General features: G+C 39.3%; 1 protein-coding gene, 1 long non-coding RNA gene and 1 pseudogene across 3 annotated transcripts; 2 read left to right on the forward strand and 1 right to left on the reverse strand.

The window, feature by feature from the left end:
• Window positions 1-52,117: 52,117 nt before the first annotated feature.
• On the reverse strand, window positions 52,118-99,429 carry CAND1 (cullin associated and neddylation dissociated 1). Its single transcript, XM_034402756.3, has 15 exons — window positions 98,866-99,429; window positions 94,091-94,234; window positions 92,365-92,519; window positions 90,651-90,774; window positions 90,266-90,522; window positions 90,069-90,174; window positions 77,791-77,936; window positions 77,327-77,619; window positions 76,752-76,893; window positions 65,421-66,914; window positions 63,814-63,909; window positions 56,313-56,482; window positions 54,818-54,982; window positions 53,402-53,509; window positions 52,118-52,855 (listed from the first exon to the last, which is right to left on the reverse strand). Exons 1-15 carry the CDS (start codon window positions 98,931-98,933, stop codon window positions 52,631-52,633), a joined length of 3,693 nt encoding a protein of 1,230 aa, XP_034258647.1. The 5' UTR covers window positions 98,934-99,429; the 3' UTR covers window positions 52,118-52,630.
• Window positions 68,812-72,405, forward strand: LOC148112834 (uncharacterized; annotated as a pseudogene). Its single transcript, XR_015728731.1, has one exon. The product of XR_015728731.1 is annotated as an uncharacterized LOC148112834 (transcript).
• Window positions 99,335-120,385, forward strand: LOC117655366 (uncharacterized). The gene is made up of 4 exons (XR_004588646.3): window positions 99,335-99,847; window positions 100,280-100,442; window positions 111,691-111,829; window positions 117,915-120,385. It is a non-coding gene; the product is annotated as an uncharacterized LOC117655366 (long non-coding RNA).
• Window positions 120,386-124,773: the final 4,388 nt, after the last annotated feature.

The raw sequence follows: 124,773 nt of genomic DNA on the forward strand, positions 1-124,773 counted from the left end.
TATTATTATTATTATTATTATTATTATTATTATTATTATTATTATTATTATTATTATAGTTAATCTTTGGTGAAATTCACAGCCTTTGAGGCTGGTTAATAGCTTAGCAGCTATTTTGTAGGAAAGTGGGTGGAGATAGGTTAGTTTAAGAAAAGGGATGCTTAAGTGATATATTTATGGGAGTGGAGCAAATGGATGGAGCAGAATAAATGCTAAATTAGGATTTATGGGGAAGGCTGCTTTGAAATGTTATATTAATATACACAAAAGATTAAATGTTAAAGCAGGACTTATTTTATAGTTTTAAAGTGGAAGGTTGTTATGAAATGTTGTATTAATATACAGATATAAGTATGGGGGAGGAGTAAAAGGGCAGATTACTGTTAAATTGGGAGTTATAATAATATTTTTATGTTAAATTAGAAGTTATTATGCAATGTTATAGTAGAATGATATTTTGAAATGTATGGTAAAAGGGGAAAGTAATAATATTAATAATATTATTAGTAAGTAAGGGTCAGTATTTAGAGGAGGGAGTAAGGGGATGGTAAAATATTATATAATCTGTTATGAATTAGGTTTTTGTTGTGAAGAAGTCACGGGGGGGGATGGGTGGTGGTGGGGGTTAGGGAGGAGGGGGAGAGAAAAATGTGGGAAAAAATTTGTATTTGAAAACTTTTTCAATTAAAAAAAAAATAGCTTAGCAGCTCGAGTCCTAACCAAGGACCTAGGAACTGTTAAGGTATCATTGGAGGATGTAACTTGTTCCGAGTAGGGTGGTTTTTTGCAGAGTCAAAATATTCAAGTCCGGTAAATTTAGAATTTCTAAATAGCGAGGTAGCCCTTTGGGTATTGCTCCAAGGGCTCCAATTACAATTGGGACAACACACAATTTCTTTTTCCACACTCGCTCAACTTCAATTTGCAAGTCCTGGTACTTTGTGATTTTTTCTTGTTGCTTATCTTCAATCCATGCATCACCAGGTATTGCAATGTCAATGAACCATACTTTTTTCTTTTCGACTATTGTTATGTCAGGTGTGTTGTGGACCAAGTACCTGTCAGTCCGAATCCTGAAGTCCCACAAGATCTTGAGTTTCTCATTCTCTAGAACTTTCTCAAACTGATGTTCCCAGTGGTTTTTGCTGTACTCAAATTCAAACTTCTTTTTATTATTATTATTATTATTATTATTATTATTATTATTATTATTATTAGTAGTAGTAGTAGTAGTAGTAGTAGTAGTATTTTATGTCAGTGTCAGAAAGATTGCCAAGTTCTGAGTTAAAATGTGAGTGAACCAAGATTATTTAATTAGCTTCAGTGCTAAGTGAAGATTTTAATTTTAATCTTAGTTGTCCACAAATGTAGACTGATATTACAATCTAGACTTTCTGAATGTATTGAGGCTGTAATCTCCAGAATTCTAGCCAGCATAATCAGTTTTTCTATACGTGGCCCTCTAGTCATGCTACCACTATGATTCCCAAAAGCTCCCAGGCACCAGTTGGGCATTGTATTGCAATACCAGAGGGTTCTATGCCAGTTTAGTATAGTGGTATACTGGTATAGTGGTATAGTATAGTGGGTAGAAAATGGGAGATTGTGAATTCTGGTCCTACCTTGGGCACAATGCAGCTGGGTGACTTTGGGTCACTCTCTTTCAGCCCTAAGAAGGAGGCAATGGCAAATCACTTCTGAAATTCAGAAGTCTTGCCAAGAAAACTGTAGGGACTTGTCCAGGTAGTCACCAGGAGTCAATATTCACTGGGAAACATGAACATGGACATGGACACACACACACACACACTGCCAGGAAAGCTGGGATAAGATGGTTGGGGGGGGGAGAAGATGCAATGCTCCTACTAGATCATTTCACCTTTTCATATAGGTATAATGTCTATTAGGACAGGAGTTCCCAACCTCCAGGCTGTGGCCTATTCAGAACTGGCTGTGCGAGAGGCGGGACAGTGCACAAGTGCAGCTTCACTTGCATGAGCAGCAGACTGTCATGCACGTGCATGCTTGTGCAGGTCCATTTGCAGTTGAGCTGTGCATGTGAGTGCACTGTGAGTGGCGATGTGCATGTGTGCATGCCAGCTCAATGCTTGCACAGCCCGGTTCCCCTCGCCTCCCTCCCCCACTGCAGCCGGGCTGTCAAACCACAAAAGTTGGGGACCGTCTTAGGGTTTTTTTTTTTAGTGTGTATGTGTTTTTTTTAATGTACTAATATTGCTATTATTACAATAGGCGTTTTAGTTGTAGTGAACCATCCTCCGAATAATCATAAAGGATGGAGTAAGTGGCATACATAATATATATGACACCTGGAGTGGAATCATTTTTAATTACTATTATTAGTTTCAGTAAAGTAAAAATCAATATAATGAAGAAAATATAGAAAACTGCAATGCAAAATGACACATAACTATATGTAAGTGTTGAAAGAAAAAGAACACCCAGCAGGTCACCCACTCTCACACTTAATTCTTAGAAAAAGAAACCCAGATCTTTAGAGGCAGGCAGACTAACTTAGTGAAGTAGATAACCCTAATCCTCCAAAAGGCAGGAACATTTGATATACCATATTTTTTTACCTTTAATTTATCCCTTTAGTTAACTACATATACAGGCTAAACAACGTTGACGTCTATAAACATAAAACTAATCAATGTTCAGGAAACAAAATTATATAAAATATGTAAGGAGAGAGAAAGCAATTACAAAAGCTAAAGAAATTCAGGGATAAAAGAAAAAAATTAAAAATCTAAACTCTCAGTCAAATTAAGCAGATCATTTTAATGCCAATCTCATTCTTTGCTGGAGCCAGTTTGGGTAGAGGTTAAGGTTAAAAAAAAACCTGCAGGAGACAGTTGCCAGGAGACAAAAGTAACTTGAAAAGACAAGTACTTCCCTCTGTTGGTACTGTGCCAACAACTGCCAAACAACTGATCAGCATTGGGCAGCAGCAACCTGACTCTACATTTGTCTAGTGGTTATAGCACCCCTGAACACCAGGAGACTGTGAGTTCTAGCCCTGTTTTAGGCATGAAAGCCAGCTGGATGATTTGGGGCAAGACATTCTCTCTCAGCCCAACTCACTTTATAAGGGGAAAAGAGTATTAGGTAAAATTGCCACCTTGAGTTATTTATAAAAATAAAAGCCGGATAAAAAAATAAAATAAATTGCCATTAGCCTCCTCACCTCTTTTGCTGCACCCTCTGTATTGCCTACATTGAAGCAGATTTCTCCTCCCACCCCACCTTGGTCTGCCACCAGGTGAAGTAAATGTTTTGGTAATACTGGTAAAAGAAATGATAACAGCACATGCATTCAACTTTTGCATTGCCGTATAGATCAATAGGGAGTAATTGAATATTTGGATAGAAGAATGTCAAAATGTTTACAAACATTTTCTTTGATGCCATGAGCCAGCAGGGCCAAAATATAAATTTACAAGATTGGTTATCTCCATAACACTTGTCTGCTTCTGACCTGCAGAATGTCAGTGTCTTCCTAAGTGTTTTCCTAAGGCAGAACACCACAATCATCAAATTTTTCCCATCCCAGGTGTTTTTCTCCTCCTTATTTCAGTAAGATTTTTTTTACCTAGAAAAGGAGGACATAACATAGCATGCAAGAATATATCTATATAATACATACCATATGTATCTTCCTGCATTAGTTTTTTTTTAAATGACATTTAATAATAACATTCTGTTAAAGCTTTTTTACAATTGTATGGTTTTACTGAGTAATTAATAAATAAATCTGGAGGGGTCTGGTAGCATCTTTTCTAACATATGTTTAAGTTTTATTTTAAGACATAAACTTTTCTTAGTCAGGCAAAGTGCTACCAGGCTCCTCCTGATTTTTTTTTCTGCCACAGACTAATACAATTGATAAGTAGTGGTACAGTTTTATAATGATAGCTAAAGGCCCAGGGAGCTGCTGGCTTCCATTCAAAAACAATAAAAAGGTTCATTGCACTTCTCTCTCTTGGTCTTGAATTATGTTCTTGATTAGCCTTTCATGACCTTGAAGAGAGATAATTCCCACTGGGACTCTGGGTTCTCCCCCCCCTTGAAAATGCCTATAATGAACCAGAAAACTTCATGAAAAGGATATGCTCTGTAAGGTTGCTATGATCCATGGGGTCTTCCCAAAGTTGTTGGTGTGAATTTATAGATTCTATATCACTAATCAATTGGAAAAATTGTAGCACATAATGGCTGGTTCATATTTTATGCCCATGCTTCATCCATACAATTTGCTTTTATTACCAGGAAGAAAAACTGAAGGAGCTGAATTGGAGTCCCAAGTCCAACAATTCATCATAAGGTATACACCTTTTTTATTTCTGCTGTGGAAAATCAAAGCTCAGCTAGAAAAAGAAATGATCGTATCGAAAGCCGCTGGATTTGGAGGGGTACATATGGTAGAAGAAACAGCAGTGTTCAGCTTTCATCTCTAATGGCAAAGAGCTTGGGCAACAACGAACCCTGGAAACGGTTGCCTAAACAATATATGTATCTGTTTGGAAGTAACTTGTTAGTAGTGAGGGCCAGTCATTCAGGAGGGAACAAATGTTTTGCTAGCAAAAAATCCCTAGTGTCTTTCTGAAAAAGAAAAAAAGCTCAGGTTGTTGGTCTAAAATGCCTAAGTCTCAAATCTTGAATTTCTGCTAGCAGAATTAACATCTCCCAGCACTGGTCTCTTTAGAGCAGGGCTGAGAAATAGATGGGGGATAATTTGTTTTGCAGTTAAAGAGGAACTTAGATCCTCTTAGTGTGTTTGAGCAGAAATGGAGATAGAGATTTCAATTTAAGCCATTTAGATTAACAACAATTAGAGGAAACTTTTTTAAAGCTTATATTCATGAAAATAATGTATAAAAGCAAACATTTACAGAAATGAGGATAAGCAGGCCAAATACATGTGTTTGGAGAATGTGCACAAAAATAATTTGGATTTTAAAAAATTGCAGAGTTTGTTGTGCTGAGGATGACATATTAAAAAAGGAGAAATGGAAACTGATAATTGTAGTAGCCAATTACACAACTATTTCTGAGGCAGTAACAATATTACCATTCCTAGCAAACATTCTAGTAGCAAGAGGCCCTCGTGTTCATGTCACCTTCTGTGACATCTTACCTGGAAAGGAATATCCCATGACGTACATTAGCAGAGCAGTCTGCCTTTAAAAATGCAGCAATTCTTTTCAATTGTAGTTAGTGTTAGTGCAGGCAGGTAAAAATTCAACAGCTAGTTACTTAAGAGTTTAACTATAATTTCACACTAGGATTTAGCTGAGCTTTCAAAGGCAACAATTCACTTCCCAATAAATCCCTGTGGCAAATTATCGGACTAGTTGCAAGTTAAACGAGCTCTTTTCATTTCCTATTTCTTACCTTGAGCAACTGCTTATTTTTCTCTCAGTCTTTCTTCAAAGGCTGAGAAAATACACCAACATTGTATTTATATATGTGTTTAGTTTACAGACAAAATAAACCTAAGGGTTCTCTAAACGTGGGTCTCTGAATATGCCCAAATGCTATGCCACTCTTTCTTGCCCAAGGGAAAGTTTCAAGTTGTTTATGCAGAACTGAATGTGTAGTTTATACCTGAAATGGAAATAATAGGTCAAACTAGGTGCCTCTGGAGGGGGAGTAGTTAAAAAAAGAGTAAAGGGCTTTAATCCCACAATAACATACGCTGCCTTGATAATTTTTTTGATCCCCTCCCCATTCACATATTTTAAAACTGAAAGACCTGTTTGCTTGATGCAGTTTTGCTTTCACAAAGGTCTTTTAGGTTGATTAATTGGAACAAGAGTTTATTCTGTTCAGTTGCTTGGCAAACAATTTCCTGCCTAATTATTGATGCTTCTGTGTTATTTTCTTTAAGATCTTTCACATATGATGGTCCATGATATTCCTTCAGGTTACGCCATAACTTAAAATGGGTAGAGGAAAAAATATAACTTGCTTTCATTGCATCAAAGACAGATGCATTGCTAACAGCATGCAATTTGTTATAATGCATTCTACTGTTATTTGGTTCCCTTCTTAAGATTTTTGTGATGCGGGGAAAAAAAAGACGAGGAAGAACTTGAGGACATTACAAAAGGAACATGATATCAGGACACTCCCACATCCAGTAAAGGTATATGAATGAAGCAGTGCAGAAAGTATGCTAACATGTTATTTGTTTGTGTCAGGGACAGCTGGGGATCTGTTTTCATGCGCCTATCCATTGTCACATTGCAACCAGGATTTGAGGGGGGGGGAATGCACAGGGGCTCCCAATTTATTTTTGGACGTTGTTTCCAGAAATTTAAAACTATTGCTCTAAATAATTAAGCCCTTCAGAAATTTGGAAGGTGCTACTTCATGGATGGTTGTCTGCTCATGAGACTTTTGACAAGAGGGAGAGGAGCATGTCCTTTTCAGCACTAAACTTCATTACAAAATTATTCCCTTTCAGAAAAAGGCCAATTCTGATTTTACTTCTAGTAATATTATAACCCCAAGATATTAATTTTAGCATGTATTAAGAAGCCACAATTTGACTGTTTCATCAGCTGAAGAGAAATTATTGTGATTTCAATTATTCCAATGAAAATGATATGATTTACATTACTCTGAATTCCCATAGTGAGATAGTAACTCCAAAATTAAATAAAACAAAATAATAAAATAGATAATTTGGCAGATAGGCTAATGGCAGTTACATTTAATAAAAACAGCAATGCACATTAGCCATCCACCATGCATTTTTAGGATATGTTTTCCCAATAGTGATAATCACTGAAGATAATGAGCTTACCTTCAAAAAATACAGGTAATGGCACTTTTTTCCCCCTTCCATTCATTTATGTCCAACTCTCAGAGACGGCTGGACAAATCCCTGCAATTTTCTGAACAAGGTTTTTCAGAAGTAGATTTTGTTGAAAGTTGGATCTAGCCCAATAACTCAAGGACAAACTTCAATTCTTTTCTGTATCTTTATTGTAGGCTTAATGGTACTGGAGGTCACTGACCTTGTACCGTTCTCTTTCAGGTATACATCTGGAATGCGATGTGGACCTCGAGGTTGGAGCTATTATACCCAGGAGGAGGGGCAAAGGGGTAAGGAGTGGTTACAGGGGTTATGGGATATGTGGTCGGTTAACCCTTCCAGGGCCGGGTGGCCAGGAAGGTGCTGCAGTTAGACATTTACCATGACAAAATCCCCTCTAAATGTCTAACTGGGTACCTGGTGGGGTGGTTATATACATACAGAGAATATACATGCACAAGTACGGATCACATGTAAACACACATTTTTGACATGAGGGACGCATGTGGCAGGGGTTTAGTGAGAATATCTGCTGTTTGCTCCTCTGTGTCACAGTGTACTGCCTTAATGAAACCTATCTCTGAAAACTGCCTGACATGTTTGCACTTAATGTCAATGTGCCTAGATCGTTGACCTACAGCATCGGCCCTTGAGATCTCTATTGCTGCTTTGTTGTCTTCGTGGATGACTATTGGGTATGAGGGTTCAGCCCAAATGCTGCAGAGCAGGTCATCAAACCACACTAAGTTGTTTGCAGCCTTGGATAGACAAACGAATTCTGCTTCCGTGGTTGATGTGGCCACCAGTTTTTGTTTCCCGGTGTACCAATGGATGGGGCAATTGTTGAGTAGTAGCATGTAGCCGGAGGTGCTTTTTCTGCTTTTTATGTCCCCGGCCCAATCAGTGTCAGCGTAGCAGGTTAGTTTTGGTTTCTCGGATATTTCTGGCTCTAGGCAGAGTTGGGCATCCGCGCTGAATTTTAGGTATCTAAGTAGTCTTTTGATGGCGTTCCAGTGTGATACTGTGGGTTTGCTTACATGTCTGGACAGCAGATTGACGGCTAAGGCGATGTCGAGCCTGGTCCAGTTGGATATATACAGCAGTGACCCTATCGTTGATCTATACAATTTATTGTCGGTGAAGGGCTCAGATTCCTCGTACATAGTCTTCAGGAACTCTGGCTGCATGGGAGTCTCGCTGGGTTTTGCTTCGGACATGTTGCATTTGGACAGCAACTCGATGATCTTTTCCTTCTGGGAGAGGCAAAAGCCTTTGTTGGTTTTCATCACTTGGACCCCTAGGTATTTATCGATCTTTCCAAGTGACTTTAGGGAAAAGTGGCTACCCAGCTCAGTGGCGAACTTGTCACACCTGTCCTTGTGTTTGCTGATGTACAAGATGTTGTCCATGTAAACGAGCACGCCTTTGAATGTGTTGTTTTCTCTCTTCGTGAAGAAGCATTTGTCAGCTGAAGTGGCTTCGAAGCCCATGGATCTGAGAGCCTTGGCTAGGCAATCATACCACCTTTTGCCTGACTGCTTGAGTCCGTACAGACTTTTGTTCAGCAGCCAGGTCTGGTTCCTGCCCTCGTTGTACCCAGGCGGTGCTTTGACATATATCTCTTTGTCCAGTTCGGCGTGCAGGTACGCTGTTTGTACGTCGAATTGGAAAACTTCCAAGCCCAGGATGGTGGCCACCACCAGAGCACTTTTGACACTCTCCGCCCTGACGGTAGGCAAGTAGGTGTCCGTATAGTCTTCGGGGTATCTTTGGGCGAAACCCTGTGCGACTAGTCTTGCCTTGTACAGGACCTTGTTGTCTTCTAATGTCTTAACTCTGAACACCCATTTGGTTCCTATCGGTCTTTTGTCCTCTGGAATCTGGGCAGGTGAGTATACTTGGAGGTTCCTTAGGCTTTCCATCTCTTTCTCCATGGCAGACATCCATTTTTCCTTCTCTTCCTGGGGGAGCCCGAGGATGTCTTCATATGAGCTGGGTGTGAAATGGGCGCTGTGGATGGCCATGACGTAGTCCTCCAGCTTCTTTGGCAGCTTGTTTCTGTTTTCTCTGACTGGCCTGCTGGGGGTTGGCTCGGTTTCCTGCATGTTGTCTGCCTCTTTGTTTGTCAGGTCATCTATCTTCAGGAAAGGGTGCCCTTCTTTCCACTCTCTGGCTCTCGCTTTGCGATTGTTGGTTTTATGCCCTCTGACCTCTCTGACCTCCTTTTCCTCCTGGCCATGTTCGAATGTAACCCTATTGGCGGGGATGTCGTTGGAGTGTACCCTCGACCAGTTTGCGTTTTCGTGGAAACTGGTGGACCTGGAAACGACAAAACGGTTGTTGTTGTCAACAAATCTGTAGCCCTTTGTGCCTGGTTCGTAACCCACAAATCTCAGTCTTTTTGATAGTTTCTCCCCTTTTTTTCTTAATTGCCTGGGGATGTGGACATCGGCTGGGGCGCCGAATATGTGTAAGTGTGCGATGTTGGGCTTTCTGTTGTATAGCATCTCATATGGTGTCTTATTGATAGAGCTTGACCACAGTCTATTCAGGGTGTAATTGGAGTAGTGTAGTGCCTCTGACCAGAAATGCTGCCCCATCCCAGCATCCTCTAGAGCACACCTCATCATCGTTTGCAACATTCAATTTTTTCTTTCTACGACCCCATTCTGGAAGGGGGAGAAAGGTGAAGAGGTGTAATGCGTTATGCCCTGTTCTCTCAGCCACCTCGTGAATTCTTTGGCCATGAATTCTGAGCCCCTGTCTGTCATTATTTGCCTTATTTTCTTATTGTTTTTTTTTTTATTGAAAAGTTTTATGAAAAATACAAACATTTTCACCCCCCCCACCCTTCCCCCCTCAACCCCCCCTCCCCTTCCCACCCTCCCTTCCCCTCCCTCCCCCCACCCCCCTCCCTAGACTTCCCAGAATGAGCACAGGGTATAGCATTCACAAACCAAGAACTAAAATGTGCTAACAAATTATTACATTTCATATTCTCCCTAGGTCCTTAACTCCTTATAACTCAAAAGAAAACAAACATAAACTACTTAATATTATTTCATTCATAAGCTATATGAATCTTCTTATTCGGATACTTCTTCTGTATGTAATCAATCCATTTTCTCCATTCCGATATATATCTCTCATTTGAATGGTCTTTAAGGTATGATGAAATTTTTGCCATTTCTGCCAAATGCACAACTTTTAATGTCCATTCCTCAATAGTAGGTGGATCTTCCTTCTTCCAGTACTGTGCCACCAGTAATCTGGCAGCTGTTATTAAGTTCAAAACCAGCTTAGTCTCTATTACAGTACAATCCGTAACTATTCCCAACAGAAAAAACTGTGGTGTAAATTTAATTTTTTTCTTCAAAATATTTTGAATAATCCACCATATTTTTATCCAAAAAGCCTTAATCTTTTTACATGTCCACCATATATGAAAATATGTAGCATCTTCACACTCACATTGCCAACACTTGGGTTGTAAATTTGGATACATACAAGCTAGTTTTTTTGGGTCTAAATGCCATCTATAAAACATTTTGTAAAAATTCTCCCTTAAATTTTGTGCTTGTGTAAATCTTACATTTCTAACCCATATCTTTTCCCATGTTTCCATCATTATTGGTTCACCTACATTTTGTGCCCATTTTATCATACAACCCTTGACTAAGTCTGTTTCTGAATCTATTTCCAATAATGCATTGTACAACCTTTTTATGTGCATTTGACCTTCATCTCTTATTTGCTTTATCAAATTCTCATCCTGCTGCAAAATACCAATTTTTTGATCTTCTCTCCATCTAGCCAGTAGCTGTCCATATTGAAACCAAGTCTTAATAGTCCCTTCTTCTTTTAATTGTTCCATGGATTTTAACTGTAGTCTGACCCCTTCCTTATAAAGGAGTTCCTTATATGTAATCTTATCTTGCTTTTGCTCTAAATTTATGTTCTCTATCGCGTGTCTGGGTACTGTCCATATTGGTAACCTATCATTTAGTTTATATTTATACTTTTTCCAGACGCACAATAGAGCATTTCTTAATATATGACTTTTAAAAGTCTTATCTACTTTCTTATCATACACTAAGTAAGCATGCCAGCCATAAACCAAACCATATCCTTCAATATTCAATATCTTTTCCTCCGTTAAGTTTATCCAATCTGTGATTGCTGAGAGGGCAGCAGCTTCATAATACAATCTTAAATTGGGCATCTTAAGACCACCTCTTTCTCTAGTATCTTGCAATATCTTTTGTTTGACTCGTGGTTTCTTCCCTGCCCACACAAACTTATTTATGCCCTTCTGCCATTCCTTCAAATTCTCATCTTTTTTAAGTATTGGTATCATTTGAAAAAGAAATAGAAATTTTGGTAAAATATTCATTTTTACAGCAGCTATCCTTCCCAGCAAAGACAGTTGTAGTTTTTTCCAGTTGTCCAACTCTTTCTGTATTTTGTGCCATAATGGTTCATAGTTATACTGATATAATTTCGTATTTGCGGTCATAATATAGACCCCCAGATATTTAACCTTCTTAACTACTTCAAATCCTGTTAACCTTTCTATCTCTTCTTTTTGGCTCCTAACCATATTTTTAGCTATTATTTTTGTTTTAGCTGCATTTATTTTAAAACCAGATACTTGTCTGTATAAGCAGGTTATATCCATCAAGGCTGTAATCGATTGTACCGGTTGGGTTAAGGTAACAACCAGGTCATCCGCAAATGCTCGTACCTTGTATTCATGCTGTCTAATTTTAATTCCCTTAATTGTATTCATCTCGCGTATCTTGTTTAATAAAATTTCCAGCGTCAAAATGAACAATAACGGGGACAAGGGACAGCCTTGCCTTGTTCCTTTTTCTATATTAAAAACATCTGTTAAACCACCATTAACTATTATTTGCGCTGTTTGTTTTTGATATATTGCCTTAATAGATTGTACAAATTGTTCTCCAAATTGCATCCTTTCTATTAGTTTAAGTAAAAATTGCCAATTCAATCTATCAAAGGCTTTCTCAGCATCCAAGAACACAAGCACTGCGGGGACCTGGTTGTTCCTTCCCAAATACTCTAATAAGTTAACAATTTGCCTTACATTACCCTTCATTTGTCTACCATTTATAAAACCAGTTTGATCATGGTGAATCATTTGCTGCATGACTGTCATTAATCTATTTGCCAAAATTTTTGCAAATATCTTATAGTCTGTATTTAATAATGAAATTGGCCTATAATTTTTAGGATCTGTATCGTCATGCCCTTCTTTTGGGATCAACGAAATAAATGCTGTCTTCCAAGTTGGAGGTACCTCTCCTCCCTGTTGTATATTGTTAAATAATTCTTTCAGCGGTTCTATCATTTCCTCCTGTAGGGTTTTATAGTAAATAGCCGTCACACCGTCTGTCCCAGGAGCTTTACCCACTTTCAACTGCTTAATTGCTAATGCAATTTCCTCAGAAGTTATCGATTGATTTAAACTATCCCTCTGCTCATTTGAAATTGTATAAATATTCTCTTTCTGCAAATATCTATCTATATCTATATCTTTAATTTTATCACCTGTATACAGCCTCAAATAAAACTCTAAAAAAGATTTTTTAATCAATTGTTGCTCATAAACCTCTTTACCCTTATATTTTATTCTCTCTATTGTCCTTGATTTTTGCTTTTTCCTTAACAAATATGCTAACCACCTGCCTGGTTTGTTGGCATTGTAAAAAGTATTATGTTTTGCATATCTTAAATTAGTTGCCACTTGATCTGCTATTAACATATTAAATTGACCTTTCAATAAATTGATTGCCTCTTTAATTTTCTTATCTGTTGGATTAGCTACTAAAGCCCGTTCCTGTTTACTAATCTCATCTTCTAATTCTTTTCTTTTTGTCCCCTGTTTCTTTCTATATTTATTATTCAAATATATCAAAATTCCTCGCATATATGCCTTACTTGCATCCCATACCATTTCCATCGATGTGCCCTTTTGCATATTCATAACAAAAAATTCTTTCATAAATTTTTTACACTCTTTTACATTTTCTTCATACCTAAACAAATTATCATTTAACCTCCAGGACCTCCTAGGCCCTTTCTCATACTCCAATTCCAGCCAAACTGGACTATGGTCTGTCAATGTTCTTGAGCAAATCTTCGTATTTTTCACCCTGGATAAAAGATCGCTAGTAATTAATATAAAATCAATCCTTGAAAAGGATTGATGTCTATCTGAAAAAAAAGTAAAATCTTTTTCTTCCAGGTTTCTTTCACGCCAGATATCGCTCAACTCCCAGTCATCCATCATTTCCCAAAACGCTTTGGGCAATTTTGCTCTTGTTGACACATTTTGTTTAGGTCCCATCTTGTCTTTTTTAACATCCAAAACACCATTCCAGTCGCCTAACAGGCTACAAGTTTTATATGCCCAGTGTGTCAATTCTGAATGTAGTAAATTATAAAAGTTTTCTTGTTGTTGATTCGGGGCATAAACTCCGATTACAAGTATTTTTTCTCCTTTTACTAAAAGTTCTATCGCTAAAAATCTGCCTTGATCGTCTGCTTCAATTAATTTAGCAACTAAGTCTCTTTTCAAATATATAACTATACCATTTTTCTTTTCTGGTGCTGCTGCTACGTAAGATGTACCAAGTCTTGCATTAATCAGATACTTTTGATCTTATATGAGTCTCTTGTAAACAAATTACTTCATTCTTAAATTGCTTAAGATAGTGAAATATTTTTCTTCTTTTCTGTGGAGAATTCAAGCCATTAACGTTCCAAGTCAAAAATCTAGTTCCCATCTCTGGGCCTTTGGAGCCTCTGAAGCAAGTCCTGATGCTCTGATCTCATTTGAGTTTTAGGTCTTGCTCCCCCCACTGCTCCTGTTCTAGTAGTATCTTGAATCATTTCTTGAGTTGCCATCTGGGATTGTTGCTGTCTTAATTCTTCCTTGAGTCTAGCTGTCACCGATCTGGTCTGTCTTTGATCCTTTGGTAACTGCGAGAAATCAATCAGCGCCAACTCTTGAGTAGCCATTTGAATTTGTATTTCTTCTTGATCAGCCAAAGCTCCCCCCTGAACTACTGTCAGGAGCTCTTCTGTCTCAGCTTCCATTACTTCTTTCTTTCTTTTGCCTTCTGGTTTTTTAGTTGATTTGGGTGTGCCAGCCTTTAATACATTAGTATGAAAATCTCTTGCTTTCCAAATTGTGTTAAGCAGATATCTCTCTCCTGAATAAGTCACCACTAGTCCAGTTGGCACCTCCCATCTGTACTGTATCTGACGTTTTCTCAGTTCATCCACCAGAAAGGCATACTCCCTTCTAGCTCTCAAGATCTTAGGGGGGATTTCTTTCATTGTCATTACTTCCTGGCCTTCCACCCGAAGCTTGTTTTTAAAAGTAGCCTGTAAAATTTCGTTGCGTACTCTCCTTGTAGTAAAATATATCACAATGTCTCTTGGTAGATGTTTCTGTCTAGCAATCCAGGAGTTAACACGGTACAGCTTGTCCATCTGCCAGCCCAGATCATTTTTGGACTCCCCCACCAGCGGTGCCAATGCCTCAGACATCATTTCTCTCAAATTCTCTTGTTTATTCTCCTTCACCCCTCTAAATCTTAAAGCAAATTCCATATCTCTGTATTGTACCATTATTACATCGTCTTCAGCCCTTTGAATTCTGTTTTGAGCTTCTCCTATTTTGCTATCCAAAATTTCAGAAGATTGTTTAATTTCCTCAACTCTGTCATCCACCATCTCAATATTGCTTGCCAGACACTTAAATGCCATTAATATATCATCCCTAATCCCCTGATTGCGAATTACAATCTCATCTGACACAGCCTGTATCTTTTCATTAGTTTCCTTAATTTTTTCATTAGTTTCCTTAATTTTTTCATCAATCACATCAACAATTTTATTTTGTGTGATTTGGAGAGCTTGTTGCAACATTTCCAACGTTAAAGTCTGTGGATCTGCTGGGGGAGCAGAAACTTGTAATCTAGGAATATGAGCTGGGGAGCTACCAGCACTCCCAGTTCCTTTAGTAGGAACAGTTTTTACAGACTTTGAGGCCATTTCCAGTTTGAAATTAGTCTTTATATTTACTCAGAGTCAAAAAGAAGAGTTCCTCAAAAGATTTCCCAATGTTAATTAACGTTTAAAATCCTCCTTCTGTCAGCACAAAAGCTTTTTTTTTTCCCAAGTGAAGGGCTGCCAGCAAAATGAAACTTTTCCTGTAACTTTCCGTTTCCCCCACCCTTTCAAGCTTCAGTCGCCATATTGTTGCAAAGTACTAAGTGATTACTTCCGAAGGAGGCTCTAGGCATTGGAGTTAGGTAAAAAATACTTGCAGTCTGATTTCTCCTTGCTCGTTCCGCCTGCTGTTAGTTCAAGATGTTAATTCCCTCATTTCCATTCAGCAAGATTGGTCGCGGCTTCTAATTCCGCTAATTAGCTAATTAGCAGAGACGTCCCTGGTCTGGAGTGGCTTGGCAGGCTTTTAGGGAACGCACACCCTTCGCGCCCCAGGATTTTTCCTAGGGCGTTCGGGGGGGTTCTACCTCCACCTGCCTGCTCTTCTCTCTCCCCTTTGCCCGGGGGGAGAATTTCAAGCCTCCAGACAGCGTTTGTCGGCTGTTCTGGGGCTTTAACGGAGCCAGGGAGCAGGCGCTCTCAAAAGAACGTCTTTCAAAGCTCGCGGAGCCAGCGGAAGTCCTTATTTTCTTATTGTGTTGCATATCTACTCTTCTGTGGAATTCTTTAAACCTTTGGAACACTTCGTTTTTGTGTCTGAGGGAGTAGACATACCCATATCTGGTGTAGTCATCCACAATCGTGAGGAAGAATCGCTTCCTATGCCCCACAGAGGGTTTCAATGGCCCTACCAAGTCCATATGCACTAATTGGAAGGGGGACTCTGTGGTTTGTTTGGATCCCCTGGGGATGGCCTTAACCTTGATCTTAGAACGCTTACAGATTGAACACTCCAAATAGTTTTCGCAGTTCTTTACTTTGAGACCTTCGGTACATTCCGTCATTCTCTTTACAATGGGGAAACTTATGTGTCCCAGCCTCCTGTGGAGGAGGTGGGCGCAGTTATCATGCAATGGCTTCCCGATAGATACAGACTTGTTGGCATTTCCATGGCAACTTCCTGCCTCTTGCTGTACCCCCTCTATTTGTGGACACTCATCTACTTTGTGGTTCGTGTTGGTATCAATGTCTTCTTCCTCCCTTGTGTTGGGTGTGAAGTAAGGAAGTCCCTCATGTATGGTTACCTTTCCTATCTCTTTCCCTTGCTTGATCAAGTGTGCCTTTCCAACTTTGAACTTTATCTCTATGTTTGTGTCCTGTGTCAGTTTTGTGATGGCTAGTACGTTGTGGGGTATCTCTGGCACGTACAGTACTCCTTTTAAATCCCCTATCTGTGTGATGTGTACGTTTCCTTTCCCTACTACTTTGACCTTGCTTTGGTTTGCTACCTTTATTTCTGAGTCTATTTCTGTGAGTGAGTCTAGCAGCTCTGGGTTACAAGTAGTGTGGCTTGTGGCCCCTGAGTCCAGGAGCCATGTGTTTCTCTCTGCCTTATGTTTATCAGTTGGGTCATCGTGCCTGATCCCGTACATAGAGCCAGAGTTACTGTCCCTGGAGTGGTCTCTGCGTTCATGGTGCTTCCTGGGTTGGGTGACCACCCTCGCCCCCTTTCCTTTGGGTACCTGCGTTCAGGTGACCGCCCCCCTCTGCTGTCGTGTTGTCCCCTATCCCTATGGTTCCTGGGGCAATCCCTCTTTAAGTGGTTCCTTGATTCACAAGAATAACATTCTGAGGTGTCCCTGGCCCTATCTTGGAAATCCACCCTCTTTGTGGGTCTAGGATCCCTTCTGGACAGTTGGCGGTCCCTCCTCAGAGTGTCCTCTGCAATGAGCTGACTGGTCAGTGTGCCTAGTGTTAGGTATTGCAAGCTGAGGCTATTTAGTTGGGTTATGAAGCTGTCCCAACTGCTATCAAGAGAGTTTATGATTATGCTTATCATGCTCTCTTCAGTGATGATTTCCCCGCTCTGCATGAGCTCTGCCCTTGTAGCATTCATCTTTAAAATGTGCTCACTCATGGGGACTCCCGCCTTGTGTTTGGTGGAATGAAACTCCCTAGATATTCTAGTGGTTGTGGCTCTACTCTGGCTATAAAACAGATTACATAGTTTTTGCATAACATCATAAACAGTCAGATTGTCCTCAATAGATGGATAGATAGCAGATGGAATGGAGGTTGACATGATGCAAAATGCCCTGTGATGAATACAGTCAATTTCCAGTGACCAGGGCTTTTGGGGAGGTCTGTTAGCTAGAAACAGTGCATTCTCTCTCATGAGAGCAATTCTCAATTGTTGACTCCATTCTATAACATTACCCGCATCTAACTGTAATTTTGGCAAATTGGCATAATTTGCCCCAGAAATGTTAGTAAGGTTACTTACTGGGGGGAGCTGTCCATGGTCCAAACTGTGATTGAACTCACAATAAGGCTTTGGGATGTCTGTGGCCATTCTGTACTTGCTTGGATCTATGTAGCTTGCTTCTCTTGTTACAGGCAGGTACTGGGCATGCGCGAAGCTCATTCCGCACTGGAGTCCATCGGGTGAGGTTCCTGCTGTTGGAGCTCCCAGGCCTAAGCCTAGGCCTGTTGGTGGGAGGCTGGATCCACCCCCGGTGGGTCTGAAGGTTCCTCCTGAAGGTGGACACCACTGCTGGACGGCTGGATCCCCGGCGAAGAAGGGAAGAAGGTGAGGAGGCGACGCGGTCGTAAGTCGAGGACTTCCGCGGGTCGGCAGCGCGGCAGCAGCGGAGGTCATAGGTTGAGGATTCCCTGCACCCAGCGGCTTGGCGGTGATGGCGGCGGCGGCGGATCCTCCCTCATGGTCGCTGGTCCCTGGTTGCGTGGATCAGCCTGGTTGAGGTCGTGGCGCGGGTGAGTAGCCGGTTCTTCTCTTCTCTCTTGGGCCTCGCGCAGTTGGTGTTGCGGGTGGCGAGTTCGAGTCCTGTGATTGATCCTTCCTGCAAGTGGGTGGTTTCTTGCGCCGGTTGTTGGTGTGCGCGGTGTCTCTAGTTGGCTGTGACTCGGTCGCCTGTTCGTCGTTGGTTGTCCTGGCCTTCTTGTGTCTTCCAGGATTTTTCTTTGGTTTTTTGAGTGCTGCAGGGGGCTCGAAAGTGGAGCCAAGGGCAGCGGTGATGGTCTCGATTGCCTTTTGCAACTCGAGATCGGTAGGTGTTTTTTTCTTAGTTATTGTAGTTTCTTCGTGGTCGCTTTCAGAGTTGGGTTCTTCATTGTCACTTTCTGTGTCCCCCTCGTCTGTTTCGGGGTTCGGGCATTTTCGTGCCAAGGGATTCAAATCCTGGCTTCCCATTGGCTGGTGCTCGTCCCAAGATGGCCGCCGGGAAGAGGGCGCGAAAATGGATTCGGCCAGCTCGGGATCATCGGGTTGGGGTGGCTTACACTTTTTTGCTAGCTTTTCTCCCTCGGTGGTCTTTGGGGCCTCAATCGCTGCTTCTTGCTGCTCGAAGAGGCTTTGAAGGTCCGCGATGAGGTTTTCTTTGTCGCTGCTTGCCTCCATCAGTGTCAGGATGGAGACTTTGAATTTATTCATTTTCTGTGCTGTTTCTTCTTCCAGGGCGGTGATTTCTTTGGATGGCCCCTCTTCATCTGATTGTGAGTCCAGGCTGGAGTCCTGCTCGCTTCCAGCTTCTGTCTCCTCCATGGCTGTGGCCTTGGTTGCAAGTTTCTCAGCCATCTTCTTGGTAAGAGCTCTGGTCTGTGCTCTGTTTGCTTCTTCAGGGTAGATGTTGGGTTCAGTCATTATCTGGAGTTATGGGCAACCGTCCTCTGCTACCATTTTGTTGAAAGTTGGATCTAGCCCAATAACTCAAGGACAAACTTCAATTCTTTTCTGTATCTTTATTGTAGGCTTAATGGTACTGGAGGTCACTGACCTTGTACCTTTCTCTTTCAGGTATACATCTGGAATGCGATGTGGACCTCGAGGTTGTAGCTATTATACCCAGGAGGAGGGGCAAAGGGGTAAGGAGTGGTTACAGGGGTTATGGGATATGTGGTCGGTTAACCCTTCCAGGGCCGGGTGGCCAGGAAGGTGCTGCAGTTAGACATTTACCATGACAGATTTCCATTGCCTTCTTTCTAGAGCTGGAAGTGACTAGCCCTTAGTCATGAAGTTGGCTTTGTGCTTAGCATGGGACTAGAATTCAGTGTCCCAGTTTTTAGCCTGATGCCTTAACCACTATTCCAAACTGACTCTTATCATGATATATAATTAGTTATTAATTCTTAGTGGTTGGAACCACAGTTTAGATCAATGGTTCTCAACCTTCCTAATGCCGCAACCCTTTAATACAGTTCCTCATGTTGTGGTGACCCCCAACCATAAAATTATTCCTAAAACCATTGAAAATATGTGTTTTCCGATGGTCTTAGGCGACCCCTGTGAAAGGGTCATTCGACCCCCAAAGGGGTCCCGACCCACAGGTTGAGAACCACTGGTTTAGATCAACTGGAATCAATGGATCCTAAATCATCCATGATCCTTTAAGTTTCATTGATTCATTGGCTCTATCCTTATTAAATTTTGATTCAGTACATTTTGTTTTTGTTTCCAGAAATGAAGAATACTTATTGGACTTTCTGTCTCAGGTATCATAATAGCCTGGTTGCTTTGTGAACTATGCAATTGTTTCAAGTGGGTGCATTTGTTACTACACTTCAAGGACTGCTATGAGTAAACAGCTGCAATTGCACTGCTACAAGAAACTGCACCAAATGGTAGAAATGCAATTTCTATGCTGCTTGAAGAACCTGCCTTATCTTGATGGCAAAGGCAATTATCCTCCGGAGCTGAAGATAGAGAATAGATGTGGTTCCAATCTCCCTAGTTTGTGTGTGTGTGTGTGTGTGTGTGTGTGTTTAGTATAATATTGTGTCTATATTAGTGTGTCTATATTAGTATAATATTGTGTCACCGCAAGACTTATAATTGTGAATGCTTGCATTCTAAAGTGGTGTGAAATTTTCTTTAAATTCACAGCATTCTGAAGCACCTGGCCTTTGGGAGGAGAATGTCTATTAAACCACTTCCATGACACTTGGAGTGTCTGCTTCCACTCTTGTCATAATTTCATCATATTGAAATTCCAAAATTAATAATAAGATGTCTGTTATAATTAATGGCAATCTGCTTCCTCATCTAATAATTCTGCCCCATCTCTTTGCAATTAATCTGTGCAGTTGGTTAATTAGCACTCTGGACACATCTAGTTCCTCTATTTCAATCACTCTGATAGACATATTTACATCCAAGCCTAAATTGCTTTAACTGTAGTATATGCTGAGGATAGCAGCAAAAGCAGATGTAATCAGTTGTTGACCTGCAGGTGAAAAAATATGGAATAAACTCTCCTCTACTAGCATCTAGCTATGACAGACTCTTCCAAGTGGAGTAAAGCATAATATGTGGTGGTTTTAACTCCATTCCAGTTTTCTCATTACTGTACCCCATTAGCGTTATCTTCATATCCTTAGTACTCTAACAGCAGCATAAAATTAAGAATTAGGATTTCAAGAGTACTATTATTGGAGGAGAAAAAACACATAAGGAATCTTGTATAAACTAACCATTTACTGGGATTTTTAATACTTAATATCTAAGGCTGCCTACCTGTTGACATCGCCAAGCAGCTTATACAAGAATAAAATAGTAAAATGTCAAATATTAATGGCCGGTTGCTTAACAACCATTCAAAGTTACTACAGACCCCCTCCCCACAATTATACTGATTATATAATAATTTTCCTTTGGGCCACAGTAAAAAAAAATATGATTTACAAACAGCTTACGGGAGGTCTCAGGCAGCTGTATTGAAGATGTTCAGAATATTTCAAAGGGGTGCGTTTTTGGTTTAATTTAAACTCTCTGCAATGAGCGAGGAAAGAAATATAGGAGACATACTTCAGCATCTTATTGTATCACACACAACTCAGCCTATGAGAAAGGTTTTACCGTATTTTCCAGTATATAAGATGCACTCCCCCCCCGCAAAAAAGTGGGTGGAAATGTCTGTGCATCTTAAACAGCTAATGTTGCCGAAGCACCACCCACCCACCGGCCCCCACCCTTTGGCCTCTGCCTCCCAGCAGTTTACCTCCTTGCAGCAAACAGCAAACAGCCTGGTCAGCTTCAGCACAACCTGATTTAGCACAAGCAGCTGATAGGTGGTTGGATCAGCCTCCCTGAATATCACCTATCAGCTGTTCTAGGCTGTGGGGATCACCACCGCCCGTCACCACCATCACCGCCCATCGCTGCTGCCACCTATCGCCGCCTCCATGTGCCCCATTTTCAGCCTCTGACCAAATGGACCATTTTTGGCCCATTCCAGGCGGCGGGGATAGGTGGCGGCGGCAGTGATCCCCACCACCTGGAACGGGCCAAAAATGTGATGCCCAGAGGCCAAAAACGGGACACGCAGAGACCTAATATGGGGCATGTGGAGGCAGCGATTGGCAGCAGCAGTGATTGTCGGTGACGTCGGTGACAGGTGGTGGCGATCCCCGCAGCCTGGAACAGCTGAAAGGCAGTATTCTGGAAGGCCGATCCAACTGCCAATCAGCTGCTTGTGCTAAATCAGGCTTTGCTGAAGCTGACTATGCTGTTTGCTGTTTGCTGCAAGGAGGTAAATTGCTCAGAGGCAGAGGAAGATTTTTTTCCCTTGTTTTCCTCCCCAAAAGCTAGGTGCATCTTATACTTCGGAGCATCTTATAGTCCAAAAAATACGATAAGTGCTTTCTTGAATGCAAGCAGAATTGGGGCCCTATAGTCTTTTAATGTTGGCCAAGAAATTAACATAGCATTTTCTTTCAGGAATTCAGTGTTGATCTGTATCTTCTAGAGCAGCGGTTCTCAACCTGGGGGTCGTGACCCCTTTGGGGGTCGAACGGCCATTTCACAGGGGTCGTCAAAGCCCTCTCTCACCCACCCCACGCCTTCACTCACCCTCACCCTCTGCCTCTGTTGGATCGCCGTTCGCCGTTCGCTTACCCCGCCCACTCCCAATCTATTGCTGCCTCCTGAGTCCCAGCTGATGGCTAGAGGGAAACAAACCGTTTAAATTCTTGCCACGGGGCTTCAAAGGGCCACCCTACAGCTGATCAGTGTTAAAAGAAAACAAATGAGAAGACCGGTGCCTGCAAAAATAGAAAAAACCAGCCCCTTTCAGCTTCAGCATAGGTTAATTACCATAAGTTGATTTGATCAGCCTCCGGACTCTCAGCTGATTTGCTCTCAGCTGTTTTGCGGAGGGCTCTGTTGCTAGCTGCAAAGAGAGGAGCAGATTTTTTTTCCCCCTAGCTATGCTGAAAAAAAGAAACTGAAAGTAAAGCAGGGTCTGTCACTGCGTTATTTTATTTACCAGCTGAGCTCATCATTTCTGGACTATCAGACTTTCCGTACCTTGCCAAGAATTGTTATCAAAAGCTACTACGCATGTCCATCCACCCACATTCCTTCACTTGCTTCACACACTCTTTCCTTTGTTCTCCTGCCAGCAAGGTCCGGCTTGGACCGGCAGGAGACCTCGCTTTCAAAAATGTAACAATTAACTTTTCTTAGTTAGTGAGGTGTTTTATTTTCTTTATAACAAATAAATGAGTTTTATTAGAAACCTTCCTTCGCGTTTCTTTTCAGAATATTGCAACAAGGAATAAGCCTCAATTCATCTCCATCTAAACCAGGGTAATTAGTCCCAGAGCCAAACATGGGATTAATAAATGCCCTGACATCTGGTAGCAGAGGATGGTTTGATTTATGGCTTTTTTCCTTGTTTTGTTATTTCTGATAAGAGCGCATAGGCAATTAGTTTTTAGCTACTGAGGTACGCTAATTATATTGCTGAGATGCCGAAACAGAAGAAAAACAAATACAAAATGTATTTTGCTGAGAAGGTGGCAGAAAGGAGGTTTCCAGATTTCCAGCCCCTTACTACAGCCACACGCCTGGAACGAGAAGAAGCCGTGGGAACAGAAATGGAGGGAGATAAGACAGAAGCTGTTTCTGAAGATGATGATTTACGACTGAGGTCAGTAACATTTTCTTCTGATCTTCCAAGCTCTGAAAAAGTCTTCCCAGAACCTTCTGAATTTGTAACGCTCGATGCAAGGCCAAAGCACACTCCCGAGCAAAATTCCTCCCACGCAGAGAGAGAAACAATTCATTATTCTCCTCGAAGCTCTAAGCTCACCCTGGATGAGCTGGCTATGAAAGCCTTTCGTGACCGTATAAAACTCTATGAACAGCAGCTATCCCAGGCAAAAATGGCTATATCTATGCTTGAGCAAGATAAGGGAGATAACTTAAGATTTTCAAAAAGCGCCATATTGCCTTCTTGCTCAGAGCCAAAGACACTTCCCTGGTGGATTTTGTGTCAGGCCAATTAAGGCAAAGAGCACTGCATACGTCACATGAAAGTCTCCCTGATCAAGTTACACATGTCTTACATAACCACTCCTACTCTAAAGCATACAATGCCACGTATGCAAAGCTGCCCAAAGGTGCAGCACCATCTGCTGGCAAAAGTAATTTACTACAGGAAGCTGAAATGCCACAAGTGTTTCCACAGGCCCAAACTCAAACACCCCCTGGCGGTGTTGGTGTCCTTTTAGATGGAACACAATTAAACTTAATGAAGCAAAGGCAAATGACTGCATCTCCAGCAGGTCATGCCAATATTGCAGATCAAGCACAAATGGCAACTGGAATACAGCAGATTCCAGTGCATCAGCCACAGCAGCTACAAATGCCTGCATATGTGCCCCAGCCACAAGTGCAAAGAGGGCCACCTCCTGGCCCACCTCCAATGGCACAACCAAGACCATTTTTAGGTCCACAACAGGCACAGCAAATACCACAGGCATTTCTGCCAGCACAGCCAGCATACCAAGTACAGGCTCCTTACCAGGCATTTTCTGTCTCTCCACTAACTGGTGAGTCAAAACTAAAAATGTCTGAACTCCACGGTTCGAGATTGAAACCTGGTGAACAAATTGGAGGACATTTGACCAAACTGAAAGGACTGAGAACAGAATTGAGAGAAAGAGGCCATAACATTGAAGATATCCAAATGATCAGCATCATCATTAACTCTTTGAATTATGAATGGAAAGATGCTGTTACAAAAATTAACCAAGTCCCAATTGCTCAACGCACAGTGGACAATGTCTGTAGACTTTTAATTGAAGAAGAGGCATTCATGTCGGCCACGCCACACTTGAGAGGACCACCCGCATCAAGAGCTCCAGCTAAGCGCCCCTTCCGAGGAAGGACCTACGCTCCAAGGATGCCAAGATGCTACACCTGCAATCGTGTGGGACATGCCACCCGGGATTGTCCCCAATGAGTTCCAGCTCCCGTCACGTACCAGCCCAGAGGAACAGATTCCAGAGGCAGAGGCGGAAGACAAGGTCGTCGTGGTCCCCAGCGTGATCCACAAACTCCACTCGCCACATTGGCTTTAACCAATGATCCACAATCTCAACCAGAGTACGACAGACGACTCCTGTGGACTTTGGACAGTGGTGCAGCATTGCATGTTACCTACAGAAAGGAACTTTTCACAGAAATGCACGAGCCAGAACCAGAACTACGTGAACTTTATTCTTTTTCAAATCACCCTTGTCAGGTCAAAGGAAAAGGAACTGTTTATGTTGAAGAGCTCGATGCATTCATTCCTGATGTTTATTACATACCAACAGCAACCAGTAATTTGCTTAGTCAGTGTCACTTGTCTAGAATGTTAAAGTTCCAAGTTCACCACCTTGAAAAAGCAAGTTACATAGTTAAAGATGGAGATATTGTTGCTGAAACCATGTTAATTGGTGGTGTTTATTACTTAAAGCCAAAGCCTAAAACACAAACACAGGCAAGTATACAAACTCCAAAAAGGGAGAGCACAGGCCCAGATAGAGATGCTCCAGAGAGAGATCCTGTTGCTATTCCTAAGGCTCCTAAAGCCAACAAAAAGAATGTCAGGTTTCGGTGCTATCTTAAATGAGTTTCATTTTCAAGCACAATCTCTCCAATGAAACATTTTTATTTAAGAACATAAAAAGCCGACAATCCTGATTTCATTTTTGCAGCCAAACTGGCCCCTCCTTCCAACCCCCTCCTCTTCCGCTCTCCAACCCCAATGTCCCATTGGCCATCATGCAAATCCATCTCTACCTCCCGGCACGTTCTTTTCACAGGAATGTAGCCCCCACCCTCGTCTCCCAGGAAACACTATCTGTACATACAAAACTAGGTAAAAGTTCATCTTGTTATGTCAGCGCTGGAAGAGAGCCTAATTTGGAACGCTGACATCCGGCCCCTCTCCCTTCACTTCTGCGACATCACCTATCCCATAGGGAAAACACAACAAGATTAGTCTCATCAGCCCCTCCCCGGCTGTGCACCCCCCCCTCCCGGCTTTCCCGGGTGGTCTGCATGGAATTTTGCTATAAGGCGATCAGCTTGGATGTTTGCGCTCTTCACCCAGGAAGCCTCTGACAATGGGTAACCCTTCCATTTAATTAAGTACTGGAGGCGCCCCCTGTGCCATCTTGAATCAAGAATCCGCTGCACCTCGTAGTGCGTTTGGCCCCCAACAACCAGGGGCCCAGGGGGTTCACATGGAGTTGGCCTTAAAGTAGACCCCACTACAGGTTTTAGAAGGCTACTGTGAAAAACGGGGTGAATTTTCCCCAAAAGCTGTGGCAACTGCAATTGCACTGTAACGGGGTTGATTATTTTTATTATAGGAAATGGTCCTATAAATTTTGGGCCCAATTTCCTGCTCGGGAGTCTAAGTCTCAAGTACTTGGTGGAGAGGTAAACTTTCTCTCCCAGCTGAAATGGTCTTTGGGGAGTTCGGTGCTTGTCTGCTTGGTCCTTATAAGATTGAGCCGCCTTTGCCAGCGCCCTCTTAACATTTTCCCAAGTTTGTCTCAACATTGCCATCCAGTCGGTCAAACTGACTGAGGAAGGGGGCTCCCTTGGGTATTCTGGCATGGGAACAAAATCCATGCCACTCACTATTTTGAACGGGGTTAGCCCCGTGCTGCTGTGGACAGCATTATTATATGCAACCTCCGCAAAAGATAGGAGGTCTGCCCAATTGGACTGCTGGTAGTCGACGTAGCATCTTAAATACTGTTCTATCATAGCGTTCAGTCTTTCTGCCCCCCCATTGGTGCTCGGGTGAAATGCTGAGCTGAGCCCTTGGGATGAACCTATGGATCGTAGAAACTCCCTCCAGAACTTTGCTGTGAACTGGACCCCTCTGTCGGAAATGATTCTCCTGGGGACTCCATGTAGGCGGTAAATGTGTTTCAGGAACAGTTTGGATAACTGACAGGCTGAAGGCAGTCCACTACAAGGTATGAAGTGTGCCTGTTTGGAGAATAAGTCTATTACAGTCCAGATCACTGTATTTCCACTGCTCCTTGGTAGGTCTACTATAAAGTCCATTGCAATCTCCTCCCATGGTCTTGTTGGCTCAGCTACTGGTTGCAACAATCCAGGCGGGCACCCTGGCCTTGTCTTCATCGTGGCACAAATGGTGCAGCTTTTTACATAACTGTCTACGTCCTTTCTCATGTGTGGCCACCAGAACTGCCTTCGTACTAGGTGCAGAGTCTTTAGGAACCCGAAGTGTCCTGCTGGTTTAATATCGTGGCTCCTCTTGAGAATCAGGATGCGTAAACTCTGTGGGACATAGAGTTTTGTCCCCCTCCATGCTAGTTCATCTCTTTTTGTCAAGAGATGTTGATTGTCCCGATACCAGGGGTTGGTCAGCGTTTCATTTTTTAATTTTGCAGTTAAGTCACTTGCAAGTTGGCCTTGCTGGTCACGTCGTTGCCGTCTGGTGATCACTTGGGCCGCAGCTTGGGTGGAGGGGATGATGGCATTCACTACCTGCTCCCGCTCACTGTTGTATTGGGGCATCCGGGAGAGGGCATCAGCCAGGAAATTTCTCCCTCCTGGGATGTGCTTAAGCTCGAAATTGAAACGATTGAAGTATTGTGCCCACCGCACTTACCTGGGTGACAGTTTTCGTGGGGTTTTTAGAGCCTCTAGGTTTTTATGATCAGTCCAGACTTCAAATTGTTTCTGGCCTCCCTCTAGAAGGTGCCGCCAGGTCAACAAGGCCCACCTTACTGCAAACGCTTCCTTCTCCCACGCCGCCCATCGCCTCTCCGTATCGGTGAGTTTGCGGGAGGTGTAGGCGCAGGGTTGTAGATCACCTTGGTTGTTCTTTTGGAGTAACACGGCTCCTACTGCCACATCACTTGCGTCTGCTTGGATGACAAAAGGCTGTTCCGGATCCGGGTGTTTTAAGACAGGTTCTTTTGCGAACAGTCCTTTTAGCATCTCAAATGCCTGTTGGCAGGTCAGGTCCCACTGTAGGGTTGTCCCGGGCGAGGTTTCATCGCTGGGCTTCCTGTCTTTAGGAGGTCCGTCAAAGGTTTGGCAATCTTCGCGAACGAGGGGATGAATTGTCTGTAGAAATTCGCAAAGCCTAGAAAACTTTGCAGTTGTCTGCAGGTGCGAGGGGGCTGCCATTGTAGAACTGATTGGACCTTGGCTGGGTCCATCTCTATCCCCTCATTTGATACTCGGTAGCCCAGGTAGTCTAGCCGTGATTGGTGGAAATCGCATTTTGGCAGTTTGACATATAGTTTTGCCCGTAGCAGTTTTTTCAGTACTTGGCGGACGAGGGGTATGTGTTTGTCTATGGTCTCCGTGTAGATAAGAATATCATCCAGGTAGACGAGGACCCCTTTGTAAAGGTGTTCATGTAAGACTTCGTTTATTAACTGCATGAATACTGCCGGAGCTCCTTGCAATCCAAAAGGCATTACTTTAAACTGGAAACTACCCAGGGGGCAGTTGAATGCTGTTTTCCATTCATCTCCTGCCTTTATGCGTACTCGGTAATAAGCTTCTCGAAGGTCTAGTTTGGTGAAAACCTTCCCTTTAGCTAGGTGGGCTAACATGTCTTTCATGAGGGGGAGGGGGTACAAGTTGTGTACGCAAACAGCGTTGATACTTCGAAAGTCGACTACCAGTCTCATGGAGCCGTCCTTTTTCTCTTTAAACATGACCGGCGCCGCTACCCTTGGTTTCACTGGCTCAATAAATCCCCTTTGTAAGTTTTTGTCTATGTAGTCCCGCATTTCCTGCATTTCTCGGGGCGTCATGGCATACATTTTAGGTTTGGGTAGTTTCGCTCCTGGGATAATCTCGATGGCACAATCGGTCTCGCGGTGGGGGGGCAGAATGTCACACTCGGCCTCGCTGAATACCCCCGCAAGGTCTTGGTACTCCCTTGGGATCTGGTTTGCGTTACAAGCGGTGGTGGGTGCGGCTGCCAATTGCTTTGCTGCACCTTCTGGGAGGGACCCTTGTGTTGGTGGTGTTTTCTTCTGTAGTGGAGGGCTGCTTTGGGGTTTCAGCGTGGGAGGGAATTCTTCTGGTTGGGGCGGCAGGGGTTGGGGCCCCTTTGCTATTCTCAGCCTGCGGGTTCCCTCTTGCCACCAAATGATTGGGCCCCATTTGTCGAGCCATGAGAGTCCCAATATGACTGGTTCTGTCATCTTGGGGGCTATTATGAAGCGGATCGTCTCCCAGTGATCTGCGAGTTCTAGTCTCACGGGTTCAGTCAAGTGTGTGGCGTACGTTCCTCCCACTAGGGACCCATCAACTTGCTCGAAGCGAATTGGTTGTTTGAGCTGTTTAGCTCGGATTCCCAATTTTAGAACTGTGGGTAGGTTGATTAGGCACCGTGTGCTACCCAAGTCTATTAGGGCTTGGAAAGTCTCTTGGGCCCCTGTTTTGGGGGCTGTTAGGCGTATGGGGAAAAGAAAAGGATGGACGGGTCCACTCACCATCGGGTCATCCTCGCCTTCGTCTTCCGTGTCATAGGGTTCGGAGGACTGATCTCCCTCCACTGGGATTCCTCTGGTTTTGGTCAGATGAGCGAAAAACTCAGGGATTTGGGGAGCTTCCCGCGGTACGTGGGTGACGGGCATGGGCCCTCGTTCCGGTCGTGCTTTGGGCGGTGGAGCTGGTCCCGGTCTAGGCGTTCCACATCTTGCTGCTATGTGGCCGCTTCCTCCACATCTGTAGCATTTCAGTGGGCTCCGTAGGGCAGTTGGTCTGTAGGAGGGCTGTGATGTTGGGGTTTCTCGTCTGTTGAGTGGCCCCTGGTCTGGTCGGCCTCTCTCCTTTTCCTCTGGTGGTTTTGACGTGTCACTCGCCCACAGCCCTCTGTCGACTTTTATCGCTACCCGGAACCATTCAGCGAGTCGGTTTGGGATGTCACGATAGGCAGTCACTTGGGAAATTCTTTTATCTAGGCTTGTTCTAAAAAAATACACCAGCAATCGCTCTGGTAGGGGAGGCAGTGTCCCAATGACTCTCCTGAATTCACGGATATGCTCTCTGATAGGCTTCCCCCTCTGCATTAGGTTTCTGAGCTCGTCTTCCACATAGGGGTCCTCCTCCTCCTCCTCATAACGGGCTCTCAATAGTTGCAAGAACCCATCCGCATTTTGTAGCTGGGGGGCCCTGTATTTGTAGAGTGATGCTGACCACCTCTTTGCTTCTCCCTCCAGCCCTTCCGAGATAGCATTCACTAGGGCTCTGGGGAAAGGGTAGAGGTGTCCGAACCGCTCTATGTATATCTCAGCTGAATCGAGGAATTGGGCGAGGTTGTCTGGGTCACCATCGAACTTCCCTCTGAACTGGGGTGGTTCCTCCCTCTCTGCCCTCTCCTCTCTGTGCTGAGCTCTGGAGGGCCAGCCTTGGTATTGGTAGTCCTCTGCCTCATCTCTCATCCTGGGGTGGGGAGGTGCTGCCTTGTCTGGGCTTCGCTGCCATTCCCATCCCCAGCTCGCCCTTCCCAATTCACTTAGGGGTTTTTCTTTATCTTTTACCTTTGTATTTTCCAAGTTGGCTGGAATCACGACTGCTTCTGCTCCTCCCGTTTCTTGAAGCAGGCTTTCCTCCGAGAGCTTGGCTTCAGCCATAGTCCGTCCGACCAGATGTCTGGGAGGGAACGGGATGATTTAAACTCAGCCAGCCTGGATTTGGAGGAGAGTTTGGCTGTCTGTCAGGTTTCGGTGCTATCTTAAATGAGTTTCATTTTCAAGCGCAATCTCTCCAATGAAACATTTTTATTTAAGAACATAAAAAGCCGACAATCCTGATTTCATTTTTGCAGCCAAACTGGCCCCTCCTTCCAACCCCCTCCTCTTCCGCTCTCCAACCCCAATGTCCCATTGGCCATCATGCAAATCCATCTCTACCTCCCGGCACGTTCTTTTCACAGGAATGTAGCCCCCACCCTCATCTCCCAGGAAACACTATCTGTACATACAAAACTAGGTAAAAGTTCATCTTGTTATGTCAGCGCTGGAAGAGAGCCTAATTTGGAACGCTGACAAAGAAAGTTGGTAAACAGGTTGCTCAGAGCAAGCCTGAGGTTCCGCATAAAAATGTTAATGTTGAGAATTCACTAATAGGTAAACCTTTGCATTCCAGGTGTATCCACAAATGGCATAGAAGATTGGGGCATGCCAGTTTCCGTGTTCTTAGGAAGATGCCAGAGTTCGCAAAAGGTTTGGATCTAAAGGGGTGTAAGGTGTTTTTGGATTGTGCTGTCTGCAAAAAGGCCAAATCCAAAGCAGCAGCCATTCCCAAACGCGCTACACGCCTGTCAACACACATTTTTTATTTGGTTCACATTGACATAGTTGGCCCATTCCCGCCATCATTTGGTGGTAGAAAATATTTTCTAACAATTGTTGATAATTACTCTAGATATGGATATGTATATCCTATGAAAGAAAAATCAGAGACTTTTCAGATCTTTAAAGACTTTGCAACCCTTGTTTCTACCCAACACCAAGTTCGCATCGCCAGAATCCAGAGTGATCGTGGTGCCGAATTCATGTCTCAGCGTTTCCAGGACTGGATGCGTAAGAATGGAATTATTCATCAGACTTCACCCCCTGACACATCGGCTCACAACGGAGAGGTACTGCAAACCATGATGCGTTGTCTCCTAGAAGACGCCAATCTTGATATGATATACTGGGGTGAAGCTATCAAGTATGCAAATTACATTGTAAACCGTACTTGGAGCAGTGTAACAAATCAGACTCCTTTCTTCATGTTGTATGGCTACAAGCCCGATCTTAAAAACATCCATATTTTTGGTTCATATGCTATGGTGAACATTCCCTTAGCTCAAAGAAGAAAAGGAAGTCCAGTAGCAAAGAGACTGAGATTTATGGGTATTGATGATAATTCAAAGTGGAGCAAATTTATTGACTCTAAACATGCAATTGTGATTTCCCAATCTGCTAATTTTGAAGAAGATATTGACTGGTCCAGGATTCATTCCAATGATCTTGGAGTTTATTTTCCCAGAGATGATACTGCTGATGCCACGCAGATTGATGATCAAGATTCCACTGGTTCTTCTCAACCCGATGTTCCATTTTTGCAAGCCGCGGATGCTGATGCTAGCGACGAAAGTGAGGACGAGGACGAAGTAGAAGAAGACTGGACAGTTGTTCCGAGACGTTCCAAGAGGGTCACAAAAGGGATCCCTCCACAACGATATTCTTGGCAACTGACAAAAGCACCCTTGCCTTTGATTTGCAATGTCACACTTCCACCTGATAATTTCACACAAATCAAGCAGCTCCCTGATTCAGAGCAAGACAAATGGTATGATGCAATGCAGGTTGAAATGGACAGTCTAAAGAAACTTAAAGTATTTACACCTGCAAAACCTCCAACAAACAAAAAGGTCATTGGCACTCGATGGGTCTACAGAATCAAAAAGAAACCAAATGGTGAGTCATTGTACAAAGCCAGACTTGTAGCTCAGGGTTTCGCTCAACGTTATCCTGAGGACTACACAAATACTTACTCACCGACAGTCAGAACTGAGAGTGTAAAAATTGCTTTAGCAACTGCAACTATCCTTGGTTTAGAAGTTTTCCAGTTTGATGTTGACACGGCTTATCTACATGCAGACCTAGACGAAGAGATCTATGTGAGAAGTCCTCCAGGATTCCGACAGCAAGAAGGGGATACCTGGTTCCTAAACAAAAGTCTTTATGGTCTGAAACAATCTGGTTTAATGTGGTACTTATGTCTTACTGACAAACTAAATTCAATGGGCTTTATTAAGTCCGAAACTGATGAGTGCGTGTTCACAAAAAGATCTAACAATGCATATGAGATAGTTCTTGTTTATGTTGATGATATTGTTTATATTGGTCCAAATAAGCAAATGAGTGAGATTTTTGCCAAAGCTTTGCAGAGATACTTCACATTGAAATTATTGGGTCACATTAGCACTTATTTAGGTGTTCAGATTGAAAAAACACAGAAGGGGTTTAGTCTTTCACAAGAAGATAAAATTGAACAAGTTTTGCATCATTGCAACATGAAAGATGCTAACACAACAAAGACACCCATGCAAACAGATTTTCACAACTTAACACAAGAAGAAAGTCCTGAGTTCGAGGATCAAACACTTTATCGTTCAGTCATTGGGTCACTATTGTACATTAGTAGTTGGACCAGACCCGACATTGCACTTAGTGTTAATCTCTTATCTCGACACGTAGGTAAGGCAAAACAGTTTCATTGGACATGTATTAAGAAATTATTGAGATACCTAAAATACACTAAACACATGAAGTTATTGTTAGAACCAACACATACTGATTATGCAGAATTATGTTGTTATGCAGATTCTGATTGGGCTAGTGATAAGAAATCACGTAAAAGTACTTCAGGTTATATGATGTTCTTAAATGGATGTCCTGTTTATTGGCAAGTACGTAAACAGAATTTTGTTTCTTGTTCATCTACTGAAGCTGAATATGCTTGTGTTTCAGATGCATGTAATTCTCTAACTTGGTTTGATGCTTTAGTCACAGATATTTGGACACACCCGATCCGACCGATCACCGTGATGGAAGACAATGAATCGGTGGTTTATATCTCTGAATCACATTTCACAGGTTCTAGGTCCAGACACATTGACATTCGTTACCAAAACATAAAGCATTTAGTGAAAAAAGGTTTTGTCAAAATGCAATATGTATCTACACATGATCAAATTGCTGATATGCTCAACAAACCACTTCCAGCAGCTCAACACGAGTATCTGCGAAAGAAGATGTGCCTTATTTGATGATGAACTGATATTCGCTCAACTGGCAAAGAAGGGGAATGTCACTGCGTTATTTTATTTACCAGCTGAGCTCATCATTTCTGGACTATCAGACTTTCCGTACCTTGCCAAGAATTGTTATCAAAAGCTACTACGCATGTCCATCCACCCACATTCCTTCACTTGCTTCACACACTCTTTCCTTTGTTCTCCTGCCAGCAAGGTCCGGCTTGGACCGGCAGGAGACCTCGCTTTCAAAAATGTAACAATTAACTTTTCTTAGTTAGTGAGGTGTTTTATTTTCTTTATAACAAATAAATGAGTTTTATTAGAAACCTTCCTTCACGTTTCTTTTCAGAATATTGCAACAAGGAATAAGCCTCAATTCATCTCCATCTAAACCAGGGTAATTAGTCCCAGAGCCAAACATGGGATTAATAAATGCCCTGACAGGGTCTTTGCTGAAACGTGACAAAATGAGGCAGAGAGAGATTTCTTTTTCTTTTTCTTTTTCCTCACCAAAAAAGGTAGGTGCAAACCTGCAAACAATGGGAAATTTAGGGCAAAAGAGGAGGTTCAAGATTTTAAAACACAAAAGAAAAAAAGCTCTATTTAACTAGGGAATTGTAATAATTGAGATACTATTAATTGTATATTATGTTGAAAGCAGAAATGGTTAAGTTGTGGTTTGGAGGAATATATGGGGGAAATTATTTGGTTTATTATTATTGGTAAATATAATTAATTGATTTGTAAGAAATTGGATTGCATGGAAATAATTGGAATATTCATGTTCATATTGATTGATATACAAAAAAGATAGTTATATAACTAATTGATTTATATTAAAATGTTGAATTTGTATTAAACAACTGTATTACATAATTACATAATTAACCAATGTGAGGATGGATATAAAAATAGATGACAATGGGAAGGGGTATAATATAGAATAGAAGGGAAAAATTGAATTTGATTAAGATTAGAGATGAGGATGAAGGGTAATATTGGTTTTTTACAAAAATAGATGAGGAATAAATATGGCAAAAAGGAAATATAGAAACTGTAAATTTAATTGAAATGACTAAACATTGGTTAAATTTGTGAACCGGCCAAATACTCTGTTCAAAGAAAATACATTGTATGTTTGTATGTGTGTTTCTAATTATTGCTATTTATTCATATTTGTTCTCTTTTATTCTTTAAAGTTTAACAATTCATTCTTTATCTTAATATCTTTATATTTGTTTGGGGTTGGTTTTCTTCCCTTTCATCTTTTTTATTGTACAGCAATCTTTCTCCTCAAACCTACCACCTCTCCCTTTTCTTTCCTTCTTACTTTCTCTTTTCCCCCCCTCTTCTTCTCCTTCCTACTTCCTCTTCCTTTCTTCTTCTTCTCCTCTCTTTCTCCCTCTGTTACCCTCACTCCTACTCTAATTTCCCTTCCCTTCCTTCATCCCTTTCTATTGCTGTATCCTTTTATGCATATGGACTACTCAGAGGGCAGAAAAAGTTATTTTTAACTGGTCCTCGCACTTTTGACCAGTTCTCGAACTTACGACTGTCCTCACATTTTACGTTTTTGCCCTATCTTGTCACCATGGTGAAGAGAAGCAGTTGTGAAATGAGTGACACGGTTGTTAAGAATGATACAATGGGCATGATGACCAGTCATAAGTGCGAAGACTGGTCAAAAGTGCAAGGACCTGTCAGAAATAACTTTTTTCAGCCCTCTGGGTAGTCCTTTTGTGCACATGGACTACTCAGAGGGCAGAAAAAGTTATTTTTGACTGGTCCTCGCACTTTTGACCAGTCCTCGAATTTACGACTGTCCTCACATTTTACGTTTTTTGCCCTATCTTATCACCATGGTGAAGAGAAGCAGTTGTGAAATGAGTGACATGGTTGTTAAGAATGCTGCATGGGCATAAATGTGAAGATAGTCATAAGTGTGAGGACCAGTCAAAAGTGCGAGGATCTGTCAGAAATGACTTTTTTCAGCCCTCTGAGTAGTCCCTATACACATAGCCATGGCCACCCGGTCACATGACCAGCTAGCCACGCCCACCCAGTCACATGGCCTCCAAGCCACGCCCACAAAATAAGCCATGCCCACAGAACAGGTAGTAAAAAAATTTAGAACCCACCCCTGGTTGGGGGTCACCACAACATGAGGAATTGTATTAATGGGTCGCGGCATTAGGAAGGTTGAGAACCACTGTTCTAGAGGTTCTCTCTCTTTGCAAGTTGCACAGTAAAAGTGGGGAGTAAAGCTCAAACTTTGTGCATGCAAACTGATCAGGTTTATAAAACTGCTGCAATCAGCCTCTAAATTGCTCATGATCTTCTGCAATGTCACAATTCTGTTTGAGGATTCCTATTGTACTGCTTTAAAGACTAAAACTCTTAATACGATGTGCTTTTTCATGACTCGTCACTTCTGATTTATGATTAATCCATTGGTAGATAGATGCACAAGAGGATACTTCAGAAGAGTTCTTTGTGGATTTGCATGTATGTATGCATGTAAAAAAAATTAGCACATGTAGATCTCCTCTATAAGTAGTTTCCTAATAGGACTATGAGACCACAAACCAGCAATGCTGCTGAGATATTGAACAACCACATCCAAATACTTAATTTTCAGCCTAGTACAACCTTTGCTGTATTTAAATTATATTTTCCCATGCCGGGTGAAGCTTAATTTAATTCTCAGTTTAAAACGTTATTAATAGAAAACACGGTGACTCCTTCTTGAGGGGCATGGGAGAATACGGATCATGGATCTGCTTGACAGATTGCATGCTATAATGGGACTGGATAATAATATGATATTCCCTTGACAAAGTAATCAACAGTCTGCAATCCTATACTTTGATGTTTCTATCTTGAAAATCTATTCTGGGTGACAAGCCTGGACGAGTATTTATAGCAGATGTAAGCATCCAGCATCCTCCAGATATTTGGGACCACAACCCTCATAACTCATGCTTGTTGACTATGGAGTTAGTACTTATTAAAACTATTGCTTTCAAAATCTGGAAAGCCCCAGGTTTGCTTAACAAGAAGCATGAGATTAATTGAACAGGAAATGAGTTGTTTTGCTGCACAGAAAAAAACCAGCAGGAGCTTGCTATTTTTATTTAGCTAAATAAATCTGATTCTGACTAGACTGCCCTAGGACTCCTTTCAATAGAAGCCCATAAATGAAAGTGGTATCAGCGACATACAGCCCAGTGGATTCCTTTTTCTTTAAAGAATCAAACCTGGCATAAATTCAGATTTTAACATGAGCATGAGCTACAAGTTATTTTAGTGTGTGGGAATGGAAGTAAGAGATGAATTGGAACAATGCAGGACTTGCTTGCTTAAAATAACAAGGAAGATTGGAGTCCCCATGTCCTGCCTGTGTAATTCTCTGGTGGTTCAAAGATTAAAGCTGATTTTTTTCAGTGCATACCACAGACGATTTTGCACCCAGTGGAAGACTTTTTTTCCTATCTTTTTTCCACTGGATTCTGGCTGCATTTCACTAGTGTCCTATTTTTTCTGCATTGAAATCAGCTGTGTATTGTAAGAAGTCAGCAATTGCCTGCCCCCCCCCACCTCCAGCTCTCTCTGGCAGATTTTCTAACAGCTCAGATTATCTGAATATCCCCCTTCTATATTCCCCTATATAGATCGGTATGAAATAACATTCTGCTTTGCAGAAGACAGATTGGACCAATAATTTGTAGTCAGACCATAAGGCTAAAGAAAGTACTAGCAGCTCAGATGACCAAACCTGAAAATAATGTCTTCTAATTGAATTAGACTAAATTTAGCAGAACCCTGGACTCTTCTATATGAAGTAGGAGTTGTTGCTGACTGATGACTGATCTGAGAGGAAGTACATTAAAGAGAGATGTCCAATTTCATGAAAGCACCAGACTATATCAGAACTAATCTTCAAAATGTGCTTTCAATCTAAAATGACAACTTGAAAAAAGCAGGAATGGCTCCTCCCTTAAATGCAGTTTTCACTTTTTTGTTCCCCACTATCATAGGACAAAATATATGTAAGACAAGTCTTAGAGACAGAAAAAGTGATTTCTATAAGAAATCTTTCTTTGTAGAAATGTATAAATCTACTATTGATCATAACAGCAAATTGCAGGGCAAGCTATTCACTTAAATTTATTAGGCAATGTGTTCCTAGAGACATTAGAACAGAGATTCTCAACTTTAATATGTGTGTACTTCAACTCCCAGAATTCCCCAGCCAGCATGTTGGGTTTCTGTTTTAATTTGCCAGTTCTGCAGAAGCAGCTTAAAACAAACCCAGGTTGAAAATATTGAATAAAAATGCTCAGTTACATTTCTGGAAGAATATGAGAAATCAACATCCTGCTCCCTGAGCTGCTTCAGCTCCTGAAGTATTGTAACAATAATCCCTAAAGGAAAGACATTCAATTGCCAATGCTCCCTTTAGAAGTGAGTTATATTTGCCTGATAGTTTGCTCCCCCCACAAATGAAGTGATTGATCAGCGAGCAAGGAATTCATGCCCCCCTTTTAATCCATAAATTGTAAAATCAAAAATTTAGCAACTTTGCATTTTTGTAATGAAAAACATTTCACAAAAAAAATGTAATCACAGTTATTGCAACAATATTGGCAAATAATTGAACTGGAATGTTTTGACTGCCTGCATATCCTTTTTAGGCATACTTTTTCTAGGCATGGCAGTAATCCTGGTGAAATAAACTTGGTAAAGCTGACTTCTGTTTCCTTTTTCTCTTCCAGAGAGCCAGAGCTGGCTGGAAAACACTGGGCAGATGTTTAGGTTTTGTTTATTTCTTGTTGAATGACATTGTTTCCATCGTATGTTGTCAATTGAAGTGTTCTGGAAAGCAAGGGGGATACGTATAACTTCTATGGCAGTGTCTCTCAAACTTGGCAATTTTAAGATGTTCAGATTTCAGTGGAGAATTCTGGAACTTGAAGGCCATGCTTCTTAAAATTGCCAAGATTGAGAAACATTGTTATATAGGAACAGAAATTAATGACTGTCTTGAGTTCAAGAACCACAAGGTGAGGTGATTCCTGCCAGTGAAAAATTGGACTGCTCAGAAGTGCTGCATTTTAAAAGTTTGTAAAAGGAATTACTAATTTCAGTGAAGTTAATTTGTGTATGTATGTTTACCTCTCTTCTGTCATGTTCTCATCATATGCTAAATAAACACTAATAAATTTCAGTGCAGTTTCAAATGCACTATAAACTGAGCCAGAAATAAATTAGCTCAGCTTTTACCCACTGCTGATGTTGTGGGACCACAAAGATGAACCAATATAGCTACCATGCTTAACTGCAGGAATCTAGATGGCCATGACAGAGTAGGATAGGGATACAGAAAATCTTTTGTACATCTAATGGCTGTCTGAATGTTTGCAGCCCAAATATGGCATGAAAGCCAGTTTGATGTAGTGATTAAAAACACTGGATCAGAAACCTGGAGAATGTGAGGTCTAGTCCTGCCTTAGATGCAAAGCTACTCTTTCTCAGTCCAAGGAAGAAAGCAAAGGCAAATCACTTCTGAAAAAGTTGCCAGGAAAACATGCCAAGTTCATGTAATTGCCAGGAATCAAAACTGACTTGATGGCACTAAAGTAAATAACATGCCAAGAAATGATGCAACATTTCTCAAATTAATTTCCTTGGGTTTGATCTATATTAAATTAACTAAATTTATATCTTGTTTTTAAAACTGGGACAATCCCATTGTGAATCCCTTGGATCTCAATAAGAACTGAGTTTGGCTCAGTTGCCTACAAGTTATATTAATTGAATGCAATGGATTCACTTTTCAATAAACATAAATAGGATTGTGTTGTGAAGCGTTGTAAAGAGTTTAATCTTGGTCCTACTCAGTACAATTGAAACATTAATATTTTAGTTAAATTCTGTTCCGCTGCTATTACAATAGTACTGAAATGCATTCCAAATACATTACAAGAAATAAACTATTACTGAATTTGGGGAATTGTTTTGTTGTTTGCTGCCTCCAACAGGATGGTTCCAGAATTTTTTCATGCATATAATAAAAACATGTTAACTGAACATGCAATAGATGTTAGAAGCAATGTTAAGGAATTTTCACATAAATGCACAAGAGCAACATATCCTGTATAAGTTATTATTTGGAATGTCTCAATCCCTAAATAGACCAAAAAGATCATTAGAAGAAATGGTTTATGTTTCTGGGTACAGCTACACTGGAGGCATATGATGAGTTTGCCACAAATCAATATATGTCGTTGCTATGATATAAGACAGTGCAAGTGTTATTTATCTATCCTTGAAGATATTAGAAACAATACCCATAGGAAAATCACATCAAGAAGAAGAAATTTTAAAAACCCTACTCTATAAAACCAATCTGAATATAATAGATGGGTCAAAAAGCAATCTTTTCTTTCTATAGTCCTTTTGATGGTGACAGTGTACACAATTCTTATTCTATATCGTTTGCACTGAGCAAAATGAACAAGAATACTTAAAAGAACAATGCCAGAAGGACTTCAGCAAGACAAAGAAGGAGAAATGACCAGAGGAACTGTGTGAGTTCTGAGGTATTGTGTCCTGAGTTGTGAGGAATGAAAATATCTTCTGAAAAGGTGCTATGGGAAAAGTGAGGTGCTTAGATCTGGGGGGTTGCAGTGTGCTGATCCTGCTGAAGAAGCATAGACCAAAATAAGTAGTTTCTTGGGCAACAAAGCAGAGAAATTAGTTTGGTGGGAATGTTCAGCAGGGGAATTTAGTATAAGTCCCTCACAGACATTCCCTGTAACTCACGAATTTCAGAAATGTCATTTTCTGCTGTAGTAGCATGGCTATATGAACAATCCGGAACAGTAGACCCTTTGCAATTTGCATTTGTTTATTGATGCTACAATACATGTATCCCACATATGAACTTTCAAATGGCAAAGAAGTCTAGAAAGAGGGATTCTCAGCAGTTACTGTATATATATGAGCCATTTATGGAGAAAAAGCAATGGTCTTTTGATGAGATATTTCCATATTCTAGAATTGGAAAGGAGTAGCTATTGATACCTCAAGCTATCTTGGACTACTTTCATCACCAATGATGTCGAGGTACACTTTTTGGACTGAATGGTTCCTAAAAGGAAGAGGAGATAGTTTACTTCATCTCAGCAATGTTTTATCTTCTTAATGAGTTTTTTAAAAATATTGCAGAATGATCTATCTTTATAAGGAGAAAAATAATAAATAAATGTCAACAGTGGAGTTAGATTTACATGAATTTCCAGAATCAGAAGGACCACATTTCTGAACATTTAAATAACAGGTACAGACTGGCTGGAACAACATCTGTATGTGGTTTTTCTACAGAACAGAATTTCATTTGTGACAGAAAGGTGTTTTGTTTCTCTGTTGTAATAAAATAAAGCAGTGATTGTTAACTTAATGAAACTACTCAGGCAGACTCTAATTCCTTGTGTGGGGTCCAGGAAATATTGTACATCCTAATTAGCTTTTCACATGTAACTAACACTGCATAGCAAATACTATAAAATCTGACTGTGGAAGCAAATGATTATGTTTAAAATAAGAAACAAATGTATTAAATGTTAAAAAAATCAGCTACGATTTGTCATGATCATTATTTGGATCTAAAAGAGCTCCATTCACTACAGTATGCCTTTGTGTTGCCCTGCACTTACATGAACCTTTGCAGGGGGATAAAGCATAAATCAGTCCTCTGGGCTTTAATTTTAGAATGAGTGTGATTCTGTGACCAATATTTGCTTAACAGATGCATTAGGCCTCACAGTGCATCAGTGACTTAAGTGCACCATCTTCTGGTGGGGGAGATCAAACTGTTCTGGGAAGGGTGAATATAAATTAGATGCTAATTTTCATTTGACAGAATGATGAGGATTTTTTCCTGTTTGTGAGGAACACTGGAAAATTAAACCCATAAAAGGGCTACAGCCTATCCCATCCACAAAATGAATGCAAACACCAATAAAACTCAGGTAAACTTCAATTCCCTGCTATATAATCTTCCTCTGAGAGAAGATGTTTGTGCTCCATTTTGGTGAGATGACATCAGCAGCCATCTATGAGGCAGCAGCACTCTGGGAACAGGAGTCTGATCTCAGGTGGCCAATTTCTCTCCACAGTCTGCTCCAAACAGAATTTAACACTCATCACTGTATCTCAATATTATGAGAAATAAACATCACATACTGTTTATTTCACATCTTCCAACTGGGTAAAAGACATATGGACACCATGATTACACTAACTCTATTCAGACACTGAATTGATCAAGCAGAAATTCTTTCCCCAGTTAATTTGTGAGCTGAGAGAATTATCTTGCCTTCATACATAGAAGGAAATAGAAAGAATAGAAAAAGCTGTTGAAAATGACAGAACGAGCAGAAGGTACTGCTTCAAAATATTAACCTTTTTTCTAAAAGAGCATCTCTTTTTTACTTCTTTCTCTGTTTAGTAATCTCTTGTCTTTGTCTTTGCTCCAGCTTGTTTTGCCGCTCACCCCTGCTTCGTTTCCCCTAACTAGGCTTCCATTTTATTAGTTTATTTTAATTTTATATTTTATTATTTTATTTACTTTTTATTTTATTATTTTTCTTTACTGTTGGAAGGATGGAGGGGGATTTTGTGTATATATGTATGCTGAATGATGCCCACAAGCACTCACTGTTTTCATCAGATGGAATTTGCACCCTTTGGGGAGTGCATGTGATGTCATGAGGCATGTCAAAAAGGGGCTTGCATCACAATGCAGCAATGTTACTGATGTCAGTCTGACTCCTCTTTATCCCCTGAAGATGCCACTGTACTACAGTATGTTTCTGGGAGAGATAACAATTTATGTGTGACAAGTATTTGATGCATGAAGATGGGCTATCTTTAAATTTAATTTATTACCTTTAAATTTAAAGGTAATTTCTTAAAATTGCCATAGTTTGTTTTGTTCTGATTGAGGCAGCTATCTACCATATAGTGTATACCATATATACTCACATACAAGTCCATCTGCACATAACCAACCCTTGAATTTTTAATGAAAATACTCTGAAAAATGTGCCATCCAAGGATAAGACAGCCCTTGAAATTTTCATATATTTTAATTTTCACAATTGGCTTATCTGCAGGTAATCTACATGTTATCCATTTGTCAAGATATTTTGGTTATAAATTTGAGGGTCATCTTATCTGTGGATGGAATTATACACAAGAATATATGGGATATATAGGCACTTTAAAAAAGTATTGCTGTATATTCTTGCAGATAAGTCGAACCCATTTGGGGGGGTATGTTTTGCACCTAAATTTCAGTTTAGTCAAGACTATATACAATATATGTACAAACAAGTACTAACACAGCCACACAGTACTGAGGATAGGGAAATCTCCAGGATAAGGCTATAATTAGAATTATAATTCTCCAGCATCCGGTGATGATCCACTCACAAAAAAATCAGCCATTTTTGGCTTTCGCAACCAAGGATCACAATTTTATGGGTATAATTTGAGGTAGGCCTATGGGAAGGTGACCACTTCTGGCATGATCTGGGTCATGGCATTTGAGACTGCTTAATAATGAGATTTTGGTTTTTTGTAAATTCTATATTTCAAAAAACATTGTTTTGGCTTTATTGATTCCCTTGTAGTTGGCTTTTATGATGTTTTTTATGATGCATTTTAATTTTCTGTATATCATTTTGAGTCATTCCAATTAGGCAGTTTATAAATTTAAACAAACAAATGATGTATTATTCTACTGAAATAACCTGCTTGGTAATTCATAAAATAATTAACACTCCAAATGCCCTTAACAAAAAAAACCCCAGAATGAAATGGTTAGGGGAACTCTCCTCATGGTGCATCTCAGTTTGCTCTTTTCCAATAGTATTGAAAGTAAAGTTCCTGTAAACTCCTGACACACTATTAAGAAGGATAGGACTCCGCTTTCCGACCTGACATTTAAATCCAAGACAGCACATGAATAAAACTAAACACAGTAAAGTGTAAAGTGGATATTGTGATTAGGTATCACTTTTACAAGTCTTTAGAGGATGTATACAAATTTCTAACATGCGTTTGTGATTCGGGGGTGGTCTCAGGTAGTGCTATAAAGGGTAAAATATATTTATTTTTGGTTTTTCTTTACTGGGAATTTGGGAGCAAAAATGCAGGATTATTACAGTGTGCCATCTAAATAAAAGACCTTCATTGTCCATCTAGGGCAGAATTTTTCAAACTGGGAAACTTTAAGATGTGTGGACTTTATTTCCCAGAATTAATAGAATAATAGAGTTGGAATGAACCTTGGAGGTCTTCTAGTCCAACTCCCTGTTCAAGCAGGAGCCCTTATGCCATTCCAGATAAATGGCTATCCAGTCTTTTCTTAAAAGCCTCCAGTGATGGAGCACCCACAACTTCTTAAAGCAAGCTATTCCACTGGTTAATTGCTTTTTTCCTAACCAGCAGTTAAAGTTCCCAAATCTTAAAATTGTCAAGTTTGAGAACCACTGATCTAGATTAAGATAGTTGGATATGGCTTTTTGCCAGAGCAGTTGAAAAATTAGTTTCAAGACCAGGTTTATTTATTTATTTATTTATTGGTTCGATTTATATGCCGCCCTTTTCCGGAGACTCAGGGCGACTTACAATGCGTTGATGAGTATAATGTATATTTCCAGTTCCATTAACTTCCAGTATCTTTCAACTTTGGGATAAGCCCTGTTCTCTATGGCATCAATGTTCTGGAATGACTTCTCTTCTGTAGCACACCAAGTATCCTTTAGGTACCTTTTGAAAACTTGTCTGTTTTTTGCTGGCTTCCCTAGTAATATTTCTATTTTTATTATTGTTTTAATTATGTTTAATCTTGTATTATATCGGATGGATTTTACCATTATTGTAAATCACTCCAGGATGTTTCTAATGAGAAGCCTTCTTATAAATTACATTGTACACTAATTTGGCCTATATGAATAATATTTAATATTTATTAATTTTATATCTGAAAGTTTGTTCAATAAAGACACATTTTTATGTCTTGGATGATGATGTGACCCACACAATTCTAGTAATAGGAATTTCTAACTGTCCCAGCCTGAGTTCTTTTCCTTTAATTTCTTTTTGTCCACAAATATAATGGAATATGTGGATGACTTTGGGGAATAAGGGGAAGAGATGCTGCCTAGCAAACAATCAGACAAGAGAGGAGGAGCCCTCAGTGGCCCAGTCAAAACTTAGGGAGGATCCATCCAAATGGATTAAGCAGTTTAAAGTTGTGGCAGCAAGTTTGGCTTGCAAGATTCTGTTAATGTACCCTTACAACAATAAAGTAGGATTAGATCATTTAGTTGTCTGTTTTACCTGGAAGACTCAACTACAAGGTTTATATGTCAATCAACTCTGTGTGTGTGTGTGTGTGTGTGTGTGTGTGTGTGTGTGTGTGTGTGCGCGCGCACGCCTTCAAGTCATTGTTGACTCCAGGAAACTGACTGGACTATTTTTACAGTTCCCTTGATAAAATTTCAGGAGTGGCTTGCCATTGTCTCATTCCTAGGGCTGAGAGAAAGTGGCTCAAGGTCATCCAGTTGGCTTTGGTCTCCCAATTTCTACCATGATGCCTTAAACACTACACCAAACTGGCTTGTATGAGTGACACACTTCAGCTCTAAAAGATTGACATTTAAGATGGTTAGAGAAAAAGTTGTATTGATTCTACTGAAAAATTTCTATCATGTTTTTTAGTTCTTTGCCATAATGCATGAAAACTAGAATGGTAAAATAATGCAAATGTGAACAGGAATGTCAATAAGAGGTCTGCCACACACCATTTCTCACCATTGAATTTCATTTTGTTAGATAGGTCCCAATGTTTAAAAGTCTGTTAAGATCCTTCTCTACCTTGAGCCTATTTTCTGGAGTGTTGGCTATTCCTGCCAAATTCCTATTACTAGAATTGTGTGGGTCACATCATCATCCAAGACATAAAAATGTGTCTTTATTGAACAAACTTTCAGATATAAAATTTGCAAATTTGATTAGTTCCCCTTCTATCCTCTCATCTAAATCATTGATGAATGATATTGAAGAATACTGGTCCTAAGACAGAGCTTTCCTCCATATAGGTGCAGTTCCATTAAGGACTACATGTTGAGTGTAGTTGATCAGCCAGTTACGAATCCATCTGGTGGTGATGCTGTCTAACCCATATTTTTCTAACTTATCAATTAGTAGGTTGTGGTCTACTATATCAAATTCCTTATTGAAGTCCAAGTAAATTATATCCACAGCATTCTTATTCGTGATGTCAATGCTTCACATAAATGGCAGAATATAGTTTCAATTGCTTTAGAAGAGTGTTAGGTCCTCATGGCAGAATTGTTAACAGAACATCATAGAAACAGTTTTAGCTAGGACATCCAGCCAACTTTGAAAGAGAAGGAAACATAAATGGCCAATATAGATGGAAATCTGATGCTGCTTTAGGTAAGAAAATTAATGTTATAGTGAACAACTTTATCTCTATAAAAAAAAAAAGCAAGAAGAGGGGATCCATTTGTAGGGCAGCTGGTTCAGTGACTTGACAAATCCAAGTGATTGCAAACTGACCAACTTCTCCATGTAAATATTAGGAGGGAAATGACAATAAAGCTCTGAGGTATCCTATAAGTTTCTCCTTTAATTATCATTGATTAAAATTGGTGCAAGAGGTACAAAGAATACTGCTGTAAAATATTATGTTCCACTCTACACCCATGTAAGCATTCTAATCTAATGTGTACCACAATTGATGGTAACAAAGACTAAAAAAAAAAGTCAGGAGATCACACTTCCCCATCCCAGTCCCACCTTCATCCACAAGAGAGATCAATGTAGTTTGGTACCATACTGTGTCAATTGAAGCCTCAGCAAGTTCCCAACCACCTTTGGTATGAAGACAAGTTTAGATGGTACAAGAACTATTTCTCTGGTAAGTATGATGATCCCTGACCTGGGCAGGGCATTGGTCTAGAGAACATCTAAGGTCCTTTCTAACTTTATGATTATATTTCAAATTGAACTGGATTGAACAATTATTTCTTGAGGAACAACTTTCTATCAAAAATACATATACTACTTTTCTAGTTTGGTTTATTCATCTCCCTAGAGGCTTTCAGCAGCTAGGAAGAGTAGGGATCCAATCAACAGTTGGCAGAGCTGATTGTCCTGTTCTAGACAAAGCAATCACACCAAGCAAGTCACAATTGGTTTAATGATGAAAGTCTACTTCAAACAACTAAAATGTCAGATAGAATTCTTGGCTGAGCAGTTGTACCCACAGAGAAGATGACCTTGTCTGGTAATCAAGGACTACTGTTGTAATCAGTGCAGCTCCAAAACTGAGAATTCAGAAATCCAGTGTCAGAGGTCCACAGAGTTCTTCCCGGTCATAACCATGAGAAAAAACAGGCAGGATTAGAAGGCAGGCAGCCTATAGCATGCAGGATTGGGAAATCGGGCATGACAACCGCAGAGAAACAAAAGTGGCCTGTTTCAGTCTAGAATTTAGGTCAGAGTTCCACAAACTAGTCCAAATCATATAGCTGAGATGTCATGAGCAGAGCAAGGATACAAGAATGCAGATAGTTAAAAATATGACACAAGATCGAAAACATGAATTTGAAAGGAGGGCAGGCTTTGAGATTGTACCAAAGGTTAAATATCTAGGAGTTCAGGTTGCAGAATCAAATATGAAACTATTTCAAAACAATTATGAGGTGTTATGGCGAGATGTACGAAAAGATATGGAGACTTGGAAAAAACTGCAGCTTTCGTTACTTGGAAGAATAGCAGCAGTTAAGATGAACATTTTGCCAAGATTTCTTTTTTTGTTTCAAATGATTCCGGTGCTTAAAAGTGATAAACAACTGAAAGAATGGCAAAGTGGAGTGAATAAGTTTGTTTGGAACGAGAAAAAACCGAGAGTGAAACTAAAAATTATGCAAGATGTTCCAGAAAGGGGAGGTCTTAAACTTCCAAACCTACAGTTATATTATGAGGCAGCAGCTTTGACTCAAGCAAGCGATTGGTTTGGAAGGAAAAAGACTGGAATATTGAATATAGAAAGCTTTGATCTTGATCTTGGTTGGCACGCTTACTTATTTTATGAAAACAAAGTGGATAAAGTATTTAAAAGCCATATACTTAGAGATTCTTTGATGAGAGTTTGGAAGAAGCACTGATTCAAATGGGATTACAAAATACCGTTATGGCTGGATCTTGGTCATATTATGTGGAATACAAATATAATGTCACTCAGGGGGTTTTTATATAAAGAAGTTCTTTTTACAGATGCGGGCAGATGGCAACTAAAGACATTAGAGACACTGTTGGACGAAGGGATTAACTTAACTTGGTTACAGTATAATCAACTTCAACTGAGATGGAAAGAGGACCAAAAAATTGGTATTATGTTGCATGAGGAAGAATTGGTTAGACATATAAAAGAGAAAGGTCCAATGCATATTAAAAGGCTTTACAATGTTTTGTTAGAAAGGGATTGAGAAACTGAATTGGTTAAAGATTGTATAATTAAATGGGCACAGAATTTTGCAGAACCAGTATTCAGAATGTTAAATTTACACAATCGCAGAATTTGAGGGAAAATTTCTATAAAATGTTTTACAGATGGCATTTAGATCCCAAGAAATTATCCTGTATGTATCCTAATGTTCAGCCAAAATGTTGGAGATGTGATTGTTTAGATGCTACATATTACCATGTTTGGTGGAATTGCAAGAAAGTTAAGGCTTTTTGGATAAAAATATGGTGGGTTATGCAGAATGTTTTGAAGAAAAAAATTCAATTTTCTCCACAATTGTTTTTATTGGGTATAGTAAAGGGTTTTACATTGGATGAAACTAAGTTGATATTGTACATGATAACAGCAGCGAGATTATTGATAGGTAAATATTGGAAAAATGAAGCTTTACCCACCATTGAAGAATGGACTTTGAAGATGGCCAGTTTTGCGGAGATGGCGAAGATTTCAGCATATTTAAAAGATCGCTCACAAGAGACTTATGAATGGGAATGGAAAAAATGGATAGATTACGTGCAGAATAAATACCAAGTTAGGAAGTATCAAATCGCTTTTCACTGAAAGTATTATATAAAAATAGAAATGTATGAATTGTGAAGAGAAAAAAATTATAAGGGGGTTTGAGGGGTTCAAGTTTTTATAAAAAAGGGGATTTTGATGGGATTATATTCTGTGGAAGTCAGGGGGGAGGGTCAGGGGGGGTTGGGGGGGTTAGGGTGGGGAGTGAGGGGTGGGTTGGGGGGGAAAAAGTGGGGTGAAAATGTAATTGTAAAACTTTTGCAATTAAAAAAAAAAAAGAATGCAGGTTGTGTGATGGAGAGTAGTTTCCAAAGGTGAGCAGAGTCCTGCTGGCTGCTCCTAAGTAGCCCCAACTACAAACACAGCTCAGTTAAGGGCCTTATCATTCTTGCTTCCCAAGTAGCAGGGTACATTGCCTTTCCTGATTTTCTGATTTTGAAGGAAAAATACTGAAGGAACAGGAATGTTTTAATCACTACAACTATAAAATATAAAGATAACACAAGGCACTAATATCCTGTGTGATACATTATTGCTGAATGTCTCACGCTGCTGTTATTGCTGAAATTCAATGGCATGATTTTCCGGTATTTTGAGGCAGAAAACAAAAGCTGTAATTTAAGTACTAAAATATTAAATATTAAATATTAAAAATTAAATGCCTTTTAAGAATCTAGAATAGACTCTAGAATACTTCATGGGTATGGGTCTTACCTATTACTTTGCACATTTTTTTCAGCTGACAATAAGGACTGTACCAGTCAGTTTTGGCATATTTAGGCCAAAATGCAAGCGCATTCAAAATCCAGTTTTAACATAGCTGTGCGCACAACTTTCTAAGCAATGATCTCTAATCTGGAGACTAATTTATATTTGTAATACTGTTGCCTGATTACCAAAAATATACATGCAGTACGCCAACATGCTCAGGATGCAATGTATGAATGTGAGAAAGCAGGTTTATTAGTCATTTGTTGATTTAGAATATATGATAACGTGTATGATAAAGAATTGAATTCTGGAACATTTTGCTTAATGAGAGTTTACAATTGGTTTTGAATGCACGAATAAGTGAAGCGTGGAATGCCTAGCAAATGGTTCATTTGTGTAGGAAATAAAGTAAGGACGTATAACGTATTCTTCATTGTTGAATGTATTTATGGATAAATATGTAACAATGCATATGATGAAGTAAGATAGCCAGAGATGTGAACACCCATGGATCTTTCTATGCAGATGATGTTGTGCTGCTGGAAACCCAAATGATATGCAATAAAAGACAGATGAAAGACTGAGAACTATGAATATGAAAATTAATATATTGAAAGATACAAGAAGTTCATTCTGAGACTATGAGCATATTATGTCGATAAAACATTTTAAGCTGGAATCTCTAATCAACAGAATGCTACTATATATTTTTATTTTAAACTATATAGCATTGGGGGTTCAGGGGGACCATTTTGCAAAACTGCAAAAGAACACAGCCCACCTATTTGTTCACACAATACAAAATGTAGCCAATTTTAGCAAAAAACTAAAAAAAAGCTCTTAAATATTTCTCAATATTTAAGCAAATTTAAACAACTCTCCAATTAAAGTTAATAAAATTACAGAACATTTGATATGTAATTTACTACTGCATTCTAAAGCAGCATTTCTAAAATCAAACTATTACACAGAGCATACTGAAATAGATAAAATCTGTGTGTGATTTTAGGTCAGGTCATTTTTTAAGACAAAAACAGATGTAATTTTATAAGGTCTCCAAAATTCTTTAAAGTCATGTTGGTGTACTGCGTGTGTCTCTTTGGAATTCCATTTTCACCTGGGCAAAAAGCAAAACGGATTGTCTGTATTCTACCATTGCATTTCGGGGGAGGGGGGAAGAATCAGCATTCTTGGTTAATTCAGAATTACTGAACTAGTGCGGGTATGTCAGCATATATATTTTAAAAAGTTTTAAAAGTGACAAGTCCAGAGTGAACTATGAAAGATTTCTTTTTAATCAGTCTAAAACATGTATTTGGTCTATTGGTAGACTATGTTTTGTTAAAGCAATATTGATTTTTATTTTCCAATTCAATACAGTATGGAAAAAAATTACATAAAGAAGATTAAGTCTGTCAGCAGGATCTTCAAAAATTGAACAAGTTTGCTGTTGGAGAAAAATTAGCAAAAATGAATTGAAAATGGGTAGGAACACTCCGGGAGATTCCCAGTGGAGAGGTAGACTTTAATATTGCCGATTCTCGTTCACCCTTGTTCCTTCTACCCAATTTGACCAGAATGGAAGTCTGCTTCCCAGTGTATGCTTATGCACAAATAAAGCCCCAACAGAAGGGGAGAACAGAGACACCCAAATGCAAATGCAACATGTTACTTCATTACACAGAAAAAGAAATAGACTCTCTTACAACCGTTACTAGTTAAAAAGTTGGAGTGAATCCCAGAAGCCATGCTCAGCATGCTTTCCTTGTTTAATTGTGGACAATTCATTCAGAGGAACGGTGAAAACATTTGAGTTAAAATCTAGCATTGCCTCTTGTCTTAAGTGAAGATAAAAATAAGAGCTAATCTCTAGTATATACGCATGTCATAAGAGCTGTTATTCTGCCTGCTAATTAGTTCGGAACACTAGGCTTGTTCATACTTCTTGGAGGATAGGTAATTCAGGAAACAAGGGTAAAAGAAATATTCCTCTCACACAGATTTTCCTAGCACTGGGAATATAGTTCTAGAAGGATGTCACAATAGCTACAGAGCAAGGGGGGAGGGGAGGGGGAGAAAGATAAAGTTTCTTTCCTCCCTTGTCATCTTCTAAAACAGCTCTGTATAATGCAAGGTACAGGAAAAGAAGGTGGAACCTTAATTCTCATAGCCTGAATCTTTTCTCTGCTACTGCACTTACTATACAGTCAGGTCACAAATCTTCTCTTGCCCTCTTTTTAACTGACATTCTATCCTTCCATTTTTTTTAGCAGCTCTCAGATATAAATGAAAAACTTGGCATCTTCTTTGAACAATCACCATATTTGGCAGACCTTTAAGTTACAGAAGAAATGTAACTTTGGCCCCAGGTAGCAGTCCTCATTATTGCTAGAATATCACAAGATTTGCACCAAAAATAAGAGGTGGGATGACTACCTTAACTGTTAAGAGCAGGCCATAATGATATATTAAAAACCATCACCATCACAGGCTGCAAAAGAATACCTGGCACCCCAATCAGCAAGCTAATGGACCAGCAGCAATGTGGGAGTTGATGGCAGCAATGAGGCCTGGCGGCACTCAATGGCAGTAAATTTAATAACTTTTTAAAAAATGCTGCTGGTTTATACAAGGAGACTTAGTGAACCACATGATGTGCAGGCCTGGTTAAGAATGATCCATGTAGTCTTTTGAAAACCATTTTTAAATACCTTGTTCTTGGATTTTCAAATAAATATATTAAAGATCACCCAAATATATGAAAACTAAAAACAAGTTTAGAAGAATATCCTTCGCTCAAGTCAGCAGTCTCTCATCCCATTTGTATAAGCTGTCCTGTGGGAACTACCCTACCTGCATCTTTTTTTTCTTAGAGTACTGTTCGTTGTTAATTGTTTTGTATATAGCTGCTTATACTTACGATTTTTATACTGATGCAAAATTGCTTTGGCAGGATATATATGTAAATAATTGCAATGAAATAAACCAACTGCATTAGCTATGAAGGAGAACACTGCCTGCATCAATATATTAATTTGAATTTAGTTGTGAATAAATCGCACATGCTGCTTTACGCACATTTGTAAATTTCCTCATACAAAATTAGTGTGAACAAAAATTGTTTATTCCCACATTTAAAAAGGACATTTACTCGCGTTTCCATTTTAAAATTGTACTTAAGATGTACGATGGTAACTCTTCAGTTTTTTTAAGCCTATCTACCAGGCAAAGTTAGATAAAACACAAAAGTTATTTGGTTTGGTTTCAAGAAAAAAACGAAAAGAAAAATCATGGCCACAAGTTTTTAAACTTTTAATCCTAAACATTACAGGGCAAATGGATGTTGGAATCTATTTCCATACATCATGCGTTTTAACTTTTATTTCTATTTAATGGGTATCCAAATCCACTAAAACATGTGTGGCTTACAACTTTGGAGTTATGGAAATACATATTCTGGAATAAATGCTAAAAAAACAACAATGGAAAAAAGCCAAACTGTCTCCATAAAGGTAAAATGGAACATTGTGAAGATTCGATATTTTTCTGTTTTTTTTTTAAACTTGTAAATTCAGTGCATTGTACGGTTAAAATTAATGGTCCCTGTTTGAATATCTAACTAGTGTCCATTGATTCCAAATTAGTGGATGATGAATCTTTCTGGATGCTTTCGAAGATGGCTGCAAGCTCAGGATTAGAGCTTATCTGTGACTGAAATTCACTCATTAGTGGACTCTTTTCTGCTTCTGGAATAGTTAATAATGCTGCTACTGCCCTCATAGCTGATCGCTTCAGTTCATCTTGCTTTTCAAACTCTTGCTTCACAGAGTTTGCTTTTACCTGTTTTATTTAAACAAAATGATGTTTAGGTAATAATTCAACAACAAAATTAAATTAAAAAGACATGCAAACAATGTAAATGTACCACACTATAAGTAGTATACAGTACTATCAGAACAAAAGTTCCTCAGAATGTCTTGCAACTTTCATTATTATCTGAAGAATTATCTATGACTGAAGATTTTGTTTCTCTACCTTTTATTCACTACTGAAGCTGTTACAAAATGTTATCTTACAATTAGAAAAAACTCATGGTAGGAACAAAAAGTATCCTGATCCGATACTTTACAACAAACAGAAGCCAGCAATAAGACTATTTTATTCTCATGTAAGGAGAGAAAGAGGGGATAGGTGGGAAATAGCCTGATAGGAATGATGCTTTTGTATCATTCTTCTTGGAAAAATCATACAAATTACTCTCATAAATCACAATGTTAGAAAAAGTTAGGTGTCTCAGGCTTAATACGAAGGGTTCGTGATTGGTTCTGAATTAATGCAATTATGTTTTACAAACTGTATATTAAGGTAAATAAATTCATACAGTACCTTGGTTGTACATGTAGCACGCAGGGGTTCAACCAGTCTATCCAGCCTCTGCAGTACAGCACTTGGACACAAAGTAGATAGTCTCACCAGCATTAAAAATGTTAACATCTGGTTAGGAGAAACATAACTTAAGTAAACTGGGCACTGCAAAGAAATGTTGCACTCTATGTACTACTCTTTAGAAGATCAACCATTCCTTTCTATTTTGTCAATCCCTCCAAGTTAGTGTTCTGTGCCCATTGAATATGCTGTTAACATACGTAATGTTACACAATGTAATATAATGTATAATGTAAGTAATACATGGCATAACATATGCAATTGTGTGTACTATTGTGTATAGGTAGTCCTCAATTTACGACCACAATTGAGCCCAAAATTTATGTTGCTAAGTGACAAATTTGTTAAGTGAGTTTTGTCCCATTTTACAACTTTTCTTGCCATCTTTGTTAAGTGAATCATTACAGTTGTAAATCAGTAACATGGTTGTTAAGTGAATTTGGTTTCCCCATTGACTCTGCTTGTCAGAAGGTTGCAAAAGGTGATCACATAGCCCCAGAACACCGCAACTATCATAAATGTGAGTCAGTTGTCAAGCATCTGAATTTTGATCACATGACCACAGGGATGCTACAATATTCATAAGTGTGAAAAATGGTCATAAGTCACTTTTTTCAGTGCCTTTGTAACTTTTAACAGTCACTAACTGAACTGTTGTAAGTCGAGGACTACCTGTATTTAATTCCTGTTATAACTTTGATTTTTTCTGTGGACATATATTTGTAGGTCTTATTTCTATTTTAACACAATTTGTCAGTTTAAACTAAATAACTATCAGAAAATAAAATAATGAATTCTGTATTTCATTTGCCATCCTATCTAGACACTTAATACTGGTTCCACCTAGATGTATTTTTTCTTCAAGTCAATTATGTACCACCAACTGCCACTTTTTGAGCAAGATCCAATGCCTTTGTGCCTCCATTGCTAATTGGTACATGCCAGTGCTGATGGCATTCCTACACAAAGAAGTACCAGCAGGATTGGTGCTGCTTTGCTTGCACTTTGTCCTATGTGAAGGTGGAAAGATAGGTCTCTGTCAATTCTGAAAATAGCTCAAGCCATCTTCCATTAATATGGGTCTGTGTCTTTTCTCTAATTAAGGAAGATGCAGACTGCAGCAGTCTTGCTCAAGATGTGGCAGTTGTTTTAACCCATCTTCAACTGTTACTGGCACAGAGGAGCTCCCCTGAGGCAATAACAAATCATAGAAACTTGGCATTTGATGTTAGCAATAGGTATTTAAATGCCCAATCTTTTTATTTGAAACATTTTATTCCTAATACATATTGCATTTGCACTGAAAATTATGTTACTATATTGCATAAGTAGATAAGATACATATAACAAACTAACCTTAATATCATAGTGATCTTTCAAACCGTCCTCAACGTGGTTTAGAAATTCAAAGATGTCAAGTCTATCCAGACAACTATCTAGCAGAGTATACATACACTCAAAAGCTGCCTTTCTAATATCAAGACCATCATCAACTGTATGTTTAAATGGCCCCATTTCAACCTGCAAACCAAATCAGAAAATAAGAGTATTCATTAAATTTAATTACCAGTTCTTAATAATCTTGGAATGGATGTATTGAAAAATGATGACCACAAGGAAAACTCATAAGGAAATTCCAAAAATAAACTAAAGCTCTAGAAGTTAATTTAATTACAAAATTCCATTACTAATTCCATTTTCATGGCATTGTATTTCAGTTTCTAGTTAAAACTAAATGGATGTTTACAATAGTCACTCATCAAGAATTAGATTAAGTTCTTAGTTGGCTCTTAAATTGTGCAAACATGTTTTAAATGCTTTTAAATAATTTAAAACATTTAATTATACTCTAAGGAAGGTGTGTCCAACTTGCAGCTTGCATGTGGCCCTGGGCAGCTAGTAATGCAGCCCCACAAAATTGTAAAATTTTAACATTATGTAATTTTGAGTAATATTTATATACATTAACTATTATTTTATATGCAGCCCAAGACAATTGCTCTTCACTCAATGCGGCTCAGGCAAGCCAAAAGGTTGAACACCATGCTCTAAAGCAGGGGTGTCAAACTCACGTCATCACAGTGGCATCATGTGACATATTGGGACTTTTCTCCCCTTCGCTAAAATGGGGGTGGCCATGGCTTTGATGCATCTGGCCCGTGGGCCGGGAGTTTGACAGCCCTGCTTGCTCTAAAGAATACCTTAAGCAACATAAACACAGCTGCAATTCTACACGCACACATACACATGCACATACACAGAATAAGTAGTAAGCGACAGTCAAAGAACAGTAAATAAGAACAAAGAATCTATGAATTATCCAAGTAAAAAAGTAGACCAAGCAATGGAAAATTATGTTCACTGTTGAACTTCTTCTTCCTAGCATTATTCCCGTGCTATGGCAGGGTCCACTTAGTACTGAACTCAATATTGAACTATTCAAATGAAATTTGCAAAAATCAAATGACACCACTGAATAAAATTCCCTGAATTTCACTAATTCCTAAAGTGGCATTACTATAGTATTTAACATGAGGTCTTAGTAATCAGCCTCTTATTTATCAAAAAGTTAGCAACTTTTCTCAGGCTGTGAGGATTTTAACATGATGTTGATATGTAACATAAATAATAATTGAAACTTTGCAAAGTTTATTTAAAGTATGTTGCACTTCATATATGCCATTTAGTATGGCACTACTGAATGACATGTCTGTAATTACCATTGTAACAAAACAGCTGTCTTCAAATTAGAGGCCAAACTTAAATAAGGATCTGAAACTTTAAATAGAAAACATTTTTATTCTTTGGACACCACTACTTGCTTACTCTTCAGTCAGTAGAATTTACATACCTCTCTTATTAGTTCCTTTCTCACTTTTGTTTCATTATAAAGATGCGGAAGGACCGTGTCTAAAAGGTCTCTTATTAGTGATGGTTTATTGTGTGCTGCTGAATTAAATGTTACCAGAGCTACTCGTCTCACATTAAGATCTGGATCTTCCAATGTTTTTAGAAAATCACCTGTAATAATTAAAGACAATCAGCGTATAGTCTTGTTCAACATTTTATGAAAAATACAAACACAAAATGTGTAATCTGCTAAACCAAATTTAGAGCAAAATTGCAGCAAGCCTTAGACACATGTCTTTCCCCTCTTATCCCCTTCAGGTCAAGGTGATTTGGATTGTTGTACCACGGGATAAATAGTGAGTCTTGGTTCAGATAAGAAATACACTGATAACCTAAATGAAGTATCTTCATTCTCAATTGTGTGTATAATTTATTCTCAAAATCTTTACAATTGTGTACAATTCAGTCATAAACATATAAAGTGATTTCAAACAAACCTATATATGTAGTTTTTGTTTGCTTAAAACCAGTTTATATATAAACTCACAGCTACTTACTGATGCCTTAAAATACTTCTTCTTTTAAATAAATGCCACATTTATTCTTTTTAGATCACAATGTGCATGCTTGGCTTCATGATTTAAGAACTTAATCCTGTAAATAAGCAGGATGAAGGTAATTTTTTAAAAAAAAATCGCATGGGAAAATGTCAGTAAGTAATTGTATTTTGCCAATTACTTTTGTAAGAATCTCTTTTCTTTTCCCTAAAATTGAGATTTCCCCAAAACTGTATTCAACAGTTAGAAGAATTCGTGAACTATGATAGTTATACTTAGAAAACAAAAGTAGAAGTGGCTTCTTGTGACTCTGCAGGCATTTTTCTTTTTGGATATTTTGATCTCTGGGGATTCACTCTGCTTTGATACTAATATCTACATAGGAGTAACACATAGGGTCCAATGGTCGTTGACAGCTAACAAATTTAAGTAAACATAAAATAAAATAAAATAAAATAATAAAATAAAATAAAATAAAATAAAAGGGGCGTTGGTCCTACCTGATACGCTCCTTCTCGTTGGGTGGAGACAGCAGCCAGTGTGGGTAATCCTCATCCAATCAGCCTGAAGGACTGAGTCTATCCAGAGATTAAATCCCGTCCTTGTTGCCGGGTAGACCAGCTTTTGGTGAAGACTAAGGAAAGACTCGGCGTGTGGTCAAGATAAGAGAAATTTAGAGAAAGAAACACAAGACCAGCCTGGCACAAAAAATGGGAGGGTCTGGCTGCTGTCTCCACCCAACGAGAAGGAGCGTATCAGGTAGGACCAACACCCCTTCTCCATTGTGGGTGGAGACAGCAGTCAGTGTGGGACATACCCAAGTTCACTGTCCCGAGACCTGGGAGGGCCCAGGCTGGTCCGAAACAGCTTCCCTATCAACAACCCTCTGCAACACCCGCCGACCAAATGCTGCCTCCGCAGAGGCGAATGAGTCAATTTTATAGTGCTTAATAAAAGGAGCAGGAGAGGTCCACGTGGCCGCACGACAAATCTCCAGCAGAGGAGCCTGAGTAGCCCAGGCCGCCGAAGTCGTAGGCTGAGGCAATGGTCTGTCGGATCCAGCGACCAATAGTAGAAGAAGACACCTTGAGACCCAAAGAAACGGGGAAGAAAGAGACGAACAAAGCCTCCGATTGTCGGAATGACGCTGTGCGTTTAATATAGATGCGAAGAGCACGTTGAACATCCAAGGTGTGCCAACGACGTTCGCGAGGATGAGAAGGACGTGGGCAGAAGTTCGGGAGGATGAGCTCTTGGGAGCGATGAAACACAGAGTTGATTTTCGGCACGAAGGTTGGGTCCAGACGGAGGACAACACGATCAGCGTGGAACACGCAAAGGTCCGCCCTGGTGGATAGAGCAGCCACTTCCGAGATGCGACGAGCCGAAGTGATGGCCACCAAGAAGGCGACTTTACACGACAAGCGCAGAGACGCTGTTCGTAGGGGTTCGTAGGGAGGCCCCATGAGAGACTCCAAGACCAAAGGTAGATCCCAGGTGGGATAGCGGTGCAAAACGGGAGGGGACAAGTTAGTGGCCCCGCGGAGGAAGCGTCGAATGAGAGGATGCTGGGCCAATGACGAAAGGGATCCGCAGGTAAGAACCGAAGAGATGGCCGCAACTTGGCGTCGTAGTGTGTTTGGCGAGAGGCCGTCAGCAAATCCTCGCTGTAGGAACACCAGGATGTCCACTATCGAAGGCTGTAGGACAGGCACGTTATTCTTGTCACACCAGGAACAAAACGATCGCCAAGTGGCAGAATAAATTCTGTTAGTAGAAGGGCGACGGGAGGCCTGGATTATATGAATAACGTCACTCGGAATGTTAGCCGTGGTCAGGGAGAGCCGCTCAACCGCCAAGCGGTCAGACTGAGCCATGGAAGGTCCGGGTGCGTCAATGCCCCTTGAGTCAGAGTGTCTGGTGTAATCGGGATGTGCCAGGAGGGAGCGACAGAAAGGGAAACCAAGTCCGCAAACCAAGCTCTGCGAGGCCAGTGTGGAGCCAGGAGGATCATCTCCGCCCGTTCATCCAAGAGCTTGCGGATCACTCTGGAAATAGCGACGTTGGTGGGAATGCATATAGAAGGCCTTGTGGCCAGGGAACTCGGAGGGCGTCGACAGCCTCCGCCTGAGGCTCCGGGAACCGGGTGAAAAAGCGAGGCAACTGAGAGTTTTCTGGGGTTGCGAAGAGGTCCACGACTGGAGTCCCGAACTGAAGGACCAGGCTCCCGAAGATTCGGGGGTGGAGTCGCCACTCCGCGTTGTCCACTTGTTGGCGGCTTAGCCAGTCCGCCTGAATGTTGTCGACACCCGAAATGTGTTCCGCCCGAAGGGATCCGAGATGACGTTCTGCCCAGAGGCCGACTTTCAGAGCCACTGACAATAGAGGTTTCGATCGGGTGCCCCCCCATTTGTTCAGGTGTGCCTTGGCCGTTATGTTGTCCGTTAATCCCAGGACATGGGCGTCGGACAGAAGGTGCCGGAACGTTCTGAGAGCCAGGAAAATGGCTTGCAACTCTAGCCAGTTGATCGGTCGGCAAGCATCCACCTTGTTCCACACGCCCTGGGCGAGCTGACCTTGACAATGCGCCCCCCAGCCGCGGAGGCTGGCATCCGTTGTCAACACCACCCTCTGGGGCTCGAGGAAGAGAGCCCGCCGAGAGGGCTGGGGACCGCCACCACCGAAGGGATCTGCGAACTGCAGAAGGAAGCAGGATCTGACTGGATGAAGTGCCTCTGCCCGCCTTCTGTAAAGGCAAAAGAAACCATTGGAGCTCCCGGGAGTGGAGCTGCGCCCAAGGAACAATGGCTATGGCTGAAATCATCTTCCCCAAGAGTTGGGAAAGAACATACGGGGAGACCTTCCGAGAACCCTCAACTTTAACCACCAAGTCCCTCAAGCTATTCTGACGCTCTGGAGAGAGAAAAACTTTACCCTGTAGTGAGTCAATTAGTGCCCCTAAGTGAACCAGGGAAGTAGAAGGGACCAGGTGGCTTTTTTCCAGGTTAATGGAAAAACCATGGGCAGCTAAAGTTCCCAGAGTAAATTGAACATCCCGGGCAGCTTGGCGAGTGGAAGATGACAAAATTAAAATGTCATCTAAATAACAAAGAAGTCGGATCGAGGAGAGCCTGAGGTAGGCTGCCAATGCCGCCAACACCTTAGTAAAGGTGCGGGGGGCGGACGAAAGCCCGAAGGGCAAGGCCCGATATTGATAATACACACCCCCATAACAAAAACGCAAGAAGCGTCTATGAGAAGGTAGAATGGGGATGTGTAAATAGGCCTCAGTAAGATCGATAGAAGAAAGGAGATCGCCCCTCCTAACGCCGTCAAGAATGGATTTAAGAGTCTGCATCTTAAATTTCCGGTACACGACGTACCGATTCAATCGTTTTAGGTCCAGAATGGGTTTCCACCCCCCCGAGGATTTAGGTACCAGAAAAACCCGAGAATAGAATCCCGTCCCAATTTGGTCAGAAGGGACTAGTTGGATAGCCCTGATCGAAAGGAGATGCTGAACAGCAGTGTCCATAAGAGCCCTCCTTTCAGCGTTACGAGAAATCAGACAGCAGACAAAGGTGCTCGGGGGGGGGGGGAATTCAATGGCCAACCCTGATCGTAAGGTGGCCAGGACCCATTTATCCGAAATAGACTTCTCCCAAGTGGCAGCGAAGAGAGCCAATCTGTCGCCAATGGGAGGATCAGAGATGCGACTAATGACGGCGTCGGTAGGAATGACCTCCTCCTCCCCAAAAGGGCCGTTTGGACATAAAGGGTTTACCCCGGGACAACCTATCTTGGGATCCCCGGGACCGTCCAAAATTATTGGCTGGCCGAGACGGAGGGAAAAAGGAGGAGGAAGAAGAAGGACCCCCACCATCAGTAGCCCGAGATTGAGGACGAGCAGTGTAAGGCACATAACGAGATTCTCCCCTGCGGAAAACAGGAGCCAAAATTTTCTTTTTGTCTCGAGTCTCGGTCAAAAAGGGTTCCAAGGCATCCCCAAACAACCCCCCCCAAAAGGAATAGCGGCCAGATGCCACTTATGTCTGGCATCCGCCTGCCAGTGACGAAGCCAGATCAGTCAACGTGCAGTCACCGAAGACGCCAGCGATTTTGCCGCAAAACGAGCGGCGCTCAGGGTCGAATCCGCTGAAAATTGGACTGCTGCAATAATCTTATTGAGGTCCTGCTTAATCCGTGCGTCATCCGGTGAAAGCTTCTCCTGAAGTTGACAGAGCCACAGCAGGGTGGTGCGATTGAAAAAGGAGGCCGTCGAGGAGGCCTTGATAGCCCATGCCGCTCCCTGATGAGCCCTCTGGAAAACCAGGTCAGAACGATGCTCCTCAGGCCGCAACCCCTCATCAGGGTCTCCGGGGACATTAGCATTCGGTAAAAGCGAAGCCACGGGAGCCTCCACCGACGGTAGTTGAAGCAGCGAGTCTAGATCAGCCGCCACATTAAAGTTCTTTCTGTCAGTAGATGAGAACAGAGGGGCAGAGCCCGGAGAAGCCCACTGTCGCTTGACAGTATCCAGGAACAGAGGTGGGGCAGGAATAGATGTGACTTGCTGAGCCGGCTCCGCAAACATTGGGTCCAGAGCCCCAGGAGGAACAGGAACAGAGTGCTGTGCAACTGGAGACGACAGTTGGGCTGTGTTAATGGCCTTAAACAGTAAGGATTTAAACAAGGCCTGCTGAAACAAGCCCGACACGACCGGTTGGTCCGGAGGAAGATCATCGTCATCAGATAAGCCGGACCCCTCAACATCATCAACATCAGACAAAACAGAAGACTGGGAAACCTGAGAGACAGACGGAGAAGGCGGCCGTCCGGAGACGTTCTGCACTGTAGTCTGATGACACACAGGAGAGGCCGATCTCACCGAACTGGCCCTGCTAGAAGGATGGGACCTAGCAGCCGAAGATTTCTGCACCGCAGCTTCGATGAGTTGTTGCAAATGGTCAGAAGTCAACAGGTCTGGGCAGGATGGAGGAGCAGGCCCAGCCTTGGGAGCGGAGTTTATGGCCGTTTCCTGTGTCATCGCTGAAGCTGGAATGACGGCTGGAGTAGAGGATTCAGGGCCCCACAGGTCGGAAGTGGAAATTGCAACCGGACAATCTCGAAGAGATAGCTGGTCAGGAGTCACAGGTCGGATATCCTGGGTGGCCCCATCTGTCGCCGCCACTGGTATCGCACTTGCAGATGGGTTCCACTCAGCACATGCCTTATCACAGAGTTTAGTGAGCACTTTATCACGGCGCTTTTCCACTTTCAAGGAAGTACCGCCATGTTTGTTATGCCCTTTTTGATGCGAGTGCAGCCTTTGGGGTTGAGCTGGAACCTCACAAGAAGCCTGTGCAGGAATTGAAGGGGCTGCAGACGAGCCCTCTGATTGGCTAGCAGCAGAAGCTACGGCTTTGCTGCCGTGCTTTGTCTTAGCGGCTGCTTTGGGCATGATGACACTAAGCGAGGCAGGCAGAAATGGCTATCAAGGGGCAATGGGGGAGCGCAGAAACTCCACAAAGGCCCTTACTTTATTCAGCAGGTAACAGTATAGAACAGCAATTGGTGGGGGGAGCGCGGAAACTCCACAAAATGGCCACCGAGGCAGTCAGTATATGCAACAAAATGGCAGCTGCCAGTAAAACTGAGTTAACCTGCAGTACGATGTAAACAGCCTGGCCAGTCACAAATGTTAGCGAGTTCAATCGAGGGCGAGCAGAGGAGAGGAAAGCGTTAGTCCATTTGAAAACTGGCTCCCAGGTGACAGGCAGCAAGATGAAGGCACGCCGCACAGCCGCGCGATCGTGCAGGCAAGGGAAGGCAGCAGTCAGGTCCCTCTGATAGCAGGCAGTCCCCTCTGCAGCAAGCAGGTCGGCAAAATCCAAGCCGCAGCCGAAAAGGGAGGCAAACGGACAGAAAACGAAGCCGCGCTGCACCCCCGATGAAAACAAAATGGCCACCGCCACTCAAACGGCACGAAAACGGCCGAAATGGAGGGACCAGGACGTTGGAATCATGCCGGACAGTCACAGTTCTGAAAAAGGCCCAACGATATCCCCTCCAAGCCAGAAATCGCTAAAGGCAACAGTCCAGGGGGATTTTTATCTTTTTTCCCTTCCCAGGGGAAACGCCGTTAGGCGAGGGGACAGCCCCAAGCAAATAGAAAACTCACAACACAGTCCAGAATCACCAAATCCGAAGGAAAATCCAGGAATCGAAGTCAAACAACAGTCCAGAGTAGAATCACACCAAATGAATCAAATAGTAATCAGAATTTACAAAAGGAAGAGACAGCTAAAGACCACACGCCAATCCTGACTGAAGGACTGAGTCAAAAGCTGGTCTACCCGGCAACAAGGGCGGGATTTAATCTCTGAATAGACTCAGTCCTTCAGGCTGATTGGATGAGGATTACCCACACTGGCTGCTGTCTCCACCCACAATGGAGAATAGACTGGCACCATATTCTATTGTTTATAAGCTGCCCAGAGTCACTGAGACTGAGTGGTGGCTATATAAATCTTATAAATAAATAAATAAATTTTGGATTCAGAGAAGGTGTTTTGGAATGTAGTAACTTAGGAAACACTTGTTGGCAACTCTTTAAGTAACTGAGACCATATGCACTCGAAAGACCTTTGTCCTTTATCTGAAGTATGGCACAGCTCTAGCAATTAATGGAAATTATATATATAGTTAGTTTTATTTCAAGAGCTAACAGCTGCTTCTGATGGAAGCATTACTTGTTGCTTCAAGGCATGAAAACGGGCATCTGCATCACCTAGTATCTACCATTGTCCTACTTAAAAGTTCAGTATTCCCAAAAGACAAATTAAGCAAAGCATACCTGCTGATTCTGCCCCATCCCTAAAACTATTCCGGAAATTACATTACTGTATATATGTTAAATACTCCAGTTAAAATTCACCAACTTACCTATACAATTCTTTAAAAGTGGGTCTATGGGCTGTGGGTGATCAGAGATAGTGAACTTCACAGCAGTGACTACTGAACTCCGAGCATATGATGATCCTAATAGTAAATAATTGGCACAGATAATAGAACATTTTTATTTTCTGAGTACTGTACTGTGGAGTTATAGAAATTACAAACATGTTAGTAATAATACTATTGGTGCTTTATCTAGAAAATTCTACAGCATGTCCATTTTAAATAACAGAAATTACTTCATATAATTGGCATATGTATTATTATGACCTCTATGTAATATTATAGTTTAAAACTCGCCTCATTTTCAAGAACAGTTATTTTTTATTTCACTGTGCTTGGTTTGATTTCTGACTGTTTTTCTGTTTTTAAAACTGTGGTGTTTTATCTTTGTTTTAATTTGATATTTTTTTACTTTAATTTCTAATAAGCATCCTGGGAACCTATTTTAAGAGCAAGGTATAAATCCAATAAACAAGACTTATTAGATTGGCAAAGCCACACTCCAAACTTCCCCAATCTTTAGTAGACAATGTTGCCAGTCACTATTTACCTGAAATTATCTCAGTAAGGAATAATTACATATGCTAACTTCAGCCATGAAGGAATAGTGATAACAAATCAAAATGTACCAGTGCTTTTGAATAGAAGCCAACTGTGTATTGCCATTAGTGGAAGGCAGTTTTGTTCACTGAACAAGATAGGGGCAATTATTCTTCCCCTGTTCAATGTATAAAATTCATCAAAATGCTCTGAAATGATTTTCCTGAGAAGGGGAAAGGGCAGAGAAGAAATCCCATTGTGCCAGCAGAACTGGTATTACTACATTTGATTAGATCTCTTATATCCATCAACATGGGTATAACTTTTCTTACATAGGTCTACCAAGGTGACTGTCCAGGAAGAAATAGAAATGATCAGGTGTGTTGTTGCTGCCAAATATTTTTTATTCTTTATAAATTTATCCAAGTATAGTTTTACTGGTTACAGCCAAAATAAATTAAATCTACCATGTAATATTTTAAATAGTATTATTCCTTGATAGTGTGATCCTTTTAGAGAAATAATTAAGCTTCAAAAAACAGAGAGGAAAACTAAGGGGATTTCTTGCTCCACTGGTCCTAACATGAATTAGAGTTTTAATTATTCTGTAAAATCTTGTATAGAACAACTGTAACACCCATTTTTCTAGTGCTTCTTTTCCAACAATATCACTGTAAAGATTTCTTCCTCTTGCATATTTCATCTATCTCCCATAAATATTAGACATTGGATTGTCAATCTGTTCTCCAAATGATTAACACTTATTTTTAAAAAATAATATCCAATTTATCAGATATTGCATTTTATCTGTACCAAACCTTACAGAATAAACCGATTCAAAATATTTCAACAGACATAACAAAGCTTTTTATGTATTAATGAGATCTATTTAAAAACTGGACAGTTGAACTTCCTTCTATTCCTTTACCATTTAAACCAATACCAAAATCCATTTATTCAAGTCTGCATTAATTATTAGTACTGAATAATTCAATAATCTTCTGAATGTTATTTCCAAAAGACAATACATATATATTTGAATATCTACAAACCTGAGGCCAAGTATCCTTTGAGGCGTGGAAGCAGAGTTTCCGGATCTATTAAAGTAAGTTTCCCCAAGCATTCAGCAACAACATTTCTGGTACCCTCTTCTGCACACTCACAATGTTTGAGAAGCAAAGACCAGATGCTCTCCACATATGGTTTGAGACCCTGCACTGTTGCAGAGCTAATTATTTCCTTTAAGGAATGAAGCAGAAGGTATTGTCTTTTAGGCTGACTAGTTATTTCTTGCAAGACAAATGGGAGATATTCTGGAAGATTGCCGACACTAATACTTCCCAATGCATATGAAGCTGCAGACTTCACTTCTTCACTAGGAGAGGAAAATGCTTCTAAAATTACAGATTTTAGCTCTATTTGTCCACTTAAATCAATATGATGTCCAACTTCCCCTAGAGAAAGTAAAGCTAAGAGACGAATGGAATCTGTAGATCTTGAGTTCTTGACATCCTGGATAAATTGACCTACAACTGCTGGTCCCTCTTTAGGACATGCTCGTGTAAGGGCAGCTACACATTTGGCAATTGAATAATAAGACTGCTTGTGAGTAAGTGCTGTATTTTGCGAGTACACTGGACCTGTTAACATGCGCAATAAATCCATATATCCTAAGTTGCTTGTTCCAGTCACAACCAGAGCTTGGAAAAATTCTAGCATGGCACTAAGTGCTCCACCTTGCAATAATGGTGACCGTACCAGCCCAATAAGTTCATTCAATATAGAGCCACTGATTTTTGAGAGTGAGGAAGGATAAACTTTAGCCAGAGTGGTCAGAAAACTGATGGCCATTTGTGACACATGCATATCACTCTCACTAATAAGAGGTGGAAGTTCATCTAGGACAGCATCAATCATAGCAGCTGTCAAGCTATCACTGTAGTTTTTTATTAATATGTCTAAAGCAGACAGAGTTCCAAGTTTCAAAGCACGCTGATTCTTTCTGAGGAAAGAAGCAAGAATAGGAACACCTTCTCCTAAAATTGGCCTCAGATCAATCTTCAGAGATGAACCAGCTATCAGAGTCAAAGCCTTCACAGTGGTTAGTCGAGTTATCTCGTTTTTTAGTCTCTCTAGAAATATCTGAAGAGTATTAGGTAGATCAGAACCAAGATTGTCTCCAAGACTGCAAATGATTTGGCCCATACAAGAAATTGCTCTCTCTTTCACTTCTTGATCTATGTCAGCAGCTTTCAGTCTCTTGATTGTACAAGTAAATAAATCTTTGATATAAGGACTGGCATCAAAAGAAGAAGGCTGATCCAGAGGACGTATGACTTTAACCAGCTGTTGGGTAACCAGAAGTGCCTCAGATGTTATTTTATAAAATGGATCTCCAACACAAGCCACAACAGGAGGCACCAATGCTTGGACATGAGGATGAAAAACTTGGGGAGCGTGATTACAAAGGATCACATACAAACAAGATAAAGCATCTATCTTCAGATTAGAAGAACTTGATTTGTCATTCAGTGAAAAAATTATGCCTGTAAAAGAATGTATAATTAATTTGCATAATTTTATGCTTCCAGTATACTTTTCTTATAGTTCCAAACATCTGATTTAAACTAAACTTGTATAAATTCTATGAATTTATATTTAAGTAACACAAAAATCAATAAGGGAAATAGATATTATCTCCATTTGTTAGCCGCATTTCAATAAATATTTTGTAACCTGTATGTCAATAAATATTTTTCTACTTTTACACTACAAAGTCTCAGAAGTGAGAAAATAGTAAATTCTTACAGAACCGCACCTCTTCCTGAAGAGGTTGATGGCTATCTTAGTAGAACTCTTTGATGCAGCTTTTTTCCACCAAAGGCCCAGTGACTACAAAAGCAAAAAGTACTTACTGATAGTTAATTGCCTATGGTCATTTCTTTCTCTTTCTCTCTAATACCATAGTAAACTTTTATTTTGGGGATAGTCATGTCACAGTGATTTGTATCAGAAAGGCCTTGTATCCAAACTATATGGGCTTCAGCAGATACATAATCTGTCTGCTTGTAACTATGTAGCACATAAGGTCAGAATTTTATTGCACCTATAATCCACTATCTGCATGACTAGCCTTTCAAAGCCTAGTTCAAAGTTTTCTTCTCATTTTTTTAGGCCTTAAATGGCTTAACATTCATTTACTGAAATATTTATCTTATACATGCCAGCCCAATCTTTATGACCTTTGAAATTGGCACAATGGTGGCATCAGTGGCAAGGTTCCATAGCCAACTATCCAAACTATAGCATTTTCAGTTACATCATCTCCACTATGAAACTCCTCCTCCTCAGAGATGCACTTCATCCACATCAACACTCCAATTTTATTAACTCATTATTTCACATTTCTCTGCCAAGCGTTCATGATATTCAGATAGTCATCTGTCAGTGATTTTATCCAAACAAAATTAAGATTAAAAAAATCCAATAAATAAACAAATAAATGGCAATGCTATAGTAAAAATAATAGTAACATTACTTGGTCCAATCGCCTACCAAGAAGTAATGCTCCTACCAAAATCCTTTATACAAAGAATGTCAATGTATTTAATCTTAGGTCGCTTCTGATAAAACAACAGCCTAGTTACTCTATATAAACAGAGAGAAAATCCCACTTCCTTCTAGCACTGAAGTTATTACCTAGTCGGGAAATGAAATGTTTGCATGAAAACAACCAAGTCAGGAAGCACCAAGGACTCCACATGTACAGTTGCAAGAAAAAGTATGTGAACCTCTTGGGATTACGTGGAGTTTTGCATGAATTGGTCATAAAATGTGCTCTGAACTTCATCTAAGTCACAACAATAGAAAAACACAGTCTGCTTAAAATAATACTACACAAAATAATACTACACAAATACTAGATGTTGCCATGGTTTAATTGAACATAACATGTAAACACTCACAGTGCAGGGAGGAAAAAGTATGTGAGCCCCTAGCCTAATGATTTCTCCAAGAGCTAATTGGAGCCAGGAGTGAGCCAACCTTGACTCCAATCAGTGTGATGATATTGGATGTGTTGCTGACAGCTGTCCTGCCCTTTAAAAACACACACCTGTTTTGGGTTTACTGGTTTCAAGAAGCACTGTCTGATGTGAACCATGCCTCGCAGAAAAGAGCTCTCAGAAGACCTACAATCAAGAATTGTTGACTTGCATGAAGCTGGAAAGGGTTACAAAAGTATCTCCAAAAGCCTTGATGTTCATGTGTCCACGGTAAGACAGACTGTTTATAAATGGAAAAAGTTTAACACTGTTGCTACTCTCCCTAGGTGTGGTAGTCCTGTAAAAATGACTGTAAGAGCACAGCGCAGAATGCTTCATGAAGTAAAGAAGAATCCTAGAGTGTCAGCTAAAGACCTACAGAAATCTCTGGCACATGCTAACATTTTTTTTGACACATCTACAATAAGGAAAACATTAAACAAGAATGGAGTACATGGGAGGACACCACGGAGGAAGCCATTGCTGTCCAAAAAAAAATATTGCAGCACGTTTGAAGTTTGCAAAAGAGCACCTGGATGTTCCACAGTACTACTGGCAAAATATACTGTGGACAGATGAAACCAAAATTGAGTTGTTTGGGAAGCACACACAACACTATGTGTGGAGAAAAAAAGGCACAGCACACCAACATCAAAACCTCATCCCCACTGTAAAACATGGCGGAGGGAGCATCATGGTTTGTGGCTGCTTTGCTGCCTCAGGGCCTGGACAGATTGTTGTCATTGATGGGAAAATGAATTCCAGAGTTTATCAAGACATTTTGCAGGAAAATGTACGACCATCTGACCAACTTCAGACCAACTGAAGCTCCGCAGAGGATGGGTGATGCAACAGGACAATGACCCAAAGCATACAAGTAATTCAACAAAAAAATGGCTTCAACAGCACAGAATACGCCTTCTGGAGTGGCCCAGTCAGAGTCCTGACCTCAACCCGATTGAAATGCTGTGGCATGACCTTAAGAGAGCGATTCACACCAGACATCCCAAGAATATTGCTACACTGAAACAGTTTTGTGAAGAGGAGTGGTCCAAAATTACTCCAGATTGTTGTGCAGGTCTGATCTGCAACTACAGGAAACGTTTGGTTGAGGTTATTACTGCCAAAGGAGGGTCAACCAGTTATTAAGTCCAAAGGTTCACATACTTTTTCCTCCCTGCACTGTGAATGTTTACATGTTATGTTCAATTAAACCATGGCAACATCTAATGTTTGTGTAGTATTATTTTAAGCAGACTGTGTTTTTCTATTGTTGTGACAGATGAAGTTCAGAGCACATTTTATGACCAATTCATGCAAAACTCCACGTAATCCCAAGGGGTTCACATACTTTTTCTTGCAACTGTAGTTCCTGAACCCTGAGCTACATGTATTTTCTCCTTCTGTAATGCCATATCTTAGCAGCAACCATTTAAACCAGTGATGGCAAACTTTTAGACACTGAGTGCCCAAAATGCGCCCACCCGTGCATGCCCAAACTAAAAGGTGTGCACGTGCATGAACATGCACATGCACGGACATACGCACACATGAACAGCAGAGACCCGAAGACCAGCTGGCCGTTGGGAGGCGGCGCATCTCAACACTGTCAACACAGCAAGAGGTAAGATCTTTTTCTTTTGTGAGCTTCTGTTTCGTTGTTTGCAGGGAAACAGCTCACAAAAGAAATACCATGGCGTGGTTATGGCCGTGGTGGTGTGAGGACGTTTTCTCCACTTCGCAGGGCATTTTACGGAAGATAAATGTGGATTAAAGTGTTTGAAATGCACCGATAAGGACCAAAATTTTATAAATTGTATCGGAAGAGCTGCTGGCCCAGCAGACTGACTTTGGAATCGGTAGGTCACCCTGAATGACTCAAATTTTGAAGCTTTTCATAGCGTGGGAAAGTGGAAGGAGCGAGGGGTGACCAGATAGGCAGTCGCAATTGCATATTTGGAGTAAATAGCTGCCTTTGTTCTCATTATTACCGCGATCTGTGTTTGTTTTTGCTGTGGGATAAAGGCACGGAACATCAAAAGACTGGTGGAAGGGTTTTTTTTTTCTCTCTTGGAAGAATATGTGAACTTTAAGTTGATCTTTTGTTTGTGAAAGTGCCTGAGTTGAAGCGGCAAAACGCATTTCTGGGCAGTGCCTTCCAACGGATGTTAGCTTTTTTTTTTTAGGGAAATTACGTAAGGTGAATTGAGAACTATCAACTTTTATTGCTGGTCCTTTTGGGTGCAATAATAAGCTGTCTCAGCTTCAATATTGGATTGCTGTCCCTTAATCTTCATTACAGACCCTCTTGGCAAAAGTGGATAATTAAAACTTATTAAAAAATGGCGACCCAACAATCTTTAGAAATGCAACAAGTTGCTGTGGCCTTAACCAAAATTAGTGAAAAGATATCAGGACTGTCAGATAGTATGGATAATATGACATTGGAAATTAAAAGAATGAAGCAAGAAATGAATGAAAATTTTGCAAAGCAAACAGCAGAAATGACAATAATTAAAGATGAAATTGAGCAGATTCATACACATGATGCAAAGATAGATCGGCAAATTGGAGAAATCTTTTTTAAAAATGAACAACAAGATAAAAATATTTGTCTTTTGGAAGAAGAAGCGAGGAAATATAATCTGGTTATTCGTGGAATTCAAGAAGAAAAAGTGGACAATTTGAAACGAGTTTTAAAATGGCTCAATGACTTGGATACACAAATCACATTTACAGCAACAAATCTGGCAAGTGTTTTTAGAATTGGGTTTAAAAGACAAAACGTCTTAAATAGAAATGTACTTGTCAGATTTGCAAATCTTAGTGACAAATTGGAAGTGATGGTGAAAGTGAGAGAGATGGGTGAAGCTTTGAAATTTGAGGAGAAAATTATTCAAGTCTTTCCAGATATATCAAGAGAAGAAAGGGCGTGGAGATTTTTTTTGAAACCAATCACAAAGGTTCTGAGAGACAATGGAATTAAATATAATTGGAGACCGCCACAGCAACTAAAAATTTTTTTATAAAGGAAGAATGCAAATAATTACTTTGGAAACAGATGCAGTGTTATACTTACATGAACTTGGATTGATTGTAAAGTATGAGGATGTAACAGAGATAAAAGATCAAATGCTCAAGATGGGTGGAACATATGCAAAAACATCAACACCAGAAGAAAAAGGGGCTGCTGGAGGACAAGATCCTAAAGGACTAAAGCGGAAGGAAATCTCACCTGCGATGGTTGAACAAAAGAAAAGTCGTGATGATATAATGGGAGATGGAGCGGATAAGAAATTCAAGGATCTTGAAAAAGAATTGCAGGAAGCTGAGTGCGGGGAGAAGTTACCACCCTTTTCTCTGAGAGATGAATTTAAGTAGACTACCTGAAAGAAGTGACCCGACCATTGGCACGTCCCCTCTCCCCCACTCTCTTTATAGAGGCGGAAACCAATTGAGGATGTGGGGGACGAAGATTGTTTGTTATTTAATGTTTGATGTGTTTTTTGTCCTTTTTTGTTTTTTTTTAATTGTTTTTTTTCTTCTATGTTGAATGTTGTTTGGAATGTGGGAGATTGGTGCTGGGATCTGGGCACAGAAAGGAAGAGGAGGGGAAAGGATTAAAAAAGTTACAGTTTAAATGGGTTTAATAAAAATAATGACATGGAATGTGAAGGGTACAGGGAATCAGATCAAGAGAAGACGATTGGAACTTAAAATTAAAAGAGATCTACCAGATATATTATTTTTGCAAGAAACCCATCAGAAATCTGAAGACTCAAATAAAATGTATATAAAGGGTATGCAAATTTATGAAAAATCTTTTGGAACTTCAAAAGCTAGAGGAGTTGCTACATTGATATCAGATAGGGTATATTTTGAAAAAGAACAAGTAATTGTGGATGAAGAAGGAAGATATGTAATAATTGTGGGAAATATTAACGAGGAAAAAGTGACACTGGTTAATTTATATTTACCAAATGAGAAGCAAAAAGAATTTCTTGAAAAAATAACTAAAATTTTGGAAATTGAAAGTGTAGGGAAAGTAATTGTGGCTGGGGATTTTAATTTAATTAGAGATAAAATAGATAGTACTAACCCCACTCGTTGTGGAGGAGCAAATAAAATGGGGACCTTAAATAAATGGATGTTTCAAAACGGCGTGGTGGATGTCTGGAAAGAAGTGAAAGGAACTGAAAGAGTGTACACTTTTTACTCTAAGATACATAATACATATTCAAGAATTGACTATATCTTAGTTTCTAAAGATTTGTTGAATAATGTGGATAAGATAGATGTGGGAATTTTTAAGGATTCTGATCATGCAGAAGTTACGATGGAAATAGATTTTAATTTTGAGAAAAAAGGAAGTTGTTGGAGATATGATGAAAAACTGTATAAAAATGAGGAGGATAAAAAATGGATATTTAAAAAATGGGAAGAATGTTGGAGATTGAATGATAATGGAGAGGTTAAATTTGAAATTGTTTGGGATGCGATGAAAGCAGTGTTTAGAGGAGAAAGTATCAAGTTATCAAGCAGAAAATATAAAAATTATAAAAATAAAATTGAAAAAGATAAAAGCCAGATTAAAGAATTGGAAAATCAATTTTTGCTTACTAAAGAAAATTTTTTTTTGGAGGAATTAAATTTGCTAAAAAATAAATTGATAGAAGAAGATATAGAATTGGTAAAAAAGAATATGAGATATTTAAATAGGAATTTTTTTCAATTTAGCAATAAAAACTCTAAGTTATTGGCAAGGATGGCGAAAAATAAAAGAGAGAAGAGAGAAATTGGAGCCTTGATAGATGATAAGGGTATAAGACGCTATAAAAAATTAGAAAAATGTGAAGTAGTCAGGAACTTTTTTCAAAATTTATATTTGAAAAAATTAATTGATTGGGGAAAACTGAGAAGCTATTTAGAAAAACATGTTGTGAAAATTGACCAAACCTATAAAGATTTAATGGAAGAAGATATAACACAAGACGAGATTAATGGAGTAATACAAAAAATAAAATTAGGGAAAGCTCCAGGTGAAGATGGATTACCTGCTGAGTTTTATAAAGAATTTAAGGAAATAATAATACCAAAATTGCAAAAACTATTTAACGGAATTTTACATGGTGGAGAAGTTCCGTTGTCATGGAACAGAACGGTGATATCTATAATCCCTAAACCAGATAAAGACTTAGAAAGGATTGAGTCCTATCGGCCCATCTCTTTAATTAATCAAGATGCAAAGATATTTACTGCCATTATAAGTAATAGATTAAGTAGATTTATAGATAGATATATAAATTATAACCAAGTAGGTTTTGTGAAGGGTAGATACATGAGTGATATTGTCAGAAGAGTATTAAATATTATAGATGTTGCTGAATATAATGCTGATAAAATAGGTATAATATCATTAGATATTTTTAAAGCTTTTGACTCTGTACAATGGGAAACTATTAAAACAACTGTTGAGATACTAGGTTTTGGTAATAAGTTTATACATGTTATTTCAAAACTGTATCAAAAAAGTAGTGCAAGAGTGAAGGTGAATGGAAGGCTGACAGAAGAGATAAGATTGGAAGTGGGTACAAGACAAGGATGTCCCCTGTCTCCAACATTATTTTTATTAGTTATGGAAATTTTGACTAAAATGATAGAAAAAGATGAAGAATTGGAAGGGTATAAGGGATATAAGATAAATCTGTATGCGGATGATACTTTGATTATTTTGAAAGATATAGAGAAAGATTTGAAAAAGATACATAAGCATTTGGAAGAATTTGAGGAAATGACAGGTTTGAAAATAAATTGGTCAAAATCTGAATTATTAATGAATAATAATGGTAAGGAGCGGGAGAATATGCAAGAACAACTTGGGATAAGGATTAAAAAAACATTGAAATATTTGGGCATAACACTTTCACTCAAAGTTAAAGAAATGAAAAAATTAAATTATGATGTGGCGATGAATGAAATTGAGAAAAAGATAGATAAATATAAAATGATAAAGTTGTTTTGGTTTGGTAGAATTGCAATGTGTAAGATGATGTTGTTGCCAAAGTTTAATTTTTTATTTGAGATGTTACAGTTAAACTTGACAGAGAAAGATATTGAAGGATATCAGAAGAAATTGGATAAATTTTGTAATGGTGGGAAAAGACCTAGATTAGTGAAGAAAATGTGGTATCAAAATCAAAAGGAAGGTGGATTAGGAATCCCCAAACTACTCAATTATTATTGGGCTTATGCTATTCGGACTGTGGTAAAAATATTTAAAGATGAAGATAGTCATTGGAGAGAATTAGAATTAAAGGACATCAAGAGATTTGGCTCAACATGGTTTTTAGATAAAGCAAAATCAAAATGTGTAATTAATAGCTATTGGTTAAAGGGACTGAGTAAAATTTGGAACAAATTTGTTAAAATTTTAATTCCAGATATAATTTTCTTAGGGAAGACAATTGAAAATTGGCCGATTAAAACTAATATAAGTCGTGATAGGGTAATGGAAGATGAAAATATACAAACTATAATAGATTGGTTAAAAACTTCAGAAAATGAAAGGAGAAAAAAAGAAATCATTGAAAAATTGGGTTTAGGCTGGTTTGAAAAAATACAGATAGAAAAATGGACTAAGAAGGTAAGGGACAATTGTTCGATAAGTAGAAGTAAAACTGAATTTGAATATTTAGTATTCCAAATTATGAAAGATGAAATTGGGCTAAAGGGACTCGTTAGTAAGATATATAAGATTATAAATTTTGATGGAAAACCACAAAGGGTGATGAAGATGAATTGGGAAAAAGAACTTAATATTAAAATATCAGATTTAGATTGGAACGTGAATTGGAAGAGTAGAATTATGAAGACTTTATCTGTAAGGATTAAAGAGCATAATTATAAGGTTGTTTGGAAATGGTATTGAACTCCATTAAGGTTGTCATTGATGGATAAAAAAATTAGTAAACAATGTTGGAGATGTGATATGGAATTAGGGACTTATGAACATATGTGGTACAAATGTGATAAAGTTAAAAAGTTTTGGCAACAATTGGAGGAAATGATATTTGAAATGATGGGGAAAGCAATAATATTGAGACCAGAAACTATATTACTGTTGATAATTAAGGAAATAGAACCAACAAAATATGAGAAAGAATTGATTAGAATTATGATTATAATGGGTAGAATTATAATAGCCAGATATTGGAAATTAGATGTGAATTTTAGAATAGAAGAATGGTATTGTGAAATGTGGAAATTAGCTTTAAATGATAAAATGACATGTGATATTAAAATTAGAAATGGTGACTATAAAGAAGATATTTTCTGGAAAATTTGGAAACCATTTGTGGACTATGCGCTGGGAAAATTGGATGCTTCGGTACCTGTACCCCGAGAACGTGGATTTTGGCGATCATGAGGATATATCCGAAGAACCAAATCTTCCTTTCTTATGTATAGCACAGGGTGAAATATTGTATATGTTGTTTGTAATGTTAGTAATTTAAAATATAAAATGTTAAAAATAATAATAAAAATAAAAAATAAAAAAATACCATGGAGATCTGACCCGGGGTGATGGCGCGCATGCCAGCAGAGAGGGCTCTGAGTGCCACCTCTAGCACTCGTGTCATAGGTTCGCCATCACAGATTTAAACCTTTACTTCATTTAAATAAGGAACAGAGCTTGATAGACCATGGTCTTAAAATAAGTTTGCAGCAGAGTTCTATCTATAATTTAGCTGTTGTCATGATTTTGACACAATTTTAACATAAAACCAACAGCTGTTCCATGAAATTGGAAAGATTTATGGCAATTTTATTTAGAAACGTCTCAATTTTGTCCTTTCCAGTCTTTTCTTTGCATAGATATTTACTTCCATTACTTCTTTCCTGTTTCTCTATAGAACATTTCTCTAAATCTTATCCATGTATTTACTCCTTTCAAACTTTCAACATATCAGAATAATAAAAAAATATTTCAAAACTTTGGCATTAATATAAAATATTCTATTTGGAGAAAACATTATTTCTTCCCTGCTCCAATTTATAAATATTTGACTATTATTTTAGCTATATGCTTTGTATTCTAAAATGCAGAGGTCAAGTTAATCATCCCAAGAAAGTCCAAGCATATGATTCAATTTGGATATTTGGGTGATACTATTTGGAGACTCAATCACCAAATAGCATATCTGAATTGTGTTCTCATATAATGCTACAGCATAGTTGTACAATGACTGAAGAAGACATAGGGTTGACTCAAAACTAAGGAGTGCTTAAAAACATGTTAAAGTTCACAATAGTTTTAAAGCAAAATCCACAAAATCATACCTGGAACAAGTACAGGAATGTGTTGTGTGAGAGCACCAGGCAATACATTGACCAATTCAGTTAGCATATTAAAACAGCACTGACGAGTCTTCACACTTTTTTCCTTCATCTGTTTATGCAAAGCTTTAACAATATTGGGAACCTGTAATTATATGTGCATAAAATAATCCAACCATTATGCTCCCTATACAAATACACAAATTATGAATGGCTTTTAATAAAACGATAGAAATAAGAATACAAGATGAGCCCTGCTGGGTTAGGCCAAGTGCTCACCTAGACTAATAATCTGTTCTCAGAATATTTCCACATTCCACATTTCCACTGTATCTTTGTACTTTGTAGTATTATGATGTAGCAGTTTTAACCTCCACAAATCAAAAGTAGCTGTCTAAAAGCTGAACAGCATGATTCAAGCTTCTATATCACAAAATATTTGTATTTGATCTAGACAGTTCATTACAGTTAAGAGTAATATAATTGTATACTGCTTTAAATACACACACACACGCACACACACACAGAGCACTTTGCATCATCAAATGTTAGTGCTATGGATGCTTTTCTTTACTAACCTGACTCTGAAGCATTGTTAAAGGTGTTTCTCCTTGCTCCATTGCATCAGGATCACAGAGCCAACTCTGTACAGGTCGAGTTTGTTTTAGAAGAGAGAGGTATGCATGAAAAACATCTGCTTTTACATTCTCCTCCCGCTCTTTGAATCTTGCAATTAAAGCAGGGGATACTGTCTTATAGAACTCTGGCAGCATTTCATGCCTTGTACTGACTACAGCATCCAAGCATTTTGCAGCTGCACGTCTAACCTTCCAGCTCATGTCATCATCATCACTATATTCATCATCACTCCCTTGAAAAGAATAAAAAGATACCAGGTTTTACAGTTATGTAGTCATGATTAAAAAGAGATAACACTAATATATATATATATATATATAATATAATATAGACAGACTGCAATACTAGTTTGCATTTTATAAAATTTGTATATATATATAGTTTTATTTCTAACACAAACTACCTTGGTCATCATCATCTCCACCATCAGCATCCATAGCATTTTCATCTTCATCTTCATCATCATAATTGTAATTGGGATCATAGGTAAGGTACTTAAGACAAATGTTTATAATGGTGGTTACATGAGGATAAACTTCTTTAGGGCATCTGTATAATAAAAGTAATAATTAGATGACTATTAATAATTAAGCATTATTACATTACTTAGTCATACAAAGGGAATGTAAATGCTGTTATTATGCTTATGCCCTGAAGCATCTATATATGGCGTTCACATTTTAACATTATCTGTAAATCTGCTTCTTTTATTCTCCTTAAGAATATGAAATTCCCAGGTCAAGCTGTTGGAATGGTACACTTCTTTCCTCTAAAAGTAAGTGCCTAACATTTAGGATGAACTTAGAGGGAATACTCTAAGTTCATCTAGGGAAGTGTGTTTATTTAAAATATTTGCACAGCTGACCATGTTGTATAACATATTATTGGATGGCTGATCAAAATCTCAAGCAAAACTACTGGTTTAATATGGCAATGTGCTGAATTGATGATGTCAGCTCTTTTTATTAGTTAATTAGTAAACAAATCTCTTATCTGTCTCCATCCAAATAATTTGTACAATTTCTCATTTGATTTATTGTAAGTGTGAAATGTATATTTATACTAGCTGAATACCCTGCTCCGCTACGAAACTATGTAATCGGGCTTGATAAATCGACACTTAAAGAGTTTGAAAATTAATGAATAGTTATGATTGGCCTCTCCTCTCCCCCCTTCTCTCCCTCAGGCTAGCTCCACAGAAGCCTCTCTTATCCTACCCCCTTCTCTCCCTCAGGCTGGCCCCATAGATTCTCTCCTCTCCTCTCCCTCAGGCTGGCCCCATAGATCCTCTCTTTTCCCCCTCAGGCTGGTCCCATAGATCACTTCCCTTCTCTCCCTCAGGCTATCCCATTCTCTCCAGAGTTATTTTCAAGTTGGGAGGGGGAGTAGAACGTCTAACTAATTAGCATCAGTGTGTGTTATAATATAGGAAATATTAATGCTATGACTGTCATTTCGAAAAATCCTTTCTTAGTGAGCACCTAGAAGCCAAGAGGAACATATGTGGCAAATTTCAAGTTTGTAGGCTTTACGGTTCTGGAGATTTCGTGATTAATGCATGAGTGGTTTTCGCTTTTATATATATAGATAAGAAAAAAGAACCTTTCCCTCTTCTGAGGAATCAGCTTTTAGCTAAGCTTGGCATGGACCAAAAAGAGGGGGGAAAACCCTCTGTAATGGAAAGTGAAAAAGTATCAAACTAATCCATATGACACTTAACTCTCTTCAATGTTTAGAAAGTTATATGACAGAATTTATGCAAAAGAAAACCATAAGAGCTTTCTGGATTCGGATCAGAGATTCTAATGCCAGAGAATATTTGTAGCTCAGGATTAGATTGTGCTTGGTGCTTTTCTTGCAGACATTTCATTGCCAAACTAGGTAACATTATCAATGCTAGAAGGGAGTGGGTTTGATGTTATTTTTATATACAAGTGGCTTGCCTTTTCAATGTTGGTGGAAGTGACCTTGGAAATTTCCTTGACTGGCTATTGTTTGCTGTTAGCTTGTTTGTCTGCATTGGCAGTTCCTTGATTGTACTGTTTACTTCTTGATTGTTGGTCTAATATTAATCTAGGTGTTAATCTCTGCTCACGGGATACTGATTGCTGGTGGGGAGATGCTGGTCTTTTTATTTCCTTTTTTGCTTTTTGATTGTCTCTTTTGAGCAGCATGTAGAAATTGTTTATTTCTATGTGCCTGCTGATGGCTGATTTGTCCGAGTGCCAAGTTTCCAGAAGTTCTCGAGTGTTTTTAGACTTGGCTTGGTTTAGGATGGTCAGTTTCCCAGTTGATACTATGGTTGAATCTATCCACATGTTGTGAAATTACGGACTTTTCATCATGTCTCCTGACTGCTTCTTGGTATTCAGGGATGTGCTTTTAGTCTTCTGCCTGTTTTCCTACATAGTGGCTCTTAAAATCCTTATTGTGTATATTGTAGATGATTCCTGGGTTTTTGGGGGGGCGGGGCGGCAGCTGGGTCTTTTGGTTTACTTAGGATGTTTCGGAGGGCTTTAGTTGATTATGAGCTACAGTGATGCCATGTAGTTGTAATAGTCAGTTGGTGGTTTCTGAGATGTTTTTGATGTATGGCAACATTATCTTTTTTACAGTTTGTGTTGGTTGTACTATAGTAAATTAAGTGGTCAGGCAGTTTTTTATAAAGTTGCCTAGGTATCTATTTTGTTGGAAGATGTTGTATAGATGATCTGTTTCTTTTTTCCAATGTTCAGAGTTACAATAGTGTGTTTGTGCTCATCTAAATAGTGTTCTTACACAGCTTCTCTTGTGGGAGGTTGGGTTTTTACTTTGGTAGTGGAGCACTTGGTGGGTACTTTTATGATAGACTTGTGTTTCTAATTTGCCATCACTGCCTTTACTGATTAGGGTATTCAGGAAAGGTAGCATTGTTCTTTTGTTCTTCCCTTGTGAATTTTATTCCTTTGAAGATGATGTTGATAGTTTCAAGTGTTTTCTCTAGTTGGTTCTTTTTATTATAATAAAGGTGCTATGTACTGGATCCATATTTTAGATTATTGTCATGGGAGTGCTATAGATTCAAGGTGTTGCATTACAGTGTCTGTTATGAGTCCTGAAACCCATGATCCTATGACTGTTCCTTTCATTTGTTGGTATATTTGTCTGTTAAACTGGAAGTATATTGTTATAGGTTAGTAAAGGTTATAAGGTCCATGATTCTCTCTGTCTTTCAATCCAGGTATATTTGGTTAGGCCTGGTGTGCTGTGTAGTAGTGCTGTCATGGATTCCTTTTCTAGTTCTGGATCTATGGATATGTAGTGTGTGACATCAAATGAGACCATGATTTCATCTTCTATACAACTGGATCAAACTAGACAACCAAATCAAGAGAACTTTCAATGACCTTACCAAGAAAGGTCAAATCACTAAAGAACAGTGGCAAATGAAATAGCAGGGGATCTGTCCTCCCATGCTCTATGGACACCCCAAAACACACAAGCCAAACATTCCTCTCCATTCAATTGTATCGTTACTACTTACAACATCGTTAAAGAACTGACAAAAATGCTTGGACAACTCACAGAGAGAAGTAAATATTCCATCAACTTCCCACTACAGTGTCTCCAAAGAATCAAAGACCTGACTGTAGATGAAGATGAATTTTTCAGCTGTTATTTACAAAACTTCTTCCAACCTCATAAGTCCAAAACAACAAAAATGCTCACTTCTTTTATAGATAAGGGTATAAATAATAGAAACATTTCTCAGGTTTGATTAACACTTCTCAAAAGAACCAATTGGAAAATCTAATATAAAGCAATTCAGTATTCTATATGGTATTCTATTGTATATAGTCTATACAGGTAATCCTTGATTTACAACAATTTATTTAGTGACCATTTGAAGTTACAATGGAACAGAAAAAAGTGACTTATGATTATTTTTCATACTTATGACTGTTGTAGCAACCCCCATGGTCATGTGATCAAAGTTTGGATACGGGACGTCCGGTGGCTCTGCGAACGCCGATGGACGCTCCTTCAGGAGCTCCAGCCCCGTGATTCCGTTAGCCGCTAGAACAGCGAAAATCAGCTGTCTAGCGGCTCGAAACTCTCCCCCAGGGAAAAAGGGGGAGAGAAGAGCAGAAGAGTCTGGGTAGAGCTCCCCTAGACCCCCAGGTTTTTCTTTTTAAGCCTGGGGTTTGCAGGGTGAGAGCTCCCTGAAAGCCCTTCAGTTGCTCCGGATCCGGGATGAGTCTGCTTTATGCAGACCGAGGCGTCACAACCACACCAGCAATGCAATTTTAAGGATTATAAGAAATTTGGACTTTGGATGCTGGCAGAGCAAATCAGGAGAACAAAAAACACAAGTACTGATCTTTAACTCCGTTTAAAAAGGGGAAAAATGGCGCCTGACGAAACTTACTAGTGAAAGTGCTTGTTAACGTGTGTAACATTGTTAAAGCTACTGGATTACACATTAAGAAAAAGATTTAAAGTGGAAGCGGAATGGAAAAGACTATGGTATTGATTTCAACTAATTTATATTTCTAAACTGTGCGGAAAATAGTTGGACTTATTGACCTGATAGCTGAATAAATATAAAGTGAAGATTGAAATATGGCTGACATTAGGGCTGGAGGATCTTTGTCTGGTGAGTCAGCAAACTCACAAGTTGTGACTGTAAAGGTTTTTCAAGAACTTTTAAACTCTTTTACTTCTGCTTTGTTGGAATCAATTGATAGAACTTTTCAAAAACATAACTTGGAGAATAACAATGATTTGCTGGCTGGAAAAGATGATGAAATTAACCAGAATAATGTGACTTTGGAGGATAAAAAAGCAGCTGTCAGGATTGAGATGGAGGTTGGCACAGCGGAAACAGAGGCTTTGGCAGAGGCTTCCATGCAACTAATTGAAAAGGGGCGTTGGTCCTACCTGATACGCTCCTTCTCGTTGAGTGGAGACAGCAGCCAGGATGGGTAGCAGCAGCCAATCAGCATGAAGGACTGAGTCTATCAATCACATCAAGTCCCGCCCTTGTTACCGGGCAGACCCGCTTTAGGCGAAGAACTGAAGAGATAGACTCGGCGTGTGGGAAACGAAGAACAGAGTCCAGAAGAAAAAACAAGGTTGAAAGCACCAGACTGAAGAAAAAACACTAAAGGGAGGGTCTGGCTGCTGTCTCCACTCAACGAGAAGGAGCGTATCAGGTAGGACCAACGCCCCTTCTCCATTGAGAGTGGAGACAGCAGCCAGGATGGGACATACCCCAGTTCACTGTCCCGAAGCCGGGGTGGGACCAGACTGGTGCGAAACATCCTCCCCAGAAATGACCTGTTGTAACACCTGTCTACCAAATGCAGCCTCCGCCGAAGCAAAGGAGTCAATTTTATAGTGCCGAATAAAGGGAACAGGTGAAACCCATGTCGCCGCCCGACAAATCTCGAGCAATGAAGCCTGAGTAGACCAGGCAGCCGACGTAGAAGCACTGCGGGTGGAGTGCGCTGTTATACGTGCCGGTCGCGGGAGAGAACGGAGGTCGTATGCCGAAGCAATGGTTTGTCGGATCCAGCGGCCGATTGTAGATGAAGTCACGCGAAGGCCCAGGGAAACAGGCAAGAAGGATACGAACATCGACTCCGAACGGCGAACCCCAGCTGTTCTCTTTAGGTAAATCCGCAGAGCTCGTCTAACGTCCAAAGTGCGCCAACGGCGTTCTCGAGGATGAGTCGGTCTGGGACAGAAATTAGGTAAGATCAGCTCCTGGGAGCGATGAAACACCGAATTGACCTTCGGGATGAAGGTGGGGTCCAGGCGGAGTACCACACGGTCAGCATGAAACACACATAGATCAGAGCGAATTGACAAGGCGGCAATCTCTGAAATACGGCGGGCCGAAATTATGGCCACCAAGAAGGCGACCTTGCAGGATAACAATCGGAGGCTCGTTGTCCGCAACGGTTCATAAGGAGGAGCCATAAGCGAGTTCAACACCAACGGCAAATCCCAGGTTGGATAGCGGTGTAACACCGGGGGAGACATGTTAGAAGCACCCCGGAGGAAGCGGCGAATGAGAGGATGTTGGGCCAAGGACGAGAGAGAACCACAGCGAAGAACTGATGAGATAGCCGCTATCTGACGCCTCAAAGTGTTAGGAGAAAGGCCTTCCGAGAAACCCTTCTGAAGGAACACCAACACGTCCACAATAGAAGCCTGAAGGGGTGACACACCATGACTGGCACAATACGAGCAGAAGGCACGCCAAGTAGCCGAGTAAACTCGCTCTGTCGAAGGGCGGCGAGAGGCTTGAATAATCTGAATCACGTCGCCTGGAATGTTCGCGTCACTCAGACAGCGCCGCTCAACCGCCAGGCGGTCAGATTGAGCCAAGGCAGATCCGGATGGTACAAGGCACCTTGAATGAGAACGTCCTGATCGTGTGGAAGGCGCCAAGGAGGGGCGACTGAAAGAGACACAAGGTCCGCAAACCAAGGCCTCCGAGGCCAGTGGGGAGCCAACAATATCACCTCCGCCCGCTCTGTCAGGATTTTGCGAATGACCCTGGGAATCAGCCCGGTCGGAGGAAAGGCATACAATAGGCCCCGCGGCCAAGGGGATCGCAGAGCATCCGTGGCAACGGCCTGAGACTCCGGGTATCGGGCGAAGAAGAGAGGTAGCTAGGCATTCAGATGCGTGGCAAAGAGATCGATCACAGGAACGCCGAATCGCTGAATCAGACCTTGAAAAATGCGAGGATGAAGCTGCCACTCTGCATTGTCCACATGTTGTCGACTCAGCCAATCCGCCTGAGTGTTGCTGGTTCCAGAGATGTGTTCTGCGCGAATGGAGCTGAGATGGCGCTCCGCCCAGAGACCTAACTTCAGCACTACAGAAAGCAGGGACTTCGACCTGGTGCCTCCTAGTTTGTTGAGGTGTGCCTTTGCAGTGACATTGTCCGTGAGCACCAGCACGTGTGCCCCGGTCACCAGGTGATGGAAGGCCCGGAGGGCAAGGAAAACAGCCTGCAATTCCAGCCAGTTGATCGGACGGGCGGCTTCTCGGACAGTCCAAGTTCCTTGAGCTATCTGCCCCTGGCAATGAGCTCCCCAGCCGAGGAGACTGGCATCTGAGGTGACCACCACTCGTTGAGGCTCGAGGAAGAAGGAGCCGGCCGACAGAGCTGGCGATGTCCACCATCTGAGGGACCTGCGAACAGCCGAGGGAACAGGAATCGGCCTGCTTGATGTGGCCCTGCCCGCCTTCTGAAAAGGTAAAAGGAACCATTGAAGCTCCCGGGAGTGGAGCTGAGCCCAGGGAACAATGGTTATGGCCGAAATCATCTTCCCCAGGAGTTGGGAAAGAACGTAAGGTGAAACAGCCCGACACCTTTCAATTCTGGATATCAACCCTCGCAGACTGTCCTGTCTTTCTGTAGAAAGAAAAACCCTCCCCTGGACAGAGTCAATGAGAGCCCCCAAATGGACCAGGGAAGTACAAGGGATTAAGTGGCTTTTCTCAAGATTAATCGAAAAGCCATGAGAGGCCAAGGTCTCTAGAGTAAGCTGAAGATCTCGAGTAGCCTGTTGTAGGGATGAGGACAGAACCAGAATATCGTCCAGGTAGCAGAGAAGCCGAACTGAACGAACCCTGAGGGAAGCAGCTAAGGCTGCTAGCACCTTAGTAAAGATGCGGGGAGCAGAGGAGAGGCCAAAGGGAAGGGCCCTGTATTGATAGTGGACCCCCCCATAACAAAATCGCAAATAACGCCTATGGGAATGACAAATTGGAATATGCAGATAGGCCTCAGTGAGATCTATCGAAGAAAGGAGATCGCCCCTCCTAACGCCGTCAAGGATGGATTTTAAGGACTGCATCTTAAACTTTCGGTATACTACATACCGATTCAACCGTTTAAGGTCCAGAATGGGTCTCCACCCCCCCGAGGACTTAGGCACCAGAAAAACCCGGGAATAGAAACCCGTACCCCGTTTATCAGGAGGGACAGGTTGGATAGCCCTGATGGAAAGGAGATGCTGTACCGCAGCGTCCATAAGGACACGTTTTTCCGGATTACGAGAAATCGGACAGCAAACAAAGGCACTCGGAGGAGGGGAAAGGAATTCAATGGCCAACCCAGATCTTAACGTGGCCAGGACCCATTGATTGGAAATAGATCTCTCCCAAGAGGCAGCAAAGAGGGCCAATCTGCCGCCTATGGGAGGACCGGAGATGCACTTAGCGACGGCGTCGGTAGGAACGACCTCCTCCCCCCCGAAAGGGCCGTTTAGACACGAAGGGCCTACCACGAACAGACCTATCCTGAGAGCCACGGAATCTAGTAAAGTTAGTAGGGGGCCTAGAAAAACCAAAGGAGGAAGACCCACCCGCATCGTTACCTCTAAACTGAGAACGAGGGGTGTAAGGGGAAAAACGGGACTCCCCCCTGCGGAAAATAGGAGCTAAGATCTTTTTGTCTCTCGTTTCAGTGAGAAACGGCTCCAAGGCATCTCCAAACAACCTGGTACCCCCAAAGGGAACCGAGGCTAAGCGCCATTTGTGTCTAGTGTCCGCTTGCCAATGACGCAACCAAACTAAGCGGCGGGCAGCCACGGAGGAAGCAAGAGCTTTAGAAGCGAAGCGGGAGGCAATCAAGGAAGAGTCAGCTGAGAACTGCAGAGCTGCAACGATTTTGTTAAGGTCCTGTTTGATACGTAAATCATCAGGCGACAATTATTCCTGCAGCTGTCGCAACCAGAGCAGGGTAGTCCGGTTAAAGAATGAAGCTGAGGTTGCAGCTCTAATAGCCCAGGCGGATCCTTGGTGAGCCCGTTGAAGGACTAAGTCCAATCTACGTTCGTCCGGGCGAAGTGCTTCGTCCGGATCCCCTGGAACGTTGACATTAGGCAGTAAAGCGACGATGGGCGCGTCGACAGAAGGGATTTGGAGGATGGAGTCCAATTCTGTAGCCACCTGGAAGTTCCTTCGGTCATTAGCCGAGGGCAGGACGGTTGAAGTAGGAGAAGACCACTGCCGCTTCACTGTGTCCAAAAAGAGCGGTGGGGTTGGCACAGATGTAGTTGGTCTGGCAGGTTCGACAAACATGGGATCCAATGAGTCAGCTGGAGATGCGGGCACAGGATCAACGACTGGAGAGGACAAACGAGCCGTAGAAACAGCTTTAAACAGAAGCGACTTGAACAACGATTGCGGAAACAGCCCCGTAAAGGAGGGCTGGTCCGGAGGAAGATTCTCATCATCTGAGAGACCGGAGTCGCTATACTCAGCATCCGCCAAGGTTGAGGGCTGAGTAGAATGAGAGCAGGACGGAGAATCAGGAGCCCTGCATTGCCTCTTTTCAGGAGTTGGCCGTTCCGGAGAAACGGGCGATGCTGACCTCATGGAACCCGCACGGCTGGAAAGGCAGGAATGAGCGGCTAGAGACTTCTGCACCGCCGCATCAATCATGCGTTGTATCTGCTCCGGAGAAAGCTGGCCAGGAACCTGAACAGGCCGAGGTTCAGGATCAGAGGCAGTCGGAGGAGGAGACAGAGAAGAGACCTGCGCAGGATCCGGATCCGAAGAAGCAGGCTGACCAGAGGTCTCAGCGCCCCAGAGATTTGTGGTAGAGATGGTCACTGGACAATCCTGGAGTGACATCTGATCCGGAGTGTCTGGGCGAGAAGGTATTGAGGGTGCTGAGGTCACCCTTACTGCAGGAGACTGAGAGACAGTGCAGGTAAGATCAGCGCAGGCCTTGTCACATAATTTTTTCAACACTTTGTCCCTCCTTTTTTCAGCTCTGGACATCAAGACCTGTTTATCAGGTCTATGATGGGCACGAGGCTCGTGCAAAACTGGGGATGGCTCCTGAGAGGCCTCCCGAGTTAAAGGTCGATCAGCAGACTGAGGGCCTGAATGCTCACTTTCATTAGCCCCGGCCCTACGGCCGTGTTTCGATTTTGACAGCGCCTTAGGCATAATGGCTGGCAAGGGGCTCACGTGCAATAGCAAGAGGAGCGTAGGACACTTCACAAGGTCACAAAGTCAATGTGAGCAGGCCAAGACAATAAGGGGGGGCGTGGACAAACCCCTCTGATAAACGTCTGCAAAGTCACAGTGTAGAAGAGCCAGGGGGCGCGAGAGCTCCACAAAGGCTAGTAATAATGGGCAAATTTTAGTCCAAAGTGGCACTTGATGAGGTAATAACAGCTAGGTAGGAAGTACAAAGGAAGTCCAAACAGTAAGGCCACTAAGTGGAATCAGCAGGTCCACTATTGTTGAGATCCAGCAAGTCCAGTAACTTTAATAGTCAAACAGAGGCAGAGCAGAATAAAGGGAGATTTTTGTCAAATTGAGGCCAGAAACGACGAAATTAGCAGTCAAAATGGCCGCCGCCCTCACTTCGAAGTTAAACTTCCTGCTGGCAAGCAGCTTTCCATGTGGAGAGAAGCAAACAAAATGGCCGCCGCCCTGACTCCGAAGCTAAACCTTCTGCTGGCAAGGAGACGTCAGGGGAGAAAAGAGCAAACAAAAATGGCCGCCGCCCTGACCCAGAAGCCAAGACCTACTGAGGGCAATCAAAATGGCCACCGAAGGCTCCGACGATGTAAAATTGCAGAGGGCGAGCGAGGGAAATTAAAATGGCCGGCGCGACCTGCCGATACAAGCAATTAGCCGCCCAAGTTGCAACGGGGGCTAAAACGGCCGTAGAGTAGAGCCAGTCCCTCTGGGAAGCCTCCCAGCCCAGGCAAATACACCAGGAAGACAAGCGCCCCCCCCAGGGGTGCTACAGTTAGAAATAGTGTCCTATCTAGAAGGGCAGTAAAGGGCTGAACGATACCAGAAAGTTGTTAGAAGTCCGAGAGTCGATCCAACTGTTAAGGGGAAAAAGCGGAAAACCGTAGTCTAGAAGTCCGAAGTCAAAAAGCCAGAGAAAAACATCCAAATAAGCTAAATAGCCAGAAACGAGGTAGAGCTAAAGACCCACACGCCAGATCAAGCTGAAGGACTGAGTCTAAAGCGGGTCTGCCCGGTAACAAGGGCGGGACTTGATGTGATTGATAGACTCAGTCCTTCATGCTGATTGGCTGCTGCTACCCATCCTGGCTGCTGTCTCCACTCTCAATGGAGAAGCAACAAGTATACTCTTTACTGCAAACCGATAAATTTTATCGTGACAATTCTTGGTCTTACAGACAGAGGAATGAACTGATTGATTATATAAGCAGGAAGATTCGAAATGGGGGTTTCAAACCAGAGGAAATAATTCCAAGAAGAGAACGAGTTTTCAAGATACACCAACCTCAAATCAAAATTCAAAAATTTTCGAAAATAAAAGCAGGGGGAGGAGCAATGCTGAAGAAGAAAGTATTACTGAAGAAGGACTGGAAAAAATATAGAAAGAAAGGAAGAATGGAAGATTAATTTCTTTTGAGGAGGATTTTAGTAATAATTATTGTTTTATTGAAGTAAAAATGCTTAATTAGAATTGGATAGCTTTTTGAAACTTATTGAAGTATTAAAATGGTTAACTTAAAAGTTAATGGATAGTTTTTTTAAAAAAAAAGTTTTGAAACTTATATTTTGAAGAATGTCTTATTGATAAGAAGGTATGGAAAGGATCTTAGTAACAAATGTGAAATGTGATGAGAATTTATAAAAGGAAGGTTGATGAATAATTTTTAAAAGGGGAGTTAAAGAGTGTGAGGGAGTTTTGAATCTTGTAGTAAGTTAGTTTATTTTAGCTTATGTTGGTTAAATGTTATACCCTGTTTTTTGCTCTGGGAAGTCGGGGTGTGTGTGTGTGGGGAGGGGGGGTTGAAGGATGGTTGGGGATAAAATTGTTGTTGAAAATTTTTTTTTACTAAAATAAAAAGATAGATAAATGTATTAATAGAAAAGTAAGAAATTTGGGGGGAATGTCACAATAAATGAAATGATAAAATTAAAATATGATAAATACTGGAGGAATAACAAGAAGATACAAAAGATGTACTCAGATGATACACTGTATGATTGATTAAGAATTGTATGTTTGTTTGTTTATAAAATAAAAAACTTTTTAATAAAAAAAAAGTTTGGATACTTGGCAACTGGTTCATGTTTATGACAATTGCAGTGTCCTAGGGTTATGTAATCACTTTTTGCAACCTTCTGACATGCAAAGTCATTGGGGAAGCCAAATTCACTTAACAACTGTGTATTCAATGATTCACTTAACTGTGGTAAGAAAAGTTGTAAAATGGGGCAAAACTTACTTAACCAGTGTCTCACTTAGCAACCTAAATTTTGGGCTCAATGGTGGTGGTAAGTTGAATACAGAATTCTAAATATATATCAGATAACATGCTTAATATATAATATAAATGTTTTATGTTAGATTTTCCAATTGGTACTTTTAAAAAGTGTAAATTTTAAGTCACAGCACATCTCAAGCACCAGATAAGCATACCATATTAATTGTCTTTTGCATGGGCATATAAAGAAGACAATACTTTGAAATAGTTATATTACTTATCTTACCAAAATAATTCAGAATTAGTAAAAGAACAAGGAATAAAATTTAGTTCAATGACAAACACTGGAAGGACTTCATGATTTTACAAGAAAATAACTATTTTTTTCTGTGACTCTACAATTTTTTTTCATACTATATAGGTAGCTAGGAGAAACCAAACAAAGCAATGTATACCTTACCTCCTAACAAAAGATTCAAATGCTTGAATACAGTATTCTCGAAGTTCATCATCATCTATGTTACAAAATTTTACTACTAAAGGGATAATTTTCTCAAGATATTCACCTGATGGGAGAAAAATAAAAATATAATTATGAAATGTTTAACACTTCACATGAAAATGAGAAAGACTGCATTACTGTATAAATTTATTTACCTATCCTATGACCTGCTTGCCTACTTATGGCAGCAATACATTGTATATAGGTTCTTGTTGTTGACATGGAATCATTTTTTGATAGCTCGGTCAAGAGATGTTCAATGAGGTCCACAAACACTATGTTACCACAGCTCATAACAAGATGACCAAGAGCAATTATGGTTCTTTTTCTCACAGCAAGCCTTGGACTAGTTAGCTGAGGAAGCAGACACGTCAGAATAGAAGGATGGAAGTTCACAAGAAGTCCTCCTTGCCTTAAAACATTATAAAAGGAAAATCAATATAACAAATTATATTGTCAAGGCATTTTTGAAATAGGCAAACATGAACTGGGCAGTTTGCAGAAACACTGCCTAAGAGCATCTTTAATGTGTATGTTTACCTGCTCAACATGTCAGCCATGATGTCCAAAGCCTCTAACTGAACAGACACATCCTCTTGTTTTGCAATAGCACTAGTAAGTCGCCCAGTAATTTTTTTACAAACATTAGCTGCTAATGCAGAGCCTGAAAATCAATACAATGTCATCAATATTAAAGTAGTAATTATTGGTAAAAATCTGTAATATTTCCAAAATAAAATGCTACTCATTTTGTAATACATGATGTAATTGAATAAATTATATAAAAAATCTATTTTTATTTCCTAGAAAGGTATAAGCATAAGTGCACAGCATGCAAAAACAACAACAAACCATATGCATAAGTGACTGAAATTTATACACAACTTCTTACTTAAATTTCCAGTTATAACTCAGATCTTTTTGAGAACAATCTAGGAAAAGAATATTAGAACACCATGCTGGTAAAACTAAGTTGCACCATGAACAAATTATTTTACAAGCTGGACCAGACAAAAAACTGTTAGGATTTTTCTTCCCTCCTGTTCCCCCACCACCAGATTATTTGTTCTTTTGAATACATAAAAAATAGCACTATACCTAATGTCAAAAATAAGAGAATTATGACATCATACAAATTACAAATCAATTATAAATTGTAAATATATGGAACTCCATAAGTGAGCCATGTTATTCTCACTGATGTTTGTTATTTCATTAGAAGACTAATGGCACAGAAGCAACGATACTTTTGCAATATTTAATATTCATTATTGTCAGATATTCTCAGGATCCCAACTGGCAAATTGTTAAATAAAATTAGATTAGTTACTATGAATTATAGATACTTTCAATTTGAGTCAAGATGTTAATTTGCCCATTTGTATTAATTTCATTTTTTAAAACGTACTATCACAAACAGATTGATACTAGAACAAAGAGGATAATTTACTCCTTTGAAAGTGTTCTTTTATTTAAATAAATAGTATATCAAGAAAATATTTTTTCCATAAGAGAGATAATTCACATATCAATTATATGGTGCAAAGATCCATTCAAATTAGCAATTTTACCATTTACAACAGGATCAATGTAGTATCACATGCAAAATTTGGATGAAAATTTGTGTGATTTAACATTAAGGACAAAAATTGTTGTAACTGTTGGTCAAGCTGATAGCTAGGATAATGAGTAAGCAAGCAAGAGAGTAAGGACAGATGAGAATTACAAAACCTTTAATTATAAAGTATCTATCTCATAATGGCTCATATTGGGATACTGAGATAAATAAAAAGTTGCTGGTAAAGGCAATTTAGATGTAACTACTATAGACTGCTCTGTGTGAAATTTCATGTCACATTGTACCACTCACAAATATGTCACACAGTTCAGGCAGAGTTTGTTATTAAAAATGAGCTGAGTTATAATAGAGTTTGCAGCATAAATCCTGGGCCATGCTGCACAACACAACCATGTCACATAATACCATACAGATAACATTAATTAAGGACCAAAATGTGATATCGGCTTTATTTTTTGAACTCTTCCTGTTTCCTTTCTTGAAACACATAAAATCCAATCTGGATTTTAAAACAGTAGAATAAAGATATTTAAACAGCAAAGAGAACCAATTACAAATCAAATATTTAAAAATAAAATAATTATTTGTTGAACTTCATTTGTAATGAGATTGACCAACTAAAATCAAACTAGATAATAATAAATGATCAAGAGAAGGAAATAAGAAAAGATTTACCGCTAGATGCAGGAGGAAGTTCTCCAATAACCGTTTTTAGACCAATGCTTGAAATATCACGTAGCTGCTCTTTGTCAGAAAGCATGTTAGTACAGAGAGTATCAACAATTGTCTCTACTTGGTATTCTTTCACTTTACTCACCAGGGGTCCAAGACTGCAATGAAACCAAAACATTTTAAATTGTAATTAAAAATGTTGAAATATTTATTTATTGATATTTATAAATAAAACTTGAGATACACATCAACAAAGGTTTGTGTTTCCATTCATTTAAATCAACCAGTTTCAATTATTCAATTATTATATCATTATTGACTGAACGAAATACTTATTTTAGTAACTTTGCCAAGGATTTTGAATGAAGCCAAGAAACTGATAAGCAATTAAATTAGTTTGTAAAATAAAATCAACAAATAACAAAAAATAAATCAGAAAACATATTAGCAAAGCCATTCATTTTGCTAATTTCAAATTACTACATTAACAGATATCACTTTCTACAATATAGACTACTGAAGGAACAGGCTGATCCATGAATATTTCTCATCATATTTCAAGTATAATACAATAAAAGAAAAAATGGAACTATGGTAAATTGATTATCTTGGGAAACATTAAAATTATTTAACAATGAATTTGAAGTAAAATCTCTCAATGAAAGTTTATGCATATGATTAATTCAAGTACAGCCATACACATAATTCATGATTAATGATTAATTCAATTTGAATGTTTTATTTAACAAAACTATTCTGACTCAAAGGTAAGTTTTGTTCCCATTCTTATTTCTATATAATCTACTAGCATTACTTCTGACTAAGTAATTATAATTCTTAGAATAAGGAAGATAACTGCTTTTTCTTCAGTATAAATAAATGTAAGGTTTGAACATTTTTAAAGCAATTAAACTTTTTAAAAAAAATCTATATTATGTTTGGCAATGACAAAAACTCCATATGTAAAAATATATAGACATCTGATTTATAGGTGATATATCTATTCTTAGAATACACAGAATACACAACATGATTGTGAATAAGCCAATGGGAATTTTTGCTATAAAAATCATTGTACTTGGTTTTATAGTATCACTACTTCTGGATTCAAATAATAAAATAATTAAAATTATTTTTCTTTTATGCAATAGTCAATTACTGTACACTCTGTTAGCTGATTTCAAAATGACTACATCTTCTCATGACAACGAATAGAATTTTATGTCTTTTTGTAGACCTTATGCAAGTATTATTTGGTTCTATATAAATATATTAAAATGAATTACATTTAATTCTCCATTAGTAACAACTATAATCAGATGTAAGAACCACTGTTGGCCTTCAAAGAGATGAGAAGGAATGAAACAAACACTTTTGTTTCCCTTTCTGGTATGTAAGATTTAACTGATGTTTATAAAATTATCAATCACAGTATGTGGACATAATTATATACATACATTTTCTCTGAGGATCATCCAGTGAAATTGAATTCAAAAGACAGTTCAAAATAATCAGCATAGATTCATACATATTATATCAAAACTGATTCACAGAGAAAAACAAGAATATCTTGTTATCTCTTACCATGTAATGTTGGAGATCGTAAGGTCAATGGGCTTTCCTGACTTGCTTATAGAATGATGACAGAACAGATAAACCAACTCATATTTTCTCAGTACAAATCAAGACAATTGGTATAAAATAAAATGCCTGATCAGAAAATACATACCATTTGACTGCTAAATTTTGCACTTCACCGTTTTTATCTTCCAGCAACTTCAAAATCATTTTCACAACCTTCCTTTCACTATCATCATCTAACTTGATAGAATCTTTTTGTAGTTCAGTCATCAAGTCATTTGTTGCCATAAACCTTTTTTTAAAAAAGTCATTTCAGTTAGTCATCAGTTTTACATCAATCTAATAATTAATAATATCAATAACTTCAAATATGTTAGACTTTATGTGACATAAAGTAATATACTTCAATTCTGGAGAAAAGACTTCAAAATATAGTGAACGAAATGGGGGGAAAGCACGTTAAATCAAACTATCTTCTCTAATCTGCAACAAGACCACCAATAGTCATAAAAAATGAAGAGAAAAGGAAGGCAAAGATAACATCAAATATCTATTCTTGTTCAACTTTTCAACCAGCTTTCAGCCTACTGGTAAGTCCATTAAGTAAATGTTTAAGTAAGTACCAACAATAGAAAGCAAAAAAAAAATGACATTAGCTATTTAGCTATCCAGGTAAATAGTAAACTGAAAGACTACCATAATTATGTCTGAAAAATTGACTCGTTCATCATGTTACTTGAAAAAAAAAAATCACAAAACCAGAGAATTGGAATAGTTCAGACAGAGTCCATGTCTTTGTTTTGAGGCATAAGTTTAAATCAGTATTTTTCAAACTAGGCAACTTTAAGATGCTGGCTAGGGAATTCTGGGAGTTGGAAGTTAAAGTTGTCAAGTTTGATACTAGTCTAAATTAAAGCACTATGTATCTGGCATCTATTTTAACATATCCAGCTACCACCTCCATTAATCTGTTTAGTTCTTACATTTCTATACATATTCTATTTATTTCACCATCCTTATATATTACTTACATGCTAAATTTTAGATAATTCATAGAAATAACCAATGTATTAAACCATATAAAACCAGCCACTAAAATAAGTAATACGAAATTAAACACAATGTTCACAATTGCAAACTGAATAAAAACGCTAAGCTCATAAATGTACATACTGTTCAAAAAGCTTTTTAGAAATGCCCTTATGTCATAATTTATGATGTCACCCAGATTTCAGGAGAAGCTTGATTCAGAAGGATGAAGCTGCCATTAAAAAGATTGGAATTCAGCCTTTCAATCCCCGTCTCCTGAGGGAAGGAATCTGTAATGTCCCCAATTGGGCTGAATTCTGTTTGGAGAAGATGGCCCGAAAATTACGGTTACCATTAGAAAGCTCTTTTCCCCCTTAAAACTCAACTGAAATTTGCTTTTCTGTAATTTAAGCAATATTCCATGTCTTGTATAATGATATGACTGAATTTATTTCGATAGAAAACAATAACCTTTTTCTATATGGCACTTCCCTATTCTCAATCTGTTTTTGTTTAAAGCTAAACGTATCTATCTTCTCAAACTGTCTTCATTGGATTTAGCCAAGTTTCTCTAAATCTTCATTTCAAGCAACAAATTAATTTCAGCCTGAGAACATTTTAAAATTTAAAATTGATTAAGTAAACTTGAGAACATAAATAATGCAGATACACACACCCATGCAATATAAAATCACATATAATTTGTAAATTAAATATTAAGTTGCATCTTCCATCTATAATTAGCTAGAAATATGGGAATTGTACAAAAATTAATATTAAACAAAATGACTAGAAAAAAAGAACTTATTATATGAGATACCAAGAACCTCACTGAATTGATAAAGTATCTTAAAAAAAAACATTTAATAGCTGACATTTCTTTCTTCTCACTGCATGACTCTTTTATAAAAGTCCAAGTGGAAACTGGAGTTGATTCAGTCTTTTTGTCTAAATGAAGGTTGATGTAGCCACATGATAAACTCTGGACTCTATGTGAACTTAAATTTTAGAAGAAGAGTGTTGTCTTACCTGAATGGCTCTTCTCAGTGGCTGCATCTACAAAAATGTGTGTGTGCGTGTTCCATTTCATATTTAATCCTAACACTTTCTTAAATTATTGGTAAGATATTAAATACTACCTCTAATATTATCATTAAAATAATTTTGCTACTGTTACATTCAACCTAAATGCAACTAAAGCTATTAAATGTTTTTCTTCCTGTAATGTGACTTGCAACTATTATAAATATCTATTTTGTTCAATAAAGGTTTACAGTAAGTCCCTTTATATACATATTTCAAGGAAATATTTAGAACAGCCTTTTCCAATTTGATGTTATTCATACATACTGAAATTATAACAGAAAGAAGGGCATACATAGCAGTAGTAATCAACACACTGCAGAAAGATGTCCAATGTTCTATTAAAAAATGAAACTGGGATGTCTTTGAAGTGTTTTTTTTAAGACAAATATCTTTTCCACTATTAGAAAGAAGCCAGAATGAGAAAACTGTAACAATATCATATAGGCAAGCCAAAGGTTTAAAAAGCCCATGAATATGTAATAATATTTGAAAAAAATGCCAGTCATGACCTTAAATGCTTGCCTAATTCAATAATGAAAATGATACTCAAGGTTTTAATCTTCTTATATGCACAATATACAGAAGCATAGTGCATTTGAAAAGAGAGAGAACTGGCATGGAAAAGTCTGCTGCATATGTGAGAAAAATGCCACATTCATGCATTATTTAATTTTGTATTTACTGTTTCATTGTGTAACATTTTATGTGTATTATTATTGCTATTACCTGTCTTGAGCACTGTATGAGTGGAAAGGGCTTGTAAATATTAGATGAGTTCTTCCATGCTTCTTTTACAAATATCCAACTTACTTTTAATTAATTACAAAGTGGCATCACTTTGTACAATTGTGCTTTAAATTTGCTGATATTAGGCCCTACACTGGATTGTTTCATTAAAAATTATAAATCTGACTCTAGTTTGACTATTGTATTGACACTGGTGAAAACACAACTGAATCATGATTAGTACTGAAGCTGATCCAGTAGCGCTACACCATAAAGTTAAATGGAAAATGAGAGTTCATGCCTGATAAGGAAGTATTTAATTCCATACTGAACTTCAGGAAACATGAAGTACTTTACATGTACTTTATGTAAAGTATGGGGGGGGGGGGGTGCGTGTGCGTAAGTTGTATATAACAAGTGAAAACATAAAATATTGAGGAAATGCAGGTAGTCCTTGACTTACAACAGTTTGTTTAGTGTTCACTTATAACACTGAAAAAATGACTTATGACCATTTTTCACTCTTATGATCATTGTAGCATCCCATGGTCATGTGATCAGGATTGACACACTTGACAACTGACTCATACTTAGGACAGTTGCAGTCTCTCAGGGTCATGTGATCACCTTTTGAAATCTTCTGACAAGGAAAGTCAAGGGGGAAGCCAGATCCACTTAAAATCCTGTCTTCCTTAACATTTGCAGTGATTCACTTAACAATTGTGGCAAAAAAGGTTGTAAAATACGACAAAATTCACTTACCAATTGTCTCACTTAACAACAGAATATTGAGGCTCAGTTGTAGTTGGAAATCAAGGGCTACATGTATTTTAAATTTAATGGAATCAATCTGCCAACAGCAAACTTAAGAAAATAGCAATATTTAAGAAGCCTTTTCTTTTATATGTTTAACAACAGACTAACAAATGATCAATCATTGTCTGCTGCTATATTGTGACACATTGTTGATGAATTTAATGTTCTTTACAGATAGTTATAATTTTCTATGTCCTTATGTAATTTAAATGTTGATGCAAACGAAGAGAATCGTTTATTTCATTCAGCAAACATGCAAAAGAGGATTTACAGGTACACCAGTTTTCTATAATAAATATTGGGAATATATTCTGAAGAATAATATCAAAATGTATGAGAACAATGAAAATAAGCCTGCTTTAAATTATGCATCAGATACACCAATCCAATCTCATACCTTTATTCAGAGAAAATGTTTCAATTAATTTAATCTTGTAACAGCAAGATTTTCAGCAGTTTGCAAAACTTTTCTTATTTTACTGCATTAGAAATATTAATGTACAATCTGTTATTGCAGCAGGTGTGGATAGGATACACACTTAAATCACTATGCCTTTTATATCAAAAGTAAAAGGAGTGAGATACTGAAATATTCAACACCAGTAACAACTGTGGCTAAGCCAGTATTTTAGTATTTCTAAATTAAAATTCGGTATTTATTATAATATCTTAAGATGCATGTTTCTATTGTGAATTCAAGTTATATTTATACCTTAGAAACAAATTTCAAAGAGAATAAAATTTCAGAAAGATGCCACATTAATCACAACGGCTTCTCCACTCCACATACACAAATTAAAACATATGGTTTAAAAAGGTATTTTTAACTAGCACTGAAAAAAACTTAAGAACAGAAACGGTTACAATCTGAACACAAGCAAGCGTCCTGCTGGCAGAGAACGGGCTTCTAGGACAATTTACGGAGTACAAGAGTAATAGAGAGCGTAGCAAAAAGAGGGAATGGGGTTAACAAACTTCCAGACAACTTCTAGGGGAAAAGGGCCGCCTCAAGGCCGGGCTCCAAATCGCAGCCATGCGGACTCCAAGCGAGGCACAACAAGGCCAGGATCAGGGACTTAAGTTCTCCTGCTTGACGGGCCTCAAATCAGACGAAAGACAGGCTGGGTGGGGCACCACCTCCCAAGAAGCAGCTCGGGCCTGCCCGCTCTAAAGCATCCCAGCGCGGACCTGGGGAGAGTCTCCTTCAGCCTAAGGAGGGGGAAAGCTACCTACTGAGAAGGAGGTAGGCCAGCCTCGGCCTCTTACCTGAAGTCCTTGTCACTCGACGTCATTTTCTCCAGCAGGTTGGAAATGTGGTAGGAGGCACTCGCCATGATGATGGTCCCCGTGAGGGAAGCGTTTGGCCGGCTCCACGTCGCCTAGTGCTGTGTGCGGGGGAAAGAGAAGGTGAAACGGGGGGAGCGAGGGCTCTGCCTGGCAAGAGACTGGCGGCGCCTGTTTGGCGGCGACGAGCCGTGCTTTCCCCGAGGCTTTCCCCGAGGCGGGGGTGGTAGGGCGCGATGACGGGAGGATTAGCGCGCGCGCTGTGGGGAGATCAGTATCATCGCCAGCGGCTGCTACTCGCGCGGGAAAAGGCGAAGGACAATCGCGAACGATCTCGCTCAGGCGAATGGAGGCGGACGTAAAGTCCCACCGTCTGTTGCCTCGCGCGAGGACCTAAGGTCAGGGTTCAAAGAGGGCCTCGCCAACGTCGCTCTTCCGAGCCTCCGATTGGCTTGCCGTGACCGCGTAGGTGGCTCATTTCGCGTGACGCTGGCGACCTACGCGACGCAGAGCTGCGCGAGCGGGTTGGTTAGAAAGCAAGAGGGGAGGAAGCGGATTCAGCGCCAGGCTTTTGATGTCTTCGGGAGAAGCAGAGTTTAGAGTTTGGAAACCTTGGGAGGGGGGGGGAGCCTTTTTGGTGCCATGAAAATAAGGCAATATGATTTAAATTATGAACTATCATTTTAGATACGGACGCAGTGCATAATACTTTTATAATTGTATTTAAACTGAGCCACTTTATTATATTATTTTCTTTATTTTTAATCTCTCCTTTATTATTACAAATAACTGAATATCCAAACGCACCTTCCTCTTCCTATTTTCCTCCTGACAACAACCCTGTGAGGTGAGCTGGGCCGAGAGTGACTGGCCCAAGGTCATCCAGCCATTTCATGGCTAACGCAGCATTCTAGAACCCTGGTCTCCTGGTTTCTAGCCTGGGGCATAACCACTAAAACAACAGGTAAATACGATGTATAAATACTTTTATAATTGTAAACAGAGGCACTTTGTTATCTTATATACACTGCAGTATTAAAATGCAGGCTATAAAGTTTAAAATAAAACCAATTAAAAATATTTTAAAAGAGTGAGTATGAATAGTGAAGTGACAGTATTAAATTATATGCTGAATTTTTCTGTTTTTCCTCTTAATAGGGCTGAGATATTTGTTTTGTACTCTATAGTATATGGTGTTAAACTATGTTTTATTTAACCTTAGTTTGACTGGGTTCACAAAGTACACTAAGCTACAAACCGTAGTGGCTGGGTTTATATAATACGAAAATAAGGAGACCTTAGCCAATACTATCTACCTGAAACTGATGTCCTAGCCAAATCACAGAATTGGTTTCTTGCTCAAAAACAAATTTGAATTTGAATTGTTTCCCTTCAGATTTGTTATAATCGTGGAGACTGCTTAGTTCCCCTATATAGAGCCGAGGTGGCACAGTGGTTAGAGTGCAGTACTGCAAGCTACTTCAGCTGACTGCTTAGCTGCAGTTCCGCAGATCGAATCTCACCGGCTCAAGGTTGACTCAGCCTTCCATCCTTCAGAGGTAGGTAAAATGAGACCCAGATTGTTGGGGGCAATATGCTGACTCTGTAAACCGCTTAGAGAGGGCTGTAAAAGCACTATGAAGCAGTATATTAAGTGCTATTGCTATATGGCTGAGCATCCCACTGAAACAGAAAAAAAATAGCTTTAGCATAGTGAATAAACCCTGTTACAATAGGTTGGCCCTAAATCATCTGATTGATTAATGATCTAAACCTTTTCTCCATCTCTGCTAAAGAACAGAATACAAAAGGGTAAGTCTTTGTAAACTGCACTTCCTATATAGACTGCTTTTTTCCCCACAACAACCCTGGGAGGTGGATGGACTGAGAGTGAACAACTGGGTCAAGGTCATCCAGTTGGCTTTCATTGCTCAGGTATGTGTGTGTGTATACACAACACACACATAATATAAATTAGTCAAAAGATTCAGTTTTTGTTTCCTAATTCCAGCTAAATATTATGGCTACATATGTTTTGAACATGTGCTTGAATAATGAAACATCTTTTTAAAGTTGCTTTAAGAAGCCCTTGTTGACTCAAAACAGTGAAACTGCTTTGCTTCTATGGCTTCAATAATCAAGTGGTAATAACTTAAAGCAAGTACCGTTTCCCCCCGAAAATAAGACACTGTCTTATATTTTTTTGAACCTCAAAATAAGCGCTTGGCCTTATTTTCAGGGAGGTCTTATTATTTTGGGGTGCATGGAGGAAACCAGAGGAAATGGGGACCAGCTGCTCATGCGTTTAAATATTTTCGGAGTGGGCTTATTTTCAGGGGGGGGCTTATTTTAGTGCATGTGCTCAAAAGCCCAATTGGGCTTATTATCAGGGGATGTCTTATTTTAGGGGAAACGGTAAAAGTTTAAACACTCATTTAATAGGCAGCAGAAAAGGAAGAGAAACAGCTTTAAAGAAAAATACCTCAAATTCTATGTAAACTGTTTGTACTATGTTATTAAACAAAAAATTAATTATAATCAACTAGTCTTTTAGAGTATATGAAAGAATATAACACTTGCTGTACAGAAAGAAAGTTCTGCAACACTGTAACAGAAAATGAAGTGATAAGAGCAGAGATAACACAAATAGAAGAACTCAAAGTTTATTATTTTGCAACAGAAAAAAAACTATCACCAAAATAAAAATATATCAAAAATATATATCTGACAAAATGCCTTCAGTTTTACCACAACTTCCTTCAGCTCATTCAGTAGCCAGAAAAAGCTTCAGCCCTGTGTTACGTTTTATTTGCCAAAGAGTTTAACACCTTTTTAGGCATGTTATGTTATTGATGACATGGCATGTAACATCTCCATGCTGCAAAGGACATCTCGGAGACAAATTTGGCTATCCTGTATAGGCCTATTGAAAATGGTGGTGTATTTAAATGAGGTTAACTAATGCTAACATAATGTATTATACCACCCTATATAAACACTAGGATCCAGCTTCAGTATCCTTTATCAAAAATATAGACAAGAAGCAAACCAAAATGTAAACAAATGATTAGACGTAATTATGGTGGTTTTATCTTGAATTTATTTTTCATTCCCTTTTCCTTCCCGGGCCAAGATGACATTTACTTAAAGTTCTTTCATTCCTTCTTCAAGGTTGTCTTTGCTACATATGTATATATTTGTTTATAACTTTTGGATATCTATAAAGATTCTATCTGTTCTCTGTCAAGTGTATGTTAATTTTTGATTATAAAATTTATTAAATAAAATATATTACCACTTGATTCATATTTATTCTGAGTGCCTTTCTCCATAGTTCTGTTAGTGATAGCTATCCAATCTTTTGCTGGCAGAAAACTACTGTTCTCATTGCCCATCTCTAGTCATACCATATTAGAAGCAAATGATGAAATTTCCTAAGCCATAAAGCAGCAAACCATACTGAGTATGTTTGTGTGGCATAGCACAAATAACCAAAGTGAGTATTGAACTGGCCCCCAAATGATTACAGAAACCGAAAGCTGCTGTAGATAGATTTAGTAAAGCTGTTTTTGTAGGTATTATATCTAAAATGCTTTGGGGAAAAAATCTCAAGTGACAATTGGATTTTTCTTCATCTCTTGTTGACATTCTTTCACCCATATACCATTACACCTATAGAGAGATCCCATTTTTACAGATATTTTTGGTTATTGTTTCTTTCCCCAGAATCCAAAAAAGGTATATCTTTCTTAAAGTTTGGACAAAACACTAATAAGTTGAGCTAGGTTACCTTAGAACTAACTATTGATGTAATGTATGGTTAAGGTATCTCCTCTTTTCCCCCAAAACATTAAGCGTTAGGTTGGTACCTAAAATTTCCTAATTATTTCAATATGATGTGAAAGTAAAGCCTCTCCATGTCTTGTAAATTGGTCATGAGTTCAAACTATCATAATATAAAGTATAAGTTAAAATATCACTGCTAACATGGTATGAACAAACAGCAAATAATCTTTATTTTTCTTCTATCCAAAACCCAAAAAGAACAGAGCAATCTGCCAAATGTTCAGTCCAAGCAGAGGTGTCGGATGAGAGGGAGCAAATGATGAAAACAGACTTGAGAATTTGTGACACAAATTCTTCCCTTTCTTTATGTGCATCAGTATCACGTACACATATGATAGGACAGAGCTGCATGGGACACCATGAAAGCATGATGCTGCTTCTGTCAGTTTAATGAAACCATTAGATCCTATGGATACTTCTGCACTCAAGTCTTCATTTACTTCTCTGTGCAACTGTCTAAGGGACAAGATTAAGGGGAAGTAGAAAGATTCCATGCAGAAGAGGCGAATTGGAAAGGAATCTCCTCTGATAGATACTTTTTTTCGCCTTTCTCATTTCAGGAAACAGTTGTTAAAATATTCAGATTTTAATTTTTTAAAGTATGTTTCTCCCATCCAATTGAGTTTGGTGGAGAAACTGGTATTAAATGTAAACAAATCTAGCATTATCATTGAGTCTTTAAGATAATAACTATGACAATTACAAACAATTCTTATGTTAAGGGAACCTGGCTATAGCAAACTATCTAAACAAATACTTCTGCTCAGTCTTTTCAGAAGTAGATGCTGGTAACAAAAACAGGTTGGAGGATCATACTAGTCCTAGCAGTGCAGGTTCTTTTTCAGGGTTTTTAGAGATGAAAATGGCAGGTGAGCTAGCCCTTTTAAAACTTAATAAAGCAATGAATACAGATGGTATTCATCCCAGAGTTCCAAGGGAACTTTTAGGTGTATTTGCTGGACTATTAACATCTGTTTAAGCAGTCTCTAGAAGACCTACAAGGTCCCTTCCAACTCTGTTTATCTAAAAGTAAAGTTCCCAATGACTAGCGGACAGTTAATATTGTACCCATCCACAAGATGGGTGCTAGGGAAGGAGCTGGAAACTATAGGCTAATGAGCTTAGCATCCGTAATAGTGAAAGTAATGGAATCACTCCTGTAAAAAAGGATTAATGAACATTTAAAAGCATACAACGTGATGGACCCAAAGCAGAGTGACTTTACTGAGTGCAGATCATGTCAATCTAATCTGATTGCCTCCTTTAACTATGTCACAAATATTATGGGTGAAGGTGGTGTTGTCTATCTGGATTTTAGCCTATCTGGATTTTAGCAAAGCATTTGATACAGTTCCACATAATGAACTCATTAAAAAAGTTGGTCAGGCGGGGCTGAGTGGTTAAGTGGACAGGAAATTGGCTCAGGGATAGATCCTGTGTGTAATTGTCAATGGGTCACTGTCTGAACAGAGACCAGTCACTATTCTGTCCAATGTGTTTGTAAGTGATATAACAGACGGATTGCCAGGTAAAGTTTGTCTTTTTTGCTGATAATACAGGTAGTCCTCGACTTACAACCACAATTGAGCCCAAAATTTATATTGCTAAGTGAGACATTTGTTAAATGAGTTTTGCCCCATTTTACAACTTTTTGACATAGTTGTTAAGTTATGGGGTGTCAAACTCATGACACATCATGTGACGTATCACAACTTTTCCCCCCTTCATTAAACTGGCAGTGGGTGTGGCCATTGCGTGATGCATCTGGGCTGCGGGCCGCGAGTTTGACATCCCTGTATTAAGTGAATCATTGCAGCTCTTAAGTTAGTAACTCCATTGTTAACTGAACCTGGATTCCCCACTGACTTTGCATGTCAGAAGGTCACAAAAATCGATCACATGATCCTGGAACATTGCAACATCATAAATATGAAGCAGTTGCAAGTGTTTGAATTTTGATCACATGGCCATGGGGATGTTGCAATGGTCGTAAGTGTGAAAAACTCATAAGTCACTTTTTTAATGCCATTGTAACTTTGAACGTTCACTAAATGACCTGTTGTAAGTCAAGGACTACCTGTACAAAGGTGTGTGATAGAGTTCACATTCCTGAGTGTATTCATAAAATAGAAAACAATTTGGTATTGCTGAAAAATTGGCCAAAAATGTGGAGACTACAGTTCATTGTTTCTAAATGTAAGATCATGCAAAGGGGGGCAAAGAAACCTCTGGCAAAGTACAGTATCAGGGGGTACAGTGTTAGACAGAACAGAAGAAAAGGATTTAGGTGTGCTCAGTGTAACCAGGCAGCTGTGAGGGCAAACAAAAATCTGGGAGTAGAGGAATCGCCAGGAGAAAAAGGAGATCCTAATCCCACTATATGGGGTTTTAGTCAGACCCCATTTGAAATACTGTAATGTGTCCAGTTCTGGAGACTTATCAGGAGACATTGGCACAGTGGTGAAATCTAGCCGGATCTATCCAGCTCACACAATCTGGTAGGGACAGCGGCGGGAGGCTCCGCCCACCTGCCCAGACGTCATCATGTCCCATTTTTGGCCCTCTGTGCATGCACAGAAGTCTCTGTGCATGTGTGGAGGTGCGTGCGAGCTCACATTTGCGATCCCTGGATTGGAGGAATAAATGATTGAAACTTAAATATATTAAGGGTGTGAATAAGGTTCTAGAAAGTGGCATTCTCAATACTGAGCAGAAATCAAAAACATGGGGACATAATCTCAAACTAATAGGAAGGAAGTTCAAGAGTAAAAACCCCCACAAAACCCTCAAAGGGAAGATTCGATGGACTACTAGGTCTTTTTCTGCTGTCAGTTTTCTATATTTCTATTAGCTTTCCAAGACCTTTCCCTTACTTAACCTCCTCCCTCCCTCAGAAACCCACATTTTTTTCAATAAAGCAAAAAAGCTGGGAGGGTTAGACTTCTTGATCTTCCCTTTCTCCCTTAGGTGCTGAATATCAATCACTTTTAACCATTTAATTTGCTAAATTTACTGCATGCTGGTAAAAAGGGGACAAAATCTATAAGTTACTTGATGAATGATGGCCAGAGTGACAGAGGGAAAGAAACAAGCAAGCAAAGAAAATCTTTTTACAGCTTGTTACCCTTGAGCTGAAGAAAAAGTTCAGCTCAAAAGAAAAGGCAGCAGCAGAATCATACAGCAAATGGCCACTGCAGAAGCTGGCTCCTAAAGGGAGTTATACAGGCAGCAAAAAAGGTTTCTTCATCTTTTTTAATGAGTCACGATTCATGATTGTTTTAGATATGGATAATGCAGAATACAGTAATCCTAAAACTTGGCTAAAGAGTCATTCGCAACACAGAGTAAAATGTAGCATGCTGGTTTAGCTGATTTGTCATCTTTAGCATGTCATGGGAACACAACCTTAAAAAAAAACAGTGCCAAAGAATTATATAGATCCTCTCCTGGAAGCTTTTAAAAAGGGGATAGAGATTGGATAAACTATGTTTTGGAGCAGGGGCTCTCAATGCCAGCTGGAGCTGACGAGAGGGAACTGGATTGGCACCCCTATCCAATGTTGTTCTGTCATAGGACAGGCACAAATGTTGTGGATGAAAGAAGGTATATCGTAAAAATACATTCCTTTCTCTTTTCTATCTCTACTTCTTAATGTTTTTAATTTATTCCTCTACGTGGGAGTTCTAACATGATGACAAGATATTTGATTCTTAATAAGTTCAGATAAAGAGTTTATTTATTTGTTAAATTTATTTGAAATAAATATTTGAAATTCAATACTGATGATCCTTCAGAGTATCTGTTATATAGGGCCATTGTTTTATTTGACCTGGACCCAACCCTGAGTATTTAAAATTATGCTCGTTCTTTCTATTTCTTAACACATCAAGTATCTGACTCGGTTTTTGCTTTCCGTTCTTGGACTCTGACTCTAAGCTTCTCTGTAGATAAATTCCTGGCATCATTACAGATAAACAACTATTATATCTCAGTATTAGTTTAGATTCTGATTTGAATCTGAATCTGAAAATGCCTATTTCTTGACATCAGTTGTAGTTGAACATAGATATTTTCATGAGGTTTTTAAAAAAATCATCACTGTAACAGCCAGATAATTGATAACCCAAAGTAGATATTAAGTAGCCCCTCTTCATTGGCTTGTTGTGGGGAAAATAGAAGGAGGAGGGTGTATTGGGTATGTTCACCACCTTGAATTATTTGTAAAAATAATAAAGGTGGGATACAAATAAATGAATAGAAAAATTGAAGGCAAAACCAGCTGTTTGTGCATTAATTTGTGTAGTCTGTTCTCAACGTTCGCTTGTATAAGCCAGACGTTTACAATCTTTTTTAGTTCATTTTTTCTTTAATGTTAATATAACCTTATTGAAATTCTATGTATATTCCTATAAACTTAGGAAAACATAATACATAAACATGCGGTATACTGTACAAAAACGTAAACTTTCAAATGCAAAACTAAATACCCAATTTAAAAAAACATAAAACCCATTTCTGCCATTTGCTTTCTTCATGGATCAATTATAGTAAACATTTCTTATTCTTTTATACCATTGTAGTAACTATTTCTGTTATATTTGCTTATTTAATTTATAAACTCCTTTATGACCAAGGTATTTCTGCTTCTGTAATAGATGGAATCCAGTTTTTAATAAGAGCCTCTATAATTTCTCCCAAGACCTGTCACGTTTTGACACATCTGTCAAACCTAGAACTTTAAACATCCAATCTTCAGCATTTGGAACTTTTTATTTTTCTATTTTTGCATGTATAATCTTGCCAACATAATCTATATAAATAAAAATGTAAATGTCCATTTGTACATAACCGCACATCTCCAAAAGTTCTTCACCGATTGCTTTCAAATTTTGACATAATGTTGCATTCAACTATGGGCGTGTTTATATATACCTATATTATATACATGTCATACCTGTGACAGGTAAAAACATGAAAAACATTGTAAGATATTGACAAACATTGAAAAACAGCGCCATCTGCTGGACGTAAAACCAACATGGCAGCCTCCCAGCCCTGATTACGCTCAACAGATTTCTGCTCCTTATATTTAAACTCTCCATATTGCTTCCAAGAAACTGCGCATTTGGAAGGCAGAGACGCCCGAGGGCCATATCCTGCCACCAGGCTCAGCAGGTAGGCAGCCGGCTCCCCGTCGGGAAGCCCTCACAGCTGGCGCTTCTAGGGCCCAGCCTGGCTCGGACCTCCCCCTCCCCCGGCCGCCCCGTGAACTAGCCTTGCCCGCCGCAGCTGCCCATCCCCCTTGCCAGCCGCTCTCGGGGCTCCCTCCAAAGAACACCTGGCAATGAGGCTGCCTGGGTCCGCTGAGCGGGAACCCTCCATCCCTCGCCTGGCCCAAATCGCACCTGGCCCAGCGCTATCACGGGCTCTGAGGTCAGAAAGACCAGCCGCTAACCGGCGCTATGTGAATCCGGTCAGTGAGCAGGAGATGGAGGCAACTGGAGCCCTGGGTTCACATTTGACCAGCGCCGCCTTTGATTCCCAGGTGGGCGCTCTGGCAGTTCACGGAGTCTACACAAAAATTTCGGCCTCTGGCAGAAAAGGGGCTCCAGAGAGGCTTCGGGGGGCGGAAACGGCCAGGAGGAAGGATGGCTGGCCCTCCTTCATTTCTCCTGGAAGAGCGGGGGATTTAATCATTCCCCTGCCCTTGGCAGGTGGGGGGGGAGAACTGCGCAGCAAGGGTCCAGTGGGATGTGCGTGGCTCCTGGGTTTGCCACTTTCTTCCTTCGGGCAGGAAGCCCCAAACCAGCCTCGAATTCACGCACCCGCTCCCTCCCTCCCTCTCCTTCCCTGCTATGCGTCTCCCCGTCGAGCCTCCAGAGAACATCTGTGTAGGGAGGACGGAGGGAGCCCCTGAGTTTCTGCTGTGGTGCGGAAAGCTGCAAAGGCCTTGCCTGAAAAGCTAAGGGCGATGGTGGGGGATGCAGAAGAGGCCAGGCCAGAGACAGAGATAAACAGAGAGAGAGACATAGAGAAATACAGAGAGACGGCGGGGTTGGAGAGAGAAACACATACAGAGATACAGAGAGAGGGGGGGAGAGAGAGAGACAGAGATGCAGAGAGGGGGGAGAGAGACAGATACAGAGAGGGGGAGAGAAAGACAGATACAGAGAGAGGGGGGGAGAGAGACACAGAGATACAGAGGGGGGGAGAGGCATAGAGAGATACAGACAGGCGAGGGAGAGACATAGAGAGATACAAAGAGAGAGAGGGAGACAGAGAGGGAGGATTTTGTGGTTCCCATTGTTTTTTAGCAACCGGTTCTCTGCCCTAATCACCAACTGGCTAGGCGTGGCTCGGGGGGCTGTCATGTGACTGATGAAAGTGGGTCACATCGAGTTGGCCACGCCCACCAAATGTTCGTGGAGAGTTTGGAAGTTCAGCCTCGCTCTTTTAGCCTAGCAGAAGCACCAGACTGGGCCACAGCAACGCTGTGTACAGCTAGTCATATAATAATAATACACCATGGGGTTTTTTTACTCGGTTCTTCTTTCATAAATCTTAGTAAGTACAGTTTTGGTTTCATCTGAACAGGGATTCCCTGTATGTTTACCAATGACCTTTGGATTATCAACCAATTTTTTCCCACCATTTCACAAATCCATCACATAGTGCCAGATTAATTTTTTCTTGGTCCCCAAACCTAAAACTGTGAATTACTCCAAGATAGTATTTCATTATCCTGCAGCACCCCTGTGAATTCACTGTGGTGCTCTGGGATGCCACAGATCAAAACTTGGGAATCAAGGATATAAGCCTTTATACAGCAGGTGGAATTGGATAGATAGTGGGAAGGTTGTTGTAAACATGATACTCTAGATATTGTAATAAAAGCACTGATTCCCAAACACAAGGTTGTGTTAAGCATAAGTTAACCAAATCCAGAATAAAATGTGGATACATTTTAACTGAAAGCATTTCTCATTCTATAAATTACTAGCTGAATACCCATGCTCTGCTACAAAACTATGTGATTGGGCTTAATAAATCGACACTTAGAGTTTGAAAATTAATGAATAGTTACGATCGGCCTCTCCCCTTCTCTCCCTCAGGCTAACGCCACAGAAGCCTCTCCTCTCTATCCCCTTCTCTCCCTCAGGCTGGCCGCACAGAAGCCTCTCCTCTCCCCTTCTCTCCATCAGGCTGGCCCCATAGTTCCTCTCCTATCCCCCTTCTCTCCCTCAGTATGGCCCCATAGATCCTCTCCTATCCCCTTCTCTCCCTTAGGCTGGCCCCACAGAAGCCTCTCCTCTCCCCTTCTCTCCCTCAGGCTTGGCCCCATAGATCCTCTCCTATCTCCTTCTCTCCCTCAGGCTTGGCCCCATGGATCCTCTCCTCTCCCCTTCTCTCCCTCAGACTGGCCTCATAGATCCTCTCCTATCCCCTTCTCTCCCTCAGGCTGGCCCGATAGATCCTCTCCTATCCCCATCTCTCCCTCAGGCTGGCCCCATAGATCCTCTCCTCTCCCCTTCTCTCCATCAGGCTGGCCCCACAGAAGCCTCTCCTCTCCCCTTCTCTCCCTCAGGCTTGGCCCCATAGATCCTCTCCTATCCCCTTCTCTCCCTCAGGCTGACCCCATAGATCCTCTCCTCTCCCCTTCTCTCCCTCAGGCAGGCCCCACAGAAGCCTCTCCTCTCCCCTTCTCTCCCTCAGCCTTGCCCCACAGAAATGTCTCCTATCCTATCTCCTTCTCTCCCTCAGGCTTTCTAGCCCCTTCTCTCCAAGAGGCTTTCTCCACAGAAGCCTGTCCTATGCTATCCCATTCTCTCCAGAGTTATTTTCAAGTTGAGAGGGGGAGTAGAACATCTAACTAATTAGCATCAGAGCGTGTTGTAATAATATAGGAAATACTAATGCTCTGATGGTCATTTCGAAAAATCCTTTCTTAGTGAGCACCTAGAAGCCAAGAGAAACACACGTGGAAAAATTCAAGTTTGTAGGCTTTACGGTTCTGGAGATTTTGTGATTAATGCGTGAGTGGTTTTCGCTTTTATATATATAGATAAGGATACCTATGTGTAGGAAGATATTTATCAAAATTGATCTGGATATAAGTATTATTTTATGCTGAAACTGATGGTATAGGTCCAAATAGTTGCAATTCCTATACCCAAGTATGTGTCTGTAAATCCAACTATAATTCAGTGGTGCTAATTTCATAGTAAGTATGCAAAAACTATTTTTTTAGGATTGCCAGGGAAAAAGCTGAATAAATTATGCTGAAATATTCTTTGCTATTATGGTGTGCTTTTAATCAATTAAGATAAAGATAAATTATTGAAGTTACATTTGGGTATTTTGGCTCAGTAATTCATTTGTCAGTTACTGTCAGATATTGTTCAAATGATTAAAAAATGCTTCTATTGCTTTCAGCAAAAAGCATTCTCCCAATGTAGCTTCTAATCATTAAATGGTATCTTAAAATACATCAAATAATGAAAATTCAAGTTCACATAACAGATCAAATCAAATATATAATCCACAGGGCAGTTAAATACTTTAACATGTCGCATAAAACAAGCATAATGCAAGTTTCTGTCAATTTATCATTTCAAACAAAACCAAATGCAATAAAATCTTTATAACTTGCGTGAAATATTAAGAAGGTACTAACTATACTTTCCTTAAGGAAGTTCCATACTTAAGGAATTCCACCAAATATCAAAATACAGTAGATTTTTAAAACTGCTTATGAGCACCTTACTTTAATACTCATTCTCTAGTGATGTTTTTTTAAAAATATAATAAACCTAATGTTCTGTTTTAATGGCAGAAATGTTTTGTTTTAATGGCGGCAATGCTGTACTGTAGCAATGATACCAATGATCAGTTAGTCACCATATGCAAAGATATTGTTGAGAAGCTTAGCTACTCATCTTTATAATTCCTTCTTTTGTCCAGATCTCGATTTTCATATGTACTGCAGTATTTCAAGTTAATAAGAGTGCTGCAAGGTTATTTTGACTTCTACTTCTGGCCAACTAAAGCATCTTGCTTAAAAGCATTGCCTGATTATTACCTTGATGTGGCAAAAAGATCTGTAAGTACTGTTACTGGCTCATATAATTTTAAAGAAATGGAAAATGCAAAACAATATCTACATTTATGTCGTACTGGAAATCCCTTATAGATTTTTTTGCATAAAATGGAAAAAATGCCCTCATGATTTGTGATTCTGATAATTAGAAAAATCTGGATAATAGAAAAGAGTGAACTTTCTTTTGTAATCTTAGAGTAAGAGATAACAATTACAAATTGTTATTTGTTATTATAATTATTTACTAGCTGGATACCCTTGCTTCGCTAGGAAACTATGTAATTGGGCTTGATAAATCGACACAGCTTGAAAATTAATGAGTAGTTACAATCGGCCTCTCCTCTCCCCTTCTCTCCCTCAGCCTTGCCCCACAGAAATGTCTCCTATCCCCTTCTCTCCCTCAGCCTTGCCCCACAGAGGGCTCTGCTATTCTATCCCCCTTCCCTCCCTCAGCCTTGCCCCACAGAAGCCTCCCATCCTATCCCCTTCCCTACCTCAGCCTTGCCCCACAGAAGCCTCCCCTGTCCTATTCTCTTCTCTCCCTCAGGCTTGCCCCCACAGAAGCCTCCCCTATCCTATCCCCTTCTTTCCCTCAGGCTTGCCGCACAGAGGCCTCTCCTATCTCCTTCTGTCCCTCAGGCTTGCCCCCACAGAAGCCTCCCCTCTCCTATCCCCTTCTCTCCCTCAGCCTCCCTACAAAAGCCTCTCCTATTCCCTTCTCTCCCTCAGGCTTAGATGGAAACTAATCAAGAAGGAAAGCAACCTGGAATTCAGGAGAAACTACCTAACAGTGAGGACAATTAACCAGTGGAATAGTTTGCCTTCAGAAGCTGTAGGTGCTTCATCACTGGAGGTTTTTAAGAAAAGACTGGACAGCCTTGTCTGAAATGGTATAGGGTCTCCTGCTTGAGCAGGGGTTGGACTAGAAGACCTCCAAGGTCCCTTCCAGCTCTATTCTGATTGATTGGAACAATTTTGTAATTGTACTTATATTTGCTGCAAAAGAAATTGGAAACTTCTATCCATTTCATTTTCTTCTTTCTCTCTGCACTTTTATCTTTATCTTTTCTCACTTTTCTGCTTTTTCTTTTTTTTAGATTTTGCTAGTTTGTATGTTCTTTGTATGTTCCTTAAACTGAAAAAAAAGTTGCAGGGCTGTACTTGAGCTGAAACTTTTTGGCTTTAGCAGATTGAGACATGTCAGCATGCTGCCTCATTTGTATGGACTTGAATCACTTTCTTTTATCCTTCTGCTTTGCTATTCGATAATAGAATAGCAGTAAGAAATACAAGAATTCAGTAGCACATTTACAAACAATGCACAAATAAGCAATTTGATTAAGTTATAGTAAGAGTTTCTAAGATGCTTTAGAATGTGCTTTCTTTTTTTTTTTAAATATACTTTATTAGTTTTATGGTTAAAAGCATCAAATCTCTACTAAATTCAGAAGTGCAGTGTTTGTACATATTTACAAAATATACATCAGGTATACTTCACACTTAAATTGCAAGAAATAAGCATACCCTGACATAATTTTATCCTATTGTTTAACCATTCGTACCACTTTTCCCATACTACATGGTGTTTTGATTTCTCATTGTTATTTAGCTCGTTCGTTAGTTTTGACATTTCTGCGTACTCTAAAATTTTATTTATTAATATTTCCTCTGGTGGTATGGTTTTCTCTTTCCAAAATTTTTCATACACTAATCTGGCCGCTGTTGTAATATGAATTATAAGTTGAATTTTATCTTTAGTAAACCCATCCCTGATTATTCCCAAAAGAAATATTTCAGGGGATAAATCTAATTCCTCTTCGATTATTTCCCGTAACCAATTTCGAATTCTAGACCAAAACCTTTTTGTCATTGAGCAAGTCCACCACATATGATAGAAGATGCCAACATCCTTTCCACACTTCCAACAAGTTGCTGAAGCATTAGGAAACATTTTCGCTAATCTGGCTGGCACTAGGTGCCACCTGTGGAGCATCTTATAATGATTTTCCCTGTATGTTGCCGCTTTAGTCATTTTATAATTTCTGTTCCAGGCCTCTTCCCAATCATTAAAATTTAAACTATATCCAATGTTTTTTTCCCAGATACTTAACTGGTTTCTGGCTATATCCTCTGCCCTGTCCTCGTCTAATAGAAGATTGTATATTTTTGCTAACATTTTCTTCTCCACCCCCAGCATAATTTTGTCTAAATTTCTATACTTTGCTTCTATGCCATATTGATCCCTATCCTTCTGGTACCTTGAATTTATCTGTAAATAATTCCACCAGTCTAGGTTAAAGCCTTGGTCTCTCAGTGTGTCCAGGGATTTAAGATTCCCATTTTCATCTATTATATCCTTATATGTGCCCAATTTTAAAATGTCTCTTTTATTTGGAGAGGTCAGGGCCTCTATAATAGAAAGCCAATTTGGTACTTTGGCGTAGAACCGCTGCCTAATCTCCTCCCACGTTTGTATAAGGGTCTCCCTTACTTTATGTTTGTGAAAATAGGATTTTTTCTTATTTCTTGGGTCCCACAAATGGGCGTGCCATCCTTCTTGTAAATCGTGACCTTCTAAGGTCAGAATTCTCCTATTTTGCAATGTGACCCACTCCTTAATCCAAACTAATTTAGCTGCCTTTTGGTAAGCTTCCCAATCAGGGAGTCCAAAGCCACCCATATTTCTTTTCCCTTGCAATATCTTATATGAGATCCTCGCCTTCTTTCCCTCCCATAAAAAATTCCTAACACTTTTATTCAAATCTAGAAAGAATTTTTGGTCTAGACTCACCGGTATGCTTTGGTATAGAAATATAATTTTGGGGAGGATATTCATCTTAATTGCTGCTATTTTACCCGTGAAAGACAATTTTAGCTTTTTCCATCTATCTAAATCCTGGTGTATAGTGGGGTATAATTATCTTCTTTTAATGATGAATACCTCGAAGTTATCCATATTCCTAAGTATTTTGTTTTCTTCACTACCTGGAGACCTAATGATTCTTCCAACTCTTTCTTATATGCTTCTGTTACGTTTTTCACTATTATTTTGTTTTTTGTTTTATTAAGTTTAAAGCCGGCAACTTCTCCATACTTCTGTATTTCCTGTAGTAATTTTGGGCCAATTTCTAATGGGCCTTCTGTTATTAGAGCCACATCATCTGCAAAGGCTTGCGTTTTAAAAATTTCTTTCCTAATCTTTAGTCCTTTGATTTCTTTATTAGATCTAATCTTCCTAAGTAGCACTTCTAACGCCAAGATGAAAAGTAGAGGGGATAGGGGGCACCCCTTCCTTACTCCCTTTTGAATCTGAAATGTTTGAGTCTTGTCCCCATTTATTAGTATACTCGCCCTCTGTTTGTGATAAATATTCTCAATTTGCCCCAAATCCCATTAAATTAATTTGATTGACCATAAAGCTCCAATTCAGGTTATCGAACGCCTTTTGGGCGTCCACAAACACTAGTGCCAACTGCTTTTCGGGATGTTGCTCATAATACTCTATAACATTTAATACCGTTCTCAGATTGTCCCTCATTTGTCTCCCTGGAAGAAATCCATTCTGGTCTTTGTGGATCCAAAGGTTTAAAAAAATTTTCACCCTCTCCACTATTATACTCATAAACAATTTATAATCTGAATTTAGTAAGGAGATGGGTCTATAATTTGCAATTTGTTTCGGATCGGCACCTTCTTTCAATATGAGTGTGAGATACGCTTCCCTCCATGTGTCCGGGATTCTTGTATCCCCCAAGACTTCATTAAAGATTTCTAATAATTCTAATTGCAATGCTTCGTCAAATTTTATATAAATTTCCCCTGGGAGTCCATTTGGACCTGAGGTTTTATTCTTTTGAATTTTAGTAAGAGCAATTTTGAGTTCCTCTATTGTAATTTTGTTGTTCAACATTTCCCTCTCTTCTTCTGTTATATGAGGTAGACTAGCTTCCATCAGATATTGTTCCACCTTATCTGGCTCAATCTCTTCCTCTTTGTAAAGAGCTTCGTAAAATTCTCTTGTTCTTTCTAATTTATCCTCTTCCTTCGTCAGGAGGTTACTCTTAGAATCTTCTAATGCAAGAATTTGACTTTTTTCATTTTCTTTTTTTAATTTATATGCAAGCCACCTTCCAGACTTATTAGCGTTCTCAAAGTAGTAATGCTTTGTTCTTTTTATTTTTTGCGCTATCTCCTTCTGATCCAAAATATTCAGCCTATGTCTTGCCATCATCCACTTTTGTTTACCCACCTCGTCTCCCGGGTTTTGCAGTAGTTTATTTTCCGCTTCTTCTAACCTTTTGGTGTGGGCCTCCCTAGCCTTCCTTTTTTCTTTATTTTTAAACGCCATATACGATATAGCTACTCCTCTCACATAAGCCTTCATAGTATCCCAAACAATTTCTCTGGCCGTACCTTGATTACCATTTTCTGTAAAAAAGCGCTTTACTTCTTCATTCAGTTTAAATATAAACTCTTTTTCATTCAGTAAGTTCGTCTGTAATCTCTATCTCTGTTGTTTTCTCTTATTCAAATAATGCCAGTTTATTTCGAGGAGCTTGTGATCTGCCCAGGTGTTTGTGCTCATATCAACCTTCTTAATTTCCAATCCTAGTTTCCTGGTGGCCCATACCATATCTATTCTAGACCAGGAATTCTGCGGGTTCGAGTAGAAAGTGTATTGTCTATCAGAAGGATGCAATGTTCGCCACATATCAATTAGATTTAATTCATCCACCAAATCAAAAAAACTTTTTGGCAAAGGTGTCCTTTTATTTTTTTTAATTTTTCCACTTTTATAATCTCTGTCTGGGTCTACAATACCGTTAAAGTCGCCTAACATACATATTTCATTATGCACCCATTTTCCTAACTGTTCATGTAATTTACGATAGAATTGTCCCTGTTTTTTATTCGGAGCATACACCCCCACCAACATCATTTTAGTTACCACTCGTTACCTCTATCATTAGGATTCTCCCTTTAGCATCTTTATATTTTAGTTCTGCCTCTATTCCTCTTCTGACATACATAGCAACCCCCCTTTTTCTTTTCTCTGCTAAGGACACAAATACTTTGCCAAATTTAGTATATTCCAGAAGATTGGCCTCTTCTTTTTTTATGTGGACCTCCTGTATGCATATTATATCCGGATTTTGTTTTACCAGTTTTGACAGTATTAACTTCCTCTTTTTATAATCATTTAAGCCATTGACATTTAGAGATAGGATTTTTATATCATTCATTCCTAATATTTGTGTCTAATTCCTAGTTCTTGTTTGTTTTTAAAGTTACTACTCTTACCGGTCTAGTTTTTTTCCCTTTTTCTTCTTCTTCTCTTTTCTTCTCCTCCTCTATATCTTCCTTTGTACTTTGTTCTTGGGAAGTCTCTTCTTCTGTGTTTGCCGTTTCAATTTCCTCTTTGCTATTTTGCTCCTCTTCCCCCCCACCCCCTTAGCTGGTCTAGGAAGTCCTGTGCTGCACTTAAGCTGTCAATTTTAATTTTCCTTCCCTGCCATGAGATTAACATCCCCTCAGGCAGGAGCCATCTAAACATTATGTTTCTTCTATTCAATAATTCTATTCAATAATTCTTCCTCCCTTCCGTCACTCTTCTTGGTACTTGTTTTAAAATAATCACCTCTTTCCCTCTGAAAGTAATTTGTTCCTCTCACGCTATGTTGTATAAGATGTCCCTCACTTTTTTTCTGGCGAATCTTACATGGACCTCCCTAGAATGTGCTTTCAGGCAAGAAATAATATCTACATTGAGAAGTAAAGACTGCTGCAAATCAAAAAATAAAGGGAACACAAGCAGAAGACATCTGAGATCTGAATGAATGAAATAGCCTTATTAAATACTTTGTTCCTTACATACAGTAGTTTTGTGTTCCCTTTAGTTGTTTGAGCAGTGTATAAACTACTGTATGTAAAGAACCAAGTATTTAATAAGGCTATTTCATTCATTCAGATCTCGGATGTCTTCTGCTTGTGTTCCCTTTATTTTTTTGAGCCGTATACTTGTGTTTCTTGAAAACTGTATTTAAATAGTTTGCCACTGTTTTCTTCTAATCAAAATGCTTTTTTTCAGTTTCAGTGTGGTCTGAAGCTCTGGAATTTGTGATTTTCCATGGAAATACTAACCAGCTACAGATATTACTTTGCTTACAAACTTTTGAGTTGCAAACTTTCAGTAAACATGAACAAGCCTGTCTGCAATTTCAATTAGAAAGTCCCAGAAGTTGAGAGAAGCTGGGAATGGGTTAATTTCTGACATATCACATATACGTGGTGTGCTGGAAACTAACCTTTCCCCACCTTCTTCCGACTTCCTTTCTCATCTTCTTCTGATTTCCTAGAAAAGGACTTCGATGAGCTGCTAATTGCACATACAGAGGATATCTCCAATGAAGATCTCATGGAGTTGAAAAGTCAGAGAAAAATAAAGAGATTGAACTATCAAAGCAGTTCCACATGAAGCTGAGAACTGCAGAGGAGTTCAACCTGTCTGAGAAAATGCTATCATGTTCAAAATGCAGGACATTCATGTTGAATAGTTGAACAGCAACATTTACCAAGAAAAGAGGAAAGCCACCACCCAAAGTTTACAGGACTACTATTTCAAGAAGGTGGAGAAATCTAATATTTCAATTCTGGAGAATGAGCCTATTCCACTGCTATAAGGTTTTATTGTGATGCTACCGCTTATGTAAATAATAACTGTATTGTGCATATTTTTATACTTGTTGGACTTGTGAACAAAATTAACTTATGAACAGCCTTTTGGAATGTAACCGGTTTATCAATAGAGCACTGTCTTAGCTTTTCTCCAGCTCAACCAACTAAGTGCTTCCATCTTCTAACTATGTTGACATTCCACTGAGTGATGTAATCAAACAAAAAATGTTAGCAGAATCACTATTTAAAACAAGCAAGAAACTCAAAAATGTGAGTGTAAGCAATAAATCAGTTCTATTAATAAATATTGGCAAAATGAAGTTTCAAAAATTGTATTTATATTATTTATATAAAATGGTATATTCTATACAAGATGTATATTATATTTAATAAAATGGCAAATAATTATAATAAGGATGAACTATTCTTCTGATGTTTACTTTGGCAAATCACAAGCTTTTCGTTTAACAACTCAGCAAAGTTATGAAACCATCTAGTATAATCTGGTTTGGGTCATCTTCACCTTCCATGGGTTGAGAGGATAATTATATATACAATATAATTAATTATTTTAGATTTGCTATCTTTAGAGTGACAACAACTGAAATCAATAAACAATATTATCATGATCATAAGTCATGCAGTGTCAAACTAATTAAGCACAGGAGAGAAAACAGCCTTTGACAGACATGTTGATGATAAATCTTGTATGTGAAAAAATTCAGTTTCACGCCATGTTTCCTGTGTTAATAGCCAAGGCTATCTGCTACTTGACAAATAGACGAGGTTTTTTTATATTTAGCACTTCAAATAATTTGCTTCTATCTCACATCCTAAATATCTTAGAAATAAATCCTTCTGGTTTTAGTAGGACTTAAGTCTATACAAATGATTACAGATTAAATATTGTGGTTAAAAAGGTCTTCTCAGCCAAAAGGAGCATGTTAATATTATGGCTCAGACTCTAACCAAAATAATTAAGCACTCTCTCTCTCATCCCATTTAATTTCAACCTTCTGAAGACAGCATTAAATTTGGCAGGCCACTGTATCACATAGCTGCTGTAAATTATTAAGAACCAAAAATGTGTTTAGTGAGTTTAGACCAACAATAGCTAGTGACATTTCAAAGCATCAGAATGCTGAAATAATTGCCTTTGCCAGTGCTTCCAAGATGTATTATCATGTAAATTGTGATACTGATATTTTACAATTAATATTCCAAAAATTGTAGTAAGGATGAGTATAAACTGCCTGTTTCATCATTTATGCAAGTAAAGCCTAGCATAAGGATGAGCAACTGTTAACTGATCTGGGAATGCATGTGAACAAGAAAAGTGCCAAATATGCCATCATGCTTCATGACAACATAGTCAGGAATTTTATATCCCCTCCTTTATTTGTTCCATCCAGAAATGCATTTTAAAGGAGATCTGTTCTGACCCTGGATAACAATGTATTTCTATTTAATCCAAACATAAAATTACTATTGATTGAATATTTATAAAATTAAGACTGGTTGGTTAACCCAATTTAATGGTATTAGCGAGCCAAGAAATGTAATAGCTCTTTCCCCCCCTTCACTTACATTTCTGAAATGATGGGTTGTGTCATTTTTAAAACCTCATAATTGCGAAGGCTTATTTTCTCTGAAGACAAATTTATACCAATCAAGAAATGTTAACATTTTGTAAGATCTATGTTATTTATTATTCTCTCTGCGTTTGCCTCTTTTCATGTTTACTGAATAGAATATGACTGTACAGATTCTGAAATGGAAAAGCAGATATATTAAAAAAATCCTCTTAGTATAAACTATCTGTTGTGTTTCATCTAATTAGCATCTCAAAATAGACTGAATAAAAAAACCCTGCTCTGAAGATAATGCTGTTGATTATTTGTCATTCTTTTCTTTATCATGCTCCAAAAAGGTTCTAAGAATAAACGTATTCATTCTTGATATACAGATAACCATAAACACGTCATTCACTATCTGGTAAGAGTAAAACAAACTCATTTTTGGAGTTGTGTAGATGTTGATGAACGCTGGGGTCAGCCAAAATGTCATGGTGTGTCACCTTTGACATGCGTGTCATAGGTTCACCATCACTGACTTAAGCTAAATTCCAACACCAGTGCTATCGTAAGCAAATATAGCAACTCCCCCTCTTAACTAGTTGATTGGATAACCCATTATTTGTTTGTGATCATCTGAGATAATCCAAGGAGAATTAAAAAAACAAAACTCCAACTTTGTAAATAGAATTAATGTCTTTAAGGGTTTGTTTATTGCCACAACTACTCAATATATATGTTTGAGCATGTCATGTATAGAGGGGCGATGATTAATTGTGGGTGCTCTATTTTAATATATTATCCTAAGCGATTTAATATAATCAAACTTAGATTCAGCCCATATGGTAATGGTGGCAAAAAGTCTTGATTCTTCATGACATTGCACCCACTGCAATTGAGCCAAAAATGTGAGCTTTTGTGCAGAGATTTTCTATATTCTGGCTCCAAAAGTGAAGAGATTGTGTAGCTCAGTGTGACACATTTGCGAGGAATTTTATGTCTACAATTAAAGTAGTACGATACCAGAAGGTATAATTTTGGCATAGGCTTGTCTACTTAAAACAGGATGGATTTCAAATTATATAGCCTGAAGGAGTAATAGGTTTCTTGCAGAGATGAGGCCTTCTATAATCTTTCCCTATCTTGGTTAATCAGAAGAATTAGGGATGGACTGATTGAATGAGAATGGTGAATGTCTTTTTATAATAAGAGTTAATTATTTGGATAATTTATTTCCATTCTTTATTCCAGAAATGACATTTTTGGTCAGTGTTGACTGTCAAAGGTTGATGGAACTATCCATCAATGTTGTTCTTATTTTTATTGTACTACTATTAGGGTAATAGTACTATTAATAAGTATTATTTTCAATCTGAAATTTCATGAAGGGATCAATGAGCTGAAGGTTCTAGATCCATTTATTGATATTCTTGAATAGCTACTGACTTGATTTTAACCCAGATACTCTTCCTTTCAAAGTGTAATGTGAAAAATGGCAAATGAGGATTAAGCATACTGCCCCAAGTGTTTGGGGCAGTATGGTATTATTTATTTACCATAGGACATACAAGGCTAGGAAGGCTACAATGTTGTACATGTGGTAAAAGTCCTGGTAGTTGACAATCGCTAATCCATTTGTTGCACCAGTGCACCACAAGAGAACAAACTTTAGTATCTACAGCGTTCTCATTGCCTCATCCTGGGTTTTCCTCTGTCACTTCTCCACCGATCACATCCAGGCAGATCCCACACTGTTTCCAGCTCCATGTGCAGAACGTAGCCAGCATTTTCCCACTACCAAAATGGCAGTACCTATCTATTTACTCATGATTTCAGACTCCTAGATGGGCAGGAGCTAGGGACAATAGACGAGAGTGGAGTTGGACTCAAACCACCAGAGTACTTGAAATTGCTCAGCACAACCAGCGTCACTAAGCCTCTGGGCCACTTCATCCCTTAGAACACTAAAAGGTAGGTATAAATATTGTAAAAGAATAATTGTTAAAAGATCACCTTCGGACTCTCCTGATCCAAAGCAAAAAAAGTGACCTTCAGTATTCTATGAAGTAATATCATGTATTTGATTTTTCTTAGTGTGCAAGTAAGAAAGTATCCTCGCTTTCTTAAAGATGGATGTAGTATTAGAGGTGATAATTGTAAGTTGTTAACACAACCTATTCTACATTAGAACAAAAATTGTTATAAAATAGGTTCTTACTTAAAGCAGAAACTATTCTACTACAGAACTTAGTCATGATGAATATAGAACCATTTATATCTTGAAACATTTAAAATAATTTAATTACAATGAAAATCAAATGATTGTTACTTATTAAAATGCAACAGCTTTCCACTAAGAATTTCTCAGCTTTAGTTGCCAGTTTCATAGTTAATCAATTGTGTTCTGTTAGTGTCTGTTTATTTACCTATAAATTTTAACTTGTTTTCAACTCTGTTTTAAGTTAAACTTTTATTCATGTACTTACATGAATTTTTTTTGATACTCTCTTTTTGGTTTGCTCATGAATACTCAGAATTCATCAGATTGGGACAGTTTATTAATGCTGTTAAACAATAAATAAATTCTAACTTTAAGATATATATACGGTAAAGCTATTGCAAACTGCAACAAATCATAGGAACTATTATTATCTAAACAGGAACAATGCATTTTCCTTATTAAAATAAAGGTAACCTGAGGACAGTATGTCAAATGTGGGGGTGAAACAAGGAAAGAGTGAGAGCACTTTATATGATTAGCTAACAAAAGAGATCAACAGACAAAAGCAAAAGCAATGATATCATAAGTTCTAAGTAGCATTAAGAACAAGTTAAAGTAATATTCCCATTTTATTATACCGATACCTGTGTATGAACAGAATAATTGACATTGTGTTCATTTACAACAGCAAGGTTGGATGTGTATAATTAGAGATGAGGATCACTACAACTGATAATTTTTCTTATATATTTCCATTCAAAAATATTTTTGACAGGAAAGTGTCTCTGTGTGTGTGTGTGTGAGAGAGAGAGAGAGAGGGAGGGAGGGAGGGAGGGAGGGAGGGAGATCAATTTTAAATCTCGTGTATGGTCTTCAATGTAACATTATAAAAAACTGTGTCAATAGCAAAACCATTTTGTACATTTACCTCAAAACTTATTATTCCAATAATAAAAGCAAATTTTCTCAAATTCTATAGCTTTATTATCACTTCCAACAAACCCAGGAACTGATTATGAAGAAAATGTTGGCAATTCTGCATCACATTAGTTAATGATCTAAATCTAAATAGGAAATGATGCTACTCTTGAAGAAATACAAGGTTAAAACAATGTCCTTAGATATGACTTATTTTTCTATGAATTTAGAAAACAGCAAATGTATATTAAAAATGCCATGCCGTCTAGCAAGTTATCTGTGTTTTGTGCTTTCTAAGCATAAAAGTGTCATTAAAAAATCCTATGCCTTCTAGCACATTATCTGTCTCTTTACTAAGACAATAACGTAATAAAAAAACAATATCATTGTCAATAGTTAAAACTGAGGCCCCAGAGACATACACACATACTTATTTTTATTTATTTTTATTTTTACACAGCATCATTTAATAAATATCTGACTATTTGAAAACTATGTATACAACATTAATGTATAAAAGACTCTTAAACATTAATTTGGAAATTAAAATCTCAAAAAACGTAAATATGTATTTAATGCATATTATATATCAGGCATCTCCAAATTTTTGGGACCAAATTTTTATCTATCTATTTATCAAATGTGGACACTCCCCATCTCACTATCTAAGTGACTCTGGATAGTTTTCAGATACAAACAATAAAACCATATAAAGAAATATAATTAAAAATAGAATTATAGGTAGACCTTGACTTATGTCCATAATTGGGACTAGAATTTTTGTTGCTAAGCAAGGTAGTTAATTCACACTCTATTTTATTACCTCTTCTGCCATGGTTGGTAAGTGAATCCAGTTTCCCCATTGTCTTTGATGGTTGGGAGCTGGCTGGGTAAATCACAAACAGTGATCACATGACCCCAAGGTACTGCAACCATAGTGAATACATGTCAGTTGCCATGTTGCCAAATTTTGATCACATGATTGTGGGGATACTATGATGCTTGTAATTGAAAGGATTGGTTGTAAGTCATTTTTTCAGTGCCATTATAATTTTGAATGGTCACTAAAGAAATGTAAGTTGAGGACCTGTAAAAAAACAGTGAAAAATCAAATAATTTCCACAACACTGTCAAACTATTTAGTAAGGCTTTATTACTATTATTCTTCTCATCTTTCCTATTACCTATCTCCTTTTCTACTTATGACTATAACTTTGTTGCTTGTATTTTTACGACTTATATTGTTTTATTTAGTTTTCTAGTATGATTTATGTTGATTGCTTATTTAGTATCCTATGACTATCACTAAGTGTTGTATTTTATGGTTTATGATGAATGTATTTTTATGATGACTATGATCACGATTTATCATTTATAGCTTTTATGTACACTGATAGCTTATGCACTGAATACAAATTCCTTGTGTGTCCAATCACACGTGGCCAATAAAGAATTCTGTTCTGTTCTGTTCTTTCTGTTCTATTCTATTCAATGGTCTCATCTATAATTTTGAGACCATGCTTTAAGCACTATTACAAATTGGTAGGGGTGGCCTCAGC

Source organism: Pantherophis guttatus, chromosome 7, assembly GCF_059756535.1.
Source record: "Pantherophis guttatus breed Tessera chromosome 7, ASM5975653v1, whole genome shotgun sequence".
NCBI classification, from domain to species: domain Eukaryota; kingdom Metazoa; phylum Chordata; class Lepidosauria; order Squamata; family Colubridae; genus Pantherophis; species Pantherophis guttatus.

What these genes read in the sequence shown, in the direction of transcription:
- CAND1 (XM_034402756.3), bottom strand. Translation starts at nt 98,933, where the DNA reads ATGGCGAGTGCCTCCTACCACATTTCCAACCTGCTGGAGAAAATGACG. An exon ending in TTTGAATCTTTTGTTAGGAG is followed by an intron (nt 77,937 to 90,068) that starts GTAAGGTATACA and finishes TTTATTATACAG; the next exon opens with ATGCCCTAAAGAAGTTTATC. An exon ending in CAAAGGATACTTGGCCTCAG is followed by an intron (nt 63,910 to 65,420) that starts GTTTGTAGATAT and finishes ATTTACTATTAG; the next exon opens with GATCATCATATGCTCGGAGT.